The sequence below is a fragment of the Hyperoodon ampullatus genome (genome assembly GCF_949752795.1).
Source record: "Hyperoodon ampullatus genome assembly, chromosome: 5".
NCBI lineage: Eukaryota > Metazoa > Chordata > Mammalia > Artiodactyla > Ziphiidae > Hyperoodon > Hyperoodon ampullatus.
In genome coordinates, this window is record NC_136918.1 from 134053753 (window position 1) to 134176252 (window position 122500).

General features: G+C 41.0%; 2 protein-coding genes across 9 annotated transcripts; both read right to left on the minus strand.

Annotated features, from left to right (window-relative positions):
- Nucleotides 1-7117: 7117 nt before the first annotated feature.
- On the minus strand, nt 7118-20694 carry LOC307053601 (cilia- and flagella-associated protein 298; the record flags this gene model as incomplete). Of its 3 annotated transcripts, none has more annotated exons than XM_079705077.1 (7): nt 7118-7421; nt 7707-7802; nt 8538-8669; nt 10422-10580; nt 15795-15862; nt 17882-18049; nt 20556-20694. In XM_079705077.1, 7 exons carry the CDS (start codon nt 20692-20694, stop codon nt 7311-7313), a joined length of 873 nt encoding a protein of 290 aa, XP_079561203.1. In that variant the 3' UTR covers nt 7118-7310. The 3 variants fall into 3 exon arrangements, with proteins under 3 accessions (XP_079561203.1, XP_079561205.1, XP_079561204.1); XM_079705079.1 differs by lacking the exon at nt 20556-20694 and adding an exon at nt 18714-19342; XM_079705078.1 differs by lacking the exon at nt 7707-7802.
- Nucleotides 20695-28008: 7314 nt separating this feature from the next.
- SYNJ1 (synaptojanin 1) lies at nt 28009-113440 on the minus strand (the record flags this gene model as incomplete). Of its 6 annotated transcripts, none has more annotated exons than XM_079705440.1 (32): nt 28009-28827; nt 34694-34887; nt 35147-35255; nt 36909-36979; nt 37111-37149; nt 38432-38479; nt 40211-40249; nt 40805-40912; nt 42226-42435; nt 45999-46161; nt 49522-49600; nt 52426-52641; nt 52741-52858; nt 53472-53628; nt 54543-54701; nt 54950-55142; nt 56617-56757; nt 60898-60982; nt 62888-63079; nt 65561-65584; nt 67853-68009; nt 70826-70978; nt 73410-73491; nt 75646-75815; nt 77189-77285; nt 78439-78500; nt 83929-84012; nt 84773-84998; nt 88033-88300; nt 90161-90247; nt 112113-112258; nt 113313-113413. In XM_079705440.1, the coding sequence occupies 32 exons, from the start codon at nt 113411-113413 to the stop codon at nt 28030-28032; spliced, it is 4776 nt and encodes a 1591-aa protein (XP_079561566.1). In that variant the 3' UTR covers nt 28009-28029. The 6 variants fall into 6 exon arrangements, with proteins under 6 accessions (XP_079561566.1, XP_079561565.1, XP_079561567.1 ...); XM_079705439.1 differs by having other exon boundaries at nt 40805-40927; XM_079705441.1 differs by lacking the exons at nt 37111-37149; nt 38432-38479; nt 65561-65584.
- Nucleotides 113441-122500: the final 9060 nt, after the last annotated feature.

A 122500-nucleotide genomic window follows, 5' to 3' on the forward strand; every position in this document is an offset into this window, starting at 1 on the left:
TTGTTGATTTTTCAAACTACCACTTTTTTGATGTATTAGTTACACACTCTTTTACAACTCATTAAATTTCTGGTTTGAACTTCATTAATTCCTTCCCTCTGCTTTCTTTGGTTTACTCTGTTGGTCCTTTTCTAGTTCCTTATTTAGATGTGTAATTGATTTATTTTCATTTTTATGGTTTCTGGTATTTAATTCTATATATTTTTCTAGATTCTGTTTTAGTAGAATCACATAAATTCTGTAATGTTCTTCTTTCATTATCATTACTTTCTACAAATTATGCAACTTTGTTCTGAAAAATCTTCTTTCTGCCAAGAGTAGCTTAACAGTATGCGTTGAATTTACAGGATGAGGGCCTTTTGGTGGTTTAGATGTTAATTTCTAGGTTTTGTTTTTTTTTTTTACACTGTGATCAGACAATGCCATTTGTATTTGTATACTTCAGGAAATTCTAAAATTTTCTTTGTGAATCTTCTATGTGCAAATCTGTTAGACGCAGTGAAAGTTACAGATGAAGTGAAATGATGTCTGGAAGTTTCTCTGAAAGACCTGAGTAGGGGGGCATTGGGAGGACAGAGGAAACAAGATTAGCAAAACATTGATCACTTTTGAAGTTAAGTGGTTGTGTACTTGGGGGGTTACCTTAATTTTTATTTTTTGTACTTTCATGATAAATTTCAATTTTCATGATAAAAAAAGTTAACACCCTCTCCCTGGAGGGTGGTATTAGAATTATTTTAAATTTCCTTCTTTACTCTTTCCCCCTTCCCCCCCCCCCCCCAAATTTTAAAAACTAAGCACATATTATTTTTAGAGTTAAATAGGCATTTTAAAAAGTAAAGAAACCCTGATAATTGGGTTCTGACTGGAAGCCACTCTGGGTTCCCTGGGCCTTGGCTGGTAGGGTTTCCCCTCACCAGGAGCTATGACAGATGACCAGAAGTGGCCACTTGACCTCAGGGAGGGACAGTGTAGAGATGTGAGGTAGGTGAGGCGGCCTTAGGAAGACAGGACCAGATTTCAGCCGGAGTGAAGAAAGCTCTAGAGGAACAATTGTCCTGCAGCATATCTGACCCTGCTGGGTCAAAGGAGGGTCCAGCCCCCAAACCGTCTCCGGGGGAAGGGTGCCTCATCACCCTTTTGGAAGATACATCCGTGGGTTGAGGGTAGGGTGGGTGTCTACACACCTCGGCTCCACATACGCAGCAGGAAGCTTCCCAGAGACATTTCTCTTCTATTTGAAAATGTTCTACGAATATTTGGTACATTTTCTATTTGGTAGCATTTCTACGGCCCTTTGGAGAAACACAGGCCTGGAGGAGGCCTCCAAGAACAAAAAGAACCTGTGTGCCCCATTTCAAGATGCGCTGGGTGGAACCGATCCATTGTGAATGTTTGTCCCTAAGATGTTTTCATTAAAAAAACGTAGATGATCTATTACATACGGTGCGCTCTGTGTGATGATAGAACTTCCCGCGCGCTGCTGAAGACCCGTCTCCGAAAGTGAAAGGCTGATCCTGTCACTGCTTCCCCAGTCACAAAAGCTGTAAGGCTGGCTTTCACGGAGGACTGTCCCCAGGCCGAAAATTGGGTGGTGATAAAGGCACACACAGTAGGTTGCAAACCGAGCACTCCATTAGGCGCTGAGCGCTATCCCCAAACTGCATCCTGTACCAGGAATGTCCACATCCAGCCACAGTGTGTGGGAGCAGTAGCATCTTCCAGGCATAACCAGACAGCCCGGCGGAGGGTGGTGACTGTGGAAACTTATCACTGACCCCGAGGCATAGACTTGCAAAGAATTAACATCCCCCCTACCCCGCCTTGCCCGACTCTGGCCCTATCGCCCCTTTCGATAATCAATGAGCAAAAAGGCAAAGCAGCTCTTGAATTAAGATGGGGGTGCTGTCTGTTCACTCCCCATCTATTTCACCTTCTTTAGAAAGGTCGGGGGAAGTGTCAGAATACTTGCTTTTTCGGGGAAAGAGTCAAAATATAGTAAAACAGTGTCTCTGCCGCCAAGAGCTCAGTCCATTCAGGGGACAGGCATGCAAATAAAGACTGAGTTACAAGCCACTCAGAGGGATAGATTCTAACCATGGTAGTCCGTTCTGAAGCATTATAGGAAACGTATTGCTTTGAGAAAAAGAAAAATGCCCAATTGCTCGGTCTTAATTGTTTCAACAAGCATGGGATGTCCACACACTCCGAAATTTTCTCTCTCTCTCTCTCTCTCTCTCTCTCTCCCTTTCTTTCTCTGTTTTTAACAAATTGCTATTTGAGGCCAGGTAATGTTTCCTTTTCCTCCATCTCAGCTCAGGGTGAATTTTCTAATACAGACAGCTTCAGTTGAACTTTATTAGATTAAATTATATTTGCTAACAGTCAATTTGTGACATTTATTTTCTAGACACGTGCACCAATTTTTGACTTCCGTTAGCGTAAAGCTAATAAAATCCTATATTCAGTAACTTAAATCAGATTTACCTCCCAGGGAAAAATCAACAGCTGTGCCACTGGAAAACTCTCTCCTCAGTTCAATGCTAAGTTACCTCTAGAAATGCCAAGCGTTTTCAGACCTGGAAATAGTTGCAAGAAAAGGTGGACCCCTGTTCACGTGAGCTGAGCTCCTTTCGTGCAGGTCTAAGAGTTAAACTCAGAGCAGCTCTCAGTTTGGGGGTTCTGATTTGCATGTTAATGCCCTTAGTAGTTTTACCTCCATCTCTTTTATTTTACAATAAGTGATTTAGTTACAACACAGGATTCTGATAGCAGGAGCCACTCCCCACCTCCACAAGGCTTGTGGGAGCCTAGTTCCCCGACCAGGGGAGTCCTAACCACTGCACCACCAGGGAATTCCCAGTAGGAGCTTTGAGTGCATCTTGTATTTTGCTGACTTACCACTGAAACATAGTTGCTCTGAGCCTATGGGACCTGGGCCAGCACAATGCAAATAGAGACGCGAAATGAGTAATGAGAACGGAAGGATAATGCTGCTATTATGCCCGCCTACTTTGTCTGGGGGTGGGGCTGGGGGAGGTGAGAGTAGGCAAGCGGGGAGGAGGGGACAGAGGAGGCCCGTGGGCATTTATTGCGCTGCAGTCACCCTCTCGTAGGCGGGGTTTGTCTTGTTTCATAATGATGCGACACGGACTTCCCTGGCGGCGCGGTGGAGAAGACTCCATGCTCCCAATTCAGGAGGCCCAGGCTCGATCCCCGGTCGGAGAACTAGATCCCACCTGCATGCCGCAACTAAGAGTTCACATGCCACAACAGAGAAGGCTGAGTGCCACAACTAAGGAGCTGGTGAGCTGCAACTAAGGAGCCCGCCTGCTGCAACCAAGGCCCGGTGCAACCAAATAAATAAATAAATATTAAACAACAACAACAACAAAAAAATGATGTGACAGGTGAAGGAGCAGAATGAAGGCGCAGGTACCACCCTCACCGTCATTAGCCCTGTGCTGAGGCCACCTGGGCACCTGCAGTACGACGGCTTCTCTCAACGAGCCAAGGAAAAGCAACAGAACGCGTTGGGTACCTTGGGCGGATGTACCAAGCGCACTGGAGTGGGGTCAGGGGAGCGGCAGGGACACAGCTGTGGTCATGGGGCTGCTGAGCAGGGCTGCCACCCAGCACAGACGGTTGTAGGATCAGGGATTTAGGTGACAAAACTGCAAACGGAGTTGCTGGCACTTCCCATTCTGCATTTCATGACGATGCTGGAATCCTGTCCCATGGCTGGAACAGCAAGACAGCTGTGGCTGTCGTTTTCTTGGTCTGAATGCAGCGAGTTCAATCTATTCAAAGTAATGATAGCCTGGGATTTGGCCTGTGGGAATCTGGTCACCCAATAACCTCTGAATCCATGCTAGTGTGGCCCAGAATCCTACGGCAAAGTGTCCTACGACCCGCGTGTGTTGGGCCTGAGAGCAGGTTGGGGTCCCTTCTCCAGCAGGGACACAACCCCAGACTCTTTTTATCGCTCTGGGCAGTGGTTTCAGAGTCAAGCCAAGTGTCTATTTGCTTAAAGCATCTCATGGGTGGACTCACATATCTCTCCCGTTTTTCAGTGGTTGGTGAACCGAAGCAGTCTTAGGACCCGTAATCCCATCACTGTCGGCCTCAGACTAAGTAAAATAATCAAAGGCTGCCTCTTGCCCACTCTGGAGAGAGCCCTCCCGCTTGGGGCCCTTCACAGGGGTGTGTTCCGTGGATGTTCCCTCCCCGATGTTCCCTAGCACATGGTTTAGCATCTACACTAGGTATACGTGGAAATTTACCATATTGTTCGTGGCAGATTCTGGGGCAAGCAGGTGGGCTTTTAGATGCTTCACCTTGGGCAAAAGAACCTTTCTGGGCTTTGGCTTCCTTATGGGTGAAATGACAACACTAGTTTCTTCCTGATTTGGCTGTCGAGAGGTTGTAAATGAGAAAACACACGTAAAGCACTTAATACGTTGGTAGCTGGGAAACAGCTCCGTACTCTGACATCCAGTATCGAACTTTTCTTGGGAACCAATGACATCTCTCCTGGCCCTCTCTCTGGGGCCAGTGGACTTGGAGGAACAGAGTGACGACCCCTGGGATCTTGGGACGAAGGGTGGGCGATGGAGGCAGTTTCCTGAGGCTTCATGGAGAACGGCTTAAGGCCACCATGCCCTCAGCTTGTGGCGGCTGAGTTCAAGCCTGACGACACAGCCTTCGCAGAGCAGTTGCCAAGGAACAAAGTAATCCTGTGACAGAAACACTGCCGGGGGTTTCGGTTTGCAGGTGGAAAGGGTTTTGGGTGGTGACAAGTTTTATTACGAGCATTCCTGGTCTCCCTGAAACAACCGTGTGAGAAGACAAGTTATGTAGGACAAAACCGCAGACCCAGCCTGTCAACAGACAACATGCATTGTGTTTCCTTGATATTGATCCACAGATGTATGGGATTAAAAAAAACAGTCCCACCAAGCCCAAGCCTGCACACTTAAGCTGATCCATAGCCTGCCATTCGGCAAGATGACTTTTGCTGATAAGTTGATTTCTTGGGAAGTCCTGGGAGTGGCCCTTGGTTCTACCCTCACTAGCCAGGCGACCACGGATGAGCGAGCCCACCTGAGGTCACCACCACCTTCCTCGGCGGGGGGGGGATGCGAAGTGAATCAACCCACATTAGCACAGAGTCGCCCAGGGACTGCCTGCCCCCCTTCCTTATGGCCGAGAAGGAACAGCTCCCGTACTGCCCTCTAAGGAGCCGCTGTGTCAGAACGGATAGAGCTCAGGGGTTAGGAGGAGAGGACCGTGCGTTTCACGTGGGTATTCAGTAAAGGGCTGTAGTGTGATGTTAGTAATGTAGTGATTTCTGTACTCAAAAGCCAGTGGCCCTTTGGTTAACAATTTCCGGTGATTGTGTGACGCAATAGAGTACCCGTCATGGCCACAGAAAGCATTTAAATCCCATTGAGTCAAGAAGAATTCCTAATGATATGGAAATAGTGATTCTTAAGAAGATCGACTGTGATCATGTGGCTTAACGTTCTCTGCAAGTCAAGTATGCTGTCATGCACGCACATAAACTATGCACTGACAAGGGCGGGCGCTCCTCAAATAAACTCACAGGATCTTATTGCAAACTTTATATCATTCAAGGACGGAAGCTTTCCACAGAGACATGTACAATTATAATGAAAAAAAATAAAGTTACAATGAAAGTTACACCTGAAACGAATATTATGTCAACTCTACTTTGCTAAAAATAAAATAATAATGAAAGTCAAAAAGAAAACAGATGCAAACTTGATTTTACAAAATTTGACAATCAAAAGAGTAAGGTACCATCAAGACGTATAGTCAGTTACAAGCCACTTTAGAAAAATGCTGTTTCGAGGACAGCAGAAATGTTAGCAGGTAGTCAGTGCAGGGGCCCTAAGTAACTTGGAGATTGTGGGGAGATGAGCACAGGCTGCAGAAGGTTCTGGAGAAGAACCTGTGTAGGGTGCTCTCCAGGGGGACTACTCTCTGCCAGGAGCCACGGCCTCCCCTCGAGGTGAGGGCGCTCTGAGTGGGTCTCGCTGATATGTGAAGGGTTGGGGGAGACATGGACAGTCCTCACCCTCCACAGTGCAATTAGGTCTGGGAACCCAGGGTCCCGGCCCCGCTCCCAGCCCCATCCCCGTGGCTGTGCGTGTACGGGGGGCTCCAGCACCGTGGCGGACGAGCAGCGGTGGGCACAGGGAGACCAGGGCAGGGAGCGTCCTTGTCACTTCACTTTTCCCCAGAGTGAGCATGATGTGTTTCCTCCAACTAGGGGAAGAGTCTTCTACAGACCAAATGGAGCTGGACAAGACGTCTAGGACACTTCTGGCTGCACAATCTGAGAGATGTACTCGAGCTGCTGAAACGTCAGCATTTGCAGAGATGATGAGTTGGAGAACTTAAAACCAAAGATGTCCTAGAAAGCCAGTCAGGATGACAGGTGAGCCAGTGTGTCCTGTGGCCAGACGGTCACCGAGCCAACAACGTTTGCATCTGTCAGCCTCGGTACCGACCTCAGCACGACAAGAGCTGCAGGCTCTTGTGAGCCCACGGGGGCAACCATCGGTTACCAGCATCTGCATTTGTTTTCAGGAAAAGACTAGAAACTACACAAGAATTTGTCCAGTTTCAAGGTTAGTCTAGTTTGGCCACCCAACTTCCATCACAGGTGCAGCCTTTACACCTGGAAGACAAGACCAGCCAGGTCTCAACCAGGGGGTGAACTTCACCTTTGAAGCTGGGAGACACAAGGCTACAGTTAGACCCCCTGTCAGTCTCTGAAACAAGGTTGAGAATTGGGCCTCTGACAGTTCCACAGGGAGGGCCCAGGAAAAATGCAGGTAAGGAGGTGACGGGCGGCCTCTAGTGGCCACTGACAGCCAAGTTTCACAGCAGAGCCCTGGGAGAAAAGGTACTTTCAACCTCCTGCAGTACAACGGCTGCTATGAGAATATAAAATAAAGCAATCAGGAAGAAGAAAATGTCTGTAACTATATCTTCAGTATTTTGCCAAAGAAAAACCTCAGATTAGTAGATAGTCGTCCTGAAATAAAAACAGTTTAGGTGGATTCTTTTGAGGATGTATTTATTAAGTTCTAAAACCTTGAATAACTTTTATTTTAAATATTCAAACTGAAAAAACAACTAGGGAAACCAGAAATTTCAACAATTTTCAAAGAGAGCTGTGGGTGTCCTTTTTAGTTATTATTATTATTATTATTATTATTATTATTTTGCCAAAAGAAAGGTGAGCTAATATTTTAGAAAGCTTCATCAACTGGTGAACTTCATCTTGGTCTCCACTTTATGTCTTTGACTCCATGAAAATGTCTTTTCAAAGCAGTGTTATCTGCCCACGGAGAACTTAAACAGGAATCGTCGTCATTTTCTTCCAGTTTCTGGACACAAACGTGTTTTGCTCAGGGAGCCATTTCAGGAAAGTGTTCTGCAGAGCCCACGACCCACCTCCCTGCTCCCCACGTCCCCAGAAGCGGGACACCTCCAGACCCTAAGGCCGGCGGACACCGGGCGGGGCCCCCGCGGCCCTGGCGAGGCTGAAGCTCAGGAGGTGCCCTCACCAGATCCCGCCCCCCGAGCTACCCCCGTGCCCAGAGTAAGGCCTGGGGTCGAGGGGTGAACGCCCCGGGCGCCAGCCGGCCGAGAATCCCGGAGCCACACGGTACCTTGAGCTCCTCCTGTCTCCTGTGATAGAAGAGCATCAGCTGTTTCTGGTCCTCGCTGCTCATGATGGGTTCCCGCGCTGGAGCTCCCTGCCCGCTCTGAAAAGACAGGGGGCGGGTCGGGGAGAGCAAATTGCGGACTGAGGCGTTCTTAGAAGGACCACCCAGGAAGCTACAGCTCACGCCTTACAATTGCCTTCGCCCACTGCTAAAGATAAACAGGTCATGCATTTCTGATCATCCGCAGCGAAGCACGAAGGGAGTCTCGCTCTGGCCCTGGGCCCTCACGGTGGAGGCTGGGTGGTGCCGTGTTGGTCCCAGCCATTGCCAAGTCAGCCGCTGCAGGTCCAGTGGGGGAGGGGTAGAGATAATCGTGGGGGGGACCCTGTTGCCCCCAAACTAGAGAGAGATGATTTAGGAGAGAGCACGTAACAAAGCAGCCTGCAGGTATACGGCTCCACACGGAGTTCTTACGGGTCTCCAGGGCTCCGCCTCATTCACAGACCATCAGCACTTGGAAAAACTTGAGATCAGTGCTCTGGGCTGGATTTTTCATTTCAAGAAACATTTTTAGGTACTTGTAAGCCCCATTTTTAAAGTCGAAATGAACGCAGCATACTCTCCTTTCCCCCCCAGTTAAAACAAACTCCAGATACTGTCAATCGATCCGTATTTCCTTCATGTTTTTGTTGCCCCATAAAGAGGACCGTTTGACTTTAAACCTGGATGGGCAGGATTCAAGTGTCTGCACAAGAGTTTAAATCTTTCAGATTTAATGTAAAGTTTTATCAGTTTGCGAGTAAGTAAAAAACAGTGACATGTTAAAGTACTTACCCGCTGAATCTTGACGATAATTTTGGTTTTTTCATTCTTTCCCACGTAGTCCGAAAGCTTCTTGGTTCGTCTTAGCTCCTTCGCTGCCCACCACAACTGTGCCTCTGATTCTGTGATGACACTGAGTGCTGCCTGGGTTCACGGTAAGAACCAGCTTTAACGTAGTCAGGACACGGCCAAGGGTGTGGCCCGGCCCTGGGGGCAGGGAGCCTGGCCGATGCCCCTCCCAGCATCGGAAGTGGGACAAGCTTCCGGCACCCTGCCCTCCCCTGCCCTCCCCCACCCCGGGCAGCACTAACGCCCCCTACTCAAAGCCCTCGCTCATTTCAGCACCTTCCCTGTTAGTTTCAACTCATGCCCTGACTCAGGTAACTTCTGGGAAGTGGCGGGTATCCGATCTCATTTGCACCCTCATCCATGATATAAGGTCCGCCTTAGATGGATTTTTAGGTTACTGCCAGGGAAGAATACGGGGATCCTGCTGGGTGTTTAAATACAAAAGCCTCTGACCTACGATGGGTCGATTTATGACTTTTTGACTATATGATGGTGTGAAAGTGATACGCATTCAGTAGAAACCATACTTTAAATTTTGATTTCTTCTCGGCCTAGTGTTGTAGAGTATGAGACTTTCTCGTGATGCAGGGCAGCGGCAGTAACTTGTGGTCGCCAGAGTAATCAACCGATACAACTGTCCGTACCAGACGACAGTTCTGTTTTTCACTTTCAGTACAGTATTCAATAAATCACACTATTATAAAATAGGCTTTGTGTTAGATGATTTTGCCCAACTGTTGGCTAATGTAAGTGTTCTGAGCACGGTTCAGGTGGGCTAGGCTAAGCTATGATATTTGGTAGGTTAAATGTATTAAATGCATTTTCAACTTATAATATTTTCAACTTACGCTGGGATTGTTGGGACATAACCCCATCATAAATTGAGGAAGAGCTGTATAGATATAATGGGGCCGTTCGTTTGCTTCTGCATATCCTGCCTATTTAAGATGGCTCAGAGAAAAATATACTGTCCCATAGGATAAGGAATAAAAAGATGAGAAATGAGAAATTGAGAAAAACAAAGGAAAGTGGAACATAAAGCTAAGAAAATAATAAGGAGCAAGAGGTAAGGCTAGGGACTTTCCTGGTGGCGCAGTGCTTAAGAATCCACCTGCCAATGCAGGGGACACGGGTTCGAGCCCTGGTCCAGGAAGATCCCACATGCCGTGGAGCAAATAAGCCTGTGCGCCACAACCACTGAGCCTGCGCTCTAGAGCCGCGAGCCATGACTACTGAAGCCCGCACGCCACAACTACTGAAGCCCATGCGCCTAGAGCCCGTGCTCCACAACAAGAGAAACCACCACAATGAGAAGCCCGTGCACTGCGACAAAGAGTAGCCCCTGCTCGCCACAACTAGAGGAAGCCCATGGGCAGCAACGAAGACCTAACGCAGCCAAGAATGAATGAACAAACGTATAAATGAATGAATGAATAAATAAATAAATAAATAAATGTATTGGGGGGAGAAAAAGAGATAAGGCTAGAACACAAAATTCCATGCAAAGGGACCAATACGTTTGGGTAGAAATAGGCACAAATTAGGGTTTTGGCTTCCCAGTGGTCAAAGAAAATGGGAATGTTTTCAGTTACTTCCTTGTCTCTTGCCACCCGTGTGTGTGGGCCAAGCCCTCAACCAGGAGCACGTCCTCGGGGTCCTCCCCTGAATTCACAACTCTGCTCTGAAGCCTAGTATAGCAAAATGGAAAGCTGTGTATGAAGCAACAAACTACATCAGCAGAGAAAGGTCAAATCTGAGGGGCTTCTGCTCTTTGGGGGCTGGGGGAGGGAATGACCTCACCTGGAAGAAACCCCAAGAGCCACATACCTGACTCCCCGACAGATCTTCTTTATTTTCAAATTCCATCCGGATAGGATCGTATGGCGGCAACCCCATGGGATAAACAATCATCACTGCACCTCGAAGCTGGTCCAAGGCGTCTTTCACCATCTCCATGGTAACGCAGACATTGGCTTCCACGTGTTTCTGAAAGTGATTACAGACATTGTTATCTATGATGTGGCTGATCAATTCAACAAATATCAATCAAGTTCTTGTACAAGACCCGTGTCAGATACTCCAGAGCAACAGCAAGAATCAGATGGTGCTCGGCTACCAAAGTGACTACAGTCTATTTCTGGGGCTGAGCCATGGCCACCACAACCTAGGTTATAAAGCAGGATATGAGCGACACCAAGAGGGGTGAAGTGCAGAGGACACTCTGAGGGGAGGAATCCAGGTCCAGCGGTACAGATGTGAGAGGGCATCAGGAAACAGGGCAGAGGGGACGGCACCTCAGGGAACAGAGTGCTTCAGCACAAGCAACGGCAAAGAAAAGCAAGTAACAGCCAGCAGCCCACGCAGCTCGGGGAAGGGAAGACACGGCTGGCCGGCCAGGCCGGAGCCTGTTTGGGGACGGCCGTGAACGCCAGGCTGAGGAGTTGGCATTGACAGTGAGGCGATGGGCAGCGAGTGGCCTCTCCGGGAAGAAGTGGTGACGCTGCGAGACTCATCTTGCAGTGGTTGTAGAATGGGCCCAGGCGGGGGCAGACCATGTAGCAGGCTCTGAAGAGTGCAGAGAAAGGGGTGACGTGATCGAGAGTGTATCTGGTGTCTGTCCCGTTCCTGCCGCAGAGCTTCAAAAACCCTTGGCATTTCCTGAGTGGTAGGGTTGTCATTATCCTAACCAGCCCCCTTTGACCAGACCTGGGCTCATGCCGACGAGGTGATCCATGTGAACCCGTGGATAGTTTGGGGAGGGGTGGCCGCCCCAGGAAGCCCAAGCTGGACTAGCAGGCTGGAGCTTTCAGACACCCTCCCCGCGTCCCCAGCATCACCACCTCTGGAGAAGGGGATTGGAGAGGAGCTCAGGCACGTGGCCACTGAGTTAACCAATCAGGTCCACACAATGAAACCCTGATAAAAATTCTGGACATTGAAGCTCAGTGGAGCCCCTGGATGGAGAGCACACGGAAGGTGTGTGCCCGGGAAGGTGAGTGCCCGGGAAGGTGAGTGCCCGGGGTCCACGGAGGAGGAGAGGCCGTGGAGGTTCTGCACCCCCTGCCCCTGGCTCTAACTTTGCTCTATGGGTCTCTCCCATCCGGCGGTTTCTGAGTTGTATGCTTTATAACAAAACTTTATAACAAAACAGGAAATACACCACTTGCAGCGTGTTCAGTGAGTCATTCAAGCAAATTACTGAACCTGAAGGGGGGCGGTGGGAACCTCCAAATCTGCAGCCAAGTCAGACAGAGCGCAGGTCACCTGGTGCCTGAGGTCGGGCAAGTCTGGCTGGGGACCTCACCCTTTAGCTTGTGGGGTCCGTGCCAGCGCTGGGTAGTTAGTGTCAGAGGCTGAGTTGCAGGCCCCCCAGCTGGTGTCTGAACACAAAGGCTATCAGGGGAGCCTTAAATAAAGTGGTGACCATGGAAATGAAAGGAGGGGTTGGATTTAAGATGTATCTTAAATCCATGGGAGTAGACGGTACAGGACCAGACTGAAGGCCTACGGGTGACAGAGAGGAAGTGACGAAGGTGACACTGAGCCTGGATAACCGAGACAGCAGTGGCTCTTAGTAGAAATGGAAAGTCTGCAGGAAGTGCTTCCTCTTGGGTAAAGAACACAGGGCAGAGGAATCAATGAGTTCAGGTCTAGAAAACTGGAGTTTGAAGTGCTGGTTGGACTTTCAGATAGAACCTTCTAGAAACCAGCTGGAACCTCAGGTTGCAAGTAAAGGAAGATGCTGGGGTAGAGGACAGAGATTTGAGAGTTATCTGTCGAGAGTGGAATCTGTATTTGGCAGAGAGGATAAAATGCCGAGGAAGAAAGAACAGAAAGAAAAGAGAAGAGAGTCAGGGTAAAGTACTTTGAGAAACACCAAATTTAAGAGGCAAGAGTCAGAGAAAACAGCCACCAGGAAGCCGGGAGGGAACCAGGATAGAGGAGGCTCATGTATGTGGTCGAAAGACAGAGAGGGGTCCCGGAGTCAGACGGGAAAAGCCCCTGGATTTGCAGGAGGGGGGTCACTGCTGGCCCTGAGGCGGCCAGTTCTGTGGTGGAAGAAAACAGGCCAGGTTCTGAGAAACCCGGGGGGATCTGGCCCGAGGATCTGGGGGCCTCTCCTTCGGGAAAGCTGCTGGGGGTGGGAAGATGGGGGAGGCGAGTGTTGCGGGGGCAGGTGGAAGGTTAAGCTGCAGAGGATTGATTTCAGGCTAAGGAAAGAGGCCCGAGTGTGCTTACAGAGTAGATGCTGCCATAGGACGGGAGAGACTAAAGGCATTATGCCTCCTGGGTTTCTAGAAGCGGGGATGCAGCCCAGCTGGAGTGGGGGCGGCAGCGGAAGTGGGAGAGCCCAGGGGCAGGAGACACTGGCCAGAGTTTCGAGGAAGAACGCGAGAGATGCAGGAAGAGACAGTTTGCAGGGGGGACGGAAACCCGAGGGCTTGTGCCAGACGGCCTCAACCTCACTGCCAAGGCAGGAGGCAGATCTGCCACGGAGGAGGTGAGAGGGCAGGAGTCCAAGGAGAGGAAGCGTCTGAGACAGGCTGGGGGAGGGCCAGCGGGCCCGCAGTCCCCATGAGGTCAGAGCTTGCTCATCACAGGAGGTCAGGCCAGGAGCACAGGCCACGCAGAGACCCAGAGCCAGGAAGGGGCCACCTCGGGCCCCGCTGGGCTGGGAGGCAAGGTAGGGGAGAGGGGTTATCGGGAACCCTTGGCATGCTGACAAGGGGCTGGAGGGCAAGGGAGGAGGCAGGGAAGGATGGATGATCCTGCACTAGGAGGGCGACATCAGGGCCCACATCTGAGACGGAACTGCTCTGGGTAACTGTGAGTTATAACCTGACCGAGCTGTAGGCAAGTGACACGGAAGGGAGATGAAAATCCTTGCTTCCGAGGAAATGCAGGAGTCCTGTGACCTGGTACAACACGGATCATCAGCGTGGATGCCCAAGTCCCGGGGGGACAGGGGACCAGGCAGCACCCGTGGCCTGAAGCTGATGCACCCCAGGGAGGAAGGCAGAATGCCCTGGAGGCCCAGATTGAAACTCTCTAAACCTACGTTCTCATCTGTAAGGCAGAGGTAATATTCCTGCCTTACCCACTCCCAGGGCGGCTTATGAAATTGTTTCCAAGTCATAAATCCCCATAAAATACATCAGGCCTTCCCATGAGGGGCACATGGCGTAGGGACGGTGTGAAGATCTACCGGATCCGGGGTCACCGGAGGGAAGCTGTCCCACTCAGAGGGCTCCACCCCCCACTACCAAAATATGCAGAAAGGGGGCGCCACGGGCTCATTTTCTACAAAAACTCCACCAATGTCAAGGGCGGCGATTCCCCACCAGATGCCATGGTTGGGTGACAGAGAAACTCACGGTGCGGCCTCAGGATGACAGAGATTCCCCGCTGTCCTGGTCTCCCACTCACAGCAGAGGGTGGGTCCCAGGAAGAGGGGTGGCATGGACACCATTGTCCCACCCCAAGGAGCCCCAGTTTCGATATTCCACCGTCTTCCACACTCCCCCTGAGGAACCTGAGCGATGGAGGCGGAATCCCAGGCCCAGGGCCAAGGGACTGGTCACAGTGGGGCTGCTGGGACCTGAACTCTTCCTTCCCTGCTTGCCCAGTGGGTTCTGACCCATAGGGCTAAGTGCCCCCTGCAGGGCAGGGTCTAGGGAGGCGAGAGCGACGCCAGCTGCATTTTGGAAGCAGCGTGGAAGGGCCCCGGGTGAGAGGTGAGGCCTGGCCACCCAGGAGCTCTGCAACTTTGGGCAAATCGCTGCAGCAAAGCGACTGGAGCCCCTGGGAAACCTCTCTCTCTCTCAACTATGACATGACTATATAAAAATACACACAGGCAAAGGGAAGAAGTGATACAAATGAATAGGAAGGATACCCACAGAAGAGCGGGGAGTGAAGGGGGCAGAGGAGGGTCCAGGCCACTGTTCTCCTAACATGCTCGGAGATGTGCCCGTTTGACTAGATGTTACTAGCTATTATCTATGCTTTTAAAAAAAGGTTCTGCAGTCAAATGCATTTTGCAAACGTTGGATCGAACCGAAGCCTTCCTTGGAGGCTTTCCCAGAGTCTTTCCTATATTAACAGGCAGAAGCGCAGCCTTTCCTGAAGCACTTAAAGGACTAGTTAAGAGCTTGAAGAATTGGGGAGATGTTGGTTTGGAAATGACAGTTATGCCCAGTGCATCGAGAGGAACAGAAGAGAAAGGAGTTATCAAGTGAGAAGGCCTGCAGTGGCGGGTGGGAGCAACTAGTATCAGCAACACATAAATAAAAGCGACTGATAAAAACATTCAATTCTTGGGCTTCCCTGGTGGCGCAGTGGTTGAGAGTCCACCTGCCGATGCTGGGGAAACGGGTTCGTGCCCCGGTCTGGGAAGATCCCACATGCCGCGGAGCGGCTGGGCCCGTGAGCCATGGCCGCTGGGCCTGTGCATCCGGAGCCTGTGCTCCGCAACAGGAGAGGCCACAACAGTGAGAGGCCCACATACCGCAAAAAAAACAAAAAAAACAACATTCAATTCTTGAAAAAATCCTTAAATTATTCTCCTCCAGACTCACAGTATATGCATGTCAATGGTATGTTTCTCCTTCAATGAAATACTTTTTGTGTAAATACTTAAGACAATTACAAAAAGCTAATTCGTTATAAACACATGCTGGGTCAGTCAGGTATCTGTAGATCCAGCGTGTGGTTACAATGTTCGCATCTCCCCATTCCACTTTCATTAGTTCTTAAGGGATACAAACTATAACACGTAAAATAGACAAGCAATAAGGATTTACTGTATAGCACAGGAACTTATATTTAATATCTTGCAATAACCTAAAATAGAATATAATCAGAAAAAACCACAACTGAATCACTACGCGGTGCACCTGACACTAACACAATACTGTAAATCAACTATACTTCAACTAAAAAAAAAAAAATTAAGGAAACAAAATCATATATGCATCCATTCATATGTGAACCACATGTACACAAGCCAATGACCATTTCTGTCAGACCTGAAAGAACTGGGAGGACTGAGGACAACTGTCACAATTATGAGAAGGAAAAGCTAGGGCCCACCCCAAACATGCTTGTTTCCCCTGCCTCTGGAAGGAGGAAGGAAGGAGGGAGGGAGGGAGAGGGAGGGAGGAAAGGAAAGGAAAGAAAGGCTTCATTTAAAAAGCTAACCTTAGATATTATTGCTTTGGCGTCTTCTATAGTCTTCTTTAAAACTTGCTTCATCTTTTCATTTGGAGCTATAAAAACAAAAAAGGGAAGGGGGAGAGAGACAGCCATCTTTAAAACTCTTCTTAAACATCTTAATCCCTTCTGTCTGAGTCAGGGAGGAAGTGAGATAAGAGAAAGTACAAGAATGGAATTCAGATGAGGGATACAGGAAAGCTGGCTGTAAGAAATTAGGTAAAAATCTTTCAAACTTCATAGTCTTAATAAATAACATAGCCATTGAAAATACTAGAAATATAAAACTGTATTAAAATAAGAGTGATTAAGACAATCTTGGTTTAAAGATGAATAATGAACTGGTAAAACTAAACTGTTAACTGTTCTTACGAGTACCATTATTTTTTTCATTGATGCAATTCCTCCTAAAAAGCAAAAGATCTCTCCAAATTGAGAATGGGTTTAGGTATGAAAAGATGTGGAAGACAACCAACTATTTTCTAGGTTAAAATTCAAAAGAAATAATACTAGAAACTCCTATTACCTTCAATACTAAAAAACAAAAAATTTCTGAGCATGCAAAGGCCTTATAGGGACACTTTATTTCTTTTGCTCCTAATAGTGTTTTAACAGCATAGTAGATATTTAGGTGTTTGTTAACTGATCAATTATAGTCTTTTATTTTATCTTATTTTTTTTAAAGAATCCAGGATAAACTTTATTTATTTATTTATTTATTTGGCTGCATTGGGTCTTCATTGCTGAGCGCGGGCTTTCTCTAGTTGCAGCGAGTTTGGTCTACTCTTCGTTGTGGTGCGTGGGCTTCTCATTGCAGTCGCTTCTCTTGTTGTAGAGCACGGGCTCTAGGCACATGGGCTCAGTAGTTGTGGCTCACGGGCTGTAGAGCACAGGCTCAGTAGTTGTGGGCTTAGTTGCTCCATGGCATGTGGGATCTTCCAGGACCAGGACTCGAACCCGTGTCCCCTGCATTGGCAGGCGGACTGGTAACCACTGTGTCACCAGGGAAGTCCCAATTATAGTCTTTTTTGTTGTTGTTGTTGTTTTGGGGTTTTTTTTGCCATACGCGGGCCTCTCACTGTTGTGGCCTCTCCCGTTGCGGAGCACAGGCTCCAGACGCGCAGGCTCAGTGGCCATGGCTGACGGGCCCAGCCGCACCGCGGCATGTGGGATCTTCCCGGACCGGGGCACAAACCTGTGTCCCCTGCATCGGCAGGTGGACTCTCAACCACTGCGCCACCAGGGAAGCCCCTATAGTCTTTTTTTTTTTTTTTTTGCGTTATGCGGGCCTCTCACTGTTGTGGCCTCTCCCCTTGCGGAGCGCAGGCTCCGGACGCACAGGCTCAGCGGCCATGGCTCACGGGCCTAGCCGCTCCGCGGCATGTGGGATCCTCCCGGACGGGGGCACGAACCCGTGTCCCCTGCATCTGCAGGCGGACTCTCAACCACAGCGCCACCAGGGAAGCCCGCCCCTATAGTCTTTTAAGTGGATTTTTTTATGCAGATTAAAAGGGATAAGAAGCTATGAAAATGGGTTATCATCCCCTTTTCCTTCCAATTCCACACAAACAACCATATACTAAAACAAGAGGAATTTCTTCAGTGTTCTGGTGTGTCCTAAGCTGCTTTGTACAAAAGAGAGACACGTCCTCAATTCGAGTGGAGATAGTTGGGCTGACATTTATTTCCTCCTTCCACACAGAATCTCTAAATAAACCCTGATCTGCAAGCTGTAACAAAACACACCCTTCAATACATTATCAATGATTATCCCCTCAAACTATTAGGTCGAACCACATGAAAATGCCAATTTTCAATCACTTGTTGCCTACAAAAATGGTCATTTCTTATGGTTCATCTATCACATTTAAAAGCTAGCTGCAACTTACAGCAAGAAGACAGATGCCCTCTTTTCCACCTAATTCATTCTGGATTAGTGTTTTACAAGTAGTTATATGGTGCAGTATTTTATAAGTTTGTATATAAATACTGAGGTCAATTTTTTAACTTAAAAAACTGCTTTCGTACTTATTGCTATACTCAGGCATGCAGAGAGAAGAAAAATGCTGAATTACCTTGTCCATTCCTTCGTCCAATATCATCCTTTTTAAACACTGAACCCGCACTGGGGACACACTTTTCACCCCATTCATCCTTTAATTTCAAATCTTCAATCTGGTCATCAGTCAGTCCTTGCATATTGGGAGGGAGAAATACGCCATGTTCTGCTAATTCTTCCATTTCTTAAAAACAAGAGAAGGTTAGACAATATGTATGGTAGTCATCGTCATAACACCTTACATCTCATTGGAATGTAAGCTCCCCAGTGGTCGGGGGTCTTGCCCATTGGCTATTTTATTTAACAAACACTTTGATGCCACTTGCTATGTGCCAGACCTGTCCTTGGCCTCTGACAAATGCTCACCAATTTGTCCTAGGTCAACCGAAGCAGAGAGTCTGGGTGTTTACCCACCGTTCACAGGCTACAGGTTCTGTGCTCTAACCCTCTGTGCTACGTTATACTTCCCGGCACTCAGGAGGCACAAATTCAAATTCACTGACAGTCTGAATACACATCCACATAGGGCGTTATGGTTTTCCAAGTGCGTTCACATAGCTTATCTCATTTAATTTAACCTTGAGAGGTAGGCCAGACTGTTATCAACATCCCCATCTTCCCTAATTTGCAGCTGTATCACCTGAGGCTTGCTCCGGTCACACTTCAACTACTGTGGATAAAACTTTATATAAATACTTTATAAAGGATTTATGTACATCTGATCACTGGGGAGGGTATAAGGCAGCTCACGCCCTTCCACAGTGGCAGAGACAAGACCTTGATTTTCTAGTATCATGTTCGCTATTCAAATGCATGCTTTATATTTTTCCTGTTCCATATATATTCACCCCAAAACGAATCCACATTTCAACCTTGCAAAACTGTCTTTCTTTCTTTCTTCTCTTTCCTTCTCTCTCTCTCTCCCTTCTTTCTTTCACATGAAAGAGGTACGTAGAGCTAAGTCTTCCCATAGCACTGTGTGAAGACACCAGATGGCCTGTAATAATACAATACTATGGAACAAATGGTGGAACTTAATGGGCTATTTATGGGATACTTATTGTCTCTCTCCCCACCAGACTGTAAGTATCTGGGGGTCAAGGAGCTGGTCTCATTCATCCCTGTCTTCGGTGGGCATAGCACTGGGGCCTGCCTGAACCACGGCTGATAACAAGGACTGTAGACTAAATGAATGGGTTTTTTTTTTTTTTTTTTTTGGCCATGCCGCATGACATGTAGGATCTTAGTTCCCCCACCAGGGATCGAACCCACGCCCCCTGCAGTGGAAGTGCAGAATCTTAACTACTGGACCACCATGGAAGTCCCAAATGAATGGGTTTTAAGTTCACTAACCTGCCTGAACAATCAGCACCACATTTCAATGGATAATTTCATAGAAAAAGAAGTTGAGGCCCTTTTCTCCCCAAATGCTTTCATTTTAAAACAACACTTAATCGAGCTTGTTTTGGAGTCAGTAAATTTTACTAAGACACTATACGTATGACCCATAAAGGCAGGAACCATGACCCTTAAGGAGTTCTCCATGGTACAAAAATCACGTGGTATAATTACAGACACAATCACACCCTGGACCACACCTGGAGTAGCATCCTGTCAAGTACTGCGCTGCGTATTGTGGCAGTTACTAGCTGCACGTGGCTACTTGGATTTCAGTTGAAATGCAGTGAAATAAAAAACGCACTTTCTTGGTAGTGCTCAACGGCCCCCTGGGCTTAGTGGATACCTTACTGGACAGCACAACCTGGGAACATTTTCCATCGCGGTGGAAAGCTCCCTTGGACGGCACTGCTCCAGAGTGTCGAGGGGACGGTGACCAAAACACTGTAACAGGAGAATCAGGCTTTGCTTCCTGGAGAAGGGAACACCAAGAGAGGCAAGAACACCGAGGCTCTCTCACTGTTTCTCACCTCTGAAGGCCATCCCAAAGCGCGGGGGGGGGGGGGGGGGGGGTGGCTCACCACCGGAAACTGCGCTACCTCCGAAGTCTCAAAATAGGAAATTCACTTGTAAAAAACGGCCCAGTGGGGCTTCCCTGGTGGCGCAGTGGTTGAGAGTCCGCCTGCCGATGCAGGGGACACGGGTTCGTGCCCCGGTCCGGGAGGGTCCCGGGTGCCGCAGAGCGGCTGGGCCCGTGAGCCATGACCGCTGAGACTGTGCTCCGCAGCGGGAGAGGCCACAACAGTGAGAGGCCCGCGTACCGCAAAAAAAAAAAATTTAAAAAAAAATTTAAAAAGAGCCCAGTGGTCGTGCCACCTCTCACACTTGTTGAAATCCACTACACCTGCTCTTGGGCCCAAGCTTCCGGCTCCCTCCTGTGCCTCTTGCCTCCTCGGTACAGGGTCTATTTGGGTTTGCTCACAGCGCCTCAATCCCGGCTCCCAGACCCTGGGGTGCGCCCTCCCCGCCGGCTCCGGGAGCCTCTCCTCGCGGTCCACCAGCTCTTGAAGCATCTCTGACGAACCCCGCTGTCCCATTTCAAGCCCGGCTGCCGCATATCTTTGCAAATCTTCACAGACTTGACCCTCGGCCCCAGCCTGCCCGAGAAAGCCTCGTGGGTCCCGCCCAACTTCGTCCCAGATGGCCCGGTTTCTTCTTCCCTTCCGGGGCCCTCGCGGCCCGGGCCCCCACCCCAACCCAGCCGGCAAACTCGCCGCGCCGCCGGGCCGCACCTGAGCAGACGCGCTGCACCTTGAGCCGCGCGTTGTAGATCCGGGCCACCTGCACCGTGAGCTCCTCCAGCTCCGTGCTCCCCGGCGCCTGCAGCAGGAACTGGCTCTCGTCGCCCCGCTTCACGTGCAGCAGAACCATGGTGGCTCCGGAGGTCCCGCCGAGGCGGCGAGAAGGGCCGGGATGAACGGCGAACAGCGACGACCGACTGACTAACTGCCGCTGGGAGGCGGGAACTCGGGGCTCCGGGGCTCGCGCTGCTGGGGGAACTGCACTCGCTCCCGGAAGTGGCTGTTGCCAGGAGCAACAAAGAAACAGTCTGAAGTCCGCCGCTCAAGGTCAGACCCCGAGGCTGCGGAAGCTATGGTGCATGGAGACCTTGCCCTTCACTCCCGGGAGCAGGTGCTGCCGAGCAACGATCCACACAGTCCGGGAGGGCCTCCGGGGCCCGTCCGCACCCGCCGAGCCGTATTCGGCGAGCCCTGCTCCCGGAAGTGGCGTCGGGGCAACCCTCAAACAGACCAGCCGGTGGAGTGGAGCGCTGGCCGCCCAGTCGGCTCGCCTGGGGCCCAAGATTCCACCCAGGGAGATGGGTGGGTGAGAAAGAGGTTGCTAGGTCGGGAATGGGTGGGGTGGTGCGAACCCACAGGTGCCCAGCCCCGCAGAAGTCTCCCCACCGCAGCTCCGAGCCTCGGTAGCATTTCCGCCGCCCCCAGTCTCCATTTCCGGAAACTCCTCCAGCTGCTTCGGGTCTGGAGCGCTCGTAAGAGGCTCTTTCGGATCGCTGATCCCCGGTGTCTGCTGCCTCTGCTCCGGTTTTCAGCACTGAAGAGTCAGGGAAAGTGTCCGTACTCCTTCGTGGGGGCTGATTCGAATTCGCATCTCTAGAGTGACTCGAGCGGCTGCTGCTGTAGCGACCCTCCCCAAACTATCCAGCAACTCACTGCCCAACAAATTCTTATTAAGGCAATCGGGTTCGGTGCTTTCTTCCGGGCGCCGGTGACAGGGAGGCAGATTCAGGGTCACTGCTCTCATGGAGCTTATATTCAGTGTAAGTGACAAAGAGAAAACAAAAATAAACGGATAAGGCAAATTCAAATAGATATAAAAACAGAACAGGTTGACTGGCTTTTTAGATTGGATGGTCAAGGAATGCCTTAAGCCTTCAGGCATTCCTTGGGTGACATTTGTACTGAGGCCTTGACAACGAGGCGCTAGCAAAGCTAAAATAGTGCAAGGCCCCAACCCCTGGTTATCTCCTTGGAAGGGCCATTGCCAAATGCAAATTGAATATTACAAGCACCTGCCACTTTGTGTACCTGAAACTTTGCCTCCCTCCATTGAAACCCTGAAGTTCCGGGTCAGAGTGGAGAAAGTGTGTGACTGTAGGCCTTGGAAATGCCCAAAGCCAATCCAGAGCCTCATGTGAAGACCGTTAGACTGACACTGGATAGAAGCGGGATGGCGCCCAGGGAGAGATTGTGTTTTCATCTCTAGTACTGTTGCGGCAGGGTTCACCCAAGCCCTGGAACATGCAGTACTGGTCAGATTGGCAAATGTCTCTCTTCCCCAGAGGAAGAAAGTGGCCTACTGTGGTCACTTAGCTCCTGACTGCTGGCTGTAAGATCATACCCCTATTTCTCCTGAATCCAACTGCGTATCCATCAAGCCAACTCCTGCTTAAAAACTTGGTTTATAGTATAGCCTTCTAGGTAGAGAGAACCATTTATCCACACACTCATGTACTACAGGGTCTCTGGGTATAATTTTTAATAATATAAAATGAATGAAAAGTATAGAAAACCCATGTTTGTACTGGCCACTCAGTTTTGTTTAAATACGTAGTTATCAACTACATATCTGGTGGAAAATCTGCCAGACTGTCACAGATCGAGCCCTTGCACCATCTTTAATCTTTGTCAGCACTGATATTTGCCTTTGTAGTCCTCTTAGATTTACTTTTTTTTTTTTAATAAAGAATTGCTGTTGGGCTTCCCTGGTGGCGCAGTGGTTGAGAGTCCGCCTGCCAATGCAGGGGACACGGGTTCGTGCCCCGGTCTGGGAGGATCCCACATGCCGCGGAGCGGCTGGGCCCGTGAGCCATGGCCGCTGAGCCTGCGCGTCCGGAGCCTGTGCTCCGCAATGGGAGAGGCCACAACAGTGAGAGGCCCGCGTACCGCAAAAAAAAAAAAAAAAAAAAAGAATTGCTGTTTATATAAACACTGTTATAAAGAAAAAAACAAACTCAGAAAAAAGTGATCAGGGTATTACTTCTCACGGATAAGGCAACTAATGCCCTAGTATCTCAAAATCCTTTGCAAACTTTACTCTTTCGTTGCATTCCTTTCAGTGTTCTCTTTAGGTCTTTTTCTTCTCATACAGGCCATGTCTTACAACTTCTGTGTGTAGCTTTTTCTCAGTGTAGTTCTTATTTTTTGTTTTATAAATTTATTTACTTATTTTTGGCTGCGTTGGGTCTTCGTTGCTGCGCACGGGCTTTCTCTAGTTGCGGTGAGCGGGGGCTACTCTTCATTGCAGGGCGTGGGCTTCTCATTGCAGTGGCTTCTCTTGCTGTGGAGCACAGGCTCTAGGTGCACGGGCTTTGGTAGTTGTGGCTCGCGGGCTCCATAGCGCAGGCTCCATAGCGCAGGCTCAGTTGTTGTGCACGGGCTTTGTTGCTCCGCGGCATGTGGGATCTTCGGGTCAGGGCTCGAGCCCGTGTCCCCTGCATTGGCAGGTGGATTCTTAACCACCACGCCACCAGGGAAGCCCTCTCAGTGTGGTTTAAGTGATCATAAGTCATGCCAAAGCCTGTGGTCTTGTCACCACCCAAGTGGGTTCTGAATTTGAAGACAAAGATGACATCTGGGTGGTCTTGTGTACTTTAGCTTATTGTCTCAATATTTTAGGTACTGTTGCCTTTCTAGGGTAAAGGGCATCTTATGACCATTTGTATCTGCTGAAGCACTGCGTTAGTGATGAACACTCTGGTACAGATAACTAATGGGGCATTCATGATGGCTGCTAGGTATCAGGCAGCCAGGGAGGAAAAGAGCACATTTTTACTGTATTGAAAAAACAATTTTTTAAAAATACCATTAACACACATATGTATCCCTAAAGAATAGAGAATATTGTTTTGCATGTTTTAAATTTTATGTAACTAATGTCATACTGTATTATTTTGTACCTTGCTTTATGGCTCCATAATGAGATTTACTAATATTTCATTCACTTCACCGCTGTATAGTATTCCACTATGAATATGTCACTCTATTCCCCTCTTGATGGTTAGTTTCTTTCTAGTTTTCACCATTACAAACGATGCACATCCCGCTCCAACATGTCCTAGAGTTTCTCTCCAAGTCTAATTGGTTGTGATAGAATATAGGAACTTTACTGGATGTTGCTAAATTGCTCTCCAGAACTGATGTGCCAGTCTGCCCTCTCTCCAACAGTGTATGAGCTCCCATATTTCCACATGTTCGTGAAATCTTGATGTGGTCAGATGTTACTTTTCTAACATTAATTTTTATGTTAATTATATATTATATAATTTATATTAATGTTAATTTTCTAACATTAATAAATTGGCATTTTGATTTATACATGAGTTTGTGAGTTTGGTTTTCCTGTGTCAGTCAGTCATGCTGTAAATGTGGACCTGCGGGGCTCAGGATCTGGCTATGGATCACGTGGAGAGGCTGAAAAGATAAGCTACAGACAGGGAGACATATGTGCAAACCACATATCCAACAGAGGTGGAGTATGTAGCATACAAAAAGGACCCTCAAAACACGATAGTAAAAAAGCAATCGATTTAGAAAATGCACAAAAGACACAAACAGATATTTCACTAAAGAAGATGTTAGATGGCAAATATCACATGAAAATATGTTCACTACCATTAGCTATTAGGGAAACACAAAGCCACAATGAAATATTTACTACCAAAATGGCTAAAGTAAAAGATAGTAACAACAGCAAATGCAGGCAAGGATGAGGAGAAACTGGATCACTCATAAATTGCCGATGGGAATGTTAAATGGTACAGTCATTCTGGAAGACAATTTGGCAGTTTTAAAAAATCCAAGCATGCAACCACCCTACGACCCAGCAATTGCACTGCTGGGCATTTATCCCAGAGAAATGAAAACTTATGTGCACATAAAAACCTGAGATGAATGTTCATAGCAGCTTCATTTATAATAGCCCCAAACTGGAACAACCCAGATGTCCTTCAATGGGTGGGCAAATGGTTAACCCAATTGTGGTACATCCATACCATGGAATACTATTGATACACAGCAATAAAAAGAAACAAACTACTGATACATGCAATCCAGATGAATCTCCAGAGAATTATGCCAAGTAAAAAAAGTCAATCCCAAACGGTTACACATGATTCCATTTACGTAACACTCTTGAAGTGGGAAAACTGTAGAAATGGAGAATAGGTTAGTGGTTGCCAGAAGTTAAGGACACAGGAAAGGGGCATAGGATGGGAGGGAAGCGGGAAAAGGGCAACATGAAGGATCATTGTGGTGATGGGAAGGTCTTGTGTCAGTGTGAATGTCCTGGTCGTAGTATTGTACTATAGTTTTGCAAAATGTTGCCACTGAAGGAAACTGGGTAAAAGGTCGTTCCCCAGTTTTGGGAAACTGGGATCTCTCTGTATTATTTCTTATAACTGCATACAAATTTACCTTAAAATAAAAAGTTTTTACAAAGCCTATTATTCTGTATCTGTAACTTCTTAATCAGAGGTTAATGAACGTAACTGAACGATTTAAGAATCAAGGTTATTGTTTTAAATGGCAATCTGAAAAAAGGCAATGCTCACAGGAACTACTGGCCTCGGTCTCTTACTTTGGGTCTCTTCTTTCGCCTGGCTCCTCGTGTGCCTGTTTCCCTTCTGCGCCTCCCCTTGACCCCCCAGGCTGTTTCTCTTGCTCTGGGTTAGAAAATCATCATTCATGCTTCACGTGTTATTTTCGAGCCACCAAGATTTTGCATGAGGGCCTCTCCTGCAGAATAAGTGCATGGCTTCTTAATGGTGATTAGTAATCTCAGAATAGCTTTCTTCTTACTTTTAGCCGAAATATTACATAGAGAAGTGAAATGGATGAAAATAAGATCTTGAATTAAAATACCCAATTATACAACAACAATTAATCCCCAAATGTCACCGAACCCGTATATATAAAGTTCAAGGAAAATAGCTGAGAAAAATTCCTCCCTTTTGAGCAAAGTAGTCAATATGGTAAAGACAGGTATATTTATTTCATATGAGAGCACATTTCACTGGATATGTACAGAGGTTTACATACCACTGACTATAATACTGTACTTCTATAAAGTATATAGTTATAAATACTGTATGCCACATAAGCAATAAAATTCTTACATATAAACAGCAATCTACTATAGAGAATGAAGAATTCACAAAGAGATCCTTAGTGTCTAGCTTCTGCTCTGCTTTTAACAGAACTGGTAAATATTTTAATAATACACAGAATAGTGGCTAGTTATTTGCAGCAGACCTTCAACTTTCATAACTTTGTGCACTTTTTCAGCAACTTGCCAAGTAGAATTTCCTGATAAAGGCTGAGCTGCTACATGATATGTATATTTTAGACAGTAGTTTATATTCAATAGGAAACATTGCTCACAGAACTGCAATCTGCACTAGTGAAGTTTATGATGAATTATTTTGCTAATGGGGAGCAAATATTGAATACCATATATACTAATCACATAGATGTTAAAGCCACAGTTTCAACAAGTTAATTCACATTTTGAAGCACACTGCCTATAGTAATACTGCTGTTTAAAATATACTACTGCTGAAATGATTAGAACCGCCCCCCCCCCGCAAAAAGCACAATATAAAACTCACGAGTTATTTCTAACAGCAAATCCTGGCTGTTAATAGAGAGAGGGTTACTTTTATAAACATAGTATTCTGATAACATTTGAGTATTTAAAAAAGTGCTTTTTTCCTAACAGTTGCTTTATGCGGTTAAGTGCAATGCAGTTTGCTGTGCTTTTACATTTTACATATTCTTAGCCAGAAACTCTTTTTTCTGATATTCCGCTAATGCACATCTTTAAAGGTTAAATGCAGACAACGGAATTTAGGTCGACATATACAACTCTTTGTATAAAACGAACGTTAATATAATGGGTAAAGGTAATCTTAAACTGACAACAAAACAACTATTGCTCGAGGAGTTTTCTGATTAGGATTACTCAATGGTATCAAAATACTACATTCCGTATACATTCTGTGTACGTCTTCATAAAATTAAAGCAGGATCAGCTGCATATTGGCAGTGCAGGAGACAAAATCCACAGCTAATTTGAGGTGTAGCCTCTACAAACGTAAAGCAGCATCACAGATGTGTCGTGTAGTGCGTGAGAGGGAGAGAACACACAAGGAGTAGTAGATCCCAGGTCCGCCCCGGGCGGCGCCTGCGTCCCGCTCGCCACTTCCAGGGCGGAGGCAGCCAGAGAAGCGCGCGGGGGCTGTGGGCAGCGGACGCCTTCGCGTACGTTGAGCTCTAACGCTTTTCACTGAGCTTGGTGGCACGTGCTTTCCCGACTCTCTGGGCCAGCGTGTTTTGAAAGGGCCGGCGGTGTCGGTCCACGTGACCGACTGTAACCACACACTACGCCGCTTCCGGCTGCAAGAAGCTCCTCCCCCAGAAAAGTTGGCGGACGTGCTGCAGTGGCACGTAACAAGGGTGTGCGCGGTGTGCGTGTCAGACGGGGATGGGTGTGGAACGGTGGTCGATTGTGGTTCCCTAGTGAGATCATTCTAGTTTTAGAAGGAAAAGTAATGAAATGTCCAAATTTCATGTTCAGCCATCCTTTAGATAATGAAATATTGAAAGAGGAACTATGTTCGAATTTTTACGTAAAAATTTGCTGATTTAGAATTTAAATTATGTATTTTACAAATATGTAAGTGTATATATTTGTGTGCGCGCGCGTGTGTGTATACACGTATTTTTTTTTTCTTTAAGCAAGGTCCTTCTAAATTCTGTTTCAGTATAAGTTTGACAGCTCTTTGGTAAATACTTATAAATACCAATTTTTAACAAGTATGAAAGGGGCTGGCAGTAATGTCAGCTAGAAGTTGTTTGGGCTTTTTGAGATTCTGTAAAGGAGACTGACAAAGAATTGCTGAATAAGGACTATTTTCTAAAGTAGTTTCAAGCACTTTTTATGGCTTCTACTCTCTCGTATTTATCCAAACAGAAACACACCAAAATTCCAGTTAATAATGAGAAAGATTTTTCCTTATTTCCAATATACACATATTCCAACTTTGTACACATTAAATAGTGGTATTTCATGACAACATCAGTGCACTTAACAATTACTTATTGCACATAATGAATAACGAATGCCCAATTCTTTTGGCTCTACCCTGCCAAAACTATAAGAACAACTGCTTTCTACTGTATAACATTATCTTTCTGTAAAGTCTAGCGTGGGTGATGCCTTAGAGGCCAAGGCTGTGAAAGGGTCTGCTGGAGGGGTGGTGCCAGGTGGGAGCAGACGGACAGGAGGCGGAGGTGGTCTTCTTGCTGGCAACACACAGAAAGAGACACTGGTACCTTTATTCCAGTCATCACTAAAGGTCACCTTGGAGCCAGAAGACGAACTCGGCTGATCACCCAGTAGGTCTGGACAAGTGGGCCTTGACTTTCCTGTCACACCAAAGTCCTCTTCTTCCTCGAAGGTTACCCATCCTTTGGGGTTGCTGCTTTTTAGTTTAGGTGGGCCCTGCAGACCAAAACTGTCCTCAAAGCCATCCAGTGAAGATGAAGGCTTGCTACTGTTCTGTCTGAGAGGCTGCAGAGAAGGGAAAGGACTCTGAGCAACGGGCTCTTCTTCGGAGAACCACGAAGCGGCCTCTGATTCTTGAGATTCAGCTCTAAAGGGGTTTCTGGGAGCGGCAGTCCTGTCGGTGAAAGGATTTGTGCTGCTCGAGCTCTCAGTGAATGGGTTTGGAGAACATCGCGTGTTTTCCTGGGATTTACTCCGGGCTGGAATTGGAGGTATTGTCGGCATGCGGCTTACAGAACTCAAAGTATTTGTGTTACTTAGGGTTGCAGAAGGCAATGGAATCAACCCCTTTGGGTTTGGGGTTTGAACAGATGGCTGAGCCTTTGATACAGCAAGCAGGTTCAATGACAGGTCTTCAAATGGGTCAGTCTTTAACGGCGAGTCCAGTCTGATGGCGGAGACCCCGTTTGTTTTTACCTAGAGAGAGAGCACTGAATAATCAACCAAAAAGCAATATATTTACTTTGAATACCCCCTATTCTTCCTGTCTCAATTATTCTTCATTTTCGGAGGGGGGCGGGGAAGTATACAAATTTAGAAAATAAAAAGCAGCTTTGTGTGGCTTGTTACTCTGGTGGTTTAAGTAAGATAACACAGCTAAAATATGATTTTTTAAAAACTCCCTACTAAATAAATAAGTCCTTTTATTAAACAGAGCTTATTTTATCCATGCAAGTATTGATATGGTAAAATGGAGAACTGTACAGAATTAGCAGATGAGTTTTGCTCATGCCCAGTTCTATCAGATGTTCACACAAACTGAAGAAATTCATCTTTAGAACTTATGCGAAATCTCTATATATAAACTTCCAGCACCCATCTATGATGATGATGTGGTTTCACTGTTCTTTTAAATATATTTTCATTGAGATTTAAATATGGAAATTCAAGTTTATGGATGAAAATTAATTTTATTAGTATATTTGTATTCACCAGCTGAAAACAACACATCTTTTCCTTTTCTACTTGGATAAATAAATTTCCAAAGCATCCTTTGCTTTTTAATGTAAGTTCTCCTTTGCAGGATAAACTCTGTGAGTAATGTGACAGTATTCCTTAATTGACCTTCCTTCATCTTGTAAAAATGTTCCAAAACGGATACATTTGTTAACAATCAAATGCAATGATTGTTTAAAATGGGGTGGTGGGAGGAGTCCCATTTTCTATTTGGTATATTAATTCTTAAACCAAAATGAAGCTGTGCCCAGAGGGTGCACAGTCCTCTCTACGTGACAGAGTTGGCTGCGAACTGTTACTGGCAGGAGGAGGGGTCGGAATTACTTCACAGTCATGAAAAATCTGCCCTGGGTGCCTACTTCACAAAGAAGCCGGCTGCAGTGGAGCATGGCTGTGGGACTGAGCACGGCCAACTTCCTCTACGGGTAACAGAACTGGGGGCCTGGCCTTATGAGAAACTTGGCTCATCAGGAACTTCATTTTAATAATTTTTAAAAACCTACATAATTATTAAAACTAGGTAGATGACTTGGATATTTATGCCAAATTAAAGGTAAGAAAACAAACCTTTGGGCTGAAAAGGACAGGGGAGGGAGAATTTTAGCTCAAGACTTGCAACATAACAAAACAGAGCATGACCCAAAATGAATTTAGATCGTTGTTAAAGCAAATAACTAAACATTCATGAAATACGTTGAAAAAAAGAGCAGCAGTCCCAATAAAACGTAACTGCATCTTATGAAACAGTAACTTGGGGCTTAAGAATAGGGAAGGCTGTTCATTTGCAAAAGGAAACAGTGTGGATAACTTCATAGGTGAATCACTCTCTAGTATCTGTTTTATTCAACTGATCTAGAACATACTTTATAAATGAATAAACAAATATGTTTTTCTTTAAACTTAATGTGGCAATAAATTTGTACAAGATTGAAGAGTAAACTTGTCACAGATTCTAAACTGTATTCTAAGTGTATTAAAGTACTTGAGAGACAAATTTATTACAGATGTCATAAAATTACTATTAGCTCTACATTACCAATAATGTCTGGATTATTTATGGTTCATATAACAAAACAGAAGTACTTGATTGGGCCTGGGCCCCAATTCTCCCATGGTAGATACAAGAGTCCAGGACACAGACATTACAGGTAAGACGTTTATGCTTGCACAGCTTAGAATAGTAGGCCCTTGCCAAATAAATGCTATACATTTAAATATCTTTATTTTCATATATTAAAATTTTTTCTTTCAAAATAAGTTAGAGGGTAATTTGATAGGAACAGGATCCTTTTGCCCAATCAGACTTGAAATTATAATGAGAGCCACACCATCATTCATTACATTAGAATTAATTTATATATACCTAAGCAGGATTTGTGATGACTTGACATTAATGACGAAGGTATTTTTACAGAGAAGGGTGTTGGAAAGGCCCTTAAACAATCCTGCTACATTAACTTTCATCTTTGTAAATCATCAATTCTTCCTTACGAAAAAGAATTGCACTACTAAAATTATTTTTTTTAATTTCCCAAAAGAAATCTCAGGAAAAAAATTGAATTTTGTATTTATGTAATTATGCCATTGTTAAAACCAAGCACCTTTTTGGTTTTGCCAAATACACTTCTATATACCTAAAGCTTACGTTCTTGAAGTTAAACTTCTTAGTCTTGTTAATTTTTGTAAAAAACAAAGCAAAAAAAATGGGAAAGCATTAGCGAGAACTAAAGTGGTTCCTAAAAATTCAAAATACTAAGAAAAAAAGCAGGTTTTATGGTATGATAATAGAATTTATTAATGTGGACAGGTGGTTTTTAAAATGAGTGAAAATTTAGATGTATGAAGCAAAAGATTCATACATCTAATGTGCTAAAAGACAGATGAAAAGCACATATAAGATTGAGAAATAATCCAATACCTGTTACCCTGATGGTTGCTCCTGCTTTGAGAAAGGGAACACAGACATCAAAGGAAAGAGTTAGGAGGACAATCGGAGACCAACCAACAACCCTAACAATTCAGCCTTCAAAATACTTTTATTTCTATATTATACACAAAATCCAAGGGCAGGGATATTTGCAGGTCATAGCATAAGATCAAGAGACAATTCCAGTTTCTTCTGTCATTTTGAATGAAAAATGTATTGTTGAATTAGTGTTCAAACTTTAATTTTGTTTGAGGTTGATTACTAACTAGTTCAAAGTGGTTATTCCAAAAATAATATTCCAAATAGGGTTTGGAAGCTCTAAAATATCTGAAGCGGCCTGTTATGGATGAAATGTTTATGTCGCCCCCCCCACCCCAAATTCGTATGTTGAAAGCCCTAACCCGCAAAGTGATGGTCTTTGGAGATGGGGCCTTTGGGAGGTAACTGGGGTTAGATGAGGTCATGGGAGTGGGGCCCTCACGATGGAATTAGCACCCTTAGGCAGAGACGCACCAGAGGGCTTGCTCTTTTTCTCCTCGTGCAAGCACCAAGGAAAGGCCATGTGAGCACACAGCAAGAAGGCAGCTGTCTGCAAGCCAGGAAAACAGCCCAGAACCCAACCACGGTGGCATCTTGATCTGGGACTTCCAGCCTCCAGAACTGTGAGAGAACCAATTTCTACTGTTTGAGCCACCCAGTTTATGGTATTTTGTTATGGCAGCCCAAGAAGAGTAGGACACAGCCTTAAGATAGTCTGTGGGTTTACCACCATTAGAGAAAATGTACAAAATGGCATCACTTTGCAAAAAAGTGAAAAATGGTATTTAACAAATGGTCAGGATCCAGGCTTGTTCTATATTACTCAGCTTTTCTGAAGGGTGATACTACCATTAATTCACTTCATAATTTATGAGCTGGAAGGTACAATAAGGTAAGAAACTGGATCCTCTTTTTGTTGTTTAAAAATGAAATCATAATCTTTTCATAATATAGCAGTACTTTTAAAAATTACAGTATTCTCAAGGAACAGTTTGAGCAAATCTTCCCCAATATTTAAAGCTCACCTTATTTCAAAATACCAAAACTCACTTTGACAATTTAGAGAGACACCATTCTAAAATATATTAAGTATTACTAGAGTTTCCTGCCTACAAAACATGAGACTCCTGAATTTAATGCTTCCCTGATGACCTTGATGTATCAGCTTTGGCACAGGATAGGAAATAGGAATGGGTTTATACTAAGATACACAGGGAGGGTATTCAATTGATCCAGAATGCTGAGATTTTCTACTTGGTCTCTTCCCTCACTGTCAGCAATCACGTTAATAGTATAGCCATGATGCTATTATTTTACTTCTCATTGGATTCCTGACTTCTGGTTTTTAGCTGATAATCAGATGACTAAGATGTTGGAAGTCAAATAGGTGAGGCATTTTCACATTTTGTAAAGGATATATAACATGTTGTATAATCATATGAATTAGAAGAATTTTTTCTATATAGAATTATAGAATCAAAGGACACTTAAATAGTAATAAAAAGTAAAGCTGGGTCATATGTGTTTTTATGTTTTAAATACCTTGTAGATTTTTGGCAGAATTGATAAAGACTTGTAAAAATTACTAAGTGTTCAATTCTAAGACTATTTCATATCATTACCAAAATATCAAATGTCATATTTTACTATCTCATCCTTTTCAACTTATAGCCACTACAGAAGATTAAAAAAATTTTTAAATGTCTATTATTTTTTGAATAGGTATTATTCTTATGGTTCAAAGTTCAAAAGGCACAAAAGGTAAAATACTTCCCTTTCCTTCCGGCCCCTCAGCGTTGTCAGCTCCAAGGAGGAAACTAACCACTTTGTGATCCTTCACAAAGACAGTCACAAAGACATGAACAAGACCCCACTCACCCAAAAGAAAAGTGTGTCTGTGTATATAATGTGCAGAGGAATTTGGTATCAGTGATTGAGGCAAAAAGAAGGTTTAAAACAAACATCTTTCATAGTTTTGATGAACAGAATACAAGAGTCAAGAACACAATCTACTGAGCCACACACAAAGCATGGGCTTGCTGTCTGTCACCAAATTACCACACCCATTCCAATGAAAATCAGAAAGCAAAATAAGTTGAAAAATGACCTAAGAAAATGATATATGGCAGTCACTGGAATATTCATCCTGTAGTATTTCTGTGTCATAAGATGACTTTCTACTGAGAATCGCAATCTTACTTGAAGTGTGTTCTTTCTGAAATTGTTCAGAGTACCATACCTACTTTCAATACTGAAAACATGTATAGAGTTTTAGGAATCAGGGTTCACTTTTACTATGAAATTCATGATCACTTTCTGTCCTAAAACAGTAATACAAAGCTCTAAGATACGGCTACTTTGAAAGTTTCTTGCCCTCCAATTACATTAAAAAAAAATACAATAGTACACCTCACAAGAAAATGAGAAGAAAAAATTCATGATGCACTAAAAGTTGATTGGCAGAGAGAAAATAATGGATATTTATCGTTGGAAGGATTTCTACAATTATTATACATCTTCAGCATCCTCAACAGTGCAATGGCACTGTTTTCTGTGTGACACTCATGAGATAACATTATTTTGATGGTTTTCACTTTGGTGAATAAGCCTGCTGCTGCACGCCCAAAACTTCTAAACTGATCCAATAGTGTCTGAAATTGTTAGAGATCCCTGAGGAAGCCCAGTGCCGGCTCCACCCCAGAAAAGAGCTAGCTGTGTGGCATGAGGAGGAATAAGGGGGTTACTGGAAATTAACTCTACTGCCAGTGGTCAGGAGTGATCTGACTGCCTCTCTCTCCAGGAAGTAAAAGCCAAAACTAATTTATTAACTGTGAGCAATAAGAAAATAAATCATTATTGTCCATCCTAATTCATTAACTACCCAAAGTAAATTATGCATAAAAAAACCAGAAAGTCACCAACACTTTAAACATTAACAAAATAAAACAGCCTGGGAGCTGCTTGGAATTCCTTAACGATCCCTAATCTAGGGTCACTCTCTGAGAACCCTTGATCCAGGCCACAGGTTAGACAAACAAAAACCCCAAACCTCAAACAGCCAAACCATGCATCTGTTGTGTGACTGGTTTGAGATGTCCAATGACATTCGCCCGTTGAAGTCATATCTGAACATGCGATTAAATGTTTGTCTACCAAAAGACAAACATTTGTTAAAAGTGAACCTCATATTTGTTTATTTCTTAAGCTAATAATTAAAATAAGTATGTTCAAAGACTATACCAAAGGCATCAAATATACCTCAGTAAAAAAAGAAAAACAGAAAAACAAAACAAAACAAAAAATAAGCCAAAACCCTCACAGAAGCGTCCAGATGATCTTCTGCCGGCTGGCAGGACTTACCTGCGGCTGCACTGAAGGCTCAGAAGGCAAGCTGTGGGACGACCTGCTCCGAGGGGGCGGCTGCGGGGCAGACTGAGGCATAGGTGTGGCCACCGGGACAAGAGGCTCCCGCATCTGCTGAACCGGCGGGGCCAGAGAAGGCTGCACAGGAGGGGCGGCCTGAGGCTTCAGCGGTTCAGGAAGAAGAGCTGGCCCTAAAAAAAGTCACTTCCAGATGTTAGGTGTTTTCTAGAAAACCACTTTTTATCCTTCCTTTAGTGAAATGTAAAGGATTCTAGTCCCTGTCCTGCCCACCCCTGGCCCCAAGCAGCCTCATTTCTTGTGGCATAAGGAAAGACACAAGGCTATCCCAATTTGATTAAGCTGTAAAAAGCGGGAGACCGCAGAAAGGAAAAGAAAAAGAAAAAGGGAAAGAATACTGAACAGCACTGCTGTTTCTAATACAGGGCCTACCTTTCAGTACTTCTGATGGTTTGCTTTGGCTTTCAGGAGTCAGTCTTCCAGCAGACACCCGAGCATGGCTCTGGGGGGCGCTGATCACTCCAGCACGGGGTGGAATAATCTAAAAATGGAAAACGTAACCATTGAGATATTTAACTTATTTTCAACAGATAAGATTTGGTGAAAATATTTGCTTTTGCATCTCATCTCATTTCCTCAGCCTCTTGTCATTTTAACGGCTCTCTATTTATAGCCACATCGTCATAAGTTTTAAAAATCTTCCTTTTAATTTTCCACTATTTACTGTGTGCCAGGTGCTGTGTTAATTAAGCACTGTGTAGGCATTTCCATTTCATTGTCCAAATGGCCCTCAGAGGTAGGTATTCTTTTATCATCTCTATTATAAATGAAGATGAAGAAATGTACACCACTTTCCCAAAGCCACAGAGCTAGAAAGTAGAGCCAGGAGCCAGACTCAGGTCTGACCCGCTGCAGGGCCGTGCTCTTCATCCTGTGTGATGCTGCCTTAATGGGCAACGGGGATGGTATTACAGGTCATGAGGACGTGGAGAGGGACATACACTGTGTAACTAAGTGGCTTATGAAAAACCATGCCGAGGTCTTTTTTTTTAAACACAGATGTAAAACCTCTTGAGTGGCTTACTCGATATGCTAAAATAAATACACTGGAAGACACACTGGTGAAAAATGTCTCTTCTATTTTCACACGTTTGCCGAAGACTTTAAGCCCCCAATACTCCTTATTTTAAGCAAAAGTTATGAATGTTATCTCACAAAATTCTGACTTTCCTTCTTTATTCTTACAGTATTAAGTAAAGGAAGTACTTTGTGGGAAGTGGTAGAATCGATGGATAGCAATTTCCCCTTCTTTGGAAAAAAGGAGAGTGGGTAATGGCTACCTTTAGGTATACTCCACAGACATTTTACTTTGGAGTGTGATGTTATATATAGAAAAAGGCCTTTAAGTTGGATGTTAAATAGAAAGCTACAAGAGAAAGAACGAAGTATTTCTATCTTATAAATCTTATGAGGATTTCTTAGAAATTAGAAGTAGTTTCATTAGCAGAAGTTTCTTAATTTCCAGTTACAGTCACAGTTCCCACTTCTTACTCTTCAGCTGGAGGCCTCCCAACAGTCCCAGGCTCCACTAGACTGATCCTGGTTTCTGTTTTCTTTCGTTCTTTTTTTTTTCCTTTAAGTTATTGTTCTATCCCAGAGAAAATTTTCACTTAGGTGAATAAGAGGATAATTCTGTGTATAAGAGAACACTGATAAACATGCAGAAAACCACAGATTCACAACACAGGGAAAAGCACTGCAATGCCGTCTGCTCTCCTGCTTTTAATACCTTTAGAACCAGTTTTAGTTGACCGACTATCATAAATGGGTTTTCTGAAATCTAATTTTAAAATCCTTCTGATTGAAGAATTACTCAGATAATATAAAAAGTTGCCCCAAAACATCACTTCCTCATATAGAGATCCTAAGATATTTATGTAGCGACTGTAACTACTTAATTGTATCACTTTTATTCAAATAAGGAAGTATGTTGAGTTACTTTTGAAGAGGATGTTAAAATACTCTTAGTGTTGAAAGGTACCTTGGAGAGCGTCAAGCGCAATTCCCCATTTTAGAGTTGAGGAAACTGGGGCCTTAATGGGCCCCATGATTTCTTCAAGATAACACATTTCATCAGCAGCAAACTGGGACCTAGAACCTAGACCTCCTGGCTCCCAGGCGAGGTGCTGCCTACCGGTCTGGCTGTACTGTATCCAGCAGGTCCTGGGCCTGTGAGTCCTGTTTGAGGTGAAGGCTGATTGCGTCCTGGAACAAAGACATCGCACCATGTATTTCAGTTTTTTTAAAAAAGAAAGAAACAAGAAACCATGTACTTATATCCCAAGTGTCTATTCACGGTCCAGTTTTAAGGTTAAGCTGAATTCAAGTGTTTTTACCTATATTATCTTTCCGTGTCGTTCCAGGGCTTTTGGGTGCTTTGAAGCAGGAAAGAAAAAAAAATTAGTCATAAGTAAACAATCAAGCCATATTGCATAACACTGGCTGGCTGTTCTGTTTCATTACCAGCAGAAATGGGGGCATGAGATGGAAACAAAAGTACTTTGCTTTAGATAATGATGAAGGGTATTATCAGCTCTGGAGGAAATATCCCCCAAAAGAGAAAAATTAGGATACTGAGAGTGACATTCATGGGAGCCAGCTTAGCACTTGGTCTGAGACCTCATTCAGAAGGTCACTTTTAAGGTGACTTTCCCAACAGAGCTCTCTCCTGTGAACCTTGAAAACACATGGTCAGCTTAGGGGGATGGTCACAAGATGCAGCCCCGCCGTTTCCCAGAGCTTGGTGGACAAGCAGCTCCGGAGCAAACAGACAGCACTACATTTTCCGAGTCACACAAGAAGCACCTAATGGCACTGTTTCAGGGCTTCACGCTGTAGAGGTCATTATGGATAAAGGAATCTCACGATGGGATCTTTGGGATTTCTATAGCAAAATCCTGCGATGAAGGTAGAAGACAGGCACATCGCATTACCAAATATCTGCCTTATGCAAGACAATGTTAAACTACGGTTCAAACTCATTAGAAAGGTAGTAAAAGGATGAAATGAAATAAACTACTTTTGGGGCCAAAAGGGGTTAGGGGACACTATTGAGCCCTGCATCTCATATTTATTCTTTTTGAAAGGAAATTCAAGTGTGATTGTTGTATGAAATCCATCAGCTTTTTAAGAACTATAATCTTAATGAATGGCTTCTAGTTTTTATAGCCTTTTAAGCAAATTTAGTTCAGCGTCATTATACATTAAAACATTTCTGTTATCTGAAATCATCCAAAAACACTATATTCTTGGACCTGAATTAATAAGGTTTAATTACAATTATTAATTTTTAAAACTCCAGAGTTAGTATAGTACATTTCTAAACATTTGACTTATTCTGAAAAGAATTTTGAAGGCATTCTTCTTAAAATAACATTGTACAATCATTTCACATCCAAAGGATATATGAAATATATACAACACAGAGTGCAAAACAACATGAGAACTGTGCAGAAATTAAATGGACACCCATTAGAAACTATATACAACACAGAATGGAAAGAGAAAAAAGATACAAAGTTCCAAGGTATACATAAGGTGGGAGGGGGAGTTTAGAGTTGGACCAAGAAAAGACTCGGTATGCCTTTAAACACTGGAGGGGCTGACATTTAGAAATAAGACGAGGGATCCATTTCTATGATGCAGAAGTCTTGTTACCTTCCATCTCTCGCCTAGCTACCCCAGGACTGGGAGGGGCTCCAATACCTTTTTAGAGAAAGAACAGAAGCTGTATATTGTTCAGGGCCCGTAGCACAGAATGAAAGGCAGGCACACAAAACAATTTCTGAGTTAAGCTTACTTTTGCAAAAAAGTTCTTTCACTGTCTTAAATTTCTTCAAAGATATCAATACAAACCAAAGTGACTTTAGATGCCTGGCCCAAACCTGAGTCTGGCCCTTTCCACAGTTAGAATGAAAGAGAAGGACAGTTTGCTTTGTATATCTGACATTACTAGCAGTAGGGAACTGAAAAATATGTGTAATGAAAGCCTTTGCTTTATGATCATCTCAGTCTTTATATTCAGAGTTAAATCACTAATAAAAGCTCCAATATTTGCCAGTCAAAAAGGAACAAAAATCTTAAAGTTCCGATTTCATATGAAAACTCTGAGACTATATTAGTCTCTTAGAAGTTAGTTTTTGATGCATTATTTAAAAAAAAAAAACCCTAAAAGTACTGTAATTACTTTCTCTCAGCTTATTGCCTTCAAGCTGTTACTGGTTTATAGGGTTAAAAAAAATACACTGCGAACATTGTCTACAAAAGAATTGTGAAGAGAAGCGATTTTTAAAAATTAAACCAGATTTCTAAGTAAGCCACTGAGCTGCTAACATGTATAACTTTTCACAAATTTATTTAGCAACTTATTTTCTATAGATTGTTTTCCTAATTGAAGGAGAAAATAAATAAAAGTCTATTATAACTATAAATAAAAGCACAAGTTTGAAACGGGAAAAATTAATGTTTTCTGTAAGTCAATGGAAAAGTTATACTCCAGCAGTATTTTGCAGAAGCCGCAGTGCTGAAATAACTTTGCTACCCTTATTATACAAAGTCATTAAAATCTACACACAGCAAAGACAATCTGTAACAACACACGAGTCGGTCCGCAATGTCCTTAGGCAGCTAGACTAGAAAGACCAACTGCATGTGTATAGTGAGCCTTCATGATATTAAAACTGGATTTGTAAAAGGTCTTCTGTGGGACTGAAATATCTTACCTCAGCCTTTCCTGAGAATTAGATTAAATAAGCTTGTCAAATGTATACCTCCATCTACGCTCTGTGAGAATTTTCATGTAAACCAAGTAAACTACACTTTTAACAAAAAGTGACCCATGTGTTAGTAACAATTTCCTTATTGAAATATATAAAAGAAAATTGTTCTTACATTTTAAAAATGAGGCATGAATGTTATGACAAGTTATGATAAAGCCATGCAAAATGAAAGCTATATTTCAGATAATTATTTTAACTTTAAATTGCATTTCTAGGACACTTTGCTAATCCACAGGCTACTGGCAAGGGAATGTACTAGAGCTCTAATACAATCTAATATAATCGAATACTTGGGAAACATTCTATATTCACTGTGCCTGAATCACTTTTGAAAGTAGTATGATTTGGGGGAATTAAATCTTTGTAACCAAATTGACCGTATTTGTTAAGAAAAAGTATATCAGGCCTTGATGAGTAATTCACCTCTATCTGGGAAATGGAAGTTCTTGTTAATTCTATTCACTAATGAAACCAAGCTCTAGTCTTTTACTTAACAGGAATATAATGGAAGTTTGGAGCTATTTTTAACTTGGCATATAAATGTCATTCATTTTGACTTTTATCAAACAAACCTAAAATGTCTTTCAGTTATAGGAATCAAACTCCAAAAAAATTAATGAACCAAGATCCATACATTACAACAAATATAAATGGTTACCTCCAAATTCTTTTCTAGCAGGTACAGGACTCCTAGCCCCTTATGGTTCATAAGAGAATGTGCAGCAGAAAGGAAATGACATTAAATAAAGAACTGAAATGTCAAAGATTTACTATAGCATTCATGATGTCAAATATCATGTAGAAACCACATATTCATGTCTCGGTGCTATAAAAAAGCTATTACGTAATGCAAATGCTTCTAAGTAGAAACAACATTATACTTATTTTAAAAGAACATTTAAACAAATATATAAAACTTTATAGTAAATAAGTATGTGTATGTTCTTCAGTTCTAATCATGCATTTTATAGAAATCAGTACAACCCCATTAGCAAAAACAAAACAAACCCTTCTTTCACACTTGTAAAAGGTCAGCTCTGAAAACATGTTACAGGAATCTAGTTGAGAAACAATATTTTTCCCTGTTCTGTCACACCCACCACGTTTTTTAGAGAAAAACTGAGGAAGTAGCACCAGTGACAGAAAAACAGTAAAATCTAGAAGCTAGAAGTTCGAAACATGCAAAACATTTTTAAACAGAGTGGAGGGAGATTTTAAATCGAGGAAAAATGGAAATAAAATGGTTTGTTACCTGCAGGCGGAGGCGGTCTTTGTGGGGGGGCTGGACGCGCAGGAGGAGCAGCTGGGCGGGGAGGGGGGTGCCGCTTGGGCTCCAGGGGCTGAGTGTCAACAGGAGAACCTACCAAAAAAGTACCTGAGGTAAGAGGATCACGTTCCACGTGGATGTGAGCACAAAGGTACCTTCTATACGCGTACGATAAATTATTTTGCTAATTTTCTAAATTTGTACTACAGTGTAATGATACACATTTTTGGTATCAATAACATAAGCAGTTCTGCTACTACATTAACCTTTGGCACCATGAGAGCAACCAGGCTAGCTCTCTGTGGACTTCTTACCCAGGCCCCAGGTGCTGAAGGGGATTTATCAAGCGGCCCTATTAAGACAGCACAAAGGGGGCTTCCCTGGTGGCGCAGTGGCTAAGAATCTGCCTGCCAATGCAGGGGACATAGGTTCGAGCCCTGGTCCAGGAAGATCCCACGTGCTGCAGAGCAACTAAGCCCGTGTGCCACAACTACTGAGCCTGCGCTCCAGAGCCCACGAGCCGCAACTACCGAGCCTGCGTGCCACAACTACTGAAGCTCGCGTGTCTAGAGCCTGTGCTGCACAACAAAAGAAGCCACCGCAATGAGAAGCCCGCACACCGCAAAGAATAGCCCCTGCTCGCTGCAACTAGAGAAAGCCCATGCACGACAACGAAGATCCAACGCACCCGAAACGAAAAAAAAGAGACAGTGGTTATATTATTAAAAAAAAAAAGATGGCATGAAGCACTGTGTGAGTTAAGTCATTTGCAGTCTACTGGCCAATAGAGAGAAGAAAAAGAAAAGGGTGTCTCTTCTCTCTATACCCTGGCTTATCTTGAATTTACTGAATGAAGCCAGTCCTCTAAGAGTAGCATGGGCGAGCTAGAGAAGTTTATGAAATGGAAGGTATTTTCTGAAGACATTGGTTAGCATGGAACAGTGACTAAACCATGTAACGTAACAACCTCCAGAGACAAATCTTCCAACTTTGGAGAAGTCATGACTATCAAGTTGAATTAAAATATAATTTGTCTCTTTCGGCTTCATATTATAATTTAGGTAATGTACAGATAGATAGTTAAGCCTGAATAGTTATGGGTTCTGACTATAACGATAGAAAATCATCAATGATAAGACATGGACAAGCCTGGCCACATAGAAACAGAACTAAGAAAAATTCTCATCTAGTGGCAGTGATGAGTATCCTTTCCATTTAGGGCTTACCATCTGCGAAGTTTCCTCTTTTGTATGCACAGAAAACATGCTACACTTTAGCCTATGGATATGAAAGTTAAAACAAAAATGGGTCTCCAAAGGAGAGGCAAAGGCATCAGAGGTTTAACCGTCTAAAATCAAATGCATTAGCCAGGGAAAGTCATGCAAAACTTTAAGTTAAATACACACTTTGTGAAGCTGGGTGCCCAGGTGTTCTTGATGGAGCTCGACTTGGTCTCACGGGAAGGGAAGGCACAGGCCCCTCTGATATGGTAGGTGACTGGCAGGGACTGGTCCGGGGTGAAGAACTTGGGGAAGTGCCAAGGCCAGAACTGGAAGACGGCTGGAGATGCTGAGGAAGGAGTTCCTCTACCTCAGCACTGTAGTCATCAACATCACCTGAGAAAGTGCAAGGTCAGCCAAGTTACCACCATGTTAACCTTCTCAGAGATTTTTTTTTCACCAATCTAGGCTTTAAGGGGTTATATACATAAAATAAACACGTTTAACATTATGACACTGCAGACATATATAGGTTAAGCATGTGGGCATATATAAAAATTTTATACGTATAAAGGTAGAATTAGCACAAACGCTCTTACAGGAAATGTAACTGAAGATAGTCTTCTGTTTCAGAGCCACAGGAGGCCAGTGGTGACGAACACCTGCAGCTGGGTTGACTCCAGAGCTTTCACTATTCCACTGGGCAGCTGTCTCAGTGCTGGCTGACTCGGAAGCTTAATGCTCTCCCTCCAAACCTTCCTTCTCGCCAGTGGAACTGCCCGCTCCCGAGTGCCCTCAACTCAGGTCCTGCCCTTGCAGTAGACAGGCTCTCACGCAGCCACACACCTTCCCCAGAAGTCTCCTCCCTACTCTGTCCCCTGTACTCCCCCAACCTGACATATACACAACAGGGGGGAGTTGGTTCTCCCCTGAGGTCTCCTCACCTCCTCTTTCCTTAGGGTTGGAAAGTGGGGTCAGGGTGCCCCTTGCAACCCAATTCCAATTGCAGAACTCAATCTTCCAACCCTGAACAAAAAGGCCTATTTCTTTGAGGCTGTGCCATCACGAATTTATGTAGCACCCTCAACCCCCGCCTGCTGCCATAATCTCCAACATCCATCCTTCTGGTCTCTTGAACCCATTCACTGAGGACTAAGGAGAGAGCAAGCCGGTAAGTTGGCTCCTACCATCTTTCTGGGCAACATCGAAGTCCATGTGGTCAGCCCATCAACAACCTGATGTCTTTTCCCTGCTGATGCTCTCCTCCGCTCCTGACACATATGCCCCTTGGAACTGCAGTACCTCTGAAACAGTGAACTCAGAACACTGCACTCTGACCACCACTTCCCAGACTTTCACTCTCGCCCTCAGTTACTCTTTGCTCTTTTGACTTCACCAGGATCCAGGCCTTTGATTTTGCGTCTCTGCATCTGTCTTCACATCCTCTGGTTCCTCACCTCGGCCGTCCCCCTCCGGCACTATTCTTCCATCGCGCCTGCATCAGTTCCACTGTCTAACCTCTCCATAACTGTGCACCTGGGCTGCTGGGTGCTGCAGCCAGAGACAACCACCTGGCCCCGATGACTGAAGCCACGTTAACTCTGTGGTTTTCAGCCTCACCTGGGCTCCCAGGGCTGCCTGGTAATTCCACCATTTCCTGGCTGGCTCTCCCTCTGACCCCTTCTCAGGAGCTTCATCTTGAACCTTCTCAATTCTCCTGAAACCATGAGTTGCCCCACTCTTTAAACTTCACAGAGAAAAGGGAAGTCTTAAGATGGGACTCCCTCTCTTCAACAACCTGGCCCCCAACTGGAGCCTAACCACGTGGTCGGCACTCAGGTATGTGTGGATGGAAACAGTGGGGTTCTGCCCAGCCCTGTTTCCCCAGGGACCATGTTCTGCCGCTCATTCCGCCCTGCCCCTCCCCAGGGGCGTCAGCCCTTTCCATCAGCACTAAGCGTTCTCAAGCGTCTGCATTTCAAAATAACACTCCCTGGAGCAGCTGCCTTCCTCTCTCTTTCCCCCACCTTAGCCAAACTTCTGTAAAGAGTTGCCTACAGACACTCTCTGCACGTCTTCGCCTTGCATCCACACCCCAATTTACCACCATCTGCCTTCTTCAATCCACTGAAATCACTCTCCTGAATGTCACCAACAGCCTCCTCCCCTGGGACTAAACCCAAAGGGCAGGCTGCGGTGCTCACTTCTCCTTTTTGCCACAGACCACTCTCCCTTGTTATCTTTTCTTTCCTTGATTTTTAAGCTGCTATATTCTCCTGGCTCTTTGACATTTCTGGTTCTTTCTTCTCATTTTCCTTTTATGGGCAGCCTTCTTCTGCCTGTCCTTGAAGTCTGCATTTCTGTTTGATCCCAGGACCAGTCCTCTCCCATCTCTATCTCATCCTCCTGGCCAAGCTCATAAAAACGCATGGCCTTAAACTGTCATCAGAGCTGCCTGGTGGGCCCAGAGCTCTCTGCTGAGCACCAGGCCCACACACCCACAGCCTACATCTGGGCCTGATGGGCCCTACAGACACCTCAAACTCAACATATTCAAAACCAAATCCACCTCCCATCCACACCCGCTCCTCCTGCACAAGCATACTTGCATCGTCTACTTAGATCCTTTTTGTCCCCTGAGGTCTCTGCACATTCCTTCTTCCTGCTTCACGTCTTTCTATCCTCTTTAATCTAATTCTCACTCAGTCTTCAGACTCTCAATTTCAGTTTCTCTGGGAGAACTCTCCCGACTTCCCAACCCTAGGTCAGGCAGCTGCGCCATGAACTACTGCAGCATCGTTCACTAGTGCATTGACGTCACGTGATTACAACTGCCTGCTTACTTGTCTGTAACACCAACTGAGCTGTGAGCTTGAGGAGAGCAAGGATGACATCTGTTGAATTTCCAGCACCTAGCATGTACCTGGCACATGAAAGGTACTACATAAACATGTGGACCAAGTAAACAAATGAACAGTGAAATGTGAAAATGAAATGATCTTCTGAGGTGTTCAACTCTTAAATGCATTATCTAGACATACAGGGTATCACAATATGATGCATTGTCATTTTATAAACTAAGGTACACATTTTAATGGAAAATATGCTAAAATAATATAGCAGCTATATAGCATTAAAAAGCAAATGCATTTCTTAATCACATTTAAGGAAATTACTATATCGAGATAATCTGTCCCGAGCTCCAAACTTGAAATGATTACATTTATATGGCTGGGTTCAGTTTCAAATGCATGTGTTCCTAGCCACTTTGAGAATCTTTTAAAATTACTTTGAAATATATCCTCTTTTGAACAGACTTGTGGTTGCCAAGGGGGAGGGGGGTGTGGGAGGGATGGATTGGGAATTTGGGACTAGCAGATGCAAACTATTACATGTAGAATGGATAAACAACAAGGTCCTACTGTAATGCCCAGGGAACTATATTCAATATCGTGATAAACCATAATGGAAAAGAATATGAAAAAGAATGTACGTACGTATATGTGTGTGTGTGTGTAACTGAATCACTGCTGTACAGCAGAAATTAATACAACACTGTAAGTCAACTATACTTCAATAAATTTTTTAAAAAAGCAAGCAATATACCTTCTTTTGTAGTAATTATTTTGAACTCATTTCGGCACACTGAGCTTCTACTTTTCTACCTTAACTACAATTAGGGGGACCAAACCACACACCAAAAATACCACTTTGTGCTCTTACGACACAAGGACATAAACTAACATTTGTAAAGGTCTTGACCTTTGCATGGCAGAATGGCAAATACATTTAAGTCTGGGTCCAAGCAAAAGACACACAATACGATGCACAACAAAATCTCATTAATATCGCTCTCAGTGTTACAAGAAGGAAGAGAAGGATACACGTGGAGACTGAGACTTTACTGATGGGAAGGAAACATGCTGAAGGACAGCAGTGAATGTGTTCAACAGGCAGACCTTCCATGTCGAAGTCGGCCGCAACCTCCGCGTCTTCACCCAGCAGGGTGGAGCTTGTTGAGGACGGCAAGGGGACGCTGATTTTCTCTAAACTCATTTCTTCTTCCAAAGTTTTGATCCAGTCTGGACTCTTTAAAGTAATAGTTATAGTCCGACCCAATAACTAGTTGAGTAAAAGAGATAGAAAATAAAAAGTCATTGCATGAAAATTCACTATCTTGGAATAAAGTGCTTGCCTCAGTCATACAACAACAACAGTATAGGCTTAATTCAGCTAGACTCAATTCAACATAACCATTTCACATATACTCTATTTTTAACTAATTTTTTGTTTTGGTTTTGGTTTTGGGTTTTGGGGTTTTTTTTTTGGCCGCTCCACGCAGGTGGCAGGATCTTAGTTCCCCGACCAGGGATCGAACCCGGACCCCCCCTGCAGTGGAAGCACATAGTCCTAACCTGGGAATTCCCTTAACTAGTTTCAAATGTCCCCAGTCCTCCCTTTAAAAGCCTGTGTTGCTAAATCTCAGGTCTTCTTTCTTAGGATGCACACAGATTTAAGTTTCCTTTGCTGCAGTAAGTATCTTTCCCTGGCCAGATATAAATTCACTGACAACTCTACTACATAATTTTATACTTCCTATGATTTTGATTCACAGATTAAATAATTGTTCCTACATGAGACAACTAAAGAAAGGACAGTAGAAGATCCTTAAAATACTTTCCCTGTTCATTTGGACCTTCCTAACTTGGTATAATGGTCTTCAAAGGTGCTATACTGTCAAAGTAGTTTCAGCATTTCAAACGTCAGAAGAATATTGAGAGAATTTAAGACCATTTTAAATCTTCAACAAAAGTTAATCATTCTGAAAACAAAGATTGGTATCTGTGAAACTGGCACCCTGCCTTTCCTATAAATTTGAGAAGCTTTTAGACAAAAGTATAATCTAAAACAACCAACATATTATAATCAAGTTACACTGTCCTGTGGGTGTATTAAAAAAAATACTTTCCTTACGTGCTATTGACATTAGAATTCTTTGAAGGCATAGGCTGGAGAGGTTGAAAGCTGCTGGCCTGAACAGCACAGCCATGTTTAATAGGAATTTAGTGTTCATCCTGAGCTTTGAAGTCAGAGTCCTAAGAATTAATAATTCTTTACTCACTTATTAGACCAAATCAATTAAATTTCAGAACTTGGCAACAGGCTTCATATGCCATTTGTTACTTTTTAAAGTCAACAGCATTCTTTATATATTCACCAAAGAATACTAACAAGTATTCTTAAGCCTCAGTCACTATAATGGCCATTTAAGAGGCACTTCATCAAGAATATCCACTTGGCAGAGATCAGAGCCAAATGAAAAGAAAGAAATTTAGACGACAGAAAAGAAAATGCTCAAGAAGGTCATCCTTTAGGTTTGCCCTGCTTACGCTATATACTTTTTCCAGATTCTCCCCTGGATCGGAAGTGCTCCTATTGATCTTGCGTCTAGAAGATTTCGGGCTGAAACAGTGGTACTAACAAAGATAGACTAGAGGTTTGGAAATGTCTAACTTTCAAAAGGATAAATCAAACCTTATTATGCACTTTCCCAAAACATTATTTTTTCAGAATTTTGAAAATCTTTTAAGGGAGCTAAGGGTGGGTCCTTTCTAAGAGCATAACATACATGACTAGACTTGAGGGTGAGGAACAGAGCTGAAAAGAAGGGAGGAAGAAACCAAACAAGGAAAATGATCAGGGGAAAGACAAAAGAAATATTCAGAAAGGGAATAAGAGCTGACAAAGAATGCCAAACTGAGAGCCGCTCTTAAATATTTACAGCACCATGGGAGAAGGAAGGGCTTTTTAAGATATCAAAGGTAGAACTAAACTTAAAGATCAGTAATCTCTATATGGTGAAGACACAACAAAGTCATAAGGCAAACTGGGAAGAATATCTGCAGCATATTATGAAAAGGGATTAACATCAAGGGAGCTTCAAAAGATGAATACCCCAGGGGAAACATGAGCTAAGGTCACAAACAGCTCATCAGAGAAGTACAAAATGACCAATAAATTACAAGAGCTAGCAATCAAAATCTTAACACAGAAGTGACATACTACTTCTAGTTTTTCAGACTGTCAAAGTTAAAAGACATCCAATACTGATTAGAATGTTGGATGTCAGGTAATCCGAAGCATAATACAACTAGATACATTCCTTCTGAAGAGCAGTTAGCCAACAAGTATCAACATTTACTATGTTAATATCTTTGTCCTAGCAAATTTACATGTAAGAATTTATCCTAAGGAATAATAGGATAAGCATGCAAAGTTAGAGCGTACACAGGGGTTCCCTGGAATGTTGGTTTTAGTAATTAAAAGCTGGAAACAACCTAGATGTCTATTAATAGGAGTTTGGTTAAATAAATTTATATATTTATCCACATAATAAAATTAATACAGTCATTAAAAATGACATATTTGTTCATATAGAAAGATGTCCATGATATGTACATCTCATTTTTGTTAATATATATGTACATGTATATGTAATCCCATTTGTTTTAATATATATATATGCATATGTGAAGGTTAAGAAAAATTACTTTATAATGGTAGGACCACAAGTGGTCTTTATTATTTCTTCATACTTTTCTGTGTTTCTTAATTTACTTTTGCATGAGCGTATTACTAATGCATTTGGGAAAAACAAGCAAAACGCTACAAAATCTATTTCAAAAGCAATATACACATGGAAATCTTTTTCTCCAAGGAAGTGGAAGTTATGTAACAGAAGAGGAAGCTCAGGTACATCTTTACCGAGTTGCCTGCTGTTGGAGAAATTAGGCCTGGATTTTAGTCCATCCTATCTAGTGACCATATACTTAGATACACAGGATTTGTCTAAAAGCATTCAGAAAAAACTAATAGACATAGCACTTTACAGGAGTAAAAATATTCCAGGACATTGATGTAAGTTTCTCACAATCAATGACATTTCAAATCACAGGTTAGGAATATCTCCACTAATTACAAATTTCTAAAATGCCTCAATGGGATGGATTTGGTATCTATGGGAATGATTTTACCTACGCTTGAAAAAGGGACCTGGGTACCACAATCCAAGCCAATAAAACAAGTGCCTTGGAATAATGAGCACATTCCTCCTTTGTTTTCTTGTAAGTGAAGCATTTTCTTCCATTTGCTAGAAATCTTTTCTACTATATAGATGAGCCAGAATATCTATTCCAATTTAAAATTTTAAAGTTTTATATAAGAAAATATGATAAAATAAAATTTGGTAGTAAACATGTTTTCTTCTTAGTCTATATCAATGATTAACATCTCTAGGGAGGGACCAAAATAATCCTAAATTAGTCTTCAATCTAGTCTAAATAATAAATATTAAAGCACAACACTAGGTCTTTTATCCTCCTGAACTGGAAATACATTTAGATAATTTGCTGCATGTCTCTAAAATACAATCTTCAGACACTTAATTACAGAATGGTTTAGACTCAACAAATGGTACCTTACCTCTTTACCATTCAGGCTCAGAACACTCAAGGCAGAGCTTCCCTCCAAAAATGTAACCCACATTTTATCTTCTACAAATCTTTAAGGAAGGGAAAAACAAACAACAAAAAAAACCATAATTAATACCTAAGGTATAACTAGCCCAATGACTAGTCCAATGATTATTGATTAACAAGGGCTTATAGAGGCCAGGAAATAAGAGCGAGAGCAGCAGGGCCAGCGGTGACCTGGAGAGGGCACTCTTTCCCTAAAAGCATTCAAATTCCAGTCTCTTTCCAATGCTTCGTTACTAAAACAGCCTGCGGAAGACATGGACCAGTGGACCTCCAACTGTGATGCCTGCTAATCCAATCCTTCATCTCGTGGACAAGGAGAAAAAGGGCCAGAGGTGAAGTGGTTTGTTCAAAGTGACCCTACGAGAGTAAAATACAGGGCTAGGACCCAATTCTTCTGACCCTGTAGTCCAGTATTATGTATTTTCACTGTCTCAGTGACTTTCCTGAAGCAAATTTCCTTTGACCAAGAAAGAAGACAGGGAGTTGTCACACACACACAAAAAAAATTGACATCAGTCAATCAATCAATCAGACTGGCCCCAAAGAGCCTTAGATTATGGTCCTTGTTTTTATTCAATGACAGGCATTTAACCCTCTTGAGACTTCAAAGGCCTGTGCTATAATTCTAAGTTTATAGTTTTGAAATAAGAAACCCCCAAAAGAAAAAATAAAAAGGACACCGGAACAAGCTCTGAAGGAGATGGTCACTGATACGTAGTAATGTTATCATGAAAAAAGAAAACAAATTATAACATTATCAGTCTTATTTACAGAAACAATTTTACCAGTTGAACTACTCCCAACTGTATAAATCAAGTTCAGAAATCCTTGCAGATTTTTCAGATGAGAGACAGTAAAACATGTACATGCGTACATACCCACATACACACAAAGCATAGGTAAGAGACTCAGTTTCTTTGGCGTACAGTTACTAAATTGCAGGATGCTGTCATTTGAAATACACAGGGACATCCTTCCTACCTAAAGACTACGAAGGGGATCTTTTTCAAATCGTTGGCAACGGATCAGATCCGTCCTCCAAAGGTTATAATCACTACCAAAAGGCTGCATTTACGCTGCACCAGTCTCCCCCACGCCAAACCCCATTTGTTCTCTGATAGTGGTACCAAAGCGTTTGTGGCCATGTGGCAGGGCTAATTTCTTGGTCCTATCCTTACTTGGCAATGTGCCCCCTATACATTTTGAACTTTAGCAAGAGATTCTGGTTCTGATATCCATGGATTTATGTACGACCTTTTAGAAGCTGTATTTTCCTCCTTTTTTTCACTCACGAGGATAAAAGCTTCTAGACTTTTCCCCCAATTAATATAAGTATCTAAATTTGCCCCATCTACATTTCCAGGGGACCTCTTACTTACATATAAAGACCTCACTCATTCCCAATGGTTGCCTTATTCCAGAGCAAAAAGTGATGATCAGTTTAGCCTACCAGTGACAGGAGTCCTGCCCTTGTTTACTTTCATCGTCTGCTTTTTCTGTTCTAACTTGGTTGTCTAAGGTGTAACAACCAGAATATTCCAGGTGAGGAGGCACAGCATGGTTTTATAATGCTAGGATAATGCCTTGTTTTGTTACCAATACTTTTTCCAATGATAACAAGCATTTTGGGGAAAGTTTTCAGCTCCACTTTAACACCAAGTTCTTTAGAGACTAGGATAAAGGCAGAACTTTGGGTTCTCTCTGGCCCAGTGCAATATTTTAACTTGCTCAAAAGGGCATTTATCTGCTACTGTGCTGCCCACTCACACAGTCCATGTGATGCTCCTGGTGGTTTGGCATTTCTGTACTTGGCAAAGCTTACTGTCATCTGGAGATTTCACCATGTACTTGCTAGAGTCTTAAGATCTCTAGACATTTTTTGTTTCATTTTAAACCTTTGGGGTAGATCTTTGTCAAAAGATTTCAGGTTAAGTCTAAATACAATTTCCTCTCTATTTGCCCATTTACTCTCAGAAAGGAGAGTAAGGTTTCCCAGGCATGTTTCTCACTCCAGAAGAAACTATTCCATCTTCATTCTGTGGAGTATTCTGTTTAGCATCTAGGAAAGCCATTACACACATGCTGATCTTCCCTAGATGCCAAACAGGAATTGGGTCTTCCATTTGTCCTCTGCTCTGCCACAGCACCTAATATAGAGATTTGCCCACTAAATAGCTATAAAACATCCCTAAATAAACAGATGAACAGCACAGAAAGGAATTTGATAGTACCTCTTCCCTATGGAATTCAATACATGTTATTCAGTCTCTCAAGATTGCTGGGCATTTGGAATAGGCCATTTTTTTAAACCACACAAGAGGCATCTGGTTCTGCAAAAGGCAGATGGTTAAGTCAGTGATGGAAACCAAGATGGGAAAGAATGACTCCTGACTATTCACCTGGCAGGGCTGCTCCTCCATCAGATGGAAATTAAACGACTTAAAATTACAGAAAACATCAAATGTCTTAAACCAAAGGCAGAAAAGTCACTCCACTTTACTCCCATCACTCCTTAAAAAAATGAAATATCAATCACATGTTTATTCTTCCGTAGGGCTTACATGTTATAGCGTATAGGAATCTTGAGAGAACACATCTAAATGTGCACATATTCTTGTCATCAATTGTTCATATAAAGTTTTACTACTCAACTTTAAACTTTCTAAGTAGCAAGTCCAGTTTCAATACCTATGAGCTCTTTGAATAATATTTCTATAGTATGATTCGCCTTTAGTTCAGAAATGCAAATACTCATATGCTATTCAAATACTAAATAAAGTGATTTCTAACACAGAAAATATTATTTACAAATCATGAGCTGCTTTTGGACAATAAATATTTTACTTACCTTATGAGTATAACTTCACCAAAATTTGTAAACTGTTGCAGAAGTTCATCAATCAAAGCATCATCGAAAAAATTATTTTCTGGTACAGAACTTTTGATTGAGACCAACACCGTACCATCTGGTGGACCCTGAACAGCAATTACTTCTTTATAAATGTTTTGCCTCTCTTCAGCTTCCACTTCAAATATATCGATATCAATCAGGGCAACGACAGGCCTTAGGCATAAAGGAAGGAAGATGTGTTAGGAACGTTTAAGGAAGGATGTATTTCAAACAAATTTCAAGCACGATTAGGAATACAGAGACTGTTTAAACCTATGGTCAGAAGTCTTCAGCTCGGCCCTTCCGTAGTGCAGCAAAGTGCCAGGAGTCCACGTGTAGAGGATTTTGCTTCCATCTTGAAAACTAGCATTTAGGAGATCTAAATCTTCAGCTGCAGTCAAAATAAAACAAAACATAAGAGAAGCCACCTGAGCATGACCAATCATGTGGAGCTCCTTCATTTCACTGGCTTCAGTTGTCTGAGGCTGGGAAGCCAGACACACTTGCTAACAGGCAGGAAGTCTAGACACCGTTAAGTTAAAAAGGTTTCTTGGTGAGGTTATCATATTATGCTTTACTTAGTTAAAATTAAGATGAGCCTTTACTCTGAGGCTACTTAAAGGCCTGTGACCAGATAGTGTTTCAAAAATAATTGAACAGACAAGTAGCAGTTCAAAATATCTGCAAACCACTTGAGTTATTCAAATTAGAAATCCTAACTAGCATTCAGTTGACAATTCCGTAAAAATGTTTCCCTGCTTCTCTTTGTATGACACTACATCACTGAAAGAAAAGAGATTGAAAAATTAAAGTATTACAAGCAGGTCTGAGAATTTTTTTTAAGTTTTATATTTAAGTTGAATTTACTTTATTCTAGATAACCTGTGTTGAAAAAAAAAAGTAGTCCTCCTCGCCTTATTCGATGTTTATATCATTCCCTTCCTCCTTGTAAAACTTGCACCAGCTCACTTAAATGAAGAAGTCCATTTCCCAACCGTCCCAACCTGATCTATCAAAAGGCCATTTCCTTCTTCTCCAGAGGACACGGTCTGTCCATGCAGGGGTGCGGCACTTTTCACTGGTGTCGTAGTCATCAGAAAACAAATCATATTTATATGTTGGAGCAAAGGTTACTTTTCCTTCTAAAAATCCTCTAAAAATCTAAAATAAACATACATAAAGTAAGTTATTCGAAAAGGCAAAAACGTTCTGTTTTCATTCAGGCAGCCATGCATTAAATGTCTATTATGTGCTGGAGACTCATGAAATTTATGTGCTTCTGATGAACACTTCTAACTGAATGGAACAGAGCTTAAGAAAAAATAACACAAGACGTGGGCTTTATCATGCCACTTGTCTGACATTTGATTAAGCAAAGTACAAAAACGTGAACAATGGAATTCCACCAGACTTTTGAGCTACATGACACATTTAGAACTGTATGGGATTTTGGAAATCAGATAGTTTGATGTCTTATTCTCAAATGAGGAACCGGGGCCTAAGAAGGTTACATGGTATCCATCAGAATTTATTGGGGCCTAAGAAGGTTACATGGTATCCATCAGAATTTAAGTCTGATGACCAGAAAGATACCATATCAAGTGGCTTCAATCACCTCTTCTTAAAAAAAATTTTTTTAAATAAATTCTTCCAACTTTTGTGGTCACAAGTTTTTAGAACTAAGTCTCAAAAAGGCAGATGATATGAGAAACAACAACATCAAAATAAAGCAAATTACCATAGGATCTTAAAGCCAAAAAGCTCTAGCCCTGACAAGTAAGATTCTAAATTCGCTATTACTGAAAGAAAAAATGTATATTCTTCTACTTGAAAGTGAATCTTATGGAGACACAATATATTTTTCCTCCTGGAAATTATTATGAGTTTTCCTTTCCTTTTCTTTTTTTAAAAGAGAAGGCAATTTTCTATCTGTTAAACTATAGATATATATTTACTAAGTATAAAAAGACTCCAAGAGGTTAAAAAAAAAAAAAAAGCAACACTTTAAGGAAAGTATGTTTTCATAATCAAAGGTCCCCTTCTTCCCAATGCAAGTATCTTAAGTATGTATCTACCTGTCCAGCATTTTTCTGGTTGATAAGCTGATCTCCTGCTATAAGAGAATCCCAATTTTGCTGTCTTATGAGCTCTTTCACTTCTTCATTAGGAAGATCGATTCGGTAGTTGAAATCACCACACCAAAATACGTAGTCATGGGAGAAAAGCATCCTCCCCTGGAAGCAAAGAGAGAATTTTACACAATCAATTAAAAAAATGTTTTACAACTTTTTCTTTGCCTCACCCCTGCCATGTCCGATTTATTTAACCCCACAGTAATTACACATGAAGTATCTAATATTCAGGTGAACAATGCTGACATTTCTAGGAACTACCTTAAATTTTCAAAAACTGATATAGAATTTGGGGTAAACTGAAACACATTTCAAAGCATCCTCTTCAAAAACAAGCAGCAAGAGTTTACCATTGGAAAACTCAACTTCCGCGCTATTTCCACAAAATCTTCATTTCGTTCTTTGACCTGCGATTGTCCTGCAGCAAAGTGGCTGCAGACGAAGCAGAGGCTTGTGGTGTGGAACAGCATTCGTATTGCGACCGCTCCCTTATTTCCAGTTGCGCCTCCCATTCCAGTCTTCACAGTATCAACTGCAACATCCCTTTAAAAGGAAGAATTCTAAATCAAAGATCAGAAATTCCAATAGTTCCATGTGCATAAGAAAATAGGAATGTCTGTTACATAATTATAACATTACACATTGTGGGGCACTTTGAGGGCAAGCCTGTGAAAGAGTACAGTGAAACTATTAGTGATTCTTTACTCAAGAACACATTTAAATAGAGTTACGATATGATCCAGGGATCCCACTCCTGGGCATATATTGGGAGAAAACTATAATTCTAAAAGACACATGCACGCCAATGTTCATTGCAGCACTATTTACAATAGCCAAGATATGGAAGCAACCTAAATGTCCATCCACAGATGAATGGATAAAGAAGATGTGGTACAGGGACTTCCCTGGTGGTGCAGTGGTTAAGAATCCGCCTGCCAATGCAGGGGACACAGGTTTGAGACCTGGTCCAGGAAGATCCCACATGCCGCAGAGCAACTAAGCCTGTACGCCACAACTAATGAGCCCACGTGCCACAACTACTGAGGCCCACACGCCTAGAGCCTGTGCTCCGCAACAAGAGAAGCCACCACATGAGAAGCCCGTGCACCACAACAAAGACCCAACGCAGCCATAAATAAATGATTTTTAAATAAATAAATTTAAATCTTCAGAAAAGTTTTAAAAAAAGAGTAAGTACTACTTTATAAACAAAAAAAAAAAAGAAAAGAAAAGAAGATGTGGTATATATATACAATGGAACACTACTCAGCCACAAAAAAGAATGAAATAATGCCATTTGTGGCAACATGAATAGACCGAGAGACTGTCATACTAAGTGAAAGAAGTCAGAGAAAGACAAATACCATATCACTTATAAGCACATGAACTTATTTACGAAACAGAAGTAGACCCACAGACACAGAACACAAATTTATGGTTACCAAAGGAGAAGCGGGGTGGTAGCAGGGATAAATTAAGAGTTTGGGATTAACATATACACACTACTATATATAAAATAGATAACTAATAAGGGCCTAGTATACAGCACAGGGAACTCTACTCAATACTCTGTAATGGCCTATATGGGAAAAGAAGCTAAAAAAGAGTGGATATATGTATATGTATAACTGATTCACTTTTCTGTACACCTGAAACTAACACAACATTGCAAATTAAACCCCAATAAAAAATTTTTTTTAATAATAAAATAAAATGAAACATAACCAACAAGGACCTACTGTATAGCACAGGAAACTATACTCAACATTCTGTAACAACCTATTAGGGAAAAGAATCTGTAAAAGAATAGATATATATACAAATATATAACTGAATCACTTTGCTGTACACCTGAAACTAACACAACATTGTAAATCAACTATATGTCAATTAAAAAAAAAAGCACATTTAAAAACAAGAACCATGAACAAGTGTTTCTCTGAAGCCACAAACATGACAGGCCTTTTTATTATCTGATGTTAGGAAGCAGCCTTAGGAGAGCGATCTGTTTACTGACCTGATGAACGGAGCATGTTGTGGTCTGATAAAAACAAACAGACAGACGCCCACCAACTGCTCGGAGGCTAGCAGCACATACTTGTTGTCTCTGGAGATGGTCTTCTGAAGTTCCACGGCCCAGAGCTTCTGATTTGTTGTGCTAACAGAAAATATTAAAAAGGGAATCTTCAAAAGGATGGTGACAGTAATATAGCCTGTTTTATAAGACAGTTGTCAATTATACCTTTATATGCCCACATTTAATAAAACTACTGACATCACGAAATCCACAACAACAGTGAAGTCTTTATGCAGGCTGGGCTTTTTTGTTTGTTTCCTTTAAAAAGGAAAACCCAAAATTTAGCCAGAAGAACACCCACACTTCAAAGTCTATCCTATTACTCCTTTACAAAGAAAATATAAGCTTACTGATTAAATGAGTGTTCACCATGTGAGTAATCTCAAGCTTGTACACTTTATTTTTTCCTTAGTTTCATTGGGATAACAGAGAAGAACATGCTTCCAGATACATTCCCCCGCCTTTTCTTATTTTTATGGGTCATATCTTAAAAAAAACTTATAATGGAAAATTTTAAACATCCACAAAAAAGAGATAATCATAAAATAAACCACCATATACCCATTATCCAGCTTCAACAATTATCAACGTTTTGCCAATCATTCTTCTTCCATATCCCCTCCCCTTTTTTTAAACCTGAAATATTTTAACCCAAATCTGAGACATAGGCCATTTCATCCAGAAACACTTTGGTATGCACCTGTAAATGCAACAGGACATTTTCATTTTTGTGTAGTCACAATGCCATTATCACACTCAAATATTAACGATTCTTTAATATCATCTAATACTCAGTTCATATTTAAATTTCCCTGATTATCTAAAAAAAACTCTTCTTACAGTTGGTTTCTTTAAAACAGGGTCCAAATAAGGTCCACACATTGCATCTGCTTGTCTCTTAATCTCTCTTAATCTTTAGCAGTCTCTCAGCTCACCCAACCCTCTTTTTAACACTATTTATTTTTTAAGAAGCTGGGCTATTTGTCTGTAAAATGTTTAACAGTTTGGATTTGTCTGATGTGTCTTCATGGTACCTTGTCCCTCTGTCAGCTTTGTTTTAAACTGGTTACTCTAGAAGCTTGATTAAGAAACATTCAATTTTATTGATTTGTTTTGGCAAAAATAACCTCACAGGTGGTATAGTCACCCTTGCATCATAGCAGGAACTAATCTCTGTCATATTACACCTGATAGGCTGTTAGAACCGTGACAATTGACTCGCTGTAATAAAAAGTTCCTCCACTGATCCTTCTTCTAAGGTTTTAACATTGACTGATGATCATTGCCTAGATCCATTATTTCATTAGGGGTTAAACATGTTGACTTCATAATTTCAGCATTCCATGGGCATTTGTAATAAGTTGGAATTCTTCTATCAACAACTCCTCTCTTATCAACTATTCAGTTATTCTGAAACACAGTTCGTATAAAGAAGGTAGCAAAAATGCTTGAGTCTTTCTCCTTATACATTTTCAGAGTATTAAGTTTGTGCCCAAGAACCTCCAATGGCGAGCAAAAACAATCTTCTCGTAGTTCCAGGTCATACCAACGATAAACGGTAAGCCAGAATACGACCTCACATCCACCCATCTCATCTATCTAACACTATGCCATACTGCCTCCAAAATACAAATTCAGAGCACGGATTCCCTACCAACTCCACCACTAAGACTTGGATTCTGAAAACAGAACGACAGCTTTCATCCCTTTCTTCAGCTCTCTCAATGAACCCTGATCACTCCATTCGAAACCACACACACCTCCCCACCTCCACATGCCCGATCCCCTGACCTCTATCTATCTACTTTCGGTTGCACCTACCGTCTTCTAACATGCTATATAACTTACTTATTCGAGTTGTTTATTGTCTGTCTCCTCCACTAGAAAAGAAGGTCCACACAGGTAGGGATATTTGTCTGTTTTATTCATTGATGTATCTTTAGTACTTAGGGTAGGTGCTCTGTAGATACTGGTTAAACATATGAATGAATAATCACCATTTTCATTAAAGAATAATTTGATTAATCTCTACTTAGACCAACAACTGAACAATGTGTTTGGTACTGGGAGCCCTCAGAATATGTTCTGTTTTAAGACCTGAATCTGTATTTTCAGGAAAGAGTCAAACAGCAAAATGAATGAAGTCGGAGTTCTTTTCTACTTCCCTGTATAAACTGTTATTCACTTTAGCTAAGAAGAAAGTTGTCATTTTCAAGACTGATGACTATAATACCATACTATTTCAGCCCATAATTTTATTCTGAAAATCTTTTTTAAAAAGTCACAAAAGAGGACTTTCCTGGTGGCACAGTGGTTAAGAATCCGCCTGCCAATGCAGGGAACATGGGTTCGAGCTCTGGTCCGGGAAGATCCCACATGCCGTGGAGCAACTAAGCCCGTGCGCCACAACTACTGAGCCTGCGCTCTAGAGCCCGCGAGCCACAACTACTGAAGCCTGCACGCCTAGAGCCCGTGCTCCGCAACAAGAGAAGCCACCGCAATGAGAAGCCCGCGCACCGCAACGAAGAGTAGGTCCCGCTCGCCGCAACTAGAGAAAAGCCCGCGTTCAGCAACAAAGACCCAACACAGCCAAAACTAAAATAAATAAATAAAATTTAAAAAAGAAAAAGATTCTTTAAAAGAAAAAAGTCACAAAGATGGGCAACTACTCAACTTTTAAAGCAAGCATCATTTCTTAAAATAAAACACTTAAGCTTTCAATTTCACTAAAATAATCTGTATTTGTAATAATACTTCAGAACATCAGTTCTCTGCTGTGGTCAGGGAACATCCCTGGGGATCCCTAAAACCCATGAGGTCGAAACTGTCTCCCTAATATCGCTAAAAGATTGCCTCTTTCACTGTATTGACATTTGCATGATGGTGCAAAAACAATAAGTAAAAGTGCTAATGTCTTAGCAGGAATCCAGGCACCAAACTGTACTAGTATTCCTTATCATCTTTACCCCCATGCGCTCACAGTTTAAAATAATGCCATTTCACCTAAGAATATCCTGATGAAGCAGTAAACATTATTAATTCTGTCAAAGCTCAATCCCTGAGTCCCATCTTTATAGTATTCTGTGTGATGAATGGACAATACACATCAAGCACTTCTGCTGTGTACTGAATGCATACACCATGGTTGTTTCAGAGAAAAGCACCTGATAGTTTGAGTTCAGAGCTGAAATGCCCCTTTTTTCATAGAATATAAGAAGGAACGAGTGACAGACTATGGTTATTCAGATTTAGATTATTTGGCAAAGTTTTTCAGCCAAGTCTGTGTTTTCAAGGGAAAAAGAAATAGCATCTATTTCCAATGATAAAATTTATGTTTTCAAGCAAAAATGAGAATCCTGATAAACCTGTATCTGCTCCTCTGATCTTGACAGCTTCCACATACTTGAAGAATTTGCTGATGAGATGAGTGATGAAATTAACCAATATAATGTTTCATATTGTACAATGAAATGTGTCAAAATTTGCAAGATCCACATAACTCAATGAACTAATATGTTCCAAATGACCAACACATGATGTTTCAAAATCATGCAAGGGTAAAAGACCAATGTTTTAATATAACTGAGCACAAAAAGGTCATCGCTATGGCTTCAGATTCCATACTGCAACTAAACTTTGGGAAACTATTTGTTAAGTGGTATCAGAGAAGAAATGATCTGAAAAGGCTATTAAGATGTTTCGGTTTCCAGCTACATACTTATGTGATCTTCTTCATATAATTCAACCAAAACAACATATTGCAACAGACTAATGCAGAAGTAGATGTGAGAATACAGCCGTCTTACGCCAGATTCTAAAGACATTTGCAAAACTATCAATCAATGCCATCTTTCTCAGTAAATTTTTGTTTTGGAAAACAGCTACTTTTCAGGAAGAAAATGTGTTACTTACGTTAACACGTAATGAGTTTATCATTGTTATTTTTAAATGAATTAAATGTTTTAAAGTTTTCATTTTTAACTTCTAATGTGATACATATCAAGAGATAAAACTCACATAAATAAAAGTTCTTTAAGATTTTCAATACGTTTAAGAGTGTAGAGAGACCTGAAACCAAAATGTTTGAGAACTGCTATTTTATAGTTTAAAAAGCATCTTCACATATATTCTCTCAATCTACCCTTGTAACAAGTTCTTAGTTATCCGCTCCCCATGTCCATCAACTAGAAAGTTTCCCTGTGTGTTACCTGGCTGGCTTACCTTGCGTTCACAATGTTTCCAGCATTCAACTCTACCATTTCCTCAAAACCAATGGCAAATATATCAGTTGGTTTACTTCTTTTATCTACAATGAAGCATCCAGGAGAGACTTTTAAGAGATGGCCTTAGTTAAATGGCAACTCCCCTACCCCCCAACACAACTAAGATCAACATCAGATCTCATAAAAGTCCATTTTTGTGTTTCAAGTTTAACCAAATTCAAATTAAAGGCAAAACCCCCTGAGGGGGACAAAATTACTTTCCATTTAGTTTCTATTTAGGTGACCTATGTTTGCCTATCTAAGACTGTTATTCTTGAAGATCCTTAAGTCCTTTCAGAAACCATTTGGAAAGAATTCTTCCTAAAGTTTGTACCATGGACAGCAGAGAAACAAGCCACTTCTCAAAGGCTAAAGTGACTCAAAATGGAGAGGGAAAGAAATTTTTCAGAAAGGGTACAAATAAAGTGGTTGAGTAACAGTCTCAAATTAGAGGAAACAGTTGAGAGGGATTTTTTACACTTAAATTTGAAGATTCCTAAGTGGAAGCAATTTAGGAAAATGAGAAGAGTCAGGGGCTCAGACTAACCCCTCTGTTCTAGCCATTAGCTCTCTCATAGCTGACAAGACCAAAAGAGAACAGAGCTGCTTTTAGATAAGCAACCCCAGGGTACTTTGGGTGTCCCAAGCATTCAGAAATGAGGATAAATAGCTAAAGAAAGAACTTATAAATACTATGAACAAATACTGAGAAAAAAAAATTTACTGACTGCTATTATGTGCAAGGCTTATATACAAATCTTCTCATTTACTACACAAACACCTTAGGAGACAGATTATATTTGCCTTTTGTTTACAGACAGGAAACTGAGGCTTTGGAGAACCTAAGCAACTTGCCCGAGTTCACAAATAAAATGCAGTGGCCCAACTCTGGAACCAAACTGCCTGAGTTCAAACCCTGGCTGTGTCACTACTAGCTGAATGACCTTGGGCAGGTCACTTCTCTTACTGTGCCTCAGTTTCTCATCTGTGAAATTGGGATAATAATAGTGACGGTGTATTAGGTCTGTTATAAGGATTAAATGAATAGATGTAAAGTAGTTAGAATTGTAGTATTAGCTGTTATTTTATTATTGTTATTATTACTACTACAACAACAGTTTCAAGTTAGGTTCAATGTAAATGAAAAGGGGCATTTTAATAAAAGTTTAGGGAAATTCCCAGGGTTTAAGGTGTGACTGATTAAAGACAACTAAAAAAGGAAAATCTGCATCTCACAGTATTTCCTATGTACATCACCTTCCTAAATAACACTTGGTAAATGTGTACCATTTGAAAAAGGAATTAAAGTTGACTTAAACAAAGAAGGCCTCAAATCCATGATTCTAGTTAAAATCTTAATACAAGCATCCTCAGCTTAATGTTTGGTTCTGGCTATGAAGAGCTTGGTGGCAGAGTAGCCAAACTGAATGACAAGTCTTTACAAGGATGAATCAGTACCGTTTACTATAAAGGGCCAACAAATGTCACAACAAGTTTTGTAAAACGGCTCATATCCACCCTATTTCTTATCTTAGCAAACAAAGGACTGTATTTGAAAAATAGAACATATTAAATTTGAAAAATTATCAATCATAAAATAACCTTGCTTTGTATCAGTCTAAAGAATAAAAACAGAACTAGTTTTTCTTATACGTGTAGTTACCTTAAAGATATCAATTTATGTACGGATTCAATTTCCTGAGAATCAAATAACAAAGAAAAGGATTTCTTATTTTACCATGTTTTCTTATGAAGTAGTAGATAAAGGTCTAGGAATACAAAAGACCTAAGATTTGAACAGATTTATCTATAAGAATGTTGGTCTTCAAATGTATAAATCCCAGTTTCTTTTATAAGGTAACGCATACTGTGAAGTGCCACATTTCTTTTCTAGATTAATAAATCACAGTCAGGGTTAATTAATTAAATCCGTATTATAAAAAGCCAACCTTGAAACTCCTGGATGCCAGCTAACTTGGGTGCATCAAGAAGCCAGTCAGTGAGGGTCTGATTCTTAAAAGCTATGCTGCGAAACTGCTTCCCGCCATTCACATTCCAGGTGCCCACACATACTCGAATTTTCTTGGGCTTTGAATACTTGTAGAAATTCTCACACAGGCTCTTTAGAACTTTAGAAGATGCTAATCGAGAACAAAACACAACAGAATTTTGGCTGCATTTAACCATTTACAAAAATTGATTTTCATGACTGAGAAATGATGGCTGGAAAGTACCATTACCATCGTCAGCACAAAGAAGCATCAGATACATGCATAAGCACAAAAAAGACAGCCTTGAACACAGAGCCCAGCACAATGCAATTAACCAACACAACTTTTAAAACATCATACGTTAAGTACAATAGCCCAGGTGAAAAAACTATTACAAAATTAATGCAACAAAAACATGCAGAACAAACAGTTCTGTTTCACTGAAATGGTACACTATTTTATGAAATACAAAAGCAGAGACTGCACATTTTTAGGAATATAGCAACTGACTTTCATACAGCTTTCATTCGGAGGCTAGTAAAAATATGTTATTCCTTCCCAAACAAAAACATTCAAGAACCATTACATTTAGGATTCTAGCTACTGACAGGTGGTTTGATGAATAATGGCTCCCTGACAAAAACACAAATTATGGACAATAATGAGAGGATGGAGATGAAGCCATGACTAAATGCCTCCCAGCTCAGAGGAGACACCAAGTCCTTACAAACGTTCTGCAAGGCCCCAAACAACCTGCCCCGCCTTTCTGCCCTCACCTGCCACCCAATCCCTGTTCTCTCACTGCTCAGTCACTGGACCCTCACAAGAATGGAAGCTCCATGAGGGCAGAAATGTTGGTCTAATATCCCTAGTGACTAGAAGAGTGCCTGGTACATAGTAAGTGCTCAGTAAGTAATGGTTAAATGAATAAATGTTTAATACATTTTGAATCCTCAATCCTTTCCCCACCTATTTTTTTGACTTCCACCTATCCTTCTTCCTCCTAAACCATGCTTCATTTAGGTTAAGTCAAATCCTTGGCACTTAAATTAACAGAGCCTTAACAGGACTTCAATCTAAAGACAGAGAATATGCCCTTAACGGGCGGTTAACTGGCAAGAGGAAAGGGAAATCACAATGGTGCTCACCTTTCACCACAGGATCTTATTTTATTATGATATTAATTATTATTGTTGGATACCAAGGTACATACAGCAAGCAGTCTTGTGAGAGAACGAGTGAAAGAGGCAAATAACTTTTTCGGATTAGAGTGAAAATAGTTTGACCTGTGAATCCCATGAAAGGACTGCTGATTTAGATGACAAGCATGTCCCCGCTGTTCCCAGGGGCAGACGTACACGTTTCTAGCCCTCTTGCTATTTGATTTGATTACTCATATAGAGGTGTCTGGTGGTAATGAAAGCAGATTATTTGTTCTGGCCTGTTGGTATGGTAAACTGAAAGCCTGCTGAACCTGGATAAAGAATAATTCTCTATTACTACAGATTATCACTGGTCTTTCTAATTGAAGTCATTGTCATTGTTACTGCTATGAAAACAGCTTCTACAATCCTTTCTACATCAAAACACAAGTTCTATAATGATTTAACAGCTTAAAATGTCCAGCAAGACAAATAATGAATTGTGTGAACAAAAACATGTTGCCACGTTGGGTGAGCTACTAAAGTCTGTTTACAAATGGAATAAAAAGTTTACAGAAAATTCCTAGTTTATTAACTGGCTGGCACCTTAATGTGCAGAAAGACATGAGTCTATGTTCAAACAGATGTCCATCCCTAAATACCATACCATTTCAGAAAATGGATTCCATGATGTAACTCAAAAATATATCCAAGGGCTCTCTTCCTCCATCCTTCTCAAAAAAATTGCCAATAGTTTCTCAAAACACTCAGCACAATAACTAAGTGAAACAAATCTTAAGGGATACCAAATCTTAAGTGAAATTCTTTTTCAGCTAAATTTCTGGCAAGAGTTTCGCTTTTGCTCACTTCACCACAGATTCAAGTTTAAAGACAAGATCATAAACCTTGTCCAGGGAATGAAGGCGTGAGATTCCTAAGAACAGGAAAGGCAAGAAAAATAATGACCTTTAGGTCTTACACACTTAACTCTTCTAAGTTTGTTAGCAATCTTAATGCTTTTTAAAAGACTTCAGATCATATTTTAGTACACTAAATGCCTTTTAAAATATTATGTGTGAGAAGCACCGTTGAGTAGTCCATAAATATCACAGTACTCGGGCATTAATCTGAAAGTCACCCCTGGGTTTTTTCCAGTAGCCTATAAAGAGTAAGATATAACACTAATGATGTTTGTTCAATGAAATATAAAAGTAAAATTAAAACTAGAGGACCTATATTTAATTGGAATTAAGCATTTGCTACAGGAATACAAAGAGCATTGCATATCTCCTTCTAAATGAAATACTTAGTTTTCTCAAACTTAAAGTTTTTTTCTCAGATTAAAACAAGGTATCAATTTATCATGTTAGATTCGGAGGGCAAAATAAAGTTTCCATTTATTTGCGGCTTTATTTATATACAACATCAACTTTTTAAAAAAATAGAGAAAAAGTTGCTTTTATTTACAGATTGATTTTCTATACTGTACCTGACTGTAATGTCTGTTCAGAAACTATGGATGCATCAAGAAGAAAACAAAGAATCATTAGTAAAACAGCAAGTTACAGCTGAAGTCTAGAATGTTATGACAAAACATTCTCAGACGGCCTCATTTTTTTCTTTTGATTTAGTTTGATGAGTTAATTTTTTTCTGATGGCTGTAGGACACCAAAGATAAAAATAAATGACAATGACTGATGCAAACCTTCTGCATCTAAGAAAAATCCTATGCGGACTCAGTGATGTCCAGAGTTTCACAATCAGAAGGTTCTAGGCCTGCTTTCCAGGCTACTCCCGTATGTAAGTCTATGTGTGTGCACATGCATATACCTGTGAGGGATAATATGAACCTGAAAACCTAAGAGGCTGAAATACTGAAGTTACTGCCCTTACACCTTGTAGTATTCTTTCTGGGACTCACCAGTTGATAAGTACAATCAGTTCAGTTATAACAAAACATACACATTCCAGCAAAATCACCATGCCAGGCAAAATGGGGCAAATTCCCACAGGCACAGGGCTTATGGCAAAAATGGGGTTCGGGCACAACATTCAAACACTTCGGCAATGACGTGCCAAGAAAGATAGGAACCTAATATAAAAACGGTAGCAGAATTTTACGCATGTTAAATGGTTAAGGAATGTACGAATACGTCTAAAATATGGCACTTCATTTTGACAAAGACCTGAGGTTTGCTCATGGAAATGGGCAGCAGGAGGCCTGTGCTTGTAAGTAATTGTGAATCCTGGGAGAAGGGGTCTCTGCAATTGGACGGTAAGTTGTAACACCAGTTATGGATGGATCTGGCCCATCATACGTCTGGTGAACGGAGGGAGAGAGATGTCTCAGGTGTACGCACATGTGTATGTGTGTTGTGTATATTTCTACCCAAGTCAGTTCTGCTGGGTGCAGCTTTCTGCATTTCCCTAGCATTATTACCAGTGAAATCATGCATAAACTACTGCAGAATTGGCATTATACTCAAAATGTTCCCTGATATAGCATCCATGTTGGAACAAAATCCCCATTCTCAGAATAAGCGTTAGAGCAGAACTGACTGTACTTTTTTTAAGGGTATATTTTTCATATAGTAAAATGTGCAGGAAACCAAAACAACTGATGATCAAGTCTGGGAATTACTCAGGTCCCTCACTTCTTCTCTTTCCTTCAGTGGCTTACTTTCAGTTGTTGCTGATAAATGCCTCCATATCAAAGTAGGCACAGGTGGAAAGAGGTGATAAGACGCAAATCAGTCAGCGTCTACTGCTGGAAGCCAAGAAGAGAGCCTGACGTTAAAAGCAGTAGCTAAGATCAGATTCTGGTTTTCAGAGCTTTAGTAGACTTCAGTCCCCAGCCTACTCACAGATCCCTGAGGAGCTGACTGTAATTAACTACCTTCAGCACCATGCAGAATTCTGAAAGAATCCATGATAACGTATTTGACTAAGTAATGACCCAAGAGTACATAATTTGATGAAGAACAATTTCTCCTACTTGAACAGGGAAAATTGAAAGGTTTGGTTTGCGGGGGGTTAACAGAAGAAATGAAAATGTTCAGAGTCCTACAGTGTTAAAATAGAAAAAAATATGAAATTAAGGAAGTCTATTAAGTTTTACAATGTATATTGAGTTTTCCCACGATACTGCTTAATATACGCTCACTGATATGAGCTCAAATTCTTTTGATTTTAATGAAAGACAGTGAAAGATAAACAGCCATTCTGAAAGCCATATATTTCTGTCAAATATTAAAATTGGGAATGACAGTGTCCAATAATAAGCATTTTAAAATTATTAATATGATTTAATGCTTATTCAAACAATAGCATTTAAAAGGTAGGACCAAGTTATAGAAACTTTTGGGGTGGTGATTAGCAAAATAACCAACAAAGGTATTGTTTTTTCAATAAAGCAATGTTTTCTACATAATTATTATATACTCTACTGAAAGTACTAGCTGAATATTTTATGAATTCCTGCCTTATATAAAGTTAGCAATACTTAAACCATTTCCCTCCTCAGTCATAATCTATAAAAGAAAACATGCATGGGCCTCGGTTTTAGCTTAATAATTCCACTAATGATATAGACATTTTAGGAGAGATAAACTTCCTTTGGAGAATGCAATTTTAGAAAATTACGCGGCCAGAAATTCCTTCCAAAACTATTTTAATCAACTCAATCTAAAAAGTATTTACGTAAATAAGTTTACATTTACCTCCTGGACTCTTAGAAGGAATATAAACAATACAAAGTAAAATATAAAGTAAGTACGCATACCACGCAAACTTCCAGTAGTTAAAAGGGCTCGAGCTTTGTCAGCTAAATCACTATTTAAAGTATTTCCCAGTAGCAAAACATCAATGGCCTCTTGCTTGGAGCTGTCAAAGAAGTTATTCTGAATTGTTCTACTAACAGAACGAGCACCATCTTTTAACTTTCCAGCCTGTTGGGGAAAAAAGCATAGACTTTCATTCTAAATTGTTTTTATTCAATAGGTATTCTGAAACTTTAAATAAGTTTTATATGACTTTACTGTAATAAAAAGGACCTAATTATTCTATTTTGAATATCAAACCATCACATTAAAATGCCTCAAGATGTCACTGTTTCTTTTCCTCTTTTGGATAACAGCTCTGCAGAGAGACAGAAGAAGCTCACTGCCACAACTGCATCCACTAATGATATCTAGAGCCTTAAAAGTTTAAAATTGTTTACTATAAAGGAAATAAACTGAAATATACTTATTCAAGACAAGGAAGTTACTTCTTACATAGTAACTTTTAGACTTGGGGATGGATGGGATAGGTGGAGAGAAGCAGGGGAGATAAAGGAGGATACGCTGCACTCACATGTTCTCAGGAAAACTTCAAAGTATCCTAATAGTAGAAAAATAAAATTGAAATTGCTCCCAATAACTTACATTAGTTAAAACTAAAATTGAATATGAGAACGAAGGTCTAGTCTGTAACATGTAAACTACAGTTTGTATATTTTAGGTCACTTTGCCTATGTAAATATAAGTAATAAAAATAAATATATGCCAATTCCTACAGTGAGAGAGCTGATTATAACTTCTAATGAACATATATTTTACTCAGGTGTGTTAGCTACCATAAAGAGATTTTAATCTTACAGATTTTGATGATTGTTTTTAAAAAACAACAACAAACTCTTGCCTTTTAGAAAAAGAACTTTAGTTTGCAATATGTAATTTATATTCCTTAAAGAAATAACAGGAATTTGAGGCTTAAAATGTTATTTCCTTCCATAAAACATATGCAAATGACATTATTTGAAAAGAGACTCACCATTCACATTAGCAGGCAATTAATCAAAAGGAACCCAGAGAAAGGAAAAGAAAGAGCAGTTCAGATGTTAGATTTTAGTTCAATTCAGACTAGAATATTTAATACATAAAATTTCATATCTATTTTGTTAGAGATAAAAGACCACTAAAAATATATGTAACCTCTGTACATAGATAGTCAACTGCAGAAACAAAAAGGCAGAACATAAAAGAGTATTTTAAGCGATAGCTGTAGAGAATCAGGTTTAAAAGCAAGAATTATGTTCTTTATTCAAAAGGAATACATGAAAGTTTAACAATCTCGGGTTTTCAAAAATAGGGACCACTTAAGGGGGCTTCCCTGGTGGCACAGTGGTTGCGAGTCCGCCTGCCGATGCAGGGGACACGGGTTCATGCCCCGGCCGGGGAAGATCCCACATGCCGCGGAGCGGCTGGGCCCATGAGCCATGGCCGCTGAGCCTGCGCGTCCGGAGCCTGGGCTCCACAACGGGAGAGGCCACAACAGTGAGAGGCCCGCGTACCGCAAAAAAAAAAAAAAAAAAAAAAAAAAATAGGGACCACTTAAGAAGTAAATATTTGTAAATGTCTATACAAATTATTTCTGTGAGCTGAACAAAAGGAACTTTTGCAGGTAGGGCCAATGCCTCTGAACAGAGGCATGACACTTTATGAGACACAGGAGAGGAGGAAGGTTTGGAAATTAAAAGACTTTGTGATAATGAACTTTGGCTGCTATATTGAAGTGGCTAAATAAGAAACTATAAAAGTGGTAAATGTCCCTGTTTCTATTTCTGGGATAATTTGAGAAATTGTAGGGATTTAGAATATTAATAAATTCAATGGAGGCCAGGAGCCATAAAAGGTCAATATTTAAGTATATAAAATAATGAAAAATACCTCAAGTATGCACCCAAAGTCCCTCAATAAGGGCCAAACACTAAAGGAGAAAGTAGTCTGTAGATAAAAGTAATGATGAGGCACAGACATATAATTACGTCCATACTTCAAACTTCCTTTGCACATTTTGATAGCCTCCTTTTCAAGGTAAGAAAAGAAAAAGAATAAAAACTTAAGCTCTAATAGCATTCGGTTCACAGTGGGTGTGGCATAAATTGCCCATTGATTTACTGGTCCATCCAGCATTTATCACACATCTATCCAACAGAATGCACTGTGTCAAGTGCTGGGGAAACAAAGTCAAATGAGACAAGACTCTTTATTGGGAAGACTATGATTTGGGGGGGAGGGGAGGTTTTGTTTTGTTGCTTTACTTTTTAAAATTTAAAAAAAAAATTTTTTTTGGCCGTGCCACACAGCAAGCATGTGAAATCTTAGTTCCCCAACCAGGGATCAAACCCATGCCCCCTGCACTGGAAGTGTGGAATCTTAACCACTGGACCACCAGGGAAGTCTCTGATTTTTTTTTTTAAAGAAAAACATATTTGGGGGAATTCCCTAGCAGTCCAGTGGTTAGGACTCCGTGCTTCCACTGCAGGGGGCCTGGGTTCGATCCCTAGACCAGGAAACCAAAATCCTGCATGCCGTGCTGTGCGGCCACATACACACACACACACACAAAACCAAAGGTTTAAAAAAACATATTTTTAATCAAAATAATATGAAAAGTAAAACAGATATTATGCAGGTGAAAAATCATTAAAAAAAATGTGAGGAACACATATCTCAGCCTAGTGGATTATCACTAAACAACTGAATATGTCGTATATACATGTCCCTCAAACCCAGGGAAATAACTATCTGTTCAATCATTAGGATCCACTATGGAAGGAAGTGTTAAAGAGGACATAAAAGCATGATAAAGCAGAATTCTAAAACAGATACCTTATGAAAACCAAACTATTGATTTTAAAAAGAGTCCATTTAAAGCTTTACTAAAGAAGGAAAAAGGATCTTTTATAATGTTACGATAGGTCTAGATCTACCTTAGCCTTTCCTTCAAGAGCTCCAGTTCCTGCATAAATCTTACTGATTGAATCACCATTCACAGACCACATTGATCGAAAAACTTCTTGGAAGCGAGTCACCAGCTGAGGCTTTTCAGCTAAGCCAAGTGCTTCCAATTGTTTAGTTAGCATCTAAAATAGCAAAAGAGAAACTTTTATAAGTATAGTAATACATTCATTATGATGTAACTTTTTAAGAACTACCAGAATCAAATCAAAAATTTACAGTTACAGGACTTTGTGGGTCTGGATTCTGAAAATACAAGTTTACTATTTCCCACCATGTCAATTTCTAAAGTAAATATCACATCAATGAAACCTACAAGTAACTCAGTATTCCCTTGCAGTAAGAAATTCTTTCTGGTTAAATGATATTAAGCTTATTAAAATGTCCCTATGGGAAATTCTCTGGCGGTCCAGTGGTTAGGACTCCCCACTTTCACTGCCGAGGGCCCAGGTTCAATCCCTGGTTGGGGAACTAAGTTCCCACAAGCTGCGCAGCCAAAAAAAAGGAAAAAAATGTCCCTATAAATCAGACTAGTTTATCTTGTTCACCTAAAAGAACAATACACAACAGCATGCATTGGAGCAGAGAAATATATCAATATTTACCTAGTTTATTTAAATATATGTAGAAATAACTAAGTTTCTTTAATTTCTGGATTTGGTTCTACACAGTTGGGTAATTAAGGTCAGGAGATTGTGAGAAAAGTAGAGCTGCTTTTGAATTGTTATCAAAATTTTAAAAGTAAGTCATATCTCTGAATAAAGTCACGACAGCTTCTAATGTATAAAATTCGTATCAGTAAAGCATATAAGGGAGAACTAGGGGGAACACAGCATGCAAGGAATGCAAGGATCTTTGGGCTCCCACAGTTCCTTCATCACGGTAGAAGTGTTCAGAAAAGTTATTGGTCTTTACTATGAATGACTCTTAGCCTTGAAGTCTGGCAAAGGCAAAGCAACATATAATCCTTATCCAGTCTCTTTCTCTTATTTGGAATCTAGTCGATGTCTTGCATTTTTACTTAACTCCCTCTCATTTGTGTTTTCTTTTATCTTGTCTATAAGTGGACATTATCCATAATTATAGAGGGATTAAACATTAAAATAATATTAAAAACCCTATACTGGGTTTATCTGATTGCCTAGAGACCTACACCAGGGCTACTCTTTGCTGGCATGGAGTATTAACAAAATCAGCCTCCGGCATCTCCTTTATCATTTATACCTCCTTCTTCAAGGAACTGGGCAAAGTGGTCTTCACTACAAGTAGTTTGGTTTTGCCTACATTAGCAGTATATTTTGTAACCAGTCAACCAACTGCTATACTAGGGAGTATTCTCACACCTAACAACAAACAGTGGGTAGTTAACTAAGTCAGATTCTAACACTTGCTCTACTTTTAATGAAGATGTTCAAGTATTTCACTAAGCTTACTCTTAGAATCTAGCTAAATGTTTTTAGCCACTTCAGAACAGAACTCAAAACAAACCTGAGCCGTGTGATAAACTCCATCCCTATGACCAAATTCCTGCTTTTACTTTTCTTAGTTCTGTTGCATTTTCTAAGTAAACCTCAAGGACAGATTTCAAAAAAGGCAAAGCAGTAAAATTTACTTAGTTACATGAAAAATACATTTTTGTAGTAGACAATTCTATACACTGTACTTTCATTTCGATTAAGAAAGACCCTCAGTTGCAGAGTAACTAATTAACCAATATTCTGGCGAAATTTAAGATCATCTGTTAGAGGAAATAAGAACCTGTTACTTCCTATTCCTGTTTTTCATAGTATTTGAGAACTATGCTAAGTTCCTCTGGAACTAAATGAAGACCCACAATAGCCTTAGGAACCTAACTGCTGCATAACAGGCAAGACTTAGAAATCTCAGCATTGCTACACAGTTTGTCAAATAGTTGAGATTATGCCTAAATTAGACTGAATGTGATATATAAATAGTAAAGGAAAAAACTTTTAAACAGAGACTTTGTTACAGAAGTTGGCTCTCATTCACTTTCCTTCTAACAATGACATTTTCATCTGATCCTGTTTTTTGTAGCTACTGATTTGAAAATGCCATGTAAATGGCACTGGATCCGACTCTGTCGAAAATATAATCCTATAGGGTTGCACATGTGAAAACAGATCCTCCCCCATTCCAAAAAGACTTTTAAAAGACAACACAGAGAATGAAGGCCAAATATATACATGTATTTCTTTTTTTTTTTCACACACACTATACATGTATTTCTTTTCTTTATCCAGAAGACAGGCAGAAGAGGCAATTACTGGAATAGTATAAATAGCAGGGTTTTTTTTTTTAAGAGAAAGTTAAGGAACAATAGAGGGAAACAGACGCTATCTAAAGAAAGTATTTAGAACAGATAAAGGAAACATTTAAACGAAAAGGGATGTCGTCCCCTCCCCCAAAGAAAAAGACTAGAAGAATGCCTTTAGCATAACTTCATTTTGTGAAAAGTAATTGAGAAACATAAATATTACAAAAGCACTGAAAATGGCATTTGATACAAGTTGCATAGACATATTTTATTCTTTTTACCTCTAAGCCAAGGAATGCCTGAACACTATTTGTTCTATCAAGACAATCCAAGCAGTTTGTTCGCACTGTACCACTCTGGCATCTGTAACAAATTCAGTGAAATTAAACAGACAGTTTAAAACAAAAATAACAAACCTAAAACAAACTGAGAAAAATTAAGCTGATTAAAGTGTAGCATCTACTTTCTACCACCCCCCCAACTTTCTACTGTAACAGTTCTCAAACACACAAAAAAGGTGAAAGAATTTTACAGTGAACACCCATATACCCACCATCCAGATTCTACAACTGTTAACATTCTGCCATACATTCTTTTTTCTTTAGATTTGCAAGATAGATTTTATTATCTCCATTCAATTTGTTGAAAACGCAAAAGACTTTAGAAAGTCACAAGGAATTACACTGAATTGTTTTCTTGTTGCCTGACTTTTGGGAACACAGAGAAAGGGAAAAGTTGAGTATACTATTCAGATGCCCCTAATTATCTGTAAAGTCATTATCTTCAAGAGCTGTAGCATCAGCTTACATGTATTGAGTATTTTAGGCTTTCAAGTCCCTTCATACATGTCATTGAACACCCTCAATAACCTATGAGGGAGAAGATGTCTATTATAGACTGTATCTTCTTCACTAATCCCTGAGCTCCTTTAAGGCAGGAAATGCATCTTGTCTTTCTTGGACCTCTCCCTCCTAGCACAGCCTCTAGCTCCTAGCAAGCGTTCATTAACTATTAACGGAATCTGGGTCATTTGTAGCATAAGAAATAGAGACTCATAATAGCTAATGACTTATCCAGGCTCACAAAATCAGAAGGGGAACAAACTAGAATCTGAACTCAAGTCACCTAATTGTAAGTCCTCTATACTCACTCCCTCCATGGCATTGTTCAGGGGGGATTTGTGACCACATCCTAATTGAAATGTGCCATACATTCTTTCTTACATATCTCTCTATTCAACCACATCCACTTATTTTTTTTGTTTCCAAATAAATGATACATGTAGATTATAATTAAACCATGGGTAATGATCAGTCAAATCCATTTTACCTGCCTTCACTAATCAAGGTCATTTTAAGACTTGCACATCCTCCAAGCAGCAGGCAGCCTAAGCAATAAGATGTTTGTTCAAGTTATTTTCCAGGGACTTGGAGTCAGCTGTGTATATAGCTGGAGATGAGCTGGTTAAGACTGGATAGGACCAAGCTGAACTGGTTAACACTGGTTAGGACCACCAACCCTCCAACTGGGCATGTGTGAATGTTGAGTCAGTGACCTTTTGATGTCAGAGGGCCAAAAACTCCACCCTCAGACCATGCTAAGCGCCTCCATGTTTGAATGGGCAGAGACCTTCATAGAATGATGACGATTACCACTTATTTCTAATTAGGCCAGTAGTGAGGAGCTAAACACACATTCAGACTTATAACCCCATAGTTCTGTATCAGAGCAGACAATAACCAATGTCTTGTTGTTTTTTTTGCATTTAATAATCCTTACTGGGGGCTTCCCTGGTGGGGCAGTGGCTAAGAATTCACCTGCCAATGCAGGGGACACAGGTTCGAGCCCTGGTCCAGGAGGCTCCCACATGCCACAGAGCAACTAAGCCCGTGCGCCACAACTACTGAGGCTGCGCTCTAGAGCCTGCGAGCCACAACTACTGAGCCCGCTTGCACAACCACTGAAGCTCGCGTGCCTAGAGCCCGTGCTCCGCAACAAGAGGAACCGCCGCAGGGAGAAGCCCGTGCACCACACCGAACAGTAGCCTCCGCTCACTGAAACTAGAGACAGCCCGCATGCAGCAACGAAGACACAACACAGCCAAATAATAATAATAATAATAATAATAATCCTTACTGAGGCCAAGAAATATTAAGACATTAATTTTAAGAGAGAACTGTAATAGCCTCAGAGATAGCAGCATGAGATCTGGAGCCAGATAAATCAAGCTCTACCGTTTCCTAGTTATGTGACCTGGGGCAGATGATAGCTTTATGCCTCCGCTTCCTCAAATGTGAATGGAGATAATAATAGAACTGATCTCTATGATTGTTATTATACTTGTAAAGACTAAGTGTACTGCTTGACCCATGGTATGTGCCCAGTAATGTAAGCTATTACTAGAAAGAAAGGAAAAGAAGCTTAAAATCAAGTATAATAAAGAAAGGTATTTTATTTAATTAAATAAAATTATAGCAAAGTCCCAGTTTAAAGAAAAGAGAAACAGAGCAGTCAAACCTTTGAACTTCACTTCCATTGAAATAAAAAAATCCATAATCCAGAAACTTCTGGACTTGAGGTTTAAGAACACTATGTAATTTTTCTGCCTTTCCTCCTTTAACCATTTGATGATAGTCAAAATTCACCATCTGGATATCAGTTGCATGTTCAGAAGCTTTCAAATGACTCTGAAAATAAAAGGCAAATATTCATCTAAATGTTAACTAAATATGATCTTATCAATATACTGTTATAAATGGAACTTTACATTTTTATTTTATTTTTTTTGTGGTGCGCGGGCCTCTCACTGCTGTGGCCTCTCCCATTGCGGAGCACAGCCTCCGGACGTGCAGGCTCAGCGGCCATGGCTCACGGGCCCAGCCGCTCCGCGGCATGTGGGATCTTCCCGGACCGGGGCATGAACCCGTGTCCCCTGCATCGGCAGGCGGACTCTCAACCACTGAGCCACCAGGGAAGCGCTGGAACTTTACATTTTAAATGAAAATGTCAGCAGGTCCTTGAAATCTTACTAATCTCACAAAGCTTTCATTGCCACTGGCAGTAAAATGGAAAATTACTTGCTGTTATCTTATGGCATCTTTTTCCTAAAACCTCATATACTATCCCAGAGAGACTGGGTATGACATGATTAATAGCAGGGAACTTAAATAACATTCCCATCTGGTTTAGAAAATGAAAAATGATTTCCAGCCACCAGCGTTTCATTTTTTACCATAAAAATATAATGACTGTTTATATCTATTACAGAAACTCAAAATAAAATAGCTTATTTTTTAAGACAAAGCCCATCAAAAATTGAAAAATTCATTTTTTTATACCTTCAATATATACAAACGTTTCAAAAGTTTACCATAAAAAGTCATTCTCTAAAGTATAAGTTGTTTATTAACAATATTAAAACAAAATAGCCAATAATTAATTTTGTACTTCATTAGCTTAAACTTTAGAAAATGTTATCTAACCATTTTGTTTAAGTTTATACTCTTATGTAACACTATAATTTACATCAATTCAGACTCAACAAACATTTATGAAAAATATTTTTCCTTAGAAGTCAGACATTTCTTTAGGTTTTTATTTAATGAAAATCCTCAAATTTTCTCTCATCAGTACAAGAAGTCTTGTGTGTATACAAATGCATTATTCAACATTTCATAGGTTTAAAACAGTGACTATGGTTTCTAGGAAATAGGCAAGACGATGAACAGATGAAGGAGGAAACTGCCTGGTATCTTTATGCCAGTGACAGACGAGCATTTTTTAGAGGGAGGGTATCCTTCTGCTTCTCTACAACATAAATAAGCAGATTTTCTATAGAAAACAGGGTCAATTGCCTTGAAAGCTTTCCATAATCCCAATTTCAGCAAGATTATCCTGAACTGTTGCCTAATTGCCCCAAAGAATGAATGGTTCCAACAAGTACCCAATCTTTTTCTGGGAAGTAATTTACTCCCTGGAAGAATTTGATTATTATATTATTTAAAAATACCATTCTAGGTGTCCATGGGCCAGAACAGAAGAAAAAAATGATCATACTTACCTGGAAAGCCTTACTTAGCATATGTTCCCCTTCCTTAGATCCAAGCAAATTTACTATTATTTGTTTACCATATAAATTCTTAAGTGTTCTAAAATGCCTATTAAAGAAAGAAAGGAAATAAACATATGTCAAATGACAAGCCAAAAACTTTTTTCAATAAACAGGAACCCATTATTAAATAGGACCCACGCAGCAGTATTTTATTCTTTCTTTTCTTTTTTTTTGGCTGTGCCTTGTGGCATGTGGGATCTTAGTTCCCCCACCAGGGATGGAATTCAAGCCCCCTGCAGTGGAAGCGTGGAGTCTTAACCACTAGACCACCAGGGAAGCCCCTAAACTCACAGAATTGGCAAAACGGGATACAAATCCATTCCACATGGTCTCAAAACTCTGAATTTATAAAAACCCAGTTAATGCAATTTCCTCTCTGACTTAAACTTCCACCTATGCTAGAGCTGTTGGAATCATCCAGATCCCTCTCCACCCTGAGGCTGAAGCTAGACAGCCATGGACAACACGAGCCACCCAGCCTGGTTGGGAAGGCAGCGAGGGCAGAGGGCGTAGGGCTGCGCCTCACACATGAGGACATCACACACTCCGTGAGTATTCAGAGAGACCTCCTTGATAGCTCTAGCCTTAAGAAAAAGAGACCCCAAATATAAGCCTTTATTTGTTCCAGCTTCTAACCATTCCAGAAGCTAGAGAGCAATGCTGTCCAAAGGAAATGTAATATGAGCCACAGATACAATTTAAAATTTTCTAGAAGGCATATTAAACAAGTAAAAATCAAAAGAGGAAATTAATTTACATACAGTTTATTTAACCCAATACAGCTAAAATATCATTTCTACATGTAATTGATATATAAAACAAATATCAATAAAGTATTTTGCATTTTTTTTGCACTAAGTCTCAAATCCAGTATATATTATATACCTACAGCACATCTCAATCTGGACTAGTCAATTTCAAATGCTCAAGAGTTACAGGCGGCTAGCAGCTACCGTACTGGACAGTGCACCGGTGAGAGGTAGTTTTAAGGCCCAGACAACAAGGCCCACACACCTAGTGCTACAACCCCTAGAATTCATAACAGTAAGTGTCACTGTCCTCCAGTTAAATTAGGAGTCAAGAAGAAATTTTCCTTAGAGCCAAAAAAGCTGAAATGAATCAGTAAATACAATTACAACTAGTCTCACTGCTTAGCAATATCAAAACCTACAGCACTATGTAAAAATAATCAGTCTTACCTGTCAAAAGCAGGTGCGTTGGCTTCAAACCCCCTTGACATACGAACACGATGAGATCCCACCTAAGATAAGAAAAATATGTTTAACCATACCAAGAGCCAACATGTAGACAAAAGAAATATTGTTTACAGTATGTAACAATGCGTTTGCTAAACACCCAGTAGTGAGCTGAGTGATTGCCATTCATGATATTCTTTAAAAAACAAGCTCTAGGAGGTTCTCATCCCTTTCGTTTTTTAAAACACAACCTCACAAAAAAAGAACTAGAAGTTAGACCATTATGAAACACTTGTAAACTAACGAGAATTTTTATTTATGTAAGATTTTTAAGAGTGCTTTCACATACATTACCTTGTTTTAAGCTCAAACTATGTGCCCTTTATATGTCAACCGATATTGCCATTTGGGCAATAAAAAACCAAATACAGCCAAGTGAGTAAACTTGTCCTCTCAGGGCAACAGCATTCGTTTCAAAAAAGATTCGCATGACAATTGAGGCCTCCTGACCAAAATTCCTACTCTTCTGGGCTGCCGACAAGTGCAATGTCTACATATTCTTTTTTTTTCTGTTACGCTGAATACTCTATTCACTCCTCCCTCACCCAGAGATCCTACAAATTAAAAATATTGTTCCTGGAAAAACAGACTTTCCAAGTCAATCTCTCAGGCACACAACTATAGCACATTTTGCAGAATCAGAAAATCTGGGTTAAGAGAATTAAACAAGATGGAAAATAACTACCGATTGTGTTTTTGTTTTTGTTTTTTTGCATACGCGGGCCTCTCACTGTTGTGGCCTCTCCCATTGCGGAGCATAGGCTCCAGAGGCGCAGGCTCAGCGGCCATGGCTCATGGGCCCAGCCACTCGGCAGCATGTGGGATCCTCCCAGACCGGGGCACGAACCCGTGCCCCTGCATCGGCAGGCGGATTCTCACCACCACTGCGCCACCAGGGAAGCCCCTACCGATTGTGTTTTGTTACAGTTTTTCTTTTCTCCTATAGGAAAGCGACAGAGAGATGAGGCAGAATTGAGAAAGGTGTAACAGATGCCAAGAAGATATACAGCAGTGAGACCTGAATTTCACTTTTAAACATTTCCCTGAGACTTTGGGATCAAAGTTCCCCAGAATTCGTTCTTGCTAATCTGTGAACAAAGTGACTTTAAAGGCGGCGTGGGAGGAGGGCTGCCAAATCAGTCATGCAGTTGGACAAATAAAACTAGAAAATAAGCACTAATATGCCCATCCAAGTTCAAAACTGAATTAACAGTATTATCATTCACTCAGCATTACCCCTCCTGATCTGATGAGACAACTGAATGACTGTCCTGAGAAATCAGTGGATTCTCTCTTTAGTGCTTTTTATTCTTAGTAAAAAATTGATTAGCCAAATGTCACATCTATATTCCATTTCATTTTCTAGTGCTTAATAGACTGTATAAAATCTTAAATTTTGAAAGATGTGTGCTCCAGGACTTTAAGCATTTTAGGCGGCAGAAAACTTTCTCTTTGGAGTCTTCTCAGGTAATTGCCTATAACTCTATAAAAGTTCAAGACTTAGCATTTTGTTTATTCATCAACATTTATCTTGCACAGTACTCTCAACTGTTAAGAAGGTGAAAAAAATACAAGTTTTCTCATGTTTTTTAGGTAACGGCTGTGGTGGTTCCCTACTGTCTGTTCCCCAACGCATATACACAATTAGCTACACATCCTAACTCTTACAGCAATCTGTTGGTTAGACTAGACTAGGTTTTATTACTCAATGTTAAAAAAAAATCTATAATAAAAAAGTTATGTCAATGGTGATAAAAGTTTTAAGGCTTTAAATAACCATAAATTTACCCAATTAAAAAAAAGTTACATGAAAGATATTTTTAGAAAACCATTTCGTTGGGTGGTATGGAACGTCATCTTCTGACAATAGCATTGCTTCGTGTTCACATATTTCTGAAACTTCAATTCAACCAAAAATTCAATGTGCCACACCACACCAGGCATAAATCTCATGATGCTTACCATCTTTTAAGACTAATATAGGCTATAATATAATGTAATGATATAGTATCATAGGAACACTACAGATTATAAATGCTAAATACCTTCAAAAAAAGGAAATCATAAGTAAAATGAGTGAGTTGCCAGCGCTTGAAATCTCACTCTTACCTGGGAAGCACCTTATGACAACTCTTATGATGCCTCAAACTAATTGATACTGATATTTATCTTTTCCATAAAAGGCCTGTCTCCCCAAACAGATTGCAAGCTCTCTCTGAAGCATCACTACAGTCTTTGAATTTCTCATGGGATACAAGACTATATACACCTAATGTATACAGAATAATACATGCTTAGAAGAACTCAAGTAGTTCATGAAGAGATCAGTGTGGAGGAGTGACTGGAACCCATTCCATGAGATCTGAGTCAGCTACTGAAGGACAACAAACCTTCGATTGGGGAGCAGGGGATTCTTGCTAGAAATAGCCAGGCATGAAGCCAGATAAGTAGAGGAAGCCAGAACACGAAGAAACGGGTGCATAGATCTGATGAGTGTAATAGATCAAAAGTGGTAAGAATAGCCAGAAAGCAGGGAGGAGATCAGTGAGAAAACTGTGAGGATCTTCCAGGCAAGAAGGAATTATGAAGACCTTAACTGAGATGACAGGAGTGGGAATGAAAAGAAAGAGAAAGTCCCAAGACCTAGGAGACAGCTGGGGCTAAGCGTCACAGGGCTGCCTTGCTGGCTCAGGACTGGCCGCTGGAGCAGGCAGGGCTGGATACGCTGCAAGAGCAGCAGGAAAGGATCCAGTACAGCACGTTCTCTAATTTGAGTGGTTAAATTAACCACTCACATTAAAATGCAGATTCCTGGCCCCATTCCAAAAGATTCTATTTTTGAATCTTTTCAAAAAGATTCAAGTTGATTCAAGTTGAATCTTTCAAAAAGATTCAAGTGAAGTTGAGGCCATGAATCTGCATTTTAAAATCACTTCCAAAGATTCCTTTAAAATATTTTAAGAACCTGAGAGGAATTATTCATGGAGGAAAAGAGGTAGAACAAGGGACAACTGCCTGAGGATTCTCTGTCCGTGACTTGTGAAGTGCGACATCTCGCTAGGCAACACTGACTTCAAGGATCCCCGATAATAAATTCCAGTCCCGAGAACACACAGGACACCTAACGACCATTTACAGCCATCCTAAGTCAAAAGTCCTTATTTGTCTTCTATGAGAAAATGAACTTGGGGTCTTGATATTTTTATTTTTTTTAAATCAATATCTATTAATTTCATTCCTCTATTACCTACTCGTTTAGAATGGTGGGGAAATGATAAAAGATACTCATGAAACGAATCCATCCCTGTTCAAAGAAAGGCTGGCTTTAAAAACTACTAAGCTGGGCTTCCCTGGTGGCGCAGTGGTTGGGAGTCCGCCTGCCGATGCAGGGGACACGGGTTCGTGCCCCGGTCTGGGAAGATCCCACATGCCGCGGAGCGGCTGGGCCCGTGAGCCATGGCCGCTGAGCCTGCGCGTCCGGAGCCTGTGCTCCGCAACGGGAGAGGCCACAGCAGTGAGAGGCCCGCGTACCGCAAAAAAAAAAAAAAAAAAAAAAAAACTACTAAGCTAAATAACTGGGAACTACTGACCCAATCCTCAACCCAACCTGAGACAATAGGCCAGCTCAGTGATGATTTGGCAGAATTGCTGGCCTGCCTTGATGTCTCAAAAATCGCAGTGGTTGAGAGTCCGCCTGCCGATGCAGGGGACACGGGTTCGTGCCCCGGTCTGGGAAGATCCCACATGCCGTGGAGCGGCTGGGCCCGTGAGCCATGGCCGCTGAGCCTGCACGTCCAGAGCCTATGCTCCGCAACGGGAGAGGCCACAACAGCGAGAGGCCCGCGTACCGCAAAAAAATAAAAATAAAAATAAAAATTACTATCTCTATCAAGAAAGGCACGATTTAAAAATCTGTAGTTTTCAGCCCATAATCAAATGACATTATCCAGCCAGACTACTTGTGTGGACAGGCCACAGAACACAGAAGGAAGTCGGAAGGAAGTCCCACCCAAGGAGGACCCCTCAATGTAACTACTCAGGATCCAACCTTGCTGAATAACCAAACACTGTAATTCTGAACTTTTTAATAACACAGAAAGCAGTAAAACAGAGGGCTTATAAATAGGCTATTACAATCTCTTATACTAGCCTGTCTCTAAAGCAAAAGCATTTACCTTGCATCAAAGCAGAGTTTTAGAAATTTCTTAAAGCAAATATTCCAAACACCCTCCTCTGGTCACAAAAAGTTAGGAGAAGTGGGGTAGGGTGGGTATTCTTTCCCAAGAGAGACGTGGGGAGGAATGTATCTATTTAAGTTACGGTTATATGCCAAAGATAAAACCCACATGAGTTAAACTGGTCTTAACGAGAACTCAGGAATTTTAGCAAAGCAGTACAAGTATTAATCCTTGTTAATTCTTAGCCTGTCTTGAATAAACTGCCTTATTGAAAAGGTTCAAGTGGTCTGCAATTTTTCTCCACAATAACCATCCTAGAATAAGAGAGATCCAACTGTGAACTAAATGGAGGCAAGATTTTTTTTTTTTCTGTCTGTTTTCTCAATACTGTAGACTGAGGCACAAAATTTACTACACATTATATATCAGAAGCCTAAAATGAATATAATTTAACACTTTCAGAACTAAACATGTTTGAATAAAAATAAAATGCAAAATCACACTACTATGGGCAATCCAGTATTATGATCTTAGGTGAAAAAAAATCTTACATTTAATCAACAAAGGAAAGTTTCGGAAAAAAAGATCAGAAAGCAAAACAGAGAACATATTCAAGATGACAAGTCACTACAAATTACAAAGTAAAATTTCAGTAGCAGATATATTCTTATTAACAACAATAGCTAACCCTTACCTAGTGCTGACTGTGTGTGCCAGTTACTATTCCAAGCACTTTCCATTTCATCCTCATAAGAACCCTAAGACCTAAGAAGTAGGAACTACTAATATTATTCCCATGTTACAGATAAGAAGCCTGAGACACAAAGGGGTTAAATCACTTGCCCAAGATCACAAAACTAGTAGTGGTGAGTAAGGGTTCAAATTGAGAAGTCTGGTTTCAGAAGCTTTGTTTTAACTACTACATTTTTCTACCTACAGAGACTAAATTGTTATACACTAAGATACTGAGATAGTAAAGCACAGAAACACTCTGAAAATCAATGTGCCATGAAAACATCAAAATTTTAATATTAAATATGGGAGCTGAATTTCTATGGATATTTAAAAGAACATTAAAGGAAAAAATAACTAGAACAATTCCAGGACCTCTATACTTGGATCCTCATTTATGGATCTAGCTAATATTATTAGACTGAGTAGTAGAACTATCCAATGAACTGATAAACTATCCTGAAACTTGAGAAAATATGGAAAGTTCTCAAGAGAAAAAAAAACGAAATGTCAAAATACATACCTGCAACCCCGGTTGCTCCCAGAACAATGGGACAGATCCCCGGATTTGTATGAAGGAAGAAACACAGTCATCTAAGTACACAACCTACAGAGAAAAATAATGGGTAAAATATTTCCACAGATGAAGTTGTTACCTCTACATCAAAAGACAAATTTCCTAACTTCTAGTGCACGCTAGTTATACCTTATGACCAATCTCTCATATACAAATGATCCTAGGCCACTAAATAAGTTGGATTCTTTTTTCACTAGTGATAATTCTTCTATATACATTAACCAAGAAAACAGTGACTACAGAAGCATAAGAATTACAACTTTTAAAAAGGAATTCCTTTTGAATTTCAATATTTTATACATATATCTTCAGAGTTCATTTTTTTTCTTTAGTTTTTTCTATTTTTCAAAAACTAATCTGAAGATCTGAAATGGACCAGGGGCATGGCCTGAATTTACAATTACATAGTTTCACAGTAAAAAATATTATAACTTTTCATTTTAATGGTACTATATACCTAGCTTTAAGAGTTGGGTTTGACTTAATTTCATCAAAACACACTTTTCTTAAGCTGTCTAGCTCTATAATTGAGGATTTTAAATTCAATACTAAAACGTATGACACTGGCAATGCCATGCTGATTAGCAAAAAGTTTTGTTACTTACTTGAAGAGCCATGGCTAATTAAGTTTGTTTTGGGGAATCCTCTCTTAAGGCTAGTAAGTAGCCAAGAACAACCATAAAACGACATTACAGATGTCGAAATGAGTTCTGAATCAATAAAAATCTGTTATTCTATTATTCTCTGTGCCCCTCCCCTAATACATGAATTAAGCAATATAAACATATACCTGCTCTGTTTCTACAAAATTGGCAACGTGACCGTCATCATTTGTTCCCCGGACATTGAACCTGGTCCCAGCTCGTTCACAGCTTAGCCTGGAAACGAGGCAAGCCTTTGCCTGTTTATGAGCAGCATAAATTGTTCTGACTTCTACTCCCCCACACATGAGGCGTAACAACCAGTCATCGCAATTCACACCATAGTGCTTGAGATGCAAGTGCAAAGACTGATTCCTAACAAAAAAAGAAGTGACTGTATTAGCGTAATGAGCACTGAACAACACACAGCATACGTTTCAAAATGTTGCTCCTGGAACGTGCACATTAAAAGGCACCAAAAATAAATCAATTCATTTACATTTACTATGGCAGGGATTGGAAGATAGGGCTATAAAATGAGATCCTTGGACATGTGATCTATGGTCCATAGAAAAGAAGCGTACGTTCTATGTTTTTAGAATCTGGTCCCCATTTCTGTTATGACTTTATTCATAATGTATTTATCACTTGTTCCAAAAAAGGGTTTCATACACACATCCCCACCCTACTTTAGAAGGCTCTACTTAAGGCTTGACTTTTATAAGGCTCCATTTTAATTAATTTAAGTTTAAATAGCCAGATGGGCTACTGGTTACCATGTTAATGCATGTCTAGAGTTTTCCACTGCTCCGAATACTTTTACATTCTAGATAACGGATGGGGCCTGGTTGCCAAACTTTTTGGGGGCAAAGAGTTTTGTTCAAACGAACACGCAGAAGCCTGGTGATCAGGAAACATAAAAGCAGAGTTGCTATGGCTAAAGCAGGGATGAGGGGCTGGGGTCCTGCCTCGCCGGCCATCTTCTCATCCTGCTGACCGCCTCAGGGGCTCTGTCCAAACCTTATTCCTCCAACAGCAAACATGTGAAGCTCCTCACCAACCTACCACCAAAGCAAACATACTGTCGGGAAGAAAAACTTTCTATCTGGTACTTTCAGATCAAAAGGTGCCTTACAAAAGTGAAGTTTCTAGAATACTGAAGCTTGGTTCTCTGAGTTTTAAAACTACCAATCTAAGCGGAAATCTTTCTTAAGTGTTTTGCACTATCTTGTTGTCTTAAGAGGTATAAAAACAATGTCACAGCATTTTCTTGACGCCTTAGGGCCATTAAATACCAAGAACACACAGCAACGCGGCTGGAGCAGTTGTCCCCAACCCCCGCCTCCTCAGGCGACAGCTGTAGGAGAGAGAAAACAGGTGGTGGCCACGTGCAGTCCTGGAAAACCAGCTACAACCCCAGCCCTTCTCATCCACTCAGGAAAGCATACTGGAATGGCGATGAGTAGCAGGATTACTCCTGCGATAACATTAAATCCGATGACCATCTTTAATTTCAAAATAGGACTTAAGCTTCCACGCTTTACTATTATCTACATTGATCTGAGGCAAAGCTCAAACTGTGACCCAGTCTGTCCAGACACCACAGCTGAGGCCCCTGTCCTAGCAGAGGTCCCCCATTTAAACAGAAGCGGGATCCGTACATTTGTTCAGGTAGAGTTTCTCCCTCTGCTGTCAGTTTTCCTTTTTCTTTGCAGTCAATGCCTTGCTGTTTTCATTCTGTTTAAATTTACACCTGACTATCGACTGGCAGCAGCCTCAAATCTCCTATGGAGTAAAGCTGCCTGGGTTTTTGTGATGGGAAGTTGCTACTCTCTGGCTACAAAAGTTACTTGGCTGTATCCTGGAAAATACTCCTACTAATAAGCTGCAAGGGTAGCACAATGAGTTCTAAGAGCTTTCGTTTTTCTGTGCAAAGTGAAGCTCCAGAATCCAATCCTTAGCAAAACTGGAGAAACTGTAAAATGAGCAAGACTCACCTTTGGCATTTCAGCGTCCTCTGCGCTCAGCCTGTCTCCTGCTGGATAAACCCTTCAATCTGTTATCTAAATTTGCCCCAACTCTAGCCATAATTGAATGCAAGGACACATGAATTATTCCCACTGATTAAACATAGTGATATTCTGGACTGCTAACCATTTAGCCGATGCAGCTGCACCTGCCTGGACTTCTAATTATGGCAGGAAAACTTTTCTCTCTCAATCAAAGAAATTTTGGGTAAGGATGAGCAGTGGGGAAAAAGGTAAGGATAGCTGGCCTAAGTCCGGCTGCAACACCGTTACCTTTTGAAGAATCTTCAATGTCTCTTCCGTCAGAAAAGTGTAGGGCTGACACAAGCAGACAGGACTCCGTCCACTCATCTGTCCCACTGACCTCCCCACCGCACCCCACCCCCTGACTATAGTGCTCCAAAGCCCTTTTTTACCCTGCCCTCTCTGCTCCCCCATGCCACTCCTCTGGGCCAAGACACTTCCATGTGAGCTACAAGGTGACCAAGCTATTACTCTGAAGTTAGCTTCCTGTTCTAACGTGACTTTAAGCCCTCTGACGCCCAGGGCCTTCTCCAGAACCATAAAGGCAGATAGTGAAAGTGGGAGGGAAAGTATACAGGAGGAAACATCTTGAATCTGAACTACTGAGGGAGACCGAGAGCAGAGAGTCCCGGACTTTGGCCTTATAACATAAGTAAACAAATGAAATAAAACTTGTCCGTTGTGTTAAGGAAAAAAGTCAACATCCATGCTGACTGTGGACAAGAGAACAGCTATACTAGAAATCTGGTCCGCTCCAGAAAAGTGATACTAATTACAGTCATGTGGGCCCTGCCCCATTCGTGCTTACTTACAATACAGCACACTTACGCATAATCGTGAAATATGGCACAGTTACATATTTTATTACAGTAAGTTTTATTAAGTCTTATTTTATCCCAGTACTAAACTCTATCCCAGCGTACTACTTCCTCGTAGTCAGTTGCTCTTGAATCAAGATCATCTACTTACAACCTTAAAATTAAAAATAATAAGGGAATGTGGGCTTAGAAAGGCAATGCTGCCTTTCTAAGACAAGACCTCAAAACTAAGAACAGTGGATGTGAGTAACACAACTGTATTACAATTAATTCGTTCCTAATTTTAAAATAAATCTTTTAAATATATGTCTGAAATGGAAGGTCAGTCTAGATCAGGGAGAGTAAATGGGTTTCACATCACGTGACGACTTTAAAAAAATGACGGTGGATGCCTGCTATGCTCTGCTGAGGATCCTGCAGCAGGAAAGAGGGGTATGCTCAATGGGCAACGCCCACTGCTGCTATCTCGGGAAATAACCGTTCAACCTTCTACGTTGCACAGCACGTGATTACAAAGGGAAAAATGTAATATGAACTCACCAGAAAAATCTATTATCGGTTGTATGTTCTTGCATGCTACGATGGGCATTAAGACTCAGATCCAAACTGACTCCAGATGCGGACCATGCGAAATAGAAGTTTCCTGAATTCAACACTTTTCGCACTTCTGAAACGCGATCCTCATCTGAAGAATCGATTCGTAGTGATATAAATTCAGTGGAAGTAACTCGGAAAACTTCAGATTCTTGAATTTTTCCAACAGACATACATCCAGTGACGAGGACCAGATAATGTAACATAATATCACCTGCAAAAACCAAAGACTTTAATTGGATGAAAAGTCCCAATGTTTTTCAAGCTCTTCAAAGTTTCTTCCACCTTCCTTCTCGTGTCTCCATGTTTGAAAATCTGGCCTTGTGGTTACTTTAAGTTTATCATAGACATGTTTAAGTTCACAACTAGATTTTGGCAAAAGTTAGGGGAAAAAATCCTTGTTTAAATACATTCAGTATAATGAAGCATTTAAACACTACCAGAATAATCTCACATTTATGAAACTGTTCCTCTACTTAATTGAAGGGTATGCAAGATTTATCAAATTTAAAAAAATATATGCGTTATCTTCCCTACCTTTCCTTTAAGACTGTTAGGAAGTTCAGACAAGATAATGAATGTGAGAGTTCTGTGTAAATAGTAAGGTTGAAAAAATGACACATAAATGTGAGCTGCTGCTGCTGCTATGTGGACAAAAAAGTCCTTGGAAACAACTTATAAAGCAATTTGGCTTATAAAAAACTCAGGGATTTTTTCATCTAGTTTTGATAAAAATTCTGTGCAATGGGTATGAAGGTAGAATTCAGCAGTGGTGTACTTTGTTTTTGTTGTTTGTTTGTTTTAACTCATTAATTAATCTTATTTTTGGCTGCGTTGGGTCTTTGTTTCTCCGCACGGGCTTTCTCTAATTGCGGTGAGCGGGGGCTACTCTTAGTTGCGGTGCGCAGGCTTCTCATTGTGGTGGCTTCTCTTGTTGCGGAGCATGGGCTCTAGGCACATGGGCTTCAGTAGTTGCGGCTTGCAGGCTCCAGAGCGCAGGCTCAGTAGTTGTGGCACACGGGCTGAGTTGCTCCGCGGCATGTGGGATCTTCCCGGACCAGGGCTCGAACCTGTGTCCCCTGCATTGGCAGGCGGATTCTTAACCACCAGCAGTGGTGTACTTTGAACGTGGGCTTTAACGTAGGCAGAAGCACCCTGTGCCTTGGCTCCTCCACTACTTATTATCCAGACCAACTTCACTGTGTTAACATAACCAACCTGAGATATCCACCCTTAGAAAATAAGATTAAAACAAATCTCACTGGACTGCGACGATGACCCAAGACAGTATTAGTTAAGCGCTAGGCACAGTACTTTACATGTGATAGATTCATAACATATGGCAAATCTCCATTTGATAGACCAGAGCTCCTCAAAGTATGCCCCATGAACCAGTGCAGTTACCAGTTCATGGTGAGAAAAGGTGCTTCTCCCAGAACAGAAAACGACATCACTAAGTTCACCATTTGGTTTCACTGACTTCTTTTTTTCTCCATAGTAAGACTTTATCAATGAAGGAAGCCATGTGTTGATTTGCACGATGGCGCTGGCTTCTTTTCTCATCCAGACCAATAACAAAACAGTTTATGGAACGTAACCAGTCCTTGGGCCACGCTCCGAGTCACACCATTATAGAATCATAAAGGTTACTTTGCAGCCCATGTGACACTAAGTAGCAGACACAGGCTCGACTGAGACCTTTTGAATACAAAGCAGATGTCTTTCCCACTATAAACCAGGGAAATCAGTGTGTGGTTCCCACTAAGACATCTTTTCCTAAATGCACTGAAACAAAGAAAAAGGGCAATGCCCTGATTTTCTCTTTTGACAACTGATACCAGTCTCTTCAAGTGTTCAAATAGGACGCTGTCTCTGGAACTTAAAATCACAAGAGCATGAGCATGTAGCATGCCTTTTCGGGCAACAAGCATTATCTTAAGATTAGCTTAATTAAGGTTTAAAAGCTGTTACCACACTTATAGCTCAGATATAGAGTCTGAAATAGATAGTCTCAAATCCTTAGAATTACAAAAACAGAAACGAAAAAAATAGATCAATTATATTGACTACTTACCAAGATTTAATCGTAAAACACCTAAAAGTCCATAAGCATCTAGAACTTTGGAGTATGTACCCTTGATTGCTTCTTTTTCTGCTGATGCTATAAAAATAAATAAATAAATAAATAAATAAGAGTTTTAGGGTAAGAAAAAGGACCTGAAACATCAGATTCTATTTAGCTATAAAGCCAGAGTTTCAAGCAAAAATGTCCAAATCTAAATCTGATATTCTTAATATAAATGCATCGCATAAAATATTTTTTCAAACCAGTAAATTAACAGTTTTCCCAAAGAATTAACAAGTTACTCCAGCCCCATCTATTCACTAATCCATACTCTCCTAAAGATCTGAAGTACTACCTTTAACAATATTCATATGTTTCGGAGGTTGCTTTTGAATTTTCTTCTCTGTCCCACTGATCTGTTCACCTACTCTAATACCAGGAAAACTCTCTGTTATGATATCCCCTATAGGACAACACCCAACTCCTTAACAAAGAACCTTCCAGAATCTGGCCTCAACATACCCTTTCTGCTTCATTTTTCATAACTCTCCTCTCCTTCCCACCCCCTGCATCTTAGGCTCCAATCGTATTAAACTATCACTATGGCCCAAGCATGGTCTTTTACATTTCTGTACCTTTGCACAACGATCTGGCTTTCTGCCTGAAAGACTCTATACCCAACCTTTGCCTCTTGGCAAAATTCTATTCACCCTATAAAAACACAGGCACAAAGTCACTTTCTGGAAACCTTTCTTTACTCCTCCAGGCACAGGTCTTTCACAGAGCTCCCTCTTCACGGTGCCCAAACATTTAAAATACACTCATCGCTTGTCCTTCTCATTAGCCAGCCTGCTCCTTGAAGGCAGGAACTCTGTCCTATTCATCCCTTCATCCCTGACACTTAGAACAGTGCTTGACTCACAGAAGGCTACTAACGTTTAAATAATGAAAGCTAATGGCAATACTTGACCACAGAGTCTAGCAGGGGGGAAATCGTCAGTCTGGGCTTTGTCTGGATTTAATTCTTCTGCTATGAAGTTAATGTTATCTGCTAATGAATATAACCCACAGAATAATTTCCCTAAGACAGGCTGTTGTGGTTATTCTATTCAGAAAAAACAAAACAAAACAAACAAAAAAACAAATCCTGAAGCTTTAAAGGAAAATGCCCAGTTCTTAGCAAATACACTTATTAAAAATTGAACACAGAACCAAAGAAGCATAAACCACAGCTCGTAACTCAGTGGACGAGTACAAATACTACATTCTAAGGTCTACAAATCTGGAAAGCTATGAGCCTCTTTCTCATTCTATCCTTTCCCTTCCAGTTCTTTTCTTCTTTACTGCCTTCCCTTATCCACTCCCTACCCACACCCCACCAACTCACCTCTTAGCTGACTGGTTCACTTCTTATTTACCTCTTATCTCTTGCACTTACCCCATTTCCCTTTCCTCATTCCTCTATGATCTGTACATGAACGATAGTATGTTATAAATTCTAATTACATTCTGATTCAGAATTATAGTACATTTTAAATTTTTATTTATTTATTTATTTATTTTCGGCTGCGTTGGGTCTTCATTGCTGCGTGCAGGCTTTCCTCTAGTTGAGGCAAGCAGGGTCTACTCTTCATTGCAGTGCATGGGCTTCTCATTGCGGTGGCTTCTCTTGTTGCGAAGCACAGGCTCTAGGCACACGGGCTTCAGTAGTTGTGGTCTGCAGGCTCAGCAGTTGTGGCTCGCGGGCTCTAGAGCACAGGCTCAGTAGTTGTGGCGCACGGGCTTAGTTGCTCTGCGGCATGGGGGATCTTCCCAGACCAGGACTCGAACCCGTGTCCCCTGCATTGGCAGGCGGATTCTTAACTACTGCGCCACCAGGGAAGTCCCTCTCTGTCGATCTTGATTGCCAACAAAATGGCTATCTTCTCAGTCTACTGCTTTCCTAATATCCCACAGTACTCTGCATTAGAGCTCTTTTCCTTTGTTTTGAAGCTCTTCTCCAGGGTTCTACAGACCAGCTCACTTTCCCCGCCTGTTTCACCTCTTTTCAGACCATCTACTCTTATGCTTCTTCCTAGTTATCCCACTTCTGCCTTCGAATGAGCTGTGCTCTGCTAGTTGGCAGCACAGGCTAAGACTGAAGGACTCAGTCACTCAGTTAGCTGATACTGTCACAATTTTCTAGTATGTTCATTATTAGAGGTAGGTCTTTATCTGAGGAAGAAGATTTCACCAAGGCACTAAAGTTATGGGGATTTGAATTTAATTCTGCATTCCTAGAGTTCCTATTATTATTACTGCACTATGTATTTAGAGAACAGTTACTCCTAACATTCAGTGACAAGAAACACAGCTAGAAAACATCACAACATAAATTTTAATATTTTATAAAGTAAAACAGGAACTCCTTCCCCTAAATACTGCCTTGTTAAGAGTACCACATGTACAAAAGCAAACCTTAGAGAGGCTTGCTATCTCTGATGATAGAAGGCATGGCTTCCAGGGCAAATACTATTCCAGAGTTTTACAGGTTACGTGTTATATGCATTTCAAATACTATCACTAGTAGAGTAATATAGACGTTACTAGATGTATCTATCAGTTTTAGCAGCAACCAGTTGGGTTCCAATACCAGCAGCTAGTAAGGGTTAAAAAGAAAATATATGTTTAATATTAAGTCATCACCTTCCCTTAGAAAAGAGAAAGTCAGCTTATAACAAATTACCCTGCAACAAAATGTTCTCTCTCTAATAATGCATAATAATTAACTTTTCACTAACTGTGCTCCAAACATATGAATCTACCATGTCTTTCAGGCCCAAAGAAGACCCATCTATTAGACTGTCACCTGATACAAACATGCAGACAAATGTCATGTTGCTTAGTTATTTGTGCTTTTGTATTATATTCTGAGACTCAAGAAACAGGACACACACACACAATTTAAACTAAAGTGCATATTCTTAGATAAAAGTATGCTAAAAGAAAGAAAAAAAGATTCAAAGAATAGATGAGATTTCATTTTCCCTGCCAGGAATTTTTTTGGTTTCCCCTCAAAATATTAAATGATTTTTTAGAGTGACGAATATTGCTTTAGCTGAGGTACTTGTATATTGTTTCTGTGATGATCAAGACAGTAGCTAACTAGTTACTGGGCTAGGTATTTTTCATGTGTTATTCAATTTTCACAAGCACCCCACGAGCAGAATTGCGACTATTTCCACTTGACATGAGGAAACAGGCTTAGAGAGATTACTAATTTGCTACTAACCTGTTTAAGCTTAAACAGAGTCAGAGAATGCAGCTTCATGAGGGAAGGGGCTTTGTCTAGCTCACCGTCCTATCCCCGGTGACCTAGCTCAGTGCCTGGCACCCAGGAGGGGTTCAGTAATTTATGTTCAATGAACTGGTGAATGCAATTTCAGAGCCATATGAACGTTTAACTCTAGACACTTCCAATTTCATAAAAGAAAACCAAGTGTTTTCTTCTTAAATATTTTTAATCTAAAGGACTGCAGATGATTACCTATTTTTCCATTTACGCTTCAAAGGTTTGGGGTGGATGGAAGGAGGTCCTTTGCAGGCTGTGAGAGTCTAGGTAGAGTAAGAAGGGTGGCCCTGTTCATGGAATTGAAGCCAGAGGTGGGGAAAGAAAGCATCCACTTGTGGGGAGGAACAGCCAGGCAGGAGATGCTGAAGTCTGAGTGAGGAGGGTGGTGTCCATCCAGAGACAGTAGGAGTGACCTGGCACGGGATGTTGGAGCTTGAGAGGGGTGGAGAAGGCAGGGTGCGCTGGAGGGAGCCCCAGGCAGGGTGCTGGAGCCCCACTGGGGTGAAGAAGGCAGCCACGCAGTGGAGGAGACTGCAGGGGCCACAGGAGAGTGGTTATGCACAGGGGAATGATCAAAGATTACAGGAGTAGGTTTCTCACTGTCAGAGAAGGGAACTGCAAACATGGAAAGAGAGAAAACTAGAAAGGACACTGCAGTGCTGATCAGAATTGGAGTTACCAGTATGAACTCACGGTTTTCTAGAGACACAGACTGACAGAGATATAAATGGGTGGGTATAACTATGTATGCATATACTTATACACTTATATGCTCTCCTTAGCTCTAGTCATTGACAGGACCATGACCAGCAATACTCCAATAACAAACAGCACACCTAGCAGCCAGATCTTGCCTTCTAATTCCATTCTCCACTAAAAGGAACTAGGACCCCTTGGAGAAACAGCTAATTCCAGGGGAAGGGCAGGGACAAGATGAGCCTATAACACGTTTTTGCACCAGAAACTAAGGGAGTGTTCAAAGAATGATGGTGGCATGTTACAAAAATGCGGAAGCCAGCTTAAAGGGGCTTCTTTTACTGGTGAAATCTGGGACCATTTGAGCATCAAAATAAATTATAAGAGTAACAGATTACAACCCACTGAATAAACCCATAAACTGAAAGGTTGAAGAGCAATGGGACCATACCTAGTCTCAAAGTACCTCACCTCCAAACACTTATTCATTATAAAGGAAAGAAGAGCCAGCCAGAGACACCTGGCAGACACCACCTTAACCCAAGTAATCCAAGTGAACACCAACAGTAATGGGACAAGTCAAGATTGTGTCAAGGGGCTTCCCTGGTGGCACAGTGGTTGAGAGTCCGCCTGCCGATGCAGGGGACACGGGTTTGTGCCCCGGTCCGGGAAGATCCCACATGCCGCGGAGCAGCTGGGCCCGTGAGCCATGGCCGCTGAGCCTGTGCGTCCGGAGCCTGTGCTCCGCAACGGGAGAGGCCACAACAGTGAGAGGCCCTCGTACCGCAAAAAAAAAAAAAAAAAAAAAAGATTGTGTCAACTGACAGGATACAATGAAAAGAACGCAGCAGCACTTCTGTAATATTCCTGCCAAGATAACCTCAATCTGAGCATGAGGAACCATAAGGCAAACCCAGAGTGAGGGACATTCTACAAAACAACTGGCCTTCATCTTCAAAAGTTTCATGGTCATAAACGTCACAAGACTGAGAAACTTTTCCGCATTTAAGGAGACTAAAGAGACATGATAACTAAATAAAATGTACAAAATCCAACTGGATCTTTTTTGCTACGAAATACATTGTTGGGACAATTGATGAACTTAAATGGAGTCTGAGGATTAGCCAGCAGTAAGGTACCAATGTTAATTTTTTGATGGTTATATTGTAGTTATGTAGGTGAATACCTTTCTAGGAAATATGTAATAAAGTATTTGGGGGTGACAGGGTAACTTGTTGGCAACTTAGTAGTCTTAAATAGTTCAGAAAAAAGAAGTTCTTTTGTACTGAACTTCAACTTTTCCATATATTTGAAATTATTTAAAAATTAAAAAAAATTTTCTTAATGTAGCCAGCAAAAATAACTTTGAAAATACATGTGCATATGCCTAAGTTATGAAGCTTTTTTTCTCTAAATGGCATGAAGATAAACTCTTATAATACCATTTTATTCCCTCCCCATATATATTTTTTTAATTGGGGGAAAAAGATCCCCTTCTTTTATGAAACTCCATGAAATACAGAGAAATATATGATTAGGAGGGATCTAATTAAATTACTGTCCCATTTCTCTGGTAATTTAGTTCTAGAAAATAATTTGAGATTCCTCCACTATAAAAAGATTACTTAAAATAAGAAAGCCATGGGACTTCCCTGGTGGCACAGTGGTTAAGAATCCGCCTGCAGGGCTTCCCTGGTGGCGCAGTGGTTGAGAGTCTGCCTGCCGATGCAGGGGACACGGGTTCGTGCCCTGGTCCGGGAAGATCCCACATGCCGCGGAGCGGCTGGGCCCGTGAGCCATGGCCGCTGAGCCTGTGCGTCCGGAGCATGTGCTCCGCAATGGGAGAGGCCACAACAGTGAGAGGCCCGTGTATCACACACACACAAAATAAGAATCCGCCTGCCAATGCAGGGACACAGGTTCGAGCCCTGGTCTGGGATGATCCCACATGCCGTGGAGCAACTAAGCCCGTGCGCCACAACCACTGAGCCTGAGCTCTAGAGCCCGCGAGCCACAACTACTGAAGCCCACGTGCCTAGAGCCTGTGCTCCACAACAAAGTCAAGCCACCGCAATGAGAAGCCAAGGCACCACAATGAAGAGTAGCCCCCCCGCTCAACACAACTAGAGAAAGCCTGCGCGCAGCAACCAAGACCCAACGCAGCCAAAAATAAATTAATTTAAAAAAAGAAAGAAAGCCATAACACTTTAAAATAACGTGTATAACCTTTAGATAAAACACAGCATTTGTAACGACTTTACTCAATCCATCCCCATCTTTCTTTTTCCCTTAATACTCTCCCCTTGCATCCCAGGCCTTAGCCAAAATGAGTAACGTGTTCCCCTCCTACAGGCTCCATGTTCTTTCCCCTCCCTCCCCTCTTTCGTTGTTCACCACGTTCTTTCCATCCCAAATACCTGTTAGCCATCTTTGTATTTACAAATATTACCCACCTTTCAACACCTAACAAAAAATGCCGCTTTCTTCCTGAAGTCTCCTCTGATTACTCTGGCTGGAAGGAAATCTCTTTCTTCTCTTTACTTTATACCACAGACACTTGTCTACTAGTAGCAATAGAAACGAAGTCTTATTTCTTTATATCTCAACACGATGCCCACCTAACACAGAGACTCTGAACACTGCAGCTATTGATTAAGTATTCATCTGATAGACAAAAATAAATTGAGAGGTTCTGGCACAAAAGGGAATGTTTTGTAAGTTTTAAAATAATACATAAGGGGAATTTCCTGGCAATCCAGTGGTTAGGACTCTGTGCTTTCACTGCAGGGGGCCTGGGTTCAATCCCTGGTTCAGGAACTAAGATCCCACAAGCCGTGCAGCACAGCCAAAAATAGTAGTAATAATAATTTTTTTAAATTAAAAAAAAAAAAAACCTTTAAAATAAATAAATAAATAATACATAAAAAGATAAACATTTTATCTTACCATTGACAGCATTTGAATGCCTTCATTATTGAAGTTTAACAGCTCCTCTCACAGTGACGTCATGTCTGCGGTGGGGTGTGAAGGTGAGGATGGGAAAATGGGCACTGTTAAATGACTGCTAACCAGGGTGTAGGCTGTGGAGTGTATAAAATGGCAGGGGTTGTGGAGAGCTCAGAGGAAACAACGAGCAGAAATGAAAGTTCAGGAAACGTGGTGATACGGAAGTTCAGGCTACTCACTCTCTTGTTACTGCTGTCTTTCAAGGTTATCTACTGCGCTTTCCATGAGGGCAACAGACTGCTTTTTGAAAGAGAAGTGGGTTTTTTTCCCCTCCTTTTCATGTTGTTATTAAACAAACAAAACGCTAGGAAAAACAAACCTTTCTTTTTACAAGTGACTGATTTCTAACCACGGGTAGGTAGGAATAGCCAAGAAGCCCATTGTTTTAGGAGTCATTCTGAGCCGATCAAGATCTCGAGCAGTTCAGCTGAGGTAAGGAGGGCCACATGTCTCCAGCTCATTTGTTAAGCCCGGAAGGTAAGACAGAGCCTGGCTTCTGAAGTTACGGCTATGACACCTCAGGCATCAACAGTTAACTAACCCCCTCATTTTCCTTATTTTAACTGGAAAAACTTTTCTTCTCATGTCACATTCAACACTATCTTTCATTCGTGCTTTAAATCTTAGTCATCAATCTAGTGCAAATGTGCATTTCCTGAGAACACAGAGCTATCTTAAGCATAAATTTATAATTGTAGCTATATTTTTAACATATCCTCACGTCATTAGAACTGATCACCTGAAGGCCCTCTGAATCTACTCCTAGTGAATATATGAATATGAATCAGGTCATAGAAAAGAATTTAAAGCAAAATAAAATATGTGCCATAAACATTTATTCTCAAAAAATATTTATGGATGAAATTAGATGATGTCCAGGGTTTACTTCAAAATAAACAGTGGTGGCGGAGGGGGGAGATAGCAGATAAGGGATATAGATAAACACAAGCATCTGTGATTGGACTTCCCTGGTGGCGCAGTGGTTAAGAATCCGCCTGCCAATGCAGGGGACACGGGTTCGAGCCCTGGTCCGGGAAGATACCACATGCCGAGGAGCAACTAAGCCCGTGTGCCACAACTACTGAGCCTGAGCTCTAGAGCCCGCGAGCCACAATTACTGAGCCCGCACGCCACAACTACTGAAGCCTGCTCTTCAGGAAGAGAAGCCACCGCAATGAGAAGCCTGCACACCGCAACGAAGGGTAGCCCCTGCTCACCCCAACTAGAGAAAGCCCGTGCGCAGCAAGGAAGACCCAACACAGCCATAAATAAATAACTAAATAAATATATATTTTAAAAAGTGTCTGTGATAATCGCTGAGGTTGGCTGGCAGATACATGGGAATCAATGACATTATTCTCTCTTCTTTGATGTCTGTTTGATACTTCCCCAGATAAAATTTATTCTGACAACATTCTTTGGTATCCTGGATAAATTCGGAGAGGAGAGAAGACAAGATAACCTGGCCAGTCAGTGGGAGAGGACAGGCTACTGGGATTCTAAGTAATCCGAGAGGTATTTTCCTCCAAGTAGGCAAAAGTTCAATGGGCACTAGGACTTTTACAAACTTGAAAGGTAGCAGTAAGTTCCACAGCCTTGAGAATGGCCCCACGGCCTGCTCTTCCCAAGGCTATCATATATTCATCAAATAATAGATCTATAACAAATTGGGAAAGAAGCAGACTCGGCAATTATAGAATGGAGAGCCCAGGAAGGGTAAATATTGCTAATACTCTGTCACAAATGTTTTCCTTACATTCATCCTAAATAAATTAGCTTTCATATCCTCCTCTGTCAAACTTGTAGCTGGAAAATCATAAGCTTACCTTTACCTGTCATCACAGAAGTAGTTAAGAAGTCTTTAAAACTACATAAAGCCACAAGCTAGTGATATCCCACAACTTAATACAGATAACTTATTCATTATTTTAGCTCTGTGCCTGTTTCAGTTTTTTAACTGAACAAATTCATGACTGAAGGCAGGCCTAATCTACGTCTCCTATTTAAACTACAGGAAAGTAATGAAAATAGAAGGTATAGAGATGATCTATTTATAGACTACAGAAAACAAGAGTATAAATATATCAATTGTTCTCTATCAAAATTTAACACACCTATTGTTCTCTATCACATTACTCAACACCTTTTTTTGCTGGATTGGCTTATTTTCTAGCACTCTGTCATATGACACAGCTGGCATTACTCAGCACTGTTGGTGTTACACCGCCCTTCTCAAATGAGAAGTTAAGGCAACTAAGATAAGAAACATAAGATTAGGCTACAGAAATTCAGATGAAAACATAATCATATACCTATTTCTTGATTTTCATGAGTTGTGTCTCTAAAATACAGGCTTATTAAACATAGGATAATTGCAACACGATGGTCACACGTGCCTTGCTAACTCTACTATCTGAATGGAAAGAAATAAAATTAACTTATTATCTAAGACATTCAGATAAATAAAAAGTCATTTCTCTAAAAACTTAAATGGTATTTTGAGGATTAAATTTAAATGCAGATTTCTCTAACTTCTGATGAATTAACAATATTTCAAACTAAATAATTACGCTACCCACTGAAGGTCCTGCCATCCAAGGTCAACATTATGCTGTGGCTCAAACCTTCCAGGTGGGAACAGACTGTCTTTCCTTAGCTGATGATACAGAAGACCAAGCTGAAGAAAGCCAGTAAGAATATGAAAACAGGATTACAAATTAGCACGACCTTCCTAGAAACACAATTTGCCTGTGGTTGCATGCACCGCAGTTTGTGGCCAGCTTATTTGCATGCAGGTACCACTCTGGTGTAGAAGCAGAGAGCCTCTAGCCAGAGGATCCTTGAGATCGTGCAGTCCAAGTTACTCATTTTCAGAAGAAAAAGACTAGAGGTTAGGTGATTCGTCCAAGATCATATAACCAGCTGGTGGTAAAGATGCTTTCCATTTCATCACACATAAAGAGAAAATTATTTTAAAGGAAAAAGGTTTTCTTTGTATTAGTAAATAACTAAAATTCCAGCTGAAAGATACTCAGCTATCCAAATTAGTGTTCTATATAAACTGCACATCCCAATCTTGGCAACATTTCAAAATAAAAATAACCTTTCACTCATTTGTGGATTTACTGAATGCCTACCATATACCAGGATCCTGGCAAAGTTCTAGGAATAAAAAAAAGTCAGTGCCCCAATACCTTCCACTGGGAAGACAGGCATTATATAATCATACACCTGCAAAATTATAAATTATACTAAGTACAGTGATGGAGTTCCAACAGACTGCAACAGGAAGACCTAATCTAAAATTGTTTGTGGGGGAAGGCGGTGGTTAGAATAGGCCTGCCTGCCGGCAGAAGTGACCTTTAAGTTGAAACCTGAAGAATAAACAGGAAGTTAGCCAAATTAAGAGTGCAAGTGAAAGTGTTCCAGACAACATCCACATACCCTACGACCAGAAATTCCATTCCTAAGAAAATATCCAACAGAAACATGTATGTATGTGCACCAAAAGACATGTAAAAGGATATTCATACTAGTGTCATTTATAATAGGAAAAATTGGAAATAAAGCAAATGTCAACAGAATAGTGGAATATTCATACAATGGAATACTACATAGCAATGAAAATGAATAAACTACTGCTATACACTACAACATGCATGGTCTCCCATATTTAACACTGAATGAAAGAAGCTGGGCACAACCGAATACATACTGAATGATTCCATTTATGTTAAGTTGAAAACCAGATAAAACTAATCTATGAGGTAAGAAGTCAGGACAGTGATTATCTTTGCAGATCATGATGGAGATAATAATTGGAAAGGAACATGAGAGAATCTTCTGGAGAGCCAGCAATAATGTTCTATTCTCGACCTGGTAGTGGTAACATGAATATGTTCACTCTGTAATAAGTCATCAAGTCGAACATTTATCGTTTATGTACTTTTCCACTTGTGCGAACAAGTTTATCTTTAAAAATAAAATCCTGAGCAGAAGGAACAGCTTTTGTGAAGACCCTGAGACCAGAAAGAATTTGATACATTCAGAACTAAAAAAAAAAAGGGCCAATGTGGCTGGAACACAGAAACCAACAGATAGTAGTACAGTGTAAGACTGAACAGGGAGACGGACTCGATTTTATTGCAGGTCATTTTAAAGAGTTTGGATTTTAAGTTCAGTGACCAACCACTGAAGGGTATTAAGCAGGGGAATAATAAGATCTAAACTGTGTATTTAAGAACACTGGAGAGTGGGTAGGGGGAGTGGAAGCAGGAAGACCATTTAAGGAGGCTATTATAATGGTCCATGAAAGAGACTGCAGTGGCTTGACTGGTGTAGAACCAGCTGAAACGGTGAACTGCGTGGATTCTCAATGAAATTAGGAGGTTGAGTTGACTGTACTTGGTAATGGAATGAATGTGTGAAATGAGAGAGAAGGAGGTGTAAGAGGGTTATTCTTAAGTTCTGGTTTAAGCAGCTAGGTGGATGGAGAGCAATCCCTGAGATAAGGAAGACTGAAGGAGAGCAGATCTGAAGGAATGCAGTGGTCAAGGTGACCATCGACCCAGTACCTGTGCCCACCCTCCCTTACTATGTAGCCATGGTACAGGTGGGGTTTTATGGGAACTCAAACAATCATAGAAATTTCTACCTTCTTTTGCCAATCATCTGCCCAACCCAAGTAGCACCTGATATCCCTGTAGTCACAGTAGTTGGTTCAGGAATGGACACAAAACTCAAACAAGGGGGAGGGCATTTTCATTTTGTAGGTTCTAACCCATTTTCTCAGTTTGAAAAAAAAATTGGATCTCAACAGTGCCATCCAGAATAAATAATTATTCTACCCAGCTCTGTATCAGTCCCACACAGCTTTGCAACATCTACAAATCTGATAACAACCTTGCTACCCCATTCTCCAAGAAAATAATCAAATTGTGAAACAAGATGGGCCAAAGTCATATCCCCAACGTTGACCAAGACAGACCACTAACCAGCACTAATGTACAGCCAGCTAGGAATTTACTTAATAATAAGATTCAGGACTTCCCTGATGGTCCGGTGGTTAAGACTCCGCGCTCCCAACGCAGGGGTCCTGGGTTCAATCCCTCGTCAGGGAACTAGATCCCACATGCATGCCGCAACTGAAAGATCCACGTGCCGCAATGAAGAGCCCGTGTGCCGCAACTAAGACCCGGCACAGCCAAATAAATGAATAAAATATATATTTTTTAATTTAAAAAATAAAATAATAAATAAATAATAAGATTCATCCTGCCTATACTTCGAACGGGGTCCACAGGATATTAAGAAGCTGTTTATCTACCTTTCAGTAAGGTATTCAACAGACAACAGCAATCCTATGGTCGACTAGTGAACAAAATGAAACATAACCCATAATAAATATTTATTGCGAAGACCTAGTTTATATAAGCAAACAAACTTTATAAAGTTATGTAAGAAGACTATAATAAAAGGGAAGAAGAGAGTATTTTAATAACATTCAATATGTTTTAGTCAATAATTTAATAAGAAGTATTTTGTTTTTTATTTTTTCTTTTAACTGACTAAGTTATCTTAAAATCATCCAGCAGTATAAAGAGCTCATAAATTCTTTCAGCCTGAACTGAGGGAGTAATTAAATAGGTGTCCAGTTGACCACGAAGAGTTAATGCATCTCTCCAAATGCCAAATGTACTCACAGTAATTTGATTAGTTCATTAGCTATGAAATGCACTCCAATGTGAATGCATTGTTTATATTGTGTAACATTACAGAGGAATAACAATGGCTTTCACTTGCAAAATCTATTTTAGTGGAAAAAGATAAACACAAATTCTTATTAACAACCGTTAAAAAACTCAAGCAAATTTAAACTGTCACCAGTAAAAACATGATATGCAATTTTTAAATATATACCTCCTTTTGGCACTCTGCTTACAAGACTAACCCCAATTGCACTAATCCATTCCACTCTTTCTACCTCTTTCAAGCTTAGAGTTAAAACATAACTAAGTAACAAAATGTCACTGATTCAGACTTTACAACCTCAAATTTTCTGAATGTATTGGCGCTAGATGCAAAGAAAAGCAATACTATTTAAATTGCTACTCATATAACTGGCTCATTTTTTTTTAAGCTTCGGAACATCTGAAAGTTTTTACATCATCTTTGTTTGTGACTGGGTACAGAATTCTAGGTGGACAGTTTCAGGGTTGTTTTTTTTTTTTTTTTTCCATTTCAGTACATTAAAGATCTAGCTCTTTCTCATCTGGCTTGGACTGTTTCTGAAGAAGTCTATCATGATTTGGATCTTCCTTCTTCTACATGTATATCTTTTTTTTTTTTTCTTTCCTGGGCTGTTTTTAGCATTTTTCTCTGCGTCACCGGTTTTAAGCAATTTGATCACATATTTGGGTGTAGTTCTTTCTCTTCGTGGTTCTTCTGCTTGGGGTTCATTTAGCTTCTTGGATCCGTGGATTTATAGTTTTCATCAATTTTGGAAACTTGTCAGCCATTATTTCTTCAAATATTTTCCTGCTCCACCCGCTTCCTTCTAGGATTCCAACTGCACATACATATGGGGCCACTTGAAGTTGTCCCACAGCCCTCTGATGCTCTGTTTATCTATTTCAGTCTGCTTTTCTGTGCTTCATTTTGGGTTGTTTCTATTATTTTGTCTTCAAATTCACCACTCATTTATCCTGCAGAGTCTAATCTATTAATCCCCATCAGTGTATTTTTTTCATTTCAGACATTGTTTTTTTCAATTCTGGAAGTTTGATTTGGGCCTTTACATTTTTCATGTCTCTCCTTAAGATGCTCATTCTTTCCTGTGTTCCTGAACATATGGACTATATTTATAATAGCTGTTTTAATGTTTTTATTAATTTGAGCATCTTTTTCTACAGATTGACTTTTCTCCTCATTATAGGGTATATTTTCCTGCTTCTTTTCATGCATGGTAATTTTTAACTGAATGTCAGACATTGTGAAATTGACAGGGTTGAACGCTGGATATATGTATATACATTTTGTATTCCTATAAACAGTCTTAATCTTTATTCTGAGATACAGTTGAGTTATTTGGAAATTATTTGGAAACAGTTTGACCCCTTTGGGTCTTGCTTTGAAGCTCTGTCAGGCAGGACCAGAGCAGCATGTGGTCTAGAGCTACTTGGCTCCACTACTGGAGTAATACACCCTTCTCTGAGTGTTCAACCCAATCCCCCGAGTATTACCAGTTCTCTCCATTCTGGCTGTTCGGAGCATGAACTATTCCCAGCCCTGAACTCCAGGAATTTTTCCACCTGCTCCTCTTTGGTGGTTCTTTCCTGCCTTGATAGCTTCCTCATACACTGGCACCAATCAGAACTCAGGTGATGTCTCAAGTGGAATCCACTACACATCTCAGGAGCTCTGTGCGGTTATACCTTTTCTGGTATTTAGTCCTGAGAATTCTAGATGGTATTTAGTATTTATGGTATTTGGTATTTAGTATTTAGTATGGTATTTGGTATTTAGTATTTTTCTGGTATTTAGTCCTGAGAATTCTAGATGCTCGCGTTTCACCGAAGCCCCTACTCTATCTCCTCAACTCAGGGAGACTGCCAGGCTTTGTCTAGGTTCATCCTGCTGCTGCTGTAGCCTGGAAGCTCTCAAGGCAGCGATTGCAAGGCTCCCCTCATTTGTTTCCTTTCTCTTAGGGATCAGTGTCTTGTGCTGCCTATTGTTCAAGGGCTGAAAATTGTTTCACATTTTTTTGTTCGTTTTTTTGTTGTTGTTATTTAAGGTGGGAGGGCAAATACAGATCCTGTTACACCATCATGCTCAGAAGCAAGTATCCTGTTACATTCCTGGCCTAGTTATATTTTAAGGACATTTTAGAACATCTGAGAGACCTGAAATCATATAATAAGAAGTCACATAACAAGGCTTTACTGTTCAGTGAGAGAGAAATTTTTTGCCTTCACCTTTTATTTCCTCATAGCGCACTTAAGTGGTAAAGAAATGAAAGCACTTAGGAACTACCACTGGCCCTACGTTATCAGGCTAATTCTGCTGCCCAGGATAGAGGAGTAAGGTTGATTTTTTTTTTAAGTGTTGATATTTAAGTTGCTATTTATTTTCTTTTCTATTAAATATGAACATTCCAAAACTTACAAAAAGAAAATGAATTTTTGCAACCCTAACATAAAGTGATACATAACAAGTCTAAATTTCATTTTTCTGCACAGAAAAAGTCAACTATAAAAAAGGCACTTCCTTCCTCAACTTGAAATTTTTTCTTAAAAAGAGATAAGATACTGCAACTTATCTAAAGGGCAATCGTGCTGACTAGTAGCACTTGGCAATTAAAAAGAACAAACAAAAAACTATGCACACTGCTTGTCATCACCACCTACTACACTCCTCATCTAAAATTCTAAAACCTGACATTTAACTTGGCCCGGCAAAGTTAAAACATAAAGTTTCTAATTACCTAATGCTAAATCAAACCATGTTTCCCTCTTAGATATTAACAGTTTGTAGGTAAAAACATAGCAAGTTTAACACTTCCCTCATTAGAAAATGCTTACCATTTCACTCAATTTTAAAGTCTACTGGCATTCCTTTCTTTTTGCTCTTCATTCCTCAACCCCCTCAAATAATAACCACCACCCTAACAAAAGTATAAATAATAATTACAGCGAAAAAGCAAATGGTGAGACTATGTCATTGGAGAAGTTATTTAATCTCTCCAAGCCTCAGTTTCCACATCTGCGAAATGCGGATAAAAGTACAACCCACAGAATTAAATGAAATAAAGCATGTCTAATGCCGGCCTAAACTGTATGCTGAGATGCTCTGGGACACTTCAGCAAACTCTCAGGAGAGACAAGGGATATTTTAAATGGGAAGAAACATGGAGATATTCAACACATGCTGGACACTGCCCAAACTATTAGCTTGGGGTAGTTCAGAGTTTTAACATTTGATTGCAGTACATTCCTTTATGACATCAGTCATCAGATCTTAGTGAAGCTGGGTTTTCAGTGGTTGCTGCGATTAAAAAAAAAAACAAGTACTGCTCCAAAATCAACGTGGAACAGGCAATGAGGGCGGTGCTTTTCAATCTGGTGCAAAGGTCTGAAAAGCTGTTCAGTGCTCAACAGGCAATCCCATACCGTAAGTGAAGAACTGTGGCTATTTATGAAAAAAATAAATTATTTTCAATTTCTTTGCAATATTTTTTCCAAACAGCTACTAAAGGTTGTTAGGACATAAATATTTATTGTTTGGACCTAACTATTTAATGAACAGAACGGTGGCTTAGGGGTGCTGTTAAAAACTTAATAAGCCCCCAAGGGTGCCCTGAAACGAGAAAGCTTAGGCCCCTCTGGCTTAATGTTGTGACTAGCAGAGCAACTTCCAGTAAATGGCACGTATGACTCCTTTACCGTGTGCAGTTTCATAGAAAAGGCAAGACACTTCACATTGTGTGACAAAGAGCTCCAGAATTTTATCCCTCTGTTTTACAGTTCAGGTTTCCATGATAAAAGAAAACAAATTAGGTAGACAAAGACACTTAGACGGACAACGTGGGGTAAAACCAGGTCCAGAGTTAAAGCCTGAAGATAATCTTACCACTAGACAGATAAAAGCAATTAATCCTTCCTACCATACCAGCATGTGACACCCAAAAGAACAAAGGCTCTCATTTTAAGAGTTAGGAATTTACACGAACACCGTACATCCCCGTCTTTTAAACAGGTGATCCATAACTTCACAATACTTAATTTACACACTACTGTAACTCTATGCAACTTCTGAAGACAAGTTAAGGGGTCCAAGAAACTGTTTAGAGCAAGTAAGTCGTTTGGCCCAATGTTTTCTTAATGTAATGGTTATTTGCTCCCTCCCTTTTATGTGACGACATACTATGACATACAACACATGCACCATCATTCACTTATGAACAGATGAGTAAGACGCCACTCAGACTAACATTTGTATACCCAGAGGGCCAACCAACCACACACAACTAGCAAGGCTATGATACAGCTACGCAGCATGAATGGGCAACACTGCTGATCCTAAAAGTGAGCACCATATATACATCTGAATATAAAAAACCACTGAAAATCAAACACATATGGGTTAGTTAAAAGGCGCCATTCCAAGGCTATACATAATCACAGGAAAAAGTATTTATATTACTTGGAAAACAGCTGCAACAAAGAGTTCATTGCCAATGCCCTTTATAAACTTCTCTCTTACGTTTAATACAGAAGTTACGCTCACTATCTACGTGACCCACACATCATCCTCCATTTCTGATGTGCTGACCTTCCCTTTACTCCATCTTCTATTTAGCATACAATTATAAAGCAAATTATTTACCTTTACTAAAGCATGAGATGGGTTGTAAAATAATGAGACAGCCTGTGAATTTAAAGCACGTATCTGTCTGACTGGCTACTTGTCCGTCCCTTGTGATGGTCTTTCCATGTGTCTAACTGTACAAAGTGGAGGAAAACTGAACTCAACACAAAACTGATAGACGTCTTCCTTTATCTCTTAAAAAATTAGTTTCCAAGAAGAAGGGTGCAGTGTTACAACTCGCTGACCATCACTCTTGTGCTTATGCTGGTTCAGACGCAGTATACCAGTCACAGAGAGTCCACTTGCTCCACTGAGTCACTGCTCCACAGACATCAAATTTTTGGTTCAACTGAACATTTTTCTGGACTAGTACTTTTCAAAAATGAGTAACACTAAAAACGGGCATGTGACTAAAAAACATATTAACTATTATCCAAGAACGTTTCAGAAGGTTTTTTTAATTTTTATTTTATTATTTTTTTCATTTTTGGCCATGCCTCGAGGCATGTGGGATCTTAGTTCCCCAACAAGGGATCAAACCCGTGCCCCATGCAGTGGAAATGTGGAGTCTTAACCACTGGACTGCCAGGGAAGTCCAAAGGTTTTTTTTAATAAATAAATGCAATGAAAGAAATCAATAAAATTATTTTCCATCTAAAGAAAACTAATTTTAAAACAAATTGTTAACAGTACTTATGGCAGTTATGAAGAACATTCATCACACACATTTTAATTGGCATTTCAGAAAAACCTTGATGATGTGGTTGATAGTTATTTCCAAGAGAATTTTTCAGTAACAAATCCAAACAATGTGTAACGTATGTGTTTCATATCAGCAGTTCGGTCAAACAGCAATTCTTTAAAAGACAGAAAATAAATTTTATATGAAAAGGTACCACACTTTCAAACACAGAATACTGCACTACAAACATAGAATACTATAATCTACATTAGGTTAGTCTTCCCCCCATGCCACTTATTTAATAATCATTTATTCTGCAACATGAGTAAGACACTGAACTAAGCACTAGGGATACAAAGATTACTGAGACCTGGGCCTTTTCCTCAAGGAGTGAAGCATCCAGACGCAGAAACCTGAACACAGTTCTACCTTCTGTGAAAAGCACTAGACTAAATGTGCTATGGGAACATCAGGACTTGGTTCAGGCTGAGGGTTTCAAGGAAGCTCATTACAGACCCCACAGTAGACAGTAACAGCACTGAAATTCTGGAAACATGGTTATTTTGGATAGTGTCTGCGAGCCAAAAAAGTTATGCCATAATCTATCATAGAAAGGCCTTGATAAACCATGCTCAGAAATGGTCATCCCAATCTAATTATATCAGAATCTCTGGAGAGCTGGAGCCCAGGCATCAGTATTTGTAAAAACCTTCCCAGGTAATTATAATGTGCACACAGGGCTGAAAATCACTGATTCATTGATTGATTAAGTCATAGCATCATGACTTATTTAACATCTTTATCAACATTAAGACAGAATTCTAAGGCTTGATTGATTAGTGGATACTTGGGTCCTAAGAGGATCCATGAGCTGAGTTTATTTTCACTTGCACCCTATTTTTTAATATGTGCTAATAATAGGAAAAATGACATTTCATATTGGTTATCTCATGGCACTTCTGGCCTAAGCCAAGAAAATTAAGTGATTGTCAGTCCTTAACGATACGTATTGCCTAAGATGTCTAATTGTTTAAACTTTAAACCCAGGCAACTGAAGCCTGTAGAAGTCACAAACTTTGGGTACATGAAACTGAGTCCTGCTAGGGTCACTCTCACCATGTACGTTCAAGAAACACACCTGCATACAAGCATGTAGAGAACAACAAACGCAGCATATAAAAAGCATTCATCTTGTGATACAGACTAAGTTCCACAAAATGAAGGGAAGGAAGAGACAAGAGTGAGCTGGAGGGGCAGATTCTCATGAAGGAAGAAGACTCAAGCTGGAACTGACAGGCTTCGACTGGAAAGGCAGAAAAAAGCATTCTAGCAGTCTTGGAGGAAGAGGGACAGCATGATGACGGTTGGAAAAAGCACGCTACTTTGGGAGAGCACTGAGGAAACACCAGTCTCCCTTAAAGGAGATCAACACTGAACCAACAGCGTGGCACCAAATGATGGCAGGCCTTGATTGACAGGCTGAGGAGTCTGAACTTAATCTTACTGAAAAATAGGGTTACATCTGGGCTTAATATCAAAAATGATTTTAGGAGATTCTTCTGGTAGATTAATATGCAAGATGCATATTAATGAAATTAATGAAATTCAAAGGGCTGAGATTGGTGAAGATAAACAGAACACCTCAGTATTTTCCAAGCACAGCTCCCTGAATACAACAGGCACTGAAAAAATGTGAAGGTTTTAAAAATGAACATTCTACAGCACAATACACACCTTGGTATCATTCTGACCTGAATGTCAAATTAATTTTACGAGTCAAATAATTTATAAAAAGGTCTGTTAGCTCTTAAATATTAATGTTTTAAATATTAAAGTTTACAGTAGAAAAGCTACTGACATAGAAAAGCTAATTAGTAGAAAAGCTAATGACATACCCAAGAGATTATATATCCATTTATGCTAGCTTTACGGAGAGAGGCAACATTCACAGTTTTTTCCTCCTGAAAAGAATTACTTATATAGTCTAAATCTAATGAAAATAAAAAGAGTTAATAAATAGTTAAGACAATGTTTTTAAGATTCTTTTTCTTAAAATGGATGTTAATGCCAAAATGGATGGTTTGGGGAGTTGTTTTGTATTTTTAAACCATTATTTGGCATAAAAGAGAGGACTGCTGGAGGTTTGGAAGTAGGATTATCCTTAGGCTTCCTGACCTTGGAGTAAGGTATAGCAATAACCCTAATAACTATAGGTAATACAAACTTTGTAGCTGAAAATTTGACTTCCCATTATTACCAGTAATCACAATTAGAGAAACATTTAGAATTTAGACAAATCAGAAAATCACCAAAAAAAGCAAGCAGCTGAAAAGGGTTTCACATGCTAAAACAAACCTTTTCCCCCCACAGATAGTTTCATCTAGATAGAATTCATCAGTGTAAGGATAATATTTGTAGTATGAAGAAACATGCTTTGCAACATTAATATTGTAGCAAGTGATATTTTAGTTGATTTAAGCATAAATAACAATGGATCAGTAAACGAATTAAGTCTGACTGAATATAACCCATATCACTAACACTCGTTTCTTAGAACACAGATAGCCTCTTCCTGTTCACTCAAACCATGTTACCATATGTACCAAAAAATACATATTTCTTATACATTGTTCTCTGCTTAAGGCTTTTCATTATGTCACTATCCTTTTCCCCAATCAGGATAAAATTTTGCTATTTCAGAGTATTAAGATCAATCGGGTTGAACTGATATTAATATTCTGCACGTTAGTCTTCTGTATGCAGAGATTAGGGTCTTCTGTCCTTCACTACTGAATACGGAGAAAGTTTAACAGTTCAAGATATTTAGGGGCTTACAGTTGTTAAGTAGGCCTTTCAAATGGTATTTTTCATTTTAAAAAATATGACCAATAACTAAACTGATCCTACATAACAAAAGCAAAATATAGAACAAGTCGTTACCACGAGAGAGCCTCTGACAACACAGTCACATTTGAAATAATCCCAAATTGAGGTTACCAGACGAAATCTTATATTACCAAGTGTAATGTTCAAATTAATCTTTTTCGTTTTAATTTCATCCATCTGCCCACAAAATAACCCAAGCCTTACTAATCTATTGTTTTTCTTGTGCTGCAGTAGTCCTTTTCTTTAAAATAAACTATCAGAGTAGTTTCTTAAACAATATGAAATCAATCACCTACCTTACATGAAATTTTGAAGGTTGTTTACAATCCTCTTAATGAAAATGTAAGCGCCTCACCATAAAATCCTCCAACAATATTAAATAAATACTCTTATAGTCCATTACTACAACTGACCTATAAGAAATGCTGCTCATTACAGCAAAAAATGTCAAGCAAGCCATTTTACAGGTTTATGTGATAGGCTATACACTGCAACCATAATTTTTTGGAAAGAAAGATTTACTTTGAGAAGCAGTAGAAGAACCCAAGAAAGCAAAAAATCTGTACCAAAACCTGCATCTTCCCCAGCCCCAACAAAAACCTGCAGTGAGGGAAGAAAAGAAAAGAAAAGTTCGAAAGAAAATAGGGTCTGGTTAAAAGGAAATAAAAGCATATCAGAGTCTTCTTTAAAAAATGGTTGAGGGCCTCCCTGGTGGCGCAGTGGTTGAGAGTCCGCCTGCCGATGCAGGGGATACGGGTTCGTGCCCCGGTCTGGGAGGATCCCATATGCCGCGGAGCGGCTGGGCCCGTGAGCCATGGCTGCTGAGCCTGTGCATCCGGAGCCTGTGCTCCGCAACGGGAGAGGCCACAACAGTGAGAGGCCCGCGTACCACAAAAAAAAAAAAAAAAAAAAAAAAAAAAAAAAAAAAATGGTTGAATCTGAAGTACTTCAAGCAAAACAGACCCTGATCAGCTGGGCTGTGAGAGGTGACTTACAGAGCACAGCTACAGCCCCGGACTCGAACATGAGACATTCTTCCTTATGTCTAGTTTCCACTATGAGGCTGAAAGGTGGAGGATCCAATTTGTGATAGATCCGAAATCCTTTGCTGAACGCCATTCTCCTTTCTTCCGAGGCAGCCCTGTGAAAACCAAGCAAAGCAAAGCAAACGAAGCTAATGTTTCCTTCTGCAGCAAGGCATCCAGAAGTCCCTCCCTGCCAGGTTTTGATGGGGGGTGGGGTGGTAAAAAAAAAGGGGTGGGGGGGAGCTTGGGAAGAGAATGGTTGATTCCAAAAGATAAGTCGTCACTTAATTTTACTGAAAAGCAAGAGGAAAAAGCTACCAATTCTCACAGCAAGGCAAGACAGGGTTTTATCACTCCAAGTCCATGAACGGTTTGGTGAAGATGAGTTTCCCCTTTACTTAATGTTTACCAAAAGGAAACATTTTGAGCGTATTTCGCTCGGAGTTGTTTATCAGCTTCCTGCTTCAGAATTTGTCAACTACGTTGAAAGGGAAACGATTCGGAAACTTCAAGCCGATGCTCTGCGGGGCAAGAAGAGGTAGGTGCGAAGGAAGGTTAACAAGGCTGATTCAAAGCGCCTTAGGGGGCGAGAGAAGGGAAAGGATTATCCGACACAACGGGCTCTCCCGGGGGCGGCGGTGAAGGGCAAGAGCAGCGGTACAGGTTACCGCCGCCTCCAGCCCAGCGCCAGGGCACCGCCGGCTGAGGGGTCCGCAGGCAGCAGCCAGTAGCCAGTAGATATGAATGGCCACCCGGGAAGAGTCACGAGTCGGGACATGGACCGGACCGAGGCTCCTCGGGGTTTCCCGGCAGTCGACCGCCCGGAAAGCGGCTCCTTCCCAGGGGGACAGAAGTGCGGAGCAGCCCGATCCCTCCATTATACGCCAGAAGAGATGACCAGGCGCCCAAACCGACTCGGTGCCTTTCCCGCGGGCAGGGTGACAGCCGCTGTCACCTCTGCTCCCCGCCCGACGCGGCGCCCCGCACAACCGGTGGTCTCCCAACCACCCCGCCTGCCCTCCAGTACCCGGCTGCCCGCGGTCGCCCCTCACCGCTCCCGCGCAGGCTGCGAAGGTGGAGACTGCTTCAGGAAGCGCTGGCCCGCGCGCCCCACAGCCTGTGCGTCTGGCCGCTACCGCTCCCCGCCCCCCCACCAGCCGGCCGGCTCACCTCTTCCTCCGGCTCCTCCTCCTCCTTCTTCCGCAGCCTCCGCCGCCGCCACAGCCGCACGAAGCGTCACTTCCGCTCCAGCAGGCCCATCTCTTCCGCATGGCGCCGCGGCCGGGGGCGGAAGGCCCGCCCCTCGCGGGGAAGGGCGGGGCGTCGGGGGGAGGTCTCGCCGCCTCTGGGCTTCCCTGCTGGCCAGGTAGCCGTGAGCTGCCCGCCGCCTCCACGCGCAGCGACCTTCTCCTCGGGCGGCGTGTTCCCAAAGCTGCAGCTGCAGGTCCCACCGCTGAGGATGCCGGGAGTGGGAGGGTGCCGCCTCCCCGGGCCCCTCGCGTGGGCTTTTCAGAGCTTACCAACCACGGGGAGGGACTCAGGGGAAAAGCTTAGGGGGCTGGGTATTGATAGGTACCCAAGAAGGGTGTCAGGACCACCCCCTGCCTCCCCCGCCTAACTGGCTGGGGGGAGGCTTCGGGACAGTCAGCACGCTGGGCAACAGGGCAGCGCCTGAAGAGCTGTCCATGGTGTCTCACAGCGAACAGCGCAGAGTTCTTATTCTGAGCGTCTGGGTAGGTAGCAGGAAGAAAAACGAATGTCTGCTTTGGAACAACTCTGTTCGCTGCCTTTTCTTCTGTTGTGCTCTGGAGCCCTCAGGAGCACTATTAAAATGAGTGCTCGTAAAATGTATATCTCAGAAATAACAATTTCCTTGTCAATTGCATTATGATGAACTTTCATCAAATCTTTAACCGTGGTCATTTTTAAGTCTTTTGTCATTTACAGACAGTTCTGGGTGTACTCTGATGCTTTTGCAAATATGTTCCTATAAAAGGGTTTCATCTTCAAGGAATTCATGGAAAAGACTCTGACAAGTACAGGTTTCTGGCAACTGACTATACTGCTGAACTGAATGAATAAGCATTTTCAGAACTCTAATGGAAAACTGATGAATTCATAAAAGTTTTAACGAAAGATCAAGATGAAAAAAAATTAATTACATGGGACTGAGTGAACTGATGAGGATGATTATAATTCTTGTGACTTTCTGTTTGAATTAAAAAAAAATCCCACAAGGACTCAAGAGGCAAAAAATACACAAATCAATTTTCACTGCAAAGTAAAGGAGCTGTTACAGTGGAGGATTACTGGACTGAATGTCAATATTATGACATAGTATGAGTGTGTTTCATGTTTGGTAATTGCAATCATTGTTGCTTTTGTTGTGGTCATCCATTTACAATGCTCGATGTCAGTTTATTTATCTCTTGTCAAAATAAAATACAGTGTGTGTGTGTGTGAAGAAAAAAAAAAAAAAAAGAGTGCTCGGCTGTATGTACAGCGGAGTGGAAAGTCCCAAGTCAGGATCTCCAGACTCCAACACGGCTGTACTGAGGCCGAGGCAGCTATGGTCGGCACTGAATGGCGAGTAGCTCCTGCCATCCGTGTTATCTCATAACTAAAGACATCTTATCCTTTCATCCTATCCTCATTTTTCAACAAACCATGCTTCCTGGTTAATATCAGTGTGTCCCACGGACTTCTCATTCCGTTTCCACTTAATATACCTAAATGTGGGAATGAAGTCAAAACCCAGAGGGTCAAAAGGAATTGAAAACCTGAAGAACTCAGCACCCCGGGAAACTGTTTCCTCTTGCCTTTGCTCTTTCTTTGCCTCTTCCCCTTTTTGCTTTTATTAACAGCAAAAGCAGAATTTAAATTTAGCATATTGCACAAGATCATTTCCCCCTCCAGGCCCTGTCATGTGGCTTGACTTAACATTTCTTCATCCATTTTAGAGAAGCTGGACCCACCCTGGTTTCAGGATACTAAAGTAGCTATAGTTCATTAGAAAAGAAACCACTTCTTTTCTAGAAGGAGATATGCAGAAACACAGGTTTAGTTCTGAGAACTGGAGGGGATTTCTCCTTATTATCTCCTTAGAAAAACTGTTTTGCTCTTTGTAGTGGTTACTAACAGCAGCCTCAGAATTAAACTCATTAAGATACTCTACTGGTCCTTGCTTGCTTCCCCCCGCCCCCCCCCCCCCGCTCCAGAAGACCCCATTTCAATTGGTGGTTGCACTGGACAGAGAAAAATGAAATGGGACTGGGTGAGAATGGATTTTTTTCTTATTTGCCTTTTCAGGTATAATACTTGTATAGCCCCGAAGGAATACCAGACAGATACGCACCAGAAAAACACATGTAAGGTTATGGCTCCAGAAGATGTGTTGATGTTATTCAGTATGTTGCTTGGAAGTTGCTTTTTATGACAACTGAGACACAGAAAAGTTAACTTGTTAAAAATTACTCCGTTTGAGATGGAAACAACCTAAGTGTCCATCATCGGATGAATGGATAAAGAAGATGTGGCACATATATACAATGGAATATTACTCAGCCATAAAAAGAAACGAAACTGAGCTATTTGTAATGAGGTGGATAGACCTAGAGTCTGTCATACAGAGTGAAGTAAGTCAGAAAGAGAAAGACAAATACCATATGCTAACACATATATATGGAATTAAAAAAAATGTCATGAGGAACCTAGGGGTAAAACAGGAATAAAGACACAGACCTATTTGAGAATGGACTTGAGGATATGGGGAAGGGGAAGGGTAAGCTGTGACAAAGCGAAAGAGAGGCATGGACATATATACACTACCAAACGTAAGGTAGATAGATAGTGGGAAGCAGCCGCAGAGCACAGGGAGATCAGCTCGGTGCTTTGTGACCGCCTGGAGGGGTGGGATGGGGAGGGTGGGAGGGAGGGAGATGCATGAGGGAAGGGATGTGGGAACAGATGTATATGTATGACTCATGCACTTTGTTATAAAGCAGAAACTAATAAAAAAAAATTACTCCGTTTGAAGTGAAGTTGGGACCACAAACCAAACTTGCCCACAGCAAAACTTCCAGTGCAACTGTGTCTGCATGCGGCTGCTCTAGGAACCTCTCCTTTCTCAGAGTGGGAAATATCTGTGCTAGGCCCTTTTAGAAGGAGATGTTCTGCCTGCTCCTGGTTTCTTTGGATTTTGAACTAAGGCAATTTAGGTCAACGTTTCTTGGTTCTTGGTCTGAATTGCTGCTTTTCTTCAAGTTAAACTGGACTCTTATTAGTAGAGCTGTCAGTAGAAGGCCACAGCTTTACCATACCCTTTCTTTCTTTTTGGTAATGGTTGGATTTTATTTTTTTTTTTATACATCAGGTTCTTATTAGTTATCTATTTTATACATATTAGTGTATATGTATCAATCCCAATCTCCCAATTCATACCACCACCATCACCCACCCCTGCTTTCCCCCCTTGGTGTCCATACGTTTGTTCTCTACATCTATGTCTCTATTTCTGCCTTGCAGACCGGTTCATCTGTACCATTTTTCTAGATTACACATATATGCGTTAATATACAATATTTGTTTTTCTCTTTCTGACTTACTTCACTCTGTATGACGGTCTCTAGGTCCATCCACGTTTCTGCAAATGACCCAATTTCATTCCTTTTTATGGCTGAGTAATATTCCATTGTATATATATACGTCTTCTTTATCCATTCATCTGTCAATGGACACTTAGGCTGCTTGCATGACCTGGCTATTGTAAATAGTGCTGCAATGAACATTGGGGTGCATGTGTCTTTTTGAATTATGGTTTTCTCTGGCCACACCCTTTCAAAATAGTTCACTGTAGTCATGAAATAAGCACATGCTCAGGGTTTAAAAACATAAGGGCCATTTTATTAGTGACTTTTAAAAACTTTATTCTTTTTCTTGTCTCTCTTTCTTATTTATACTTCTTTATTACAGCACATGAAAATAGCTGGACAAATTGTCACCAAATTTGAAGAGTGTCTTTGGGCTTGGCTGACTTAAAATACAAGTTAGGTAGTATACACAAACTTCTTAGTGAGGTCCTAAGGGCCTACAGAGATGGGCTGACACCATCTTGAACCTTGAAAATGAGCAATGAGGCCTGTGGTAGGATGAAAAATACCACCTCCAAAAGATATCCACATCCTAATCCCTAGAACATGTGAATATTAATTTACAGGGAAAACAAGTCTGTAGATACGATTGAGTTAAGAATTTTGAAATTATTTTGGATTATCTGGGTAGGCCCTAAATGCAATCACAAATGTACTTATAAGGAGACAGCAGAGGGAGATTACACACACACACACACACACACACACACAGAGGCAGTGTGAAGACAGAGGTAGAGACTGCAGCAACGTGGCCACTAGCCAAGTGATGTCAGCAGCTACCAAAAGCTGGAAGAGGGCAGGAAGGATTCTTCCCTAGAGCCTTAGAAGGGAGCATAGCTCTGCCATTACCTTCATTTCGAATCTCTGGACTCCAGAACTGTGAGGAATGAATTTCTGCTGTTTTAAACTATCCAGTTTGTGGTAATTTGTTACAGCATCCACAGACAATCAGTAAAACAGCCCAATAGGTGTTTCAGATAACAGCTCCAATAGCTTCGATTAATTGAAGGCAAACATCATGATTTTTAGGCACTTCCCTGGCGGTCCAGTGGTTAAGACTCTGTCCTTCCACTGCACGGGGCACGGGTTTGAGCACTGGTGAGGGAACTGAGAACCCGCATGCTGCAAAAAAAACAAAGAAACAAAAATATGATTTTTAAATGTTGGGTTTTGACCAAATTATTTCTCCTATGGACAATTCCCTGTATCAGGTTGAAACTTGCCGTTTCTTTAGGTCAAAAACACTTATGTACCCGGTAAATGATGGGATTTATTAATTTAGAAATGAATATCCCAATGACAAAAAATATACCATATGTTACAAGGCTATGAATTTTGACAGATTCACCATGTAAATTAGTAATAGGGCCTACTTTTCCTGGATTTCCTTATCAAAAATACTAGAAAGCATTTGGCAAATTTGGGGAATGTTTACAGCCTGATTCAGTTATCTTTAATAGCTTTTTTCCAGGTTACACAGACTAGAGCTAACCATATCAGGATCTGCAGAGATCTATTATATGGGCAGGGATGACTCCTTGTTAAAGAGAAAAAGGTGGTCTTGAGAGGTAACACAACAGTAGGTTACAAATAACGTTAGCTGTTTGCTTTGAGTAAGTTCATAGTAAAGGACAAGATTTTAAACTGGAAAAATAGAAATTTTGTCAGTCAAAAATATAGTAAGTTTGAGAGCAGAATCATTGTGAGAATAAGACAAACAAAAACTTCAAAGACTGAAAAATTGCTCACACATAGCAGAGTTAAGAAAATTGCAACTGGAGCAAACAAGGAACTTGTATGTGACAAAAATCGTTTTCATTTGGAAAAAGAAACCAAGTCAAGAGAGCTAAGATGGTTTTAGTGACACACAAGGATTCTTGTGGAAATCAAAGGACCAGAGCCATAACAGGGCTTGGCCTTCCTGAGATCAAGGCTGTAGGATGTTCACTCTTCAACATGGCTCTTGGTCCCTAAGCAGCAGGCACCTCTGGAATTTCAACATCTAAAGGTACATGTAAAAGGTAAGCTTTCATGGTCAAAGTGCTTTTGTAAAGTAGCTTAAAATGGTTTCTACAGGATTTGTCAAACTTTTTATCATTTACCATGTATTTTGAATTATCAAGCATGGGGTATAAGGTACATTTTCCTAAAGATCTTTCTTTTTAAAATTTATTTTATTGAAGTATAGTTGATTTACAATGTTGTGTTAATTTCAAAGTGATTCGGTTATACACATATATACATTCTTTTTCATATTTTTTCCATTATGGTTTATCACAGGATATTGGGTATAGTTCCCTGTGCTATATAGTAGGACCTTGTTGTTTATCCTTTCTACATACATAATGGTTTACATCTGCTAAACATTAACTTCCAATCCACCCCATCCCCCCGAACTTGGCAACTACAAGTCTATGTTCTCCATGTCTGTGAGTCTGTTTCTGTTTCATAGATAAGTTCATTTGTGTTGTATTTTAGACTCCACATATGTGATATCATATGGTATTTGTCTTTCTCTGACTTACTTCACTGCTATGAACATTGGGGTGCATGTATCTTTTTCAATTAGAGTTTTGTCCGGATATATGCCCAGGAGTGGGATTGCTGGATCACATGGCAACTCTATTTTTAGTTTTTTGAGGAACCTCCATAATGGCTGCACCAATTTACATTCCCACCAACAGTGTAGATGGGTTCCCTTCCCTCTACACTTTCTTCAGCACTTGTTATGTGTCGATTTTTTTTAATGATGGCCATTCTGACCAGTTTAAGGTAGTACCTCATTGTAGTTTTGATTTGCATTTCTCTAGTAATTAGCGATGTTAAGCATCTATTCATGTGCCCGCTGGCCATTTGTATGTTTTCTTTGGAGAAATGTCTATTTAGGCCTTCTGCCCATTTTTCAATTGGGTTGTTATTTTTGTTGAGTTGTATGAGCTGTTTGTATATTTTGGAAATAAAGCCCTTGCCAGTCGCATCATTTGCAAATATTTTCTCCCAGTCTTTTCATTTTATGGTTTCCTTTGCTGTACAAAAACTTGTAAGTTTGATTAGGTTTCATCTGTTTATTTTTGCTTTTATTTCTATTGCCTTGGGAGATTAACCTAAGAAAATATTGGTATGATTTTGTCAGAGAATGTTTTGTTTACGTTCTCTTTTAGGAGTTTGATGGTGTCGTGTCTTATATCTAAGCCTCATTTTCCTAAAGGTCTTTTAAAGTAAGAGCCCGTGAACTGGTGGACCACAGTATGCATTCTGAGAAACTCTGTGCTAGGCATTCTCATTGTACAGGATGACTCTAACCTCTGAGCCTCTGCTAGAGTGAGCGATGACAGGGCTGGGAGGAAGCCAGTACAAATTACCGGGGCCCGGAGGTCCAGAAGCAGACCATGGGCCAGTCAACACTGCCTATCAATACCAATTCCATATAACAATTTTTAGCCCGTCTGCCTTTGCTGGGCAATCTGTAGTCACTCTCAGCAGCTGTGAACCTAACACCCATAGATAGTTTAATTGTGCTCATTTTCATTTACTTGACACCACAGACCAAAGTGTTCTCTGCCATAATCAGGGAATGGATATTACAATGTTAGAAATTAGAAGAGTTCCTGTAACCATAAAGAACCACTACAGTGTAGCAACTGACATTTTCATATTGTATTTTGCAGCTCTAAAACATTTGACCATTTTTAGGAGGATTTCATTTCAAGGGAAATTAGCATTTAAAACGGAATTAGGCATTCGTCCACACTCACTGAACTATACATGTTTACAGAGGGTAAACTTTACAGTTTATAACTCATACCTCAATAAACCTGTCTTTAAACCAATTAGGGAACTCTACATTTTAGTATATTCTCATGAGGAAGGTAGTTGCTTGAAGACTTGTGAAATTCTTGGCCAGCTCTGGGTGATGAGGTTATCACTGCAGACAACCATGGTTCAAATCAAATGAAGCCCTCCGGGAGATGATGTGAAACCTGTTTTCCTATGAGGTTAGGAAGCCGGTGTGGTAGACGTGAAATCGTGCCTTAGATTTTCTATAAGATAATCTGGTTGTACAGGCCATGCTCCCCAAGACCTGCTCTCCACCAATTACTGAGCACGGTGGGACCCAAAGGCAGGCCAGCTCTTGGAGACATGAAACTCCTCAGGATCCTAACTTTGTACTGAGGGCCCTGTCAGCCTTGCTGGAACTTGCTTCGAACTGCACCGATGTCTGACACCTTCTTTAATTCCTTCCCTGACTCACGACCTCTCAGCACTAAGGCTCTCCCAGCCTCCGCCCGCCTCCTCCCTTTTGCCCCCCATTGTCATTCCCCGCCCCAAATCTCTTGTATCAATATACCTAACGCCATCTCAGAGACTGCTCCCCAGATGACACGAACTAACGCACTGGGGGATTTATCGTCCCCCCTCCTTACTTTGGCTGAGGGTTGCTCCCAGGGACATTAGGCAGTAGACAGTCCAGCCTGTAGCACAGGCCAAGAGAAAGCCCTCAGGCGGAGCTGCAGGTCTATGCAGGACGCCATGGCATCAATAAGGATATGGGTCACCATCCTCACCTGGTAGAACAGCAGTTACAGTTCCTTATGCCTATGGTTTATGTTGCCTCAATAAAATAACTTTCCTTTTCAAAAATCTGCCTCGTCTATTTTGGAAGTATTTTGGAAGACTGCGCCAAAAGAAAAAGCTGCAAAGACAAAACCTCAGCTTTATTAAAATGTCACCCTCTGAATTTATCTTTTGACAATTTCCTTCCTAAGAAAGAATGTCCTTTAGCTATTTCAGGAATAAAAAACTTCGGGTTGTGAAACGAAAACCACTTGTTTTACGCACAGTTCTATGCTAAATTCACCTTACATCAAGGTCCTAGCGTGGTGTTCAAACTCATTCCTAAAAGTAAAACAGCCTGATGGATTTCACATGATGAAAAATCTGAGTCTACTTCAAGAATCCTTAAAAGCAGATATAGGAAAAGTAATCGGTTCAATGCGTTTGGAAACACAAATTTAAGGAACAAATGATGTGCATGTCATATATATATGCAAGTTTATATGTTTTAGTCCATTTAAGTTGAGAGTAAGTGTTCTATTTTAATTCTATTTAGTAGGCCACTGAGTTGTAACAAAAAATTCATCCAGAATGAATCTGTAGGGATAAGCAATGATCCTACAGTAAAGATAAAACTGACAGAGCAATTAGAGTGCATGACACTGTTCTAAATATTATTTGACTTGACCAAGGGTACACATGCTAATAGTCTCACTATATTAGTCATTTGAAATGCTCCAACTAAAATTAGTCGCCAGCCAAATACAACAAAGGTTCTATTTAAAAATTAATTTAATGCTTGGCTAAAGCTTAATTACATATATAATTATCAAACAATAGTCCTTAATTTCCAAAAAGTTCCTCTTTTGAAAATCACAGAATCAGAAAGCATAAACTTTAAAACAAGTTCTCTGAATATTTACAACATGGTATAAACATTACAGAAGACCATGGATATTAAACTGCTTGGGTGTAGCTAACCAGCAAGGCGTGTTCTTTATTGCATATCATAACTCACATACGTGAGATTTAAAATATAATGCTAGATTACTAAAATTCAAATGCATGTATTTTTTAAAGCTGGTCAGGGAGTAAAATCATGAATGAGACAGCCCCAAACCATGCATTAGGTTGTGGATCTATTATTTCCAAAAA